The 117,525-nt window shown below is 46.8% G+C and overlaps 1 protein-coding gene, 2 long non-coding RNA genes and 1 pseudogene across 6 annotated transcripts; 1 reads left to right on the top strand and 3 right to left on the bottom strand.

The window, feature by feature from the left end:
* Window positions 1-16,103: 16,103 nt before the first annotated feature.
* Window positions 16,104-24,501, bottom strand: 4732491K20Rik (RIKEN cDNA 4732491K20 gene). Its single transcript, NR_045290.1, has 2 exons — window positions 24,182-24,501; window positions 16,104-18,957 (listed from the first exon to the last, which is right to left on the bottom strand). It is a non-coding gene; the product is annotated as an RIKEN cDNA 4732491K20 gene (long non-coding RNA).
* A 56-nt stretch (window positions 24,502-24,557) lies between these two features.
* Map3k4 (mitogen-activated protein kinase kinase kinase 4) lies at window positions 24,558-115,733 on the top strand. 4 transcript variants are annotated; one of them, NM_011948.2, is made up of 27 exons: window positions 24,694-24,856; window positions 65,243-65,433; window positions 71,134-72,491; window positions 79,206-79,448; window positions 81,964-82,110; window positions 82,746-82,903; window positions 85,324-85,440; window positions 86,493-86,592; window positions 86,680-86,763; window positions 88,091-88,357; window positions 89,123-89,272; window positions 93,696-93,857; window positions 94,317-94,450; window positions 95,223-95,301; window positions 95,985-96,051; window positions 99,758-99,854; window positions 100,549-100,704; window positions 103,284-103,384; window positions 103,895-103,975; window positions 105,124-105,315; window positions 106,303-106,373; window positions 107,339-107,455; window positions 108,144-108,303; window positions 110,318-110,440; window positions 110,836-110,942; window positions 113,658-113,837; window positions 115,234-115,733. In NM_011948.2, exons 1-27 carry the CDS (start codon window positions 24,726-24,728, stop codon window positions 115,252-115,254), a joined length of 4,794 nt encoding a protein of 1,597 aa, NP_036078.2. In that variant the 5' UTR covers window positions 24,694-24,725; the 3' UTR covers window positions 115,255-115,733. The 4 variants fall into 4 exon arrangements, with proteins under 4 accessions (NP_001344651.1, NP_036078.2, XP_030105680.1 ...); XM_030249819.1 differs by lacking the exon at window positions 24,694-24,856 and adding an exon at window positions 32,372-34,955; NM_001357722.1 differs by lacking the exon at window positions 100,549-100,704 and having other exon boundaries at window positions 24,558-24,856.
* Gm24794 lies at window positions 42,179-42,318 on the bottom strand (annotated as a pseudogene).
* On the bottom strand, window positions 72,487-78,639 carry Gm46605. The gene is made up of 3 exons (XR_001782245.2): window positions 78,571-78,639; window positions 76,536-76,696; window positions 72,487-74,061 (listed from the first exon to the last, which is right to left on the bottom strand). It is a non-coding gene; the product is annotated as a predicted gene, 46605 (long non-coding RNA).
* Window positions 115,734-117,525: the final 1,792 nt, after the last annotated feature.

Raw genomic sequence — 117,525 nt, 5'->3', positions numbered from 1 at the left:
TCAGGCTAGCCTCAGACTCACTGGCAAGGACCTTGAACTTCTGATCCTCCTGCTTCCCCCCTCCCAGGAGCTGGGGTCCTAGGCGTGAACTACCATGCTTACTTTATGTAGCACTGGAGATGAACCCCAGGGCTTCCTGCACACTGAGAAAGCACTCTCCAACTGACCTCCAACCAGTGTAGTTTTGTTTTCTGTTTCACTCCTTTTTTTTTTTTTTTTTTCCAATTCTGAAGCCCTAATACAGTCTGTAGAGATCTGCTCTGGGCCTAAGGATGAGGTCTGCAGACCTGTGTGCCTCCCGTCCACTCTCACCAATGAGGAACACTGCAGAGAATGCCAACACATACAAGGTGATTATGGTGTAATTTAACCAGTTTGAATATACATCAAGAAAAGCAGTATATATTGGTTCAAGGGCAAAAGTTAGAGTTTATTGAGAAATAGGTAAGTCGGAAAGCTTTAATAGGCAATTTTTCACCACATGAAAACGGCAACAGAGTTTTATAATGACCGTGGCTCCCACTCCTGAGTAGCACTGATCACACGAGGCTAAAATGAAGCACCACATAGAAGCCTGGAAATCCTGAAAGAATGACTTATCTCTGCCTAGGGGGTGTGTGATGGTTTGTATAAACTTGGCCCAGGGAGTGGCAGTACTAGAAGGTGTGACCTTGTTGGAGTAGGTGTGGCACTGTGGGTGTGGTCTTTAAGACCCTCATTTTAGCTGCTTGGAAGTCAGTCTTCTAGCAGCCTTCAGAAGTTGTAGAGCTCTCAGCTCCTCCTAAACCATGCCTGCCTGGATGCTGCCATGCTCCCACCTTGATGATAATAGACTGAACCTCTGAACCTATAAGCCAGCCCCAATTAAATGTTATCCTTATAAGACTTGCCTTGGTCATGGTGTCTGTTCACAGCAGTAAAACCCCAACTAAGACAAGGTGGTACCTTTGTGTATTCATTTCTCTTTTAGAATTGATTTTGATAAAGATCACGTTCATGTCATCATAACTACAATTTTATAGGTTGAAACCCTTCCATAAGGGGCTGGAGAGATGGCTCAGTGGTTAAGAGCACTGACTGCTCTTCCAGAGGTCCTGAGTTCAATTCCCATAACCACATGGTGCTCACAACCATCTGTAATGAGAGCTGATGCCCTCTTCTGGTGTGTCTGAAGACAGTGACAGTGTACTTACACACAAAATAAATAAATCTTTAAAGAAAGAGAGAGAGAGAGAGAGAGAGAGAAAGGAAGGAAGGAAGGAAGGAAGGAAGGAAGGAAGGAAGGAAGAAAGAAAGAAAGAGAGAAAGCCTTCCATAAAAGCCAGCTATCCAATGTTTGAAATATCTGAAATATTGGGATAATCAAGCCCCAGTTTGGACATTGTGAAGTGCCTGTGCCCTCCTTTGACATCTTGTGCACAGCCATAGACACATGGGTGCAGATTCAATATACCACAGGAAGTAGGAGATGGTGAGGCATACCTGCTACCCTAGCACTTGGAGGTGGAGTCACAGAGATTCGGGAGTTACCTTCTCCTTTGCTCAAGGTCAACCTGGGCTATGTGAGACCCTGTCTCCAAAAAACTAAAACCCAAACAGACGTGGAGGAGAACAGCAACAACACAGTACACTATAGGAAAATGATCAGTTCTGGAATTCTCTGAGTTCATGGATCCTTATAGAAATAACTACACATAAGAACTTCAGAACACAGAATCAGATTGACTGTTACTTGGGACACAATACTCAGTGTAATAGAACAACATATATATACAGAGTACAAAGCTCTCTTTCTGAAGAATTCAAAGTAAGCTAGGTAGCTGTGGCTGCCCTCAAGGAGGGGGTGCAGCCAAGGAGGCGGTGCACATGTCCCCACTCTTTCCAAGGAGCTCGTATCAGAAGAGGGTGGCTTTACAGACGATCAGCCGGATAGCCAAGGTAATGCCAACAAGTTTACTGCCCCTTTATAGGAGATGATGAGGCCGTTTCAACTCTTGTTCTTTTCCCTCAAACCTACAATTCCACTACTACATTGACCACTACTCTTTAAAACTTATCAATAGCAGGGAAGGTCTGAGGAACTGAGACAGACAAGAAGTTCCCGAGGAACCATGGTGACTAGAGGTAGCATGAATCTGGGATGAGATCCTAGAACAGAACAAAAGGATGTTAGGAATCCGAATGAAGTTTGGGCTTCAATTTCTAGTGAGGCCTCACTGTGGGATGATTGGCTGACAATACTGAGACAGTCTCAGGGAAGGGGAGCCCAACTGTGGGGTAGGTGGGAACACTCTCCATTAGTTTTACAACAGTGCCAAACCTAGGCTAAGATAACCTTTGCATGGAGAATGGTTGCAATAGACCATTCTCATGGCCCAATATAGCTTCTTCCAGCGCCCAGTATGCTTTTCAGCAGCCAACAGATTTCCACCACCACTGTGCTCTGACTCAGAACCAGTGACTGTTTCTAGACCTTTTACGAGACACAGACTTACCTGATAGCATCTTCTAAATTGCTACACACCTGGAAGCAAATATAATTTCACAAGAGTCAGATGAAGAAGATTCCAGCCCCATGGCTGTGGTGGAAATCATTTAACCTTGACCACTTGCTGAGACACTGACCTTTCTGTGTTATAGTCTCCATGTAGCTTCCTAATATAGGAGTCAAACAAAGCAAAACAAAACCAAGATGCCAGCCCAAAGACTGTATCTTCTACCACACACTTGTACATACCTGTGTCAGAATTAGAATCAGTGAGTGATGCTGTGTTGAGGATGGAAGTGGTGTGTATGAGTGGAATGGACCGGTGAGCTATGGTGTTATTGATGTATACCAGATGCCTCAGAGGATGTTCTTGTGGGTGTTGCTCATGTAGAAACCCTCAGCCTTGTTTTTATACAAAAGCATAGTACTCATTTTCAAGATTAGTTTTTAAGGATTTCATCCCCCCCCCCAGTTTCTTGTATGAAACCCATTTTCTCTCAAATTCATAGTTTCTTTCTTTGTTATTGATACACAAATCTATACACATATAAGTATGTAACAACCTGCCTGCTGAATGTATTTAGTGTTGCTTGTATATATGTGTTTTAAGGGCAGACTGTTGGGAATTGGATGAGATTGGACACATTCAAGGTGGTACTGTTGTACACATAGGGTTCATTTCATATTGGATAATCAATTATAGGGCTCATCCCTGGGGAAGACTAATTGTTCCATTTTCATGTGTCATTAATTGCCTATAACTTTTCATCTAGGGCTGGGTCTTGTGAGATATTTTTCCCTTACATGTTTGCATATCGACTGCTGTTTGTTGCAGGATATTTGATCACACTGTGAACCCGGAGATTGTGTTGTTTACTGGGGGGGAAAAAACTGTTTCTAGTTGTGGTGTGGCTCACCCTGAGCACACACATTTAATCCCTCTGGCTGGAATACAGACATGCCCTTAGTACACACTTTTAATCCCAAAGAAAGAAGGTGAAGTTAGTTTGCAGAAAGAAATAGCCATGTTTGAAAGTGATGTCTAATTGAGGGGCAGACAAAGTGATGAATCAGAGGAAGATTTAACAGAATAGGATATGCCCAACTTTCACGACAATAGAGGAGAAAGAGAAGAGACTTAAGAGAGAGCAGTGAGGAGAAGAGGAGGCAGTTTTACTAGGACAGTTGTACAGAGACAGGTTGCAGAGAGAGAACAAGCTAGACACCAGTGAAGACAGAATGAGCTAGAGAATGAGAAGGAGCCAGAAGATTAGAACAGACTGCCAAAGTTAATATGAGGGCAAGCAGAGCAATTTAGGAGAAGCCGAGAGAAGCAAGATTTAATCAATCAGCATGGAAAGGAGTGTTGAGCCAAAACAGCTGAGTTGACCAGCTAGCCTAAGTTCAGAAAGAGCTAGAAAGTGTGAGCTTATTAAGCAGTCATTCTCACAGGCTGAAAACATTCTAGGCCTAGATAAGATTATATGGAGACTAGAAGCTTCCAGGACTAGGCCCAGCTTAGCAGATGGAGGCTGTAAGCCTCCAAGATCACAATTACATCAGGTGAATAAAAGATACTGTTACAGTTGTTGTTGTTGTTTAGATCTTATCTAGGCAGCAATATTGTTGAGATTTCATGAGCATAGTTTCACTGTCTACACTGTACTCTGTATGAAATACAACATACATTCATAAGACTGCACAAGCTGTAAATACAGCTTGATCAGTTTTTACAAAAAATAACAACTACTTACTATTACTCATCCAAACCCAAGACCCCAAAAACCCCAACCCCCATGCCCAGTGTCAATCAATACCACCCCAAAGCAATGACTGATCTCACTTTCTCCGAAGCCCTCCCATAGCTGAGCTTCACCTGCATCCTGAAGTTTAAACCATGGGGTAATGAGGTATGTGCCTTGGTAGTCGAGGCTGCAATAGTCTACATATTGACTTAACATTTGCAGGAAGGAGCCTCCTCATGCATGTTGTTCTATAAGCTGTGTCTTCCCTGAGGTGCTGTCCACACTAGGAGTCACCTGTTCCTCTATCATTTGGTTTGGGTTCAGGTGTAGCTTCTCTGCATAGTAATGCTATTAACAGTCTTGTGCATGCTCTCTCTTTCTTTCTCTCTCCCTCTCTCCACCTCTCTCCCTTTCTCTCCCTCTCTCTCCCTCTCTCTCCCTCTCTCTCTCTGTTTCTGTTTCTCTTTCTGTCTCTCTCTGTCTCTGTCTCTCTCTCTCTCTCCATTTTAATAAACTCAGTCAGCTCAGCTTTTCTGATTTTAGCCAAGAACTGTATCTGAAACCCGAGTCGTTAGCATCTGTAACATCTCCGGTTTGCAAACCGAGACAGCTGAAGACAAAGGTGATTCTAACAGCGCAGGCAGACCCCTGGGAAGACAGGAAGATGTGATGCCAGGATGATAGTGCTGTTCTCGGACCTAGCCTCTGACACTGACATTTATTTTAAAGTTGCCTCTGTATGTGCAGTTTCCTTCTTAATTGTGCAAAGTTATTGGGCTGACAGTCATGCGTTTCCACCTCAATTAGATAATGCTAGTTTTTAATGGGATAAATAAGTTATCAGCAATTATGTCTCTTCCTTTCTCAAGACATAGGACTTAGGCTTATTACAGTGGGCACCAGCAGGCAGACACCAGACTTCTTATTACATTTTCTACTCACTCTTCTGGGTCTATTTTCTTTATAATAAAAAAATCAGTTATGATCTTTAATTTATATTTGTTAATGGCATTTATCCATTGTACCTCATTCTGGGTTTCATGAAAACAATTTCTTTCAAGTACTTAATGTACTTAGACGACATTCACACCCACATGCTTTCTATGTGTCTCTCCTCTCTAGTTTTCTGCTTCCCTCCAGCCTCCCTTACTCTCTCATGTCATATATAAGAATAGTTTTATGTACCTATCTAAAACCTATGATTCACAAGTGAGTGAATCCTGATGTCTGTCTGTCTGTCTGTCTGTCTATCTGTCTGTCGGTGGCTTATTTCACTTAACATGGTAGTCTCTTGTTCCCATTTTCCACCAAAATTACAGTTTTATTCTTTTCCAAGACTGAATAAAACTGCCATGGTGTTTATAAAGACAACATTTTCTCCATCCATTCATGTGTGCGTAGACACTGGACAAATTCCTTCTGGCAGTGCCTAATACAGTGTTTTACTAATGTGATTTAAATATCAGGCTAATACAAACTTCTGAGAGTACTTCTGAAACAAAGTGCAACTGGGTCACCACGTCTATTTCCTTAAGCTCAGCGTGAAAGGCATTATGGACGAGAGTTACGGTAACAAGCTGGTTCGGTTGGCTGCTGGATTAACTTGTATTTGTGCTAAAAGAACCATTTCTATGGTAAGCTAAGATGAACGACTTTAAGAGCTTGGTCCTTTTCCAAGAAGCAAGTATGCACAGTGTTATAATCCTGTGACTTACTGTTAATGATTTTATAACACTTCCAAAGGCATCCCTTGGCCTTACTCATGCATGTTACTTGGGGCAAAGTCCAGCTACAGCCAGAGGTATTCAGGTAACTAAATCCATGCTATCACTTCCTAGCAGGCAGGTTAGAGCGATGTCAATATTTGGCCTTCTGATTTTTCATGTTTTATAGTTGTAAAGTGCTTATAGTGGACTCAAGTGCACATGGATTCAGAACTTGACTCTACCATTCATTGGCTATGTGACTTTGGGCCATATTCCAATATTAGAAATAACCTCTAACCCTTAGGACCTGTAAATAACACTGGGCCAATGGCACTTGCAGAAATTTGGAAGACTTAGATTAAAATTGTACATATGAAATGCTTACACAGTAGTGCTTGGTGCAATATATCTAAACTGTACAATTTTTTTCCTACTGAATTTATCTTATTTCTTTTCCTTCTCAGTTTCAGACATGACATCTGTTTTCTAGATGTTTCTCCATTGTTTTGCATACCGTGGGATTTGATTTCTGTCCTTGTGTAGTGTGAGGCAGACCTTCAAGTATGAGGAATAGTAAGATTTTACGAATAATTTCCCTCTCAGCCTCTCCTTTGGATGGGACGACAAGTGTGGTGGTGCATTCTCCTGCCTTGCCCAGCCCTCAAGTCATGCCCTGTTGATCAGAGTTGTGCATTCACCCACACGGGAACAGATATCCAAAGTCCGGCTGGAGACTTAGGTGCTAAACGTACCCTTGGGCCCAGTCAGTGATCGCTGCTGGGATTAGGGATTAGTAAACGCTGGGGTGGCAGCTGAATGTCAAGGCCATTCAGTTCGACCCTGGGGTAGAGACTGGTGATCTGCCTTCTGGCTCAGGCTGCCTTTCCGTCCCACTTGGGTCCTGTGAGGAGCCCCACCCTCCCTGAAGTTTAGGAGCCTCCACCCCTTAAAGCCAAAAGGGCTTGTGTGGAAAAGCATCACCACCGAGCACACAGAAGTGCAGGCTTCTCTGGCAAAACCCTTTCTCCCATCCGAATCTCTCAAACATGGACACTTTCCAGATCATTGGCTTGAGAGGGCTGATTAAGACTACAACCGCAGGACAAATATGACGACACATAAAGGTTAGGCTTCGCATTGTGATATTTATAGAGTCAGACCTCATCTTGGCATGGAGACTAGAGAGCCAGTGGACCAACGACACTCTGCCGAGCTCAGATGGACGATCCCATGTAAATCATTTCTCTCTCTTCTTACCCGTTTCTCCCTGTGGCCATCTGATCATCACCAGCCTGTGATAAAAGATGTTGTGTGAATAAAAATGTAACGATCACACAGGGCAACATTTTAGTTTGCTACCAGAGTCAGCCAAGCTCAGACACTGGAGAGAACACGAATATGACAGCACCGGGAAAAACGAAACCGTCATTTGCTTGTGTGTATGTTAGCAGCCTATGAATGCCAAACTTGATGGCATGCATTTGTGAGCCCCTGGCACACATTAGTGTTAGCACCTGTGAACTCTGATTCCTGAACCGTATAAGGCACTGGGACAACTTAGCCCATTTCATGGAAGCTCAGTTTGTACTGAGGCAGCAAGGTTGTCCTTTCAGGGCATTTTGCCTTTTGCAGAGCAGATGGGAATGAATGCAGGCAATATAGAGACATTTGATGATGAACTATCCCAGGGGGAGCAAATGTCAGCCCACTTGTCTGCACACACAGAGTTCTAACTGCTCAGCTCTATCTTTCCTAATTGATATTGCCAGATATGTTTATTTGAAATCATTTGTTTAGCACCTGCCACACACAGTCTCATAATTTCCAAGTCACATGAGTAAGGTTTTCCTTCCTTCCTTCTCTTTCATCCACTGTGAGCTTCCAAAGCTCAGAAGTTTTGTCTTTCCCACCTGTCCCTCGCCAGGCAGTGAGTGGCCAGCTCACAAAGAGAGCTTTTAGAGTATAGTGAGCGGGTTCGTAACATTGTAACACATTAGTCTCCAAAGGGGATTTTCTCTTTTAAAGCTGATTGAAGCACAGTGTGCAGGGTTGTGATCTGGCTTAGCAGCTTAGTTCACATGCCAGCTCTGATGTTATTATCTATGCCTTGATTAAGCAACATGACCTCTGAGCTCAGCCCTGACCTGCACTACTGGAGGAGTGATGTTACTGCATCGCAGGTATCCTCAGAGGCTGACCAGACGGAGAGGATGTGAAGCTCCCAGGACAAAGTGGTACCCAGGGACTTCACACGTATAGAAGAGGAGTGAGGGCTGTGGAATCTGACCTGAAAGTTCATAGAAATCACACCACACTGTGCCTGGTACAAAGTGAGTGGTAGACAACTTGTTATTGTTACCAGAAGGCAATTACTGTTGGGGTTATCATTCAAAGGGCATAGCCAATAAAGATGTTTAAATCCACTTCACTGTGGCGGGGGTTAGGGGGAGCAAGAAAATTTAAAGGAACTCGGGATGAGGAAATTTATGTAATTTGGGTTTCCTGGCAACCATGGCAATAGAAACAACTGCAATGTTTCACATAATTATCAATTTCAGTCATAATTAGTCAACTGGAGCTGTGCTGTCCTGTATGGGAACCAGAAGTCATATGTAGCTATCACACATTTGAAATGGCATGGACCAGACCCAAAACATGCTGAATAAATAAAACATTCTGGTTTTGTAAATATAGTATAAAAATCAAAATGTCATTAATAACTTTGTAATATTGATTACACATTGAACTTGTGGTATTTTTAGTCATTTTGACTAACCAAAAGATATGGATAAAATTAATTTCACTCATCTACTTTATCTATTTAGTTTGGTTCTGTCTCAGGATTTTATTGCTGTGAAGAGACACCATGACCAAGACAGCCCTTATAAAGAAAACCACTTAACTGGGGCTGGCTTACAGTTTCAGAGGTTTAGTCCATTATCATCATAGCAGGAAGCATGGTAGCCAGCAGGCAGCCATGGTGCTGCAGAAGGAGCTGAGGGTTCTACATCTTGACCTGAAGGCAGCCTGGAGGAGGCTCTCTTTTGTACTGGGTGGAGCTCAAGCACTAGGAGCCCTCAAAGCCAGCTTACTCAGTAATACACTTCTTCTAACAAGGCCACACCTCCTAATAATGCCACTCACTCTCTGTGGGTCAAGCACTCAAACCCATGAGTATATGAGGACCAAATCTATTCAAACCACCACAAGTTCCTAGAAAAACATTGTAATTCTAGAAAAATATTCTTTAATTATTATGTTATGATGGGTATAGTGAGACATACCTTTAATGTTAAAACTTGGGCGGCAGAGGCAAGCCCATCTCTGTAAGTTTAAGGGCAGCCTGTTCTACACAGCGAGTTCCAGGACAGCAAATATTACAAAGGGAGAGTCTGTTTCACACACACCCAATTTATTTATTTATTTATTTATTTATTTAGTGTTTGAGAGGGGAAGGGAGAGGAAAGAGAATATAGCTGATTGTGTACCACTACCTACATGTGGAGTTCAGAGAACAACTTTCAGAAGTTAGCTCTGTTCTTCCACCTCGCTGACTGAAGGTGTCTGTCTTATGTCTTTCCTGCTGCAATATATAAGCTAGGGGGTCTAGGAACTCCTAGCTGATTCTCCTGTCTCCAACTCCCATCTTCCTGTAAGAGTGTGCTGAGATTCTCGATGCATGCAGTTTTTTGTTTTTGTTTTTTAATATGGGCTCAGGTGACAGAACGATTGTCAGGCTCTCGAGACAAGCACTTTCACTCACTGTGCCAGTTTACTGGTCTTAACATTTTTAAATATCCATGTGGGGGCTGGAGAGACAACTCAACACAGGATAGTATTGGCTGCTCTTCCAGAGGATCTGAGTTCTGTTCTCTGCACCTACATGATAGCTCACAACTATCTGTAACTCTGGAGTTCCAATGCCTCTCTGGGCTTCTAGAACATGTCGTATGCCAACATACATTCAGACAAAACACACATACACATTGTTATGGTTTGTACATGCTCAGCCCTGGCCCTGTTGGAGTAGGTATGGCCTTGTTGGAATAGGTGTATCACTGTGGGGTATGGGCTTTAATACCCTTGTCCAAGACAACTAGAAGCCAGTCTTCTCCTAGCAGCCTTCAGATGAAGATGTAGAACTCTCAGTTCCTCCTGCACCATGCCTGCCTGGATGCTGCCATGTTCCCGCCTTAATGATAATGGACTGAACCTCTGAACCTGTAAGCAAGCCCCAATTAAATGTTGTCCTTATAAGAGTTGCCTTGGTTGTGGTGTCTGTTCACAGCAGTAAAACCCTAACTAAACACATATAAAGTAATAGATCCATCATTTTATTCTAAATTTCCACATAGCTCACATTGGGGTAGAGAGGGGAAGAAGCCTTCTCTGAGACAGTTTCAGTGTTACGGCTGTCTTTTTTTTTTGTTTGTTTGTTTGGTTTGGTTTGGTTTTTGTTGTTGTTGTTTTTATTTTTTTTTTTTGTTTTTGTCTTTTGTTGTTGTTGTTTTGTTTTGTTTTGTTTTTTCAAGACAGGGTTTCTCTGTGTAGCCCTGGCTGTCTTGGAACTCACTTTGTAGACCAGGCTGGCCTCGAACTCAGAAATCTGCCTGCCTCTGCCTCCCAAGTGCTGGGATTAAAGGTGTACGCCACGCCACCACTGCCTGGCTAAGGCTGTCTTTATTTGGGGGTAGGTAACAAGAGCTATATAAACCATGGGGAGTGGTTTACAGGCGAGTTTACATAATTGGCTGGAGCGAAGGTGCTGGGAATGCTTCATTTACATGAAGAGGGATCTCATGTGCTCTCTAGGCATATCCTTCTAGGGAGAGAGGAAGTTAAGCCTGTAATTTGGCCATCAGGCTACATGACTCCCTCAAGGGCAGGGTGGAGGTGGGGGTCGCAAAGACATGTGTACCATAGTATGCAGGTCCAGGTCCAGGAGGGACCAAACCTGATTTCTACCAGTCTCAAGATAAGATTTTCAGGGTTTGGACATATCTCAACTTTATACTTACTCCGGGTCAGCTCCCTGGCTTTCATGGCTCACTTTGCCCCACCCGTGTTTATTATGTATAACATTGGGGGAGGAGCTTTTTTTCTCATTAAATGAATTTATATTATTTATGTTTTTGTATCCTTACATATGACATATTCATAATTATGCACTAGCATAACAGAAACGATTAGCTGGTATAAATAATAGAACTGTATTGATATATAATGTAAGTATCAGGTGTTATATATGAGTATATTATTCCATATGTTACTTATAAGAGTGGCATTGGATGACCAATGTCTTCACCAACATTTCCAGGGCAGTTTGCTAAGTATCTGGGTAAGAGAGAAGAAATAATAACAGTAGTTGCTACCACTTCTTGGATGCTAGCTATAGTCACCAATAGAACCACCAACCTTTGGATGCTGTCTGGTGTACCAGGTATAATACTGACTTCTTTACATGTATTGTGCCTTGTATGATTGCTCATACATTGAACCAGAAACTCCGACTAGCAGACACATATAAGAGAATCTGTCTTCTCGTCTCTGCATCTTTGGTGGTACCTGCAACTTCTAGCGGGGGGGGGGGGGGCAGCAAACAAGATGGAAGATCTAGCACGGGTTGATATAGAATGTGTCTGTCTTCTCACTGCCTTGATGTTCAGCTGTCCGGCGCTTCTCTTCAGTGTTGACAGTGCCCATGAATTTGAAAGTCTGTGCACATTGTCACCTGAAGGCTGACTGTGATTTTCAGCTGTAGGCAGGACACAGCATGAGTTCTGGAGAGAGCTGTGTGCTGGGATTGTCTCTCCTGATCTTCCTGTGGTGCTTCTAGAACAACTCAAACTGTAGCTTTTCCTGTGGCTAAAAACTACCTTGAAATGCTCAAGAACTTGGCAGAAACACATTACATCTTATCTTAGACCTGATTTTATTTATATGTAATAAAATAGGAAAAATTATAAGCTATAAATTTGCAAAATGAAGTCAGGAAAGCTGGTACTCTTACCCACAGCCCTCTCCTCCCAGCTGAGGCCAAGAGAAAAAAAAACACGGGATTTGGGAAAAGGTTTAATCCTCAGCTATGAGTTTAAAAAAAAAAAAAAGGAACTGACCACATGTCCTGTTCTAAACATAAATTACCAGAGGGGTCTAGAACATCCTGACTTGACTTTGGGGTTCAAGAGTAGAGAACATAGAAAATTGTGATAAGTTGTTGAGAGATAATGGTATGGTTTGAATCTGAAATGTCACCTCAGGCTCATGTCCCCAACTGGTGGCACTATTTTGGCAGGATGTTGGAATCTGTAGGAGGTGGGGTCTGAGCACTGGAAGTAGGCTATTGGTAGCTGGCCTTAGATTGTTATGACTTAGATAATTATGCCTACACCACAGACTCCTGTTGTCACAAATGCTTCCATATCTGCCTTGATATGATAGATTATGCTGTCTGAAATCCTGAATCAAAATTAACTTGTGGTATTTCTGGTAAGTATTTTTCTTACAGTGATATAAAAGTAACTAATCAGAAATGGAGGGAGTTGGGCTGGAGAGATGGCTCAGCGGTTAAGAGCACTGAATACTCTTCCAGAGGTCCTGAGTTCAATTTCCAGCAACCACATGGTGGCTCACAACCATCTGTAATGGGATCCGATGCCCTCTTCTGGGATATCTAAAGACAGCTATAGTGTACTCATATACATAAAATAAATAAATAAATCTTAAAAAAACAAAGTGGAGGGAGTTAGTATAAATCTAAGTGTGTATATGCTACTGCACAGGACACCAGGACACAATGGGACTCCATCTTCACCAAAACTGGGCATAATGGATGCTCTCAATATCCTGCCTTTCCCCCCTACCCCCCCAAAAAAGGCTTCCATCTTGGGCTGATGGTTGTTGTTCTCAGCCCTAAGGTGTCACACACTGGCCATGGGTACAGCAGGGAGTCACCATCTCTGCAAGTCATCCATTAGGCTATGCTTATAGAAGCCTGGGCTAGTCTGAGGCTGCTCCACTCCGGAGAAACTGACCCCTTAGGGATGTAGGTTAAATAGCTGTATGTTCAACATGGCTGATCCTGTAAACAGTGGTCTGCACAGAGCATTTACATACCAGGTTTCTAAGATTCAAGACATTCCTTCCATGTCTTACTCAACTCAAAACATGTACAAAGACAGGCCTGGTTGCACACACTTGTAAAGCCAGCACTCAGGAGGCTGAGGCAGGAGGATTGCTATGAGTGTGACAGAAGCTTGGGTCATAAAGTGAATTCTTGGCAAGCTATGGTATGAGAACCTGTCTCAAAATATCAAATGAAACTAAGCCACAGGCAAGAGCAAGGGAGGTGGAATTGCTCTTCTTTCTGTAACATGAGGTTAGGGGGGAAAAGGAGCTAGTAGAATAGAGACTTACTGTTGGCTGCCCAAACAGGCCCAGGACCACAAAGCAAATGCTTTTAGTAGACCTGAGGCCTTCCCCAGGCAACACGGGTGCCCGGTTGGATTCTAAGAAAGGAAACCTGCAGAGATAAGAGTTTTGGATGTTAAGCTTTTTGATTGCCCTGATTATCATTAAAAGATGGCTGTCTCAGATTTCCAAAGAACCACTCTTCTGTAGTTAATGGGGGCATAAAAATACAGTATGCTCTTAGTAATTTCAGGAGACCCAGGGGACACGGGACCCTCTGTGATGAAAAATCTCTGATTTTGTTGTCAAGAGTTTACAGCTTGAAAGATACCATATTGATTCATTGAGACAAACCTCAACCATCTCAGTAAAAATCACAGATGGTTAGAACCTTAAAGCCTGGGAGAAATGAGGGCTCTCGTAGCCCTGACATGGCATTTTCTAACAGCTGTGTATGTGAAGACACGGGACGTTTTAAGGACCCATTTCCATCAGCCCTTAAAGGATGCTGTTCACACTTACATGATTGTGGCTCATTTTAATTCGTTAATGCTGAAGTGGCTTCTTTCAGGGCTTTGATTTTTTTTAAGAGAATACTTACATAGAATTATGAAAAAGGTATTGATAATGTCAGAGCTGGCTTGTGTCAGCCTCCTTCTGGAATGTTAAGACTTCACAATCGCTCCTGTCTCTGTCTGAGCTCCTGGAGGGCTAAACAGAAACTGACTATATGATTCAAAGCAAGAGCAGAGCTCATGGTCTAAGCCCTGGGCATTACCCGGGGCTGCCATCACCTTCCCTGTGCTACTTGTAAGAGAGAATGCAAAGAAAATGAGATTGCTTACCTAACCCCCATGGCCTCGAAAACAAACAGACAAAAACAAAACAAAACAAACAAAACAAAACATCCCACCCCAGCCCCCCAACCCAACTGAAGGGTATGAAAACTGGTGTTTTGAAAAGAAAAAAGAAAAAGATTAGCTGCCTGGTGAAGCTGAGGACCTTGTCATGGAGCAGGGGACTGGAGCTGGATCCTCATGGATGAAGAATTTGGCCGCACATATTTCAGAAGTCACTGACTGAGGCTATCACTAAGCGTGCCTACTTATCTCCTGCTCTGACCTTTCCCTCCGTGACCAGCACACAGCCATGCATTCAGCAAGTGAACAACAGACATCTGGAAAGTGAGGTTGTGAAACGTCCTCACAGAAATAAAGAGGGGAGGCGCACACATCATAATCGGTAGTATTCGTGAACGTGTATTTTTAAATTCATCTAAGTATCCCTGTGCGCATGTTTAAGATGAAGCAAGAGAATCCTAATGGCTCCCTGTCTTGTGCTCTCATGTTGGCAATGGGTTCGTTTTGTGGATACTAGGAATCAACCCAGGGCCTTGCACTAAACATCCCTGTACTCTGTGCCACAACTGCAGCTCAGACAATGTTCTTTCTTACACCCCGAATGTATGTATGTATGTATGTATGTATGTATGTATGTATGTATTCAATAACTGATTCTATTGTAAAGCACCTAAAAGGCACGTCCATAAAGGGAGAGGGCTGCTTTGCAAGCTGCTTTCAAGAAGAATCGGCTATTATTATTACTAGGAGATGAGGTCACTGATTTAAAGGCCTGATAGCGATGGGCAGCTGACTCTGGTCCCTGACCATGCACAGGAAGGGATTTAGCTCCGTGAACACGTGCGCCAGGACATGACAGAACGGGTGACTGGGCTCCCTGTGGGACTCAGACTAAGGAAGGAAACATGGGCAAAGCGGGTACTATATTAGAAAGCAGGGACTGTCTTCCCAGGGATGTGTCACTTCTAGTTTCATAGATTAACAGCAGCTATTACTTCACGTTAGAGGCACCTAGGCTTCTTGTTTTCCAAAAGGAAAAGGGAGTAAACCCAGAACCCAAGCGGAGGAATCTGCTCAGCCTCCCACACAGCTGTGCTCCTGTGGCCCAGGCATCCTGCCAGCTCATAAACAACGATGACCTGCTCTGATAGGCTCGCAGGCCTGGCAGGCAGCAGGGGACCTGGGGAAGTTTTGTCTGAAACACTGGTAATACCAGACACCCTTGGCTCATGTGACCCTGAGCACCCAGAGGGAGTGGTGGGGATGAACGGGAGATTGCTAAGGGAGAGAAAACTTCGCCTCTAGCCTGAGATCTTAGTGTGCAAGGGGCTGGGACTCCGGGGCATCATCCTGGGTGGACATCCTCTCTCTAGGGAACCCTGTCACTCTGGAATCACCTAAATCTGCCCGCTTGCTGTGACAGTTTGCGTTATACCGAACTTCTACAATTAAAATGGAGTCTAACATGGGGGCAGTTAGGGATCCAAGTGCAGTCAGGCTTTGGAGAGTCTTCAGTGTCTAATCTTCACCCAGATCTCCACCTGGCCACTCAGAATGTTTGAGTCGCCCTTCCTCTTTCTTAATGATATCTTTGAGATCTCAGCTTAATGAGATCTTTTTGTCTCGCCCAAATGTCACCTGGAGCCAGCCTCCCCCAAGGGATCTTTCCCTCTTTCTAACATTTGAACAGTCGTAGTCCACTGACTGCTGTGACGGATTAAGCCCAACCTAACTGCACCAGGACCAGGATTAGACACCATGAGTGAGGACTCGGAGAAAAGCTGAGGGCTAACATGGCACTACTCTCTGCTGTGCATGTGGCTGCAGATGTTTCTAGTGCATGCATACACACATTGTTGCCTAGTATTTATATAGCAGGCTTCAATCCGACATTGGTAGATAATTATTTGCTTTTTATAAATATACATTTATATACATTTACTAAGTATGTCTACATTTATGATATGCTTAGGAAATTCTTACGCACACACTTTGAATGTATAAATGCAACAGAAGGAATTGATTTGTCCTGTAGAAGCCTCAGTCATGCTCAGGTTTACTGGTTCCTGATGGGGCCCAATGAGCTGTGTGTCCATGGAGACTTGCGAGAGTTGTGCTTAGGGCTAGCTAGACTTCCAACTTTATAAGGTCTAAAGAGGGGTTTCATCTCACCTGCCTCTTGTTCTCTTTATCCCGAGTCTCTTCCAGTGCTGGATCCTGTGAGAGTTCATGTAATGGGTGAGTTGTATGCCAATGTTGCTGAGTCATGGTACCCAGATACATGGTCAAGAGTTATTTAGGACACTTATGAAAAAAATTTTTTAAATGAGATTGACATTAGAATTGGTGGGTTTGGAGTAAAGCAAATTGATGTCTTCCATTGTGTTTCTAGGGGTGCTGGGGGGGAATCATCCTGGTACAAAAAGCTCAGGCTAGAAAAGAAAGAGAGCCCCCACCCCACCCCTTAGGATGAGGGGAGTCTCTGGACAGTCTGTCTCCTGCCTGGGGCTGTAGCACCAAGTCTTCCCTGGTCTCTAGCCTGCCAGCCCACTTTGGAAATTTTAAATTTGACAGCCTCTCTGTCATTACATAAACCCATTCCATCAAGTCATCTCTTTCTGTATGTCTTCTTACCTGTGACTGGCTATTTCTCTGGATAGCTATGACTTAATATCTCCCATAAGTACCAAACTCAGCTCCTCAATGCAAAGTACCCAAGAACGCCTGTACTGTGTAGTAACTGTCTTTCAGCATGCAGATGAGGTTGGAGTTCATCAGTCCAAAGAGCCCTCACCAATTCAAGTTCCTAGTCTGCAGCTCACAAGACTGTGAGACTGTGTCGCCACCCTACCCCTGCCAGGGACTGTGTGGGCCCTGGAACCAGCACCTACAGAACACTGGGCTATTTTTACTATATCACCCTAATTCATCTCAAACTGTTAAACTTCTTTGGTTTGGAGTACTGTAAAAAGCCCCTCAAATAAATAAAAACCAGCCCTCTGGCCAGGAGTTTGCAGTCCAAGTGAAAATTTCTAATTTGGAGCAGCAGCAGCACCACAGTGAGCCACTGTCCTGGGTTGCATAGTGTTACCCTAACGCACACACAGAGTGTTACCCTAACAAACACACATAGTGTTACCCTAACGCACACACAGAGTGTTACCCTAACAAACACACATAGTGTTACCCTAACACACACACAGAGTGTTACCCTAACACACACACATAGTGTTACCCTAACACACAAGGCTTTCCTGGAATCTCAGAATGTGGCCATATTTAGAAGGAAGGTTGTTGCAGATGTAATTAGCTTAGATGATGTCATCCTGGAAGAGGGTGGACCCTTAATCCAGTCTGACTTGTGTCCTTTGGGACAGACACAGAGGGAAGGTGACCACGTGGAAGCAGGGGCAGAGCGTGGCATTATGAAGTTGGAATGCCAAGGAACAGCTATCAGAAAGCAGGGGAGGGGTGTGAACTCAGGACGTGCTCAAGCATCCCCCCTGACGGAAGCCACCCTTCTCCTATTTTGATTTTAATCCTTCTGGCCTTCAGGACTGTGAAAGAATGAATGTCTATTGACTTAAGCCACCCCAGATTGTGGCACTTTGGCTGGACTGTCCTAGTAAACTGCATGTGTACCCATGGTAAGCAGGTCAGTGGTTGGACATAATAAACACAGCCGTCTCCAGACACTGGACAACTGCCAATGCAGGCAGACGGATGGGGCAGCATCCATGTGAACCAACACTGTCACCAAAACTTACCGTGGAAAGGTCTGCACTTACAGAGCAGGGAGGAGCCTTCCATAAGGGCCGGTACTTAGCCATCTAGGCACTGGAAGCGCCAACCTCACCAACCCACACACTTTGCTTACCTCAGGCCCTGAGCGCGTGATCCAGGAACACTCATGGACAATAGTGCCAGGCTGACCTTCTCTCAGAAGGTTCAGATATTTAATGGTGACTCTCAACCCTGGCAGGACATGGGACTGCCTGAGGAATGCTTGCAACCTATGGATGGAGACTATGTGTCAGACCAGCTAGATAAAGATGGAGAGGGAGGAAGAGGGGCTAGCATCCAGTTTTCTTCAAACCTTTGCTTAGGATTCTGAGGATTCCGAAGGAGGAATCTTTTGGCCCTTTGCTTACTTGATAAACTGCTTGTTGGCCTCTTTTAATGATCTCTGTGCCAACTCAATATGAGTAGAGTTTTGTAGTGAGACGTGGGCACCTTCACAGTGACCCCTGTACTGTGCTTTCAGTGCATTTGCACACGCATCCACCCAGGCAAGAGGGTATTCCGTTTCATGTGACATTGTTGGTCTGCTATACTCCCCATTTTTAGAGATGTTTTTCTTAGAGGGCCATTCCCAGCTTCCTGCTGCTCACACCCCATTTCCCAGGGCGGCTGGTGCTTCTCCTATCCTCTATACGAGCCCCAGGGTTCTCCAATAAAAGCCACAGACCACGTCAGCAGCTGAGGACAGCAGCATAGATTGTCTCAATTTTGGAAGCGAGACGGGGAAACAAAGGCCCCTGTGGAGCCAGCAGTCCATGAAGGTTCTGTGGGACACTCCTGCTTGGTGTCTTTCTTAGCTTCTAGTGTTTGCCACTGAAGCTCATGGTGCTTCAGTTCAGCCCGTGTTCGGTGGTCATGTTGTCTTTCTCCTGTGCTTGGTGTCTTTCTGCATCTCCAGTCTCTTCTGATAAGAACACCGCTTTCCAAATTCAGTGCCGAGAAGTACACTATAGACGTAGAATGTAGAAGTATTGGAAGCATTAAAATAAGCCACACCGTGGCTCTTTCAAAGCAACAGAATAACCAAACACCATCACCATGACCACCACCACCACCACCATCAATAACAACAAAATGGGGCCAATTAGGTTGAAAGAGGGGCCCACCCAACCCAGTATGATCTTATCTTAATATAGTTACATCTCCAGAGTCAAGTTTCCAACTGCAGTCCCATTCCCAGCTACCAGGATTATAGCTTTATTATAATGTGAATGTTTGTGTATCATCCAAAATCCATGTGACATATTAAGAGGTAAAACCTCTGAGTGGGAAGTTCTGAGGCCAGAGCCTTCACAAATGATGCCAGTGACCTTATAAAGGAGCCGAGCGAGGGGCCAGGGATATAGCTCAATTGGTAGGGTGCTTTGCCTAATGTGTATGAGCCCTTTGGTTCCATCCCAGCACCATATGAACCTGGCATGGTGGCAGATGCCTGCCATCCTAGCATTTGAAAAGTGAAGGCAGGAAGGTCGTGAGTTCAAAAACACCCTTGATCCACTGGAGCCTCGGAACTAAGTTGGGCTGGCACTGAGGGACCTAGCCACCCTTTACCTTCCTTCCTTCTTTCCTGCCATGCAAGGGTACAGTGTCCTTTCCTACAGAGGAAGTGATGTTTGAGATGCAATCGTGGAGACAGATACTAGACTCTTTACTATCACGGAACCTGCCAGAACCTTGATCTCAGACATCTTGGCTTTCATAACATGAACAGTGTGAATTTATACTATTTACAAGCCACCCTATTTCGGAGAGGCACCTATAGACTACTGAGATAGACTTCTACATCTCTCTTTGAGTGATGCATTCAGCAAAACCAGGATGACCACATCTCTGATAGTTAATCATTAATGCCAACTTAACTGATTTGGAATCACTAGGAGACACATCCCTGGACATGTCTACAAGGGAGTTTCCAGGAAAGACCCACCCTGAATGTTGCTAGCACTATTCCAAAGGCTGGCAACCCAGACTGAAGAAAATGAAGAAAGGAGCTGAGCTGAGCTCCAGTACCCATCTCTCTTCCTCCGACTACTGATGCAGCGTGACCGTACCCTTTCAAACTGTGACCCAGGATAAGCCCTTCCTTCCTGCTACTGTTAGGGCTTTGTCATAAGAAAAAATAACCCATATGCTTAGTTAGCCTAGCTATCTTTGACTAATACATCATATCCCTGTCTCAAGTTAACGATCTCAAATCCTTGTTAATTTAGAACTACTCTATTTAGCTTTTAAAGAAGAGTTGTTCATTCGATAGTTTTATGTGTATGCTTGTTTACCTGCATGAGCTTATATGGTGTATACCTGCATGAGTTTTTATGCACCACATACACATAGGAGCCTGGGAAGGCCAGAAAAGAGCTTTGGATCATGTGGAAGTAGAGTGAAAGGTAGTTATAAGCTACCATGCGGGTGAACCCGGGTCCTCGTGCCCTTAATCACTCAGCCATTTCTCCAGTCCCCTAACCTTTGTTTTCTAAAGCATGCAACTTTTAATCCTATGTTTAATGAGGTTATAAACTCGGTTTATACTTTGGACAGAGACTCATGTCTCACATAAAGGATAGTATGTGTTCTGGTGGAGAGATTACAAAAATAAACACATCTCTTCTCAGATAAACAACAACAAACAAAACCACAAAAATAACGAAAAAAATATAAACCCAAACAAACAAAAACAGAAGAGGTTCTATCCAACTTCCCACCATTCGGAAGTATAACTCTTAGTGTTATAAGGACTATTTAAAAAGTCAAGTAAATATTTTCTACATGCACCCAGATTTTGAGTGTTTTAGTAGTAGGTAGATATATAAATCAATCTCTCTCTCCCTCTCCCTCCCTCCCTCTCTCTCTCTCCCCCCCTCTCCCTCTCTTCCTCTCTCCCTCTCCCACTGAGTCTGCCTTTCACTGAGCACCTAAGTGAATGTGAGCCAGCATCCTGTACAAGGAGCAGAGTAGAAGTCTGTACTCTTCTTGCCTCTGCAGAATGAGCAGAGCTGTAAGAAGCCACTAGAGAGGGTCATGGCTGCTAAGGTCTCTAAAAGGTCACACAGGAGGCCGGCTGGCAGAGCTCACAGATACCATCAGGAATGGAGAAAGTTATTTTAAGTAAAATTCATCACATGCTAACAATGATGTTAAAATACACAGCTTTGAAGTTTGCTCCTTTGAAACAGTAAATTCTTATGTAGTTTGACACAAACTTCTTTTTGAATAATTTTGAAAACTTTTGGCTAGTACACCACTGTAGATAGGAGTCTAATGTGCTACCATAATATCCCCTCCCCCATTTCCCTGTTTTGTGTGCATGTATGTTTAGTATATTCACACAGATACAATAGTTTGAGAGTTCAAAAGCATGATGACATGTGGCCACAGGTTTGTTAACATTTTTAGGAAAGCAGAAATGTCTAGACATGTATGCAACTGGCGTGTGTGTGCATCACAACTGGCCTTGAACTCTCGGGTTGTAAAAGGCGCAGCTGTAATGCACCATAGCCTAAACTAGATTCCTAATAGAATTTTGACTTTTGGTTTTAGATTGATTTTTTAAGTTACATGTATCTGTGTCTGGCTATATGTACATGTAAGTAAGTGTAGGTGGTGCCTGCTGGACTCTAGACTGGAATACCTGGAGCTAGACGTACAGGCATTTGTGAGAGGTCTCACATGGGTGCTGGGATCAGAATTCAGGTCCCCAGCAAGACTGGTTTGCACTCTCAACCCCCAAGTCATCATTAAAAATTAAAAATTAGGAGCCGGGCGTGGTGGTGTACACCTTTAATTCCAGCACTCGGGAGGCAGAGGCAGGCGGATTTCTGAGTTTGAGGCCAGCCTGATCTACAGAGTGAGTTCCAGGACAGCCAGAGCTATACAGAGAAACCCTGACTCAAAACAACAACAACAACAACAACAACAACAACAACACCCCAAAAAACAAACAAAACAACAACAACAACAACAAAAAGCAACAGAGGCTATGTGAATTCATTCTCGAAGATATGGGGAAAGGATTTTCATAGACTCTGATGACACTATTGTTAAGAACATCTGATAAATGGTAATTTTAATCTATAGGTGGAAATCTAAATAACACTAGGAGTAACTAGTGTAGAAACAACACACAACCCAATGAATGTTCCCTATCTCTTCTGTGGGCTCTTCAGGTGGACAGAGGAACCTGAGGATAGCAAGAGCTGAGCCACAAAATCTATCTTTCTTTCTGAACCTGAGGATAGCAAGAGCTGAGCCACAAAATCTACCTTTCTTTCTTTCTTTCTTTCTTTCCTTCTTTCTTTCTTTCTTTCTTTCTTTCTTTTCTTTCTTCCTTCCTTCCTTGAGCCACAAAATCTTTCTTTCTTTCTTTCTTTCTTTCTTTCTTTCTTTCTTCCTTCCTTCCTTCCTTCCTTCCTTTCTTTCTTTCTTTCTTTCTTTCTTTCTTTCTTTCTTCCCTTCTTCCTTTCTATGCAGTTTTTATTAATTTTCTAGGATCTTCCCAAAAGAAAAAAATTCAAAGAAACAACCATATCATGATACTTATTACACATTCTAGACAAAGAACCCTAACTCTGTGAAGAAGTGTCAGGAACAATAGGTATCTGAGAGTATATTAAATTCTAGGGGTGCTACTCAGAAAGAGAGAGATGGTGTGGATGTGGGCCTACAGCAAAATAACAATTATTTTGGAGTTTGCTTTTTCAGGTTTACAGAATCTTCAGTTACCAGTCTCCAGTGATCAAGGGCATCTTCCAGCATGGCTCTTCGAGGTGGCCCTTCCCCAAAGAACCTTTACATCCTGTCGCATGCAAGAAGGTAGGCCAGTGGCTCCTTCTGAAGCCATTTAAGAGTGAAGTTAGCAAGGTGACCATTTGCCATGTTCTAAGGTGGCTTGTCTTTAACGCCTCCATAACAGTATTTGCTAGGTTCCTACCATGTATTAAGCCCTGGGCTCCTGACACTTGGTGACTGGGTGACACGTAGGTCCAAAGAATGGTTTCTGCTCCAAAGGAGCCAACAGTCTAGAGGTAAAGAAATGCTCTGAGAGTAAGCGGAGGATGCTGAGGTCTCTGGCCTGGAACCCTGGAGGCACCGGAGAGTGCTGCTGAGAAAGACCATTGTGAATCAGCTAGTCTATCTATGTATGTTGAGGCAAAAAGGCCCTGCACACAAACCGAGTTAGTATCAAGTAATCTAGGTCTCTATGCACATCGAGTGGTACGATGAGATGATGTAAATGTCTTTAGTTCCTTCTAGAATATGCGGTACCCAGTAGACAATGAAGGATAAAAAAAAGTCATGGCTCTTCCTGAGGCTGATTTGTGTTCAGCGTTTTATGAGTGGGAAGCAGTGTGCCCATTGGCTCACTTCCTGGCAGCAGTCAGAGGTTTCCTTATCGACTCTCCTCATATGCAATTTAAGGAGGGCTCAGGTTAGCCCAGTGTAGAGGGAGACGAAACTATCAGAATTACAGAGAGATGGGAAACACTCTGCAGAGCTCTCAGTGAAAATGAATGGGTCTTTAAAATTATTAGGATAGACTGAGTTCATTTCCTTTGAATGCTTCGTTTTGCTTTGTTCTCTCTCCCTCCATTAGGCAACTTCTCACGGCTGCTTCCTTAGTGTCTCCCGAAGTCCTAATGCAATATGTGCACTGAATAGTTGTTGACTGACTGCATGTTGTTGAATTAATGAAAGGGATGTCAACTCAGAAATCCAGCACTGGCAGACATTATAGATAATGTAGTCTACTGTAACAACAGCAAGAGTATGCTCTTTAATTACAGAGACATTTCTGTAACACAGCTGATTTCAGAGTATCTTTATCTTGCTTAGCTCTTAAATCTTACCTTGAAATTTTTTCTTTCAGTCAGTTAAAAAAATTTGTTCAAAATTTATATCTCTACATAGCAAAGCTAAAGAATCATTTTTTTAAAAAAAATCAAACTAAGTGGAAACAAACATATTTGATTCTGAATACGATTTCTGAACTGAATCTGGATTTCAGAAGGCATGATTGCAACTCAAAGGCTGTAAAGCTGCGCAAGCTAAGAATGACTGAAAGATGCTCTGCTATTTCAATTCTTTTAATAACTTCAAATCTTTACAACTTCTTTATCCCTTTCTTTCTTCTTTAGTGTAGCAACTGTGCAAGTTTCTGAAAAAGCACTTTCTAACCTTGGGATCCTGGGTGAGGACGGCGTCCTCTGCTGCCTGATTGGTGTGTCACTCTGATGGTCTGAGTCTGCAGAAGGCCCACACTTCCATGTCAGAGCTGTGGGCGTCTGGGTGACATCATCCTTATTCCGAAAGGCAGAATCCAGTGGCGCAGAGACCTTGAGCTCCAGTTTATGAAGCATTCCTGCTCGCCCAGACAACCCTACCTCTCCAAATGTCTCCTGTGCCCTTAGCCTCAGGACCTCCCGAGGCCACCCGCGGTCACCCAGCGACACCTGATTTACCACTGGCCAGTGCGCTCCTCCCTCCCGCCTCGCCCCGCCCAGGCGGACTCAGCCGCCCGCCGAGGCGTGTCCCTCGCTGCCCGCCGTAGCCCAGCGTTCGGCCGGCCGCCGTTCCCAAGATGGCCGCTGCGCGCACGGCTCCTGCGGCGGGCTAGAGGCGGAGGCGGAGTCGAGTCACTCCCTCACCCCGCGGCTCCTGGTCTTCCCGCACCAGGCTGCAGCTGACGACCCGCCGCGGTCATGCGAAGCTTGGTGCACGGATGAGAGACGCCATCGCCGAGCCGGTGCCCCCTCCTGCCCTCGCCGACACCCCTGCAGCCGCCATGGAGGAGCTGCGGCCAGCACCGCCGCCACAGCCCGAGCCGGATCCGGAGTGCTGCCCAGCGGCGAGGTGAGTGCACGGCTGCAGCTGCAGCTCGGAGGGAGCAGGGTGGCGCGTGAAGGGGGCGTGGGGTCCTCGGCTGCGCGCCAGGTGGGCGCGGAGCATCCGGACCTCCGGTGGCGGGAGGGGCGCGGTGCAGCGCGGAGCCCGGTGCTCCGCTTCCGCGCGACCCCTGCCCGGGCTCGGAGGCCAAGCTCCCGAGCGACCCTGGCCTTTGCAGTAGTGCTCCCCGGGGCCCTGCTGCAGACAGCCCCAGCTTGCCCCGGACTGCCGCTCGGGCTCGGATCAGTGATCGGATGGAAGGAAGGTGGTCCATCTTTCTCCTTTTTCCAGGAAAAGAGAGGCGACGTGCCTCTCGGCAGTTCCTTGCTCCTTCAGCCCTTTGCAGCGCGCCTCCCAGCCTTCTGTCCCCAGGGCGAAGCTTCACGTAACTGCAGACAAGGTTCCTTGTCAGAGATCCTTTTACTGTCTTCTAGCAACAGCCTGATGCAGTGTTGCGCACGAAAATAGCTAAGGGTTTATGTGTGAAACTTTGCTACCGCAGGAAGCTCCAAGATGGAACTTTGGTACCCAGAGTATCTGTTGCATTCTGCTCCGTAGAAGCTCTTTTAACTGCTACGAAGAGTCTCAAGTTTTAATTGGGAGGGTAAACTCACGGTGTCCTGATTTTGTGTTTAAATGCCAGTCCTTTGCATCTCAGGATAAACTTTGACTGCTTCCTGTCCCCTATAGTGAAAACACTCCCACAACTCCTCCTGGCTTAAGGTCTCGCTCTATAACCTCAGGAAGAAGGCAGTTAAATAGCTTTGCTTTTTCCTGCTTGAAGAAATAGCAAATTTATAGTTGTAGCGAGACCCGAACACGGGAGCCATTCACATCCTTGCTTGTCACCACTGGGTTGCCTGAGAGGAATTTTACTTTTTCAAAGCCGTGAGAGCTACTGCATTGTGTTTCTTAATTTCAAGATAGTTCTGTGACATCTTTTGGGGCATTTTCTTTAAGGAATAGTACAGGGTGCTATTAGAAGTCTTTTTTCAGAAAGTTCATAATTTTCTTAATGTATTGAGCTGTTGAGCAATTTTTACTCCTTTAATCGTTATTTTAGAAATAATAAATGTGAGTCCTTACTTAATGCTTAAAATGTTTTATCACGTAGCCATTACTTTTGTTAATTCATTTAATCTTTATAACAGTCTTATGAGTTAATTCTGCTATTCATCTCCTTTATGTAAGAGGAAACTGAGGCAAAAGGTAAATAGCATATATAAAGATTAACAGCTTGTAATGAACAAAAGTCTGGCTGCCTAGTTTGTGCCTTAATTATCACGAGGAAGAGGGATGATTTCATACCCACAGACCCGACATTATAATTCTATGTAACTGTTCTCGGGGGAGAAAATGGACTTGAGCGGTGTTAGGCAGAGGGATAAAAATCTGCTATCAAAACGCTGCTTTCCTATTGATAAACAGCCTTGCCTTCCAGCCAGGAGCCTGTCTCTTTGTTATAATAAAAATAGGTCAGGATAATGGGCCTCATCCAACTTTACGTGAACAGCAGTGTACAGAACAAGGAGATCTTTGAAGTATTTTTCTTAGCAACATTGCAGTTAATTTTACAATAGCAAATGCGTAGAGCAGATTTTTTTTTTCTCTTGGTGAAGCTGCTGCTTTGCCTTTTTGCTGCAGTAATGGACACTGCCTCCTCTTCAGTTGGCAGGGGTGACCTCTGGCACTATTACTGTCCATCTGTGGTAAGCGATGTTGCAGGGAGCTCCAGCTGTTTGTATGTGGTCCACATTCCTACCTATTCACAAGAGGCTCATACATTGCCGTATACATCCCGAATCTGCTCAGTGCCTCCCCCCAACACGCCAGCGACCACTAATCTGTTACCTAGCATTTCCAGGTGGCTCTCTGGCAGACCAGAATAAAGCTGTTGATGTTGTTGTTCCTCGGCTGTGCGTGTGTGTCATTGATCACGCAGGCTGTGCTCGAGCACAGGTCTTCTGTAGGAGTCAGGCCCGTACTTGTTGGCCCCGAAAGCTGTATGGCAAGTGCACGTGGCAGATGCCAGCACCCAGGATGTCTGCTGTGGGTGCGCTTCGCTCCTGACAGTGAGTTATGCAATGATGGAAGAACAGAAAACAGATTGCCAGCTGACGGGGCTCTGTCGGATCCCTAGTTTTGGTAGAGAACTTATGAAGGTGGTTACAGTTGTTCTTAGTGAGTAAACTTTTGGATAAACCTTCTTCCTTCCTTTTCAAGCATCTGGGCCACGTTTGAGAGGATCCTGATGTTGCTTAGGAACACTATTAGAATTAGTTTGAAGCAACTTGACCCTTGTTTTTTGTTTATTTATTTATTTATTTATTTGATTTGTGCATTTAACAAACACCAGTAAATTTGATACGAAGTCTGATACAGTGTTCCTGCCTATTGTAGCCTTTGCTTTAAGATAGTTATGTTAAATATGGTTTCGTTGTTGTCATCCACTGACCTTCTGAGTACAGTGTCAGTAAATCTCATTATACCCTTTCCTAACCAGCGGCCTTGTTACTAACTCTGTGTAGTGTTGCTCTTCTAAGTTTATTTGTGAAAATGGGTTTCATTTCTTTAAAAGCGTTTGAGCATCCTTACTTCTGGGCACTCTAATCTCTCTGCTATCTCAAATCCCCACCTTGAGCCTGAATCGCCACCTGAGCTCATTTGTTTCTGTCTTGACTCAGGCTGTCACCTATTACTAATCTGGTGAAGCTGCAGACAGTTTTGTGTCCGATGCGTCTTTACCTGAACCACTCCAGCTGTAGGTGCTCTTGCAGGGGTGGCTTGAGACAGAGGAGCAGCCAACTGGCAGCAGTGCCTCCAGGATGGCAGAAACTCTGTTCTGGCGTGGATGTGACTTGACTCTCCCTGGTTCCTTTAATTGTCACTTCGTGAGGTCGCTTTATTTCCTTCCTGTATATCCTCTTGATGCCTTGAAAATCTTGTTCGGAAACTCTCCTGGAAGATGGGGGTACACAGGTCTTGCGTACTTGATGGATAGATTGCATTAACAGCTTCCTGCTGGCCAGTTCCTCATTCCTTGAGGATTATCTGTTCATAGCCGGCTCCCGTCTCCATCCTCCCATTAGACCAGGTGGCATGGATTCTGCTTAAGGACTTAATGTTGTTTACAAGTCAGCAGGCCATTGGAAATAGTTTTATTAAGGAGAAAATGGAAGCAAAGTCAGGAGAGGAGTTTGACTCACAGTTCTTTGTCTTTCTAGGCTAGTACCATGTTGGCAGTGCGCAAATTCAGGTGCTGGGCCTCCACTTCTTGGGCCCAGTGGCTCTGTGTAATTCTCGTCCATAGAAAACCCCACTATATATGTGTGTGTGTGTGTGTGTGTGTGTGTGTGTGTATATATGGGGGCTGGTTTCAAAGGGCCGCATAGTTGATGCCAACATTCTGAGGAGTAGGCTTTCCCATCTTGGGCACAGCCATTGCTTCTGCTATGAGAGGGAAGGGACTTTCCTTTTTCTTGACTTTACAGGGCCACTTTGTCCAGCTCTCATCACAGATTCCCCTCCGTTGGGTTACACAATTTGATTTTACTCTTTAGTCTCGCTTTAATTAGATTATGGCAGCCCCTGGTTTATTTATTTATTTATTTATTTATTTTTGTTTTAATTTGGGGTGTAGTATGTCCTTACACTTAATTATTAGGAAACCCTCAGTGGTAGGGTAGGTATTTTTCCTCTCTTTGTAATTCCCCTGTCTCCCACAAAGAGCCCTTTGGAATAGTTTCTGACAAGGTGTGGTAAGGAAGTCAGTACTTGGTGCCTTCTTAGATGCCTTTTGTATGTTCTATTCATAAAGGATCCTGATGATATGTGGTTTTTCTGGATTTAAGTGCACATTTTAAAAGTTAATTAGAATTCTGTAGCTATTAAAAACCACGTTATTAAAGAGCGTGCAGTGACATGGGAAGTGCACACAGTGCAGAGCTTTTTGGTGGGGCTTGACTATTTTTAGAAAGATCCCCAAATACCTCTGCTGTCTGCTGTGCCCTCCATTGAGCTCAGTGTAGGAAATGGGCTACCAGCAGGATTTGTAAAGGACAAGTTCCCAGTGGGTCCTCCTCCCTGCCTCCAGCTGCAGGAACCCATCTGCACCGCCCCCTTCACACAGAGCTCTGCCTGGAGGAACGGACCCCATCCCAGACAGTGGCCTTGGACCTTTTTGCTAAGGCTCGTCACATCAGATCCAGGGAGAGGAAACTCTCAGTTTGATAATTGAAATGCATCATCCAAAGTCAAGCTGAGAGCTAACTCCCAACAGCTGAGGCCAGCCAGCCCCAGAGAGGTTGATGGTGATGTGAACTCTAGAGACAAGTGGAGGCTTCCAGAAGCTTTGGAGAGTTAGTTCTCTCTTTCCCTTCCCCCTTGGGTTTGACCTGTAATTAACTTTCTCTCTCTCTCTCTTTCTCTCTCTCTCTCTCTTCCTCCCTCCCCTTTCTCCTTTCTCTCTCTCTCTTTAAATATGATGTATGTGTTTATGTGGTCTGTGTTTGTGTGAATGCATGCACCTGTGGAGGTCAGAAGTCAACGCTGAGTACCTTCTATTCCTCCCCATTGTAGGTTTTGGGACAGAGTCTCTCATAGAACCTGAAATTCACCATTTGGACTAGATTGGCTGGCCAGTGAGCTCCCCGAATCTTCCTATCTTTCCCCACCCCGACCCCAGCTCTGGGGTCACAAATGTCCATCATGCCTGGCCTTTATGTGGGTACTGGAGATCTGAACACAGCAAGCACTTCACTCACTGAACCATCTCCTCAGCCCCCAAATATTCGCAAAACTGTAAATCTGCTTAGGCATCTTAAAATCCTAATACATAGCATAATCTCATTTTAAAAACCACACACACACACAGAAACATTGGAAACATACCAGTTTTTTCTAAAGCTTTTCATAATGAGCATATTATAGCTATTTTTAAATAATACATAATTATAGGACCTAAATCTGTGTGTGTGTGAGAGAGAGAGAGAGCGAGAGCATGTGTGCTTGCATGCATGTGCATGTAGTGTGTGCACATGTGTGCAGGGGCATGTGCCCATGCATGCTCATACAAAGATTAGAGGAGAATATCAGACACCTTCCCCCCACTCTCCCTCCTGCCCTTCCTTTTTTTTTTTTTTTTGTTTGTTTGTTTTGAGACAATCTCTAACTGAATCTACAGTTCAGCATTTTGGCCAGGGCGGCCATCCGACAGGCCCCCTGGATCTGCCTGTTTCTGCTCCATAGCCCACAGGCTGGGGTAGTAGGAGTGTGTAGTCATTCCTGTCTCTCACATGGTGCTTGACATCCGACCTCAGGTCCTCTTGGCTTCACAGCAAACACTCTCAGTCACTGATCCCTCTCTCTAGCCCTGAATTCTTTAAAAAAAATGTCACTTATATACATGTGTATGTACATATGTGTCTTAAGAGTGTCTGGTGCTTGTGTGCAGTTTCCTGTGTGGACCAAGACGTGGTGTTGGAGCTCAATGGTCCTGGGGTTAGAATCGGTTCTGAGGCACCTGATGTGCAGCCCTCAAATTCCTAATTACCCCACTTACTAAAGTCTCCTTATTTTGAATTGTTACTAAAAATTGAAATTTATGAGTTTCTGTGTACCATATGAAGCGAATATTGTTACCAAATCTTAAACTTATATTTTGCTAACTTTTAGTGTGAATTACTTGGGGTGATTAAAGCTAGCTGGATTTCTTTAACCATTTAGTTCTTTTTTTTTTTTTTTGGTTTTTCGAGACAGGATTTCTCAGTAGCCCTGGCTGTCCTGGAACTCACTCTGTAGGCTGGCCTCGAACTCAGAAATCCGCCTGCCTCTGCCCCCCGAGTGCTGGGATTAAAGGTGTGCGCCACCATGCCTGGCTCATATATTTAGTTTTTGCTGAAATAAAGAATTAAGCACTTACTCATACGAGTCTTAGGGCTGGTCAGCCCTTTAATATGCATTTTACCTAAGTTCCCAGCCATGGAGAGTTTGGAGTAGGAGGAACTTGGAAAGATGCATGCTGTGCCTCTCAGTGCAGAGATATGAAAGAACCATGTACAGAGACTGCGGTTGCATCAGGTTACAACTTAGGACCAGGTCCACAGATTCTTGCTTCTCTCTTCAGTTATTACCCTGAACCCAAGGGGCTCTTTAGCCCCCAGACTCACATGCTGAGCTTCAGCTCAACACCCGAGCAGCTCCTTGGCCATTACAGCATGCTCTGTGTTCTAGATCAGTTAGGCTTGCTTTCTGGGATCAACTAGAAGAAAGATTCTTTTTTTTTTTTCTTTTAATTTTTTTTATTAGATATTTTCTTTATTTACATTTCAAATGTTATCCCCTTTCCTGGTTTCCACTCCGAAAATACCCCTCCCACCCCTCCCCCTGCTCACCAACCCACGCACTCCTGCTTCCTGGCCCTGGCCTTCCCCTATACTGGGGCATAGAGCCTTCATACAACCAAGGGCCTCTCCTCCCATTGATGTCTGACTAGGCCATCCTCTGCTACATATGCAGCTGGAGCCATGAGTCTCACCATGTGTTTTCTTTGGTTGGTGGTTTAGTCCCAGGGAGCTCTTGGGGTACTGGTTAGTTCATATTGTTGTTTCTCTTATGGGGCTGCAAACCCCTTCAGCTCCTTGGGTCCTTCTCTAGCTCCTCCATTGGGGACCCTGTGCTCTGTCCAATGGATGGCTGTGAGCATCCACTTCTGTATTTGTCAGGCACTAGCAGAGCCTCTCAGGAGACAGCTATATCAGGCTCCTGTCAGCAAGCATTTGTTGGCATCCACAGTAGTGTTTGGTGGTTGTATATGGGATGGATCTGCAGGTGGGGCTGTCTCTGGATGGTCATTCCTTCTGTCTCTGCTCCACATTTTGTCTCTGTAACTCCTTCCATGGGTATTTTGTTCTCCCTTCTAAGAAGGATTGAAGTATTCACACTTTGATCTTCCTTCTTGAGTTTCATGTGTTTTGGGAATTGTATTTGGGTATTCCGAGCTTCTGAGCTAATACCCACTTATCAGTGAGTACATACCTTGTGGGTTCTTTTGTGATATGGGTTACTACACTCAGGATGATATCCTCCAGATCCATCCATTTGCCTAAGAATTTCATAAATTCATTGTTTTTAATAGATACATAGTACTCCATTGTGTAAATATACCACATTTTCTGTATGAAAGATTCTTTTCAGAAAAAAATACAAGGAAAAAAAGGAAAGAAGAGAAATGTCCTCTCAACTCATTGCATACAACTTTCTCCCCATAAAAATGTAGGGCCTAGGATACAGAGGTGCCAGAGGGCAAAGGTTTTCCATCAGTGGCTAATCGTATTAGGCTGTCTTTTAGAACAAGCAAGTAGCCCCGGAACTACAGTGTGAGGAGACCTGTAGTAATACACTTTGGAGAAGTTTGAATGTCCTGAATAGTAGAAATAAATTTATGATACATTTGATTCTGTAACATATAATCTATAGTAATTACTATGCTGTATTAAGTGTTCATTCTTTACCAGCTGAGCTGGTTGGAACTCACCAGTGGATCGTGACTTTGATTTTGAAGTCCATGGTTATACTGGATGCTGTTGTACTTTTTACACCGTCCTTCAAGACTGAGTCAGGAGAACAAGTGACAATATTTATCTACCAAATGACTGTCATGATGTGCATGTGAAATGTCCTCACCATGCACAGATGTTTGAACATTTGGTCCTAATGCTGGTGGTTTGGGGAGGTGGTGGAACCTTGTAGACATTAGGCCTCTCCTTGAACCCACAGGGCTGTGGGGTATAGATTTGAAGGTTTGAAGCCAACTGAACTTCCAGTAGAGCTTTCAGCATCACGGTCTGACAAGATGTAAATAAGCTGTGCCCCGGGCTCCTCTTCCCATGATGGACTTCCCCACCTTGATGGACCATGTTCCCTGAACCATGAGTCAAATCAGGAGTCTCTTCCCTTGTATTGCTTGTTAGGTATTTGTCACAGCGACAAGAAAAGCAGCCGCAGAAATTGTACTCAGAAGTAAGGCCATTTCTATGACTGTGGTGTGTAGGCCATTGCTATAACTGTGGTGTGTAGGCCATTGCTATGACTGTGGTGTGTAGGCCATTGCTATGCCCATGCGATCCATAAGGCCATTACTGTGACTGTGTTAGTTACAAGGCTGTTACTAGGACCATGTGGTCTCTAAGGCTGTTACTCTGACCATGGTGTATAGGCCATTATTGTGACTGTGGTCTGTAAGTCATTACAATCACTGTTGTCTGTAGGCCTTTGAAACTGGTTTGTGGGAGGAATGTGGAAACGTTTGGAGTTGCAGGCAAGAAAGCCCTAGAATGTTGTAAGCAGAGCTTAATAAGATATTCTTCGTGGAGTCTGGAAGACCAGGACATCAGTGTGTGTAGACAGTAAGAGTAGGCTCAGGAGGTGTCAGTGTAGGACAGGAATCTGCTGGGAACAGGGCAAGTGGCCATTCATGTTGCATTCTAGGGAGAATTTGGCTGTTTTCTGCACTGGAGACTCTAGTGTGTTAAAGATGTCAGGAATGGGGCTGCTGTGGAAGAGAACTAGAGCGAGCTGACTCCAGAGATAGCAGGCGGATTTCTTTGGTGGAAATGAATTCAGCAGTGCATGAGTTGGGGGTGCTGTGCGGTGGCTGCTCACTGCTTTGGGTCAGGTTTATAGTGAGTTTACAGAGCAGAGCAGAGACGTGTGACAACTGTGAACTTTGGCAAGTAAGAGTTTGAGTTTAAAGTTTGCACAGAAGTGCTGTTGGTGAAGCAGTGCCTGTAACAGAGGAGAGAAAGTACACTCCAAGTGTGACCTTAGAGTGACGGTGCCCCCAAGGTACAGTGCTCCAACCCGATCATCAATACAGGTGCTCCCTAGCTTCAGCCGTACAGGGACTCAGGCCACTGCAGCCGTGGGCAGCTAGCCTCCACCGTGGGTGTATCTTGGTGTAGTAATCCACGTAGGACTCTTCTGTGTGTGTGGATCAACAAACGTAAGGGTGGTGGAGGCTTATACCAGTGTCCCAGGCTGAGCTAGGCCATGTGTAGCAGGGTTGGAGTCCCTTCGTGAAGCTCCTCAATAGGTTATGTGTGCAGCTGTGCAGGTGACATCTAAGTGACCGGATGTGAGGAACGTGGGGGCTCCTGTGGAGGAAAGCTGAGGGTACCAAGTAGGGCTGGCCAAAGAGAGAGTAGCTCTATGTGCTGCAGGCACCTCGGCAGTTCAGCCCGTTCTGCCTCTGACCGGTGTCAGCAGGAGGCCCCGGTTATGGACATGGAGGCTTCAGGCTTTCCCCTTGCCCTGCTGTGGCCAGCCTTGCCCTGGCCAGCCTTTCCCTGCTGCCCTCCAGGTCCTCTCCTAGGAAATGGCAGTTTTCCCTCCATGCGGCTGTATGTTGGAAGTATGTTAATCTGTGTTTTGATTTAAAAGGGGTTAGAGTTATAACATTTCCTCAACCCTAAGAAGACCCTGGCCTTTCCAGCAGTGTAGGAACCCTGAGACTGAGGCCATTTGGAGTATGGACTAGACTCATTTGCATCACAGATGGCCACGTGTCTGCGTGGTCTGTGGAACAATGCTACCGCTTCAGTAGGAGCCGTCTTCCCCAGGCTCACCTGTGTGAACAGGTCATCCCCCCCCCCCCAGATAGTTGCACTGTTTGGGGGGAGGTTGTGAAAGCTTTGTGGCCTGGGGCCTAGCTGGCAGGGGTAGGCTACAGGTGCTGGGCTAGCTGTCTCCACTGTGTCTGGAGCTCTCTGAATCCCGTCCAGTAAGATTTGAACAAGCCCCTCTCCCAAGCCTCTGTTGCTACCATTGGCTCTGGGGAGCGGGGCTCTCCACCCACCACCCTGGATGGACTATATTCCTCGCATTGGGAGTCAAGCTAAGTTGCTTCCTGTCCGCATTTGCTTGGTCTCTTGGTTGAGATTAGTTACGAGAGCGTGGAACGTAAGTAATTTGGAGGAAAATAGCAAGATCCTTATCTCGTAGCGGTCACGCTGCGCCGTCACTCAGGCCAGACTGCATCTGTCCTGTGGACAGCTCTCCAGTGGAGCAGGTAGGTCTTATGCTTCGGTTTAAAATTGGGGATTTATTTAAGAGAGTCACATTGGCTTGAGTGTATGAACGGATGGATGCCTTGGCTGATCAATTCACTTTGCTCCAAAACACTGACCCGGGTCTTACATTTTCAAATAGTCTAATCCTTAAAGATGATAATTGGAACTTATTTATCTTTGATGTGTGTGTGTGAGAGTGGGGAGGGAGGGAAGGAAGGAGGGAGAGAGAGAGAGAAAGGAAAAGAGAACGAAGGAGGGAGGGAGGGAGAAAGTGGGGGACCATGAGAGCACATGTAGGCTTAGGATAGAGCAGTCTTGCTTTCTTCTTCTGTCAAGCATTACGTCAGTGTCCCCTGCCTCTCTCTGTTGCCCGGGATTGCGGTTCCCGCTTGTGTCTTTGAGCTCTGGTTTTCTGTGCTAGTGTGCTACCGGCTGCACTTGCATGTGGTGCTCTCAGTGGCTGGTTCTCTGCCTGAGGGCCCGGACGGGAAGTTGTTGCTTCCTTGTCTCCTCTAGTGGCTGGGTGCAAACAGTACCACGGATGCCTCCCTACCTCCCGGCTGAGGGAGGCAGTGCTGCGGGTGCTCAGGAGGTTTCGGGACTGGGTGGGCAGTGAACCTTCCCTTTTGATTCCTCCCTGTGATTTGGGGAAAGCGATTTAACCTCGTTCTTTCGTCTGAAGAAGAGACAATGATGGCTTCTGCTCCATAGGCTGGTGCTGACGTCTCTACCAGCCCGGTTAGTGCCATTATTGTGTTTCTATTTTGCTTCTTGTGGCTTAAGGTAGGAGGAAGTGGGAAAACCCACTGTAATTGCTTTGAGCCATCACAGACCTCTCAGAACTAGAGTTTTCCCCGTCTGCAGAAGCCATAGACACGAGAAAGTGGATTTTTGAGACCCAGCTTTTCCACATCCTCTTTGGCTCCAGCTGTTGCTTCTTGTGCATGCATTGAGATTGTGATGGGTGCTTGGCAGGCCCTAAGTCCTGCAGCCAGATGCTCCGCTGTGACTACTGATGAAGTACCTTGTTGCAGTGAGGGGGGACAGCCAGCTTTTCCTTTGTAAGTTCTTAGTTGTTCATTTAACAGGACGTGTGTGTGTGTGTGTGTGTGTGTGTGTGTGTGTGTAGCTTAGATTAATATGCTTTTCAGCTTTTAAACGTTACACACTATATTTAAGAGTAATTTTTCTCTTCAATTTGATGTACTTCCTTTCCAGAAAGTGCATGAGGTCTGCCCACTAAATTAAAGTAACCAGTTAGAAAGGCAACACAAGTCCATTTTAAAATAAACATAGTCCATCTTAGAAGAGTAACCTAAGTGTGAAGACTCAGCAGCTGTGGCTCCCGGACGCTGACTTGTGCTTGGCCTTGAGAAAGTGAGGAGCAGCCACTGTGTTTTTGTTCTCTGACTCTGACGCAGGTTTCCCTCATATTCCCTTGCCCCCATTATGCAGTTTATAACTCACCATATCATCCCCTGTGATGTAACAGTGGCAGGCATGTCCATCTTGTAGATAATATACCCAGCTTAATTATTTTATAGCACATTTATATTTTAAATTGTAAAATACTACACTTTGATGACTTGATACAAATATGAATGTGCATTTTTTTGTTTTGTTTTGTTTTTTGTTTTTTGAGACAGGGTTTCTCTGTGTAGCCCTGTCTGTCCTGGAACTCAATCTGTAGATCAGGCTGGCCTTGAACTCAGAAATCTGCCTGCCTCTGCCTCCCAAGTGCCAGGATTAAAGGCGTGCGCCACCACCTCCTGGCATGTGCACTTTTTACTATTCCGTTTTTTAGAATAGATTTCTTCTAGTTCCTATCTAGAACTGCAAAGCTCTTGAAACATGTTGCAACATTTTTTTAAATACTTATTTTCTATTTATATGAGTACACTGTAGCTGTTTCCAGACACGCCAGAAGAGGGCATCGGATCCCATTACAGATGGTTGTGAGCCACCATGTGGTTGCTGGGAATTGAACTCAGGATCTCTGGAAGAGCAGTCAGTGTTCTAACTGCTGAGCCATCTCTCCAGCCCATGTTGCTACATTTTTAGAAACTTACCTTTGTTTTTATTCATTCTGATGTGAAAGACTATGCATGGGACAGTTTAATGATAGGATCAGTCCGCTGAACTTTTAGGAGTTGGGTAGACAGTATATTAGTCTGTTTTTAATGACTGTAAGTGGAAAACATGAGACAGACCAACCCAAATTTCTGTAAGCCAAAAGTTCAAATATGGTGGCAGAAGCTCCAGGCACAGCCCCTGCTGGCTTCATCACTTTATGGCAGATAACAATGACTGGGAGCTGGGTCTTGTGTGAGCAAGAGGTCCCATTGCCAAACAGGAAGCCTGAGTGAAACTGGAGCCCCGAGAACCACCCTAATCCCTGTGGAGGGCACACCTGCAGTTGACTTTGGGACTTCCCACTAGGCCTTACTGCTTAGAGGTTCCAGCATGTTATAATAACTGCCACTCTGGGGACAAGCCCCTAACACATGAACCTGTGGGGACAGACCATATCCATGGGGCAGTGTAAGTGACAAGGGAAGGGTCTTTATTCAGCAGATCAGACAACTCCCGGTCATCCTTTTTGTTGTTGTTCTTTAGTAATTCTTGTTCTACCTGATTTCAGTCAGTAGTCTTGTGGACCCATCTGGGAGTTCCAGAAATCCAGACTAAGCCTACTGGTATTTTCTCAGAGTTGTTCAAACATGCATTCAGAAACCTGTGCCCAAAAGTACCTGGCATAGTCCTTCCTGCAGGCTCCGAGATAACCTCAAATAGCCTGCCCTTGTGGAAGACAAGCGCTCTGGCCTGTGGCTGGTTGCAGGTGCTGCCTGCCGGGAAGCAGCAGAGGAAAACAGAAGCCAGTCTGCAGCTGCAGAGACTTAAATGGTTCATAGCTTGCTGATAGCTTAAAGTGTCCAAGGCCCAGTGGGGATTGGTTGTCACAATAAGGTAGTTATTACAGATGTTTAGTTGCTCCTACCACATGCCAACAGGCTAAAACCAACCCAGAAAGCTCAGCACACAGTGTTTCTGACACAATGATGGACTCAGTGTTCAAGGAAGCATGGCGGTTGCATCCGGTTTCACACAGTGAACGCATGCTCTTCATGGGGGAGGAATGCCTAGGTGCTATGTAAGATAGTCTAAGCACATATTAGATCACACTGAGAACCTGTCAAAAATACCAAAGAGGGACTATGCCCCAACAACTGTGAATCTTAATACAAACCCCAGAGATCAGTTACATGAGTCCTTAAAAACAGCTGGCTTAAAGGATGCTGCACTCAAATGAACAAGCGAATGCCAAATGAACATTCAAAACTATCTGGAATTATGACTAATAATATCAAGCAAAGTAGTGCCGGGACACCAATAAATCGAAGTATGTTACAGCTTGTAAGTGGATTGGCAGTTCACTCACTGCAATCTTCTACAGCAAGCAGGTTTTGAAGTATTTATGTTTGTCTTGTACAGATTTAAACTGGGGCAGGTATGTGTGTGCGTGTGTACGCATGCGCGTATGGTGTCTTATCTCCTCTGACTGGAATTCATGAAAAGTAGCATTGAACTCTCCCAGTTATTTTAAAAGAAGGCAGCAGACCAAGTCTCTGGTTTTCCAGGAGCCTTCTGGGAAATCTCAAGGCCAGTTTTAGATTCTGCAATTGTCAGCTCTGAATACAGTGGGATCAAGGTGGGTAAGAACTGTAGTTGGCTGTGTACTTAACCAAAGTACAACAGAGTTTTAAAAAAGTAAATATAAGCAAGTGACATATAAAGGAACTAAAGAGACGTGTTCTCAGGTAGTCAAGGATATAAGTTGGTGTGTAAGCCACAGGTGGCACACGGGACCTTTGCTGTGCAGATAGGTAGCATGGAAGGTAGGGTGACCCTGCCAGCCTCCATGGGGAGCAGACCGGCAATCCAGGAAGCCTTTGACATGGTAGCACAGCCAGATTTTAGTTTGCATGTATGTAATTTGATTCTAAAACAATAAAGAGAAATTAGGAGAATTGACTTTGACTATGAGAAGTAAAACCCCTTCTCCGTGAACTTTCTTTGTACATCACTAACGGATTCACAGACATGTCATATAAAAGAGGCTTCTACAGCTCAGTTATGTTTAATAATGAATGTTTTCATACTTTACCTTGCTCTAGTTATATCCAGTGGGAAGTCATAAGTTAGCGCAGTTTAGTACCAGTGAGAGATGGCTCAGTGGTCAGAGCATTGGCTGCTCTTAGGCTGACAGGTTAGAGAGCTCGGAACCTGCGTACATTTCCCAATCCATACACAGCGGCTTACAACCATTCATAGCTCCAGTTTCAGGCCCTCTGTTGTCCTCTTCTGGCCTTCGAGGGCACACAGTGCATGGATACAGTTGTAGGTTATCTAAGATATAGTCAATCCAGTATTATAATAGAGCTTCTTATCAGATAGTGCTTCAACTTGATTAAACATGAATTTATATTCTGTGTTAGCTTGTTCAGTTAGTAAAATTGCAGAAGTTCAGGAAGGATGCGTGAAGAGCAAAAAGCTCTACAGAGTTTAATTGGTAAAGTCAAGGAGAAATGTTTTCACTAAGCCAATTATAAAAGTTTGTTTTGTTTCCCAGAGATTTGCCTGAGGATTGTGAACTTGAATTCTTAGTGTTTCTGAAAGTCAGGCCCTTATTCCCCTGATATTGAACTACAGGCTCATTTTCCCTTAATTTGTGACAGTTTTGGTAATTCCCACTTTATAGAAGCACAGTTTATTTGTAAAGCATTCGAAACAGTTCCTGTAAGACATATTGTGATCGACTTTGACCTAGCTGTCTAGAGGTAGAAAATTCAGTGAGAGGCAAAGAAGACTCGAGTTTCAGACATGGAACTAGAAACTCTCATACCCAGGTCACACATTACAGATGTGATTAAGCACGAGCATGGGTGTACAGAATCTACCACCTCACAGATGTGTGCCTGGCAGGCATGAGTCTTAATTGACTTGAGTGCAAATCATGATGGATAAGTAGAGAAAGCAGAAACATGAGCAAATCGTATGCGCTGTCATCTTTCTCTCAGCAGAGACATGATCTTGTCACCCATTAATCTGTTTATAGAGATTAGCAGATGATCAGACCATGAAACCCTCAGAAATTACACCGAGACTTGGCATCCATTCTTTACTGTTAGGCCAGTGTGTGAGGGCCAAGGCATAAGAGGAGTGGAATTCACCCTCGGTCCCAGATTACAAGCCCCGCACTGAGATCCTGAAGACACAGTCTGTATCCTTTCCGTTCCAGCTCCAGTCCACAACTAGCAAATTGAACTGGAAGGCCAAGCTGGTTTGACTTACCCTGCTGCAGGGGAATGTACTTATTGATGAGCAGGAATAGAAGCAGGGACAACCTGGCTTTATGAAACGTGGAAGTCACTGCAGAAGGAGGGCTGAGTCTTGTCTCAGGATGTGACCAGCCTCTGAGATTACTCTTTGAAACACACAGGCATTTCGTGTCTGTCATTTTCAGAGCTCAGATGCTTTGCAGGATATATCACAAGGGACGGACATATGTTCAGTTCTCTGAGCTCTTTGTAATGTGAAGTGTCTTCATTTGGATCAAATAGTTCAAGGAGTTCATGTGGTTGTTTTGCCTGTGTGTGGGTGTGTCTGTGTGTGTGTGTCTGGGTGCCACATGTGTTCAGTGTTCAGATCGTCCAGACAATGTTGTAGGTTCTGGAGCTGGAGTTACAAATGGCTGTGGTCTATCGACATGTGGGTGCTAGAAATCCAACCCTGGCCTCTCTCGAGCCCCTGAAGTCGTCACCCTAATCTTAAGTGTGTCTACGTCTTTACAGAAAATCCTCACGTTGCCATTGCTTTGGTCCCACAAACAGTGATTACATTTCGCTCTGTCTCTGTTGGCACAGTGTTTTAAAATTGAGTTTTGGAGATTATTTCTTCAACTGCCACTCTGGTGACAAAGGTAAAAGGGAGGGAAGGGGATCGTTGCCACTGCACAGCAGAGACAGTGTCTGTACTCCAGCTCTGATGACCTAGCGGCTTCCTGCTGCTGTAGATGGCAAGGGGTGACAGGAGGGGAGGGCATCTCTCCCTTGCTCACACTGCTACATGGTCAAGTTATGGGGTCAGCTCTCCAGTGCTCACACTCAACACCTCAGTGTCAGCTCACCCATGCCCCTGTTACCAGAGTCAGCTCTATTGTGCTGCCCAGGCAAGTGCAGGGCTTCCTCTCCAAGAGTCTGCCCCTGGTGAGGGCCAGGGCTAGCCCTTTTGTTCTCATGACCCCAGGGCCAGGTCTCTTGCCTACTGCAGGTGGTTAGGGGCGAGGAGGGAGGAGGAGATCTCTCCATCATCCTGACTCACCGGCAGCTCCAACAATGTGGAGGGCCAGCTCTCCTACTCTCCTGCCTCCAGGGCCAGCTCTCCCCTAAAAATGCCCAGGTGAGGGGGATAATGGGCCAGTTCTGCACAGCCCTCAGACATCATGTCTCCAGACAGCACTCAGATTAGGGACATCTGCTTGCCCTTTGGTGATAACAGACACCTGCTGCTTCAGGGCCTTGGACACATATGTAGCCTCTTGGTGGTAACACAGACCAGGACCCCACCATGGTCCCAGGTGACATCACTGGCTATTCTTCATCAGGCTGTTCCTCATTACCTTCAAGTCTCCAGTTCTGCCTCTCTTCCCTGTGCCCACATCCTTCTGCTTGTCTTTCTCTTCATCACTCTACCACATACATGGTCTTCTTAGTGGTGCCCAGAGTCTCTGAGTATCTGGAGCCTGCCCAAGAGTGGCCCCAGGAGTCCTCTGCCCATCTGTGTATTATGTCACTGGGTAGGGGAACATCTTGGGTATGGTCTGCCTCCTCCCCATCCCCCCAGGCCTGTGCAGCACCAGACTGGTGGTTCTCTCAGGCTAGCTCCCTGTCCAGGCCCCATGGCAGTAGTCTGGTGGTCCTCTCAGACTCGCTCCTTGCTTGGCCTGGCTGAGTGGACCCATGTGAAGATCAGCTGTCTCAGGCTCACTCCTGCAGGGGTCCACCATCCCAGGCAGGTTCTTCTAGTCTCCCACTTGCTCCCCATCCTGGGAGCCCACCTGGGCCTGTGTGTTGCTTAACTGGTAGTGATTGTCTCAGGCTAGCTCCCTGTTCAGACCCCTGGTGCTGGCTTGGTCATCATCTTAGGCTTCCCTTGTTCAGGAAATGCTAGGCTACTAGTCACTCAGCTGTTCATAGGTCAGAAGATTGAGCCTAGGTAGACCTAGCCTGTCTCCCCTCTGCCACCTACTGACACATGCACGTATGACACAGCAGCCACACCTGCAATGCCTCTAGGGGCAGCAGCACATATGCACGCATTTATATATGAGCTGTAACCAGAGGAGTTCTGTTTGGAGTTGGAGAGTGGCATGAGGGCAGAAGTAAGCAAGATACAGTGATGGATGAATGGAAATATAATAAAACAATTGAAAACAAGAGAAATCAAAATAGTTTGAAACGAATTCTATATGGTATAATAGGCAGGCATAGTATTTGAGAGAAAATATTCAGCATTAGCCTTTGATTCGAGTGTGCCTCAGGTATGTGGTCTTTATTGCACCACAAGGCTACCCTTGGCATGAAGACTTGGTGATTTTGCTTTGACACTTCACTGGTGTGAGATTCTGGGTTTGCTTGTAGTAAGAGAGCCACAGAAATAAGCTAGAGAGAAGGCTTGTCTTAAGGTTTCTGGTGTTGTGATAAAACACCACGGCTCAAATCAACTCGAGGAGGAAGAAAAGAAGGTGGCTGGGTGTGGTGGGAGATGCTCGCCTGCTCACACGATGTGCGTGGCTCGTGCTTTGTGCTCTGTTACCTTGCCTCATAACCGCGGTGCGTATGGCCTCTTGTGTGGCCGGCCCTACTGATTCTTGGCACGCTGCCTTTTCTTTCTCAACATGCTCATGTTTTCTGAGAATGAAATGTAAATGAGCAAGTGGAACTAATGAAAGGCCAAAGCACACTTTGCTTTCGGGCTCCTCATGCAAGGCTTCTGTTTCTGTTTGCACGGTGGAGTTACACACCTTAGAGTCTCCTGGGTGTGGTAGCTGAACAAGAGCTAGTGCAGAGCCTGTCATTAGGTCCCAGTTTCTTCTTGTCCTCATATAAATAGAAGTGCCTTCTTTTCAAAGGCATCTCGCTTACTGGTGGCTTTTAAAGTAATTTTTTTCAGAATTGGACTAGTAGGTGATTAAAATGGGCTAGCACAGGCCCTTCCCTGCGCCTGGGATTTGCCAGACATACTGTTGTTCTGTTTCCTCGAAAGACAGGTGAGGCACCCTTCCTATGTTGGAATGCAGACTTGTGCCTCTCTTGAAGTATGTGTTGGAAGTCTCTACCTCCACGCCTTCCATTCCCAGGACATCAGTACTGGAGTAGAATTGCTAATCACTTACTTGCTCAGCTTGGCCACACAGTTTGGTGTTCTCACCTGCAGTGTAGAGGGTTCTATTTCCTCTGTTTCAGTGTCAATACTGACTATTGGCCTGTCCTCCTGGGTGTAGACTGCTCACAGGTTTTGATTAGCTTGTCTTGTGTATCGCCTCACTGTGCCTTTTGGACAGGTCTCTGATCAGATCTAGGACTTGCAAACGTTTCCTCCTGTACTGTGAGCTTTGTTACCTTCTCATTTATAATTAATTGCACAGGACATGCAGTTTGATGATGACAGTTTCTTGGCCTTTGTTTCTTTGGCAGAGGATTTTGTACCACTAAGATGGCACTGCTGCATGTAAGGTCTCACCAAGACACTCCTGCCTGCTGCCAAATGTCTTAGTTCTTCCTCTTCCATTCCAAGTTCACTCTCTCTGCCTCGAGCTCCAGTTGGTCCCTTTTCGGACGCCTGGCTGTCCATGTGCTGTCTGCTGAGTACGCTTTCCTCTGAACAATATTGATCACTGAAGCTCAAACTAGATGGCCGTTGGAATGGGGGCTATTCCAGATTCTCAGTTCTGTTCCATCGGTGACACATCTGACTTCACTGTCTAGCCATGTCTTTGTGGCTCAGCATGGAGCTGGTTAATCACAAAGTGTTGTGGTAAGCTGTGAAAGTAGGGACAGGAGCCCTCATTTTCGTCCCTGTCCAGGCTAGGTCAGTCACTGTTCTCTGCGACTCTGTGGAATCGGTGCACGTGTCTCTGTCCTTTGTTCTTTCCATGGCAGAGTCCACACAACGTGTGTCAGGCTGTGTACTGCCTCAGCAAAGGTCCTGTGTGCACATAAAGATGGCAGAGGTTCTAGAGATTAATCAGCTTGGTACTGAGCTATAAAGAAATGGTGAGAGTCCATACAGGTACAATTACCCTTGTAAGCAGGTTTATTACTGTAATGCAAAGTTTCAGATAGGAGAACCATCTGTATCTGAGAAATAATGTCACTTTTGTGTAGTTTGGTGTTTTAAGTGATGTCAGTTTTCCTATTAATTCTTTTAGATATTTTACAATCTTCCTTAAAGCTAAGTCTTACAAGAATCTTTGTGCTCTCATGCATTATATGAAACTGGGGCCAGAACCAGATGAGGTTAATTGATACCAACAAATATGTTGAATTTGACTATCTGTAAATATTTTCACTTTTAAAACCAGGTAATTTTTTTCTTTTGTATCAATTTATTTTTTTAATAGAATTTCCCATCTGTTTTTTCCCTAAAGGAATCCATCTATCTATCTATCTATCTATCTATCTATCTATCTATCTTCCCTGTTATAAATGAAGTGTTTAGATTTGTTGTAGTTTGACTCTTTGTCAAGTATTGCTTTTCCCATACATGTTGTAAATTAAGTAGTGTTATTTCACTTTCTAACACCAAAAAACCAAAACAAAACAAAAACCCAAAACAAAAAATCACACCCCAATTCTCCCCCCCCAAAAAAAAAAAACAGATCAAAAGAACAACTTTTTGGGTTATAAAAATATGGATGTACTTCCTTTTAGTGATAACAGTAAACAAAGCCAAGAAAGGTAGAATAAAGGTTAAGTGTAGAGTGCCTGCCTGTGACACTGAGTGCCAGGCAGTGTGACCCTAAGTCCTGAGACAGGAGGCAGGCAGAGGAGCCTCTTTCTTCCTGGATAGCTTGTCAGGCTGAGGTGCACAGAGGCAGCCCCAGGCAGCAGGGTGGAGAGGCAGGTTGAACTTTGGAGCTGAGGCAGTTAGAGGTTGAGGGAGAGTCCTTGAGAGGAAGACTACAGAAAAGGCTGCAGGCGCCTGCTGTCTGTCAGGCCTCTGGGCTCTGCAGCCACAGACACATGTGTTTAGGGCACACACTACTCAAGATCAGGCAGAGCCAGGCACAGAAGTGCTGCTGCTGTTCGAGGAGAATCTGCAGAGCCAGCCGGAAGGCCAGCGTGATGCTGAAGTCTTTCTTAGGGCACTCAGGAGAGAGTTGGCGTTCCTGGCTTAGCAGCAGGGCCAGACTAGCCTAGAGAAAGGCTTCTCTGCTTTTCTGTGCCATTGCCTTCAGCATACTTGAGAGGAGGCATGAGGGTTGCAGGGAGTTAGAAATAAATTACAGCAGTCTACCCTTCACCCCAGATCCTAAAGCATGACGGCAAAGTCCAAGTAACAATATTAACTTTATGACATCAGTATCCAATAAAAATGACCAGTTACAGTACATGGCTGTGATTCCAGCATTGAGGAGGCTGAGGCAGGAGGCTCATCTTGGGCTACATAATAAGACCTTCCAAAACAGAACAGAACAAAACAAAACAGAAACATAAAACTAGTCATTCCAGGAAGCAGGAAAATATGACTCACACCCAGGGTAAATCTGCACTCAGCAGTGACAATCCCAGAAATGTAAACAGCCACGGCGGCAGCCAGAAGTGCTGTTCCATAGAAAGTCAGCTTTAGATACCTAAAATACACAAGGAGATTCTTGTAGCGCGAGTGACCTGGGATGAAAGGTGACAGCCTCTTGGGTGACAGCCAGAGCGGGATGCTCAGAGAGGTGGACACTAGGCTGTGAACGTGGGAGCATAGCAGCAGACAATGCTGAAGTGGCGCAGAGAGAGCACCCAGGAGGCACAGAGCACCAGGCTCAGGTGGCACAGGCAGCTGAGTTCCAGACACGGATGGCATGGGCACACAGGTGCAGGAAAGACTAGTGGCAGAGAGAAGCATTTTAAGTAATGGCTTCACATGCAGTCTGTACACACAGGCTTCACACGCAAGCTGCACACTCAGGCTGTACATGCAGGCTTTACACGCAGGATGCACACGCAGGCTTCACACACAGCCTTCACACTCAAGCTGCACACTCAGGCTGCACACGCAGGCTTCACGCAGCACAGGAATCCCACAGCACAAGCCTGTCACTGTAAAGTCACTGTGTACTCTGTGTTCAGTGGTTGTCAGTCCTGTGAGTGACGTCAGCGGCTTTCTCCTTATGCCCCATTTATAGTAGCTCTCTTCCTGTGTTCGTACCCCAGGAGCTCTGACAGAACCAACTTCCTTTGATTCTTCACCAAATCAGTTTTTCTTAGGTGTCCTTAAAAATCTTTCCTTACAAAGGCTTTATTATGCTTAGTCATAGCCTTGGAAGAATTGTAATTATCCTTAAACTAATGGTTACTTAGTTCAGTGCTAAATTCCTTAATTTGTATTTTTTTTTCTGGTATGTAGGGAGGACTACCCCATCTCAGACAGTGTCATAAAATATTGAAAATTACCTGATTTAGGAAACCCTTTAACTTTTACGTGATTTTTTCAAGTATGAAATGTGTGCATGTGTATGCATGTGTGTTATAGCCATTGGGTGAGCATCACGTTTGAGTTCCTTTTGCATCTGGTATCTGCTAATATTACGTCCATCAGTGCCTGTTAACCTGTTGGGGGCCATAGACTGAGAGTGTGATGAGACCTGGAGTAGAGGCGGAGAGTGCACAGGTGCTGGTGAGGGGCTTGTGCTGGGTTTCAGGAGCCTCACAGGCGAGCCAGGGAGCCACGAGTGCTTCATGCACTACCTTCATGTGTACATGTTGGTTGCATATTGAAAATTCTCTTAGAAGCTGCCTGTGATTTTTTTTTTAAAGATTTATTTATTTATTATATGTAAGTACACTGTAGCTGTCCTCAGACACTCCAGAAGAGGGCATCAGATTTTGTTACGGATGGTTGTGAGCCACCATGTGGTTGCTGAGATTTGAACTTGGGACCTCAGAGCTTTTAACCACTGAGCCATCTCACCAGCCCCCTGCCTGTGATTTTTACGCCTGGAACGTACAGGGCCTCAAGATCTCTATTGCCAGTAAGTTCCATGCTGGCCTTGGTTGGGAGAACAACACAATTAAAGATAAGTGGCGCACGCCTTTAATCCCAGCACTGAGGGGCAGAGGCAGGTGGATTTCTGAGTTCCAGGTCAGCCTGGTCTACAGTGAGTTCCAGGACAGCCAGAGCTGTACAGAGAAACCCTGTTTTGAAAAACAAGAACAAAAACAAAGAAAGAAACAAACAAAAACCTTGTGTATTTTTATCTGGAAGCCTTGAACCTCTGCTTAAAACCCTCCTCAGTTTATTCCATTTTTTATTTATAAAAAGTTGTTCTTTTCTTTATGAGGTAAGTCTTACATGTGTGTCTCCATTTCTTTTGTGGTGTCTCCATTTTCTTTTACGTCTTAGGAGGCAGCTTATGTGCTTAAGTCTTTCACAGTTCCTTAGGGGTCATTCTCTCAAGTAGAATTTGGGCTGGCTTTGAGGGCCACCGTTCATACGTGATGACTCTGAAACATTGAGGTCCCATGAGGGTATAATGGAGCTGCAGACCTCCTTTTGCGTGGCGGGTCACCGCTGGTGTGCCGCTCTCATGGTTAGGTTGTCCTTCTGTACTGCCAGCTGTTAGAAATCTAGCACATAAATCACACAGAGTATACACACTTGAAAGTGATAATAAACACGTTTCTGGTTGGTACGTTTACTGCTCTTTACTGGTGTGTGTGTGTGTGTGTGTGTGTGTGTGTGGGCACTGTTACTTGTTAGAACAGTGTGCTATTGCACCAAGTTTTGCCATCTCTGCCACCTGTGTGCTGAGATTGCTGACTGCATCAGGTCATGTCTGGTGGCTGACCTGCTGGAATGTACCCCAGTGTTGAAGAGACGTGTGACTAGAGATGGGAAGCCTCACATGGAAATAATAAAATCGCAGTCGTGTTGGACAGGTGTGTACCAGTTTGCCTATCTTACCTGCTAGAGTAGTGGTTGGCTGAGGCCTGTGGAGACAGGCTCACAAGCCTCTGTCTCCTGTGCATGGCCTCAGGTGCCCTGGTTTTCTTGGCTGTAATGTCCCAGCCCCTTGCAGTGTCTCAAAGGAGGCGCTACTCTCCTCTGCTCAGGTCCTTCCCACAGGCTGTTGTTCGTCTCAGCACTCCTGGTCTCAGCCACTTCTGGTCAGAGCTTTGGCGTTTCCGTTGAAGGATTCTTTGGAGAACCTTTGTTTTCCGCCTGGTTCTGCTCTGGCTGTGTGTTTCTATGACTTGCCTCAACTCCGTCCTAAACTCTCGTGGGTGTGTGCTAACGTGCTAGTAGGCCGTGAATTCACAGAGATCCACCTGCCTCTTCCTCCTGAAATGCTAAGATGAAAGGCATGTGCGTGCCTCGCCATAGCTTGGTCTTGAAGTCAAAGACTGGAGCAGCAGCTCCTCTGTCTGGTGCTGTACTTTTCCAACTCAGTCCTGTGTAGTCAGGTCAGTGCTGAACTCGCTGAGTCTAGTATTGCCCCAAGGAGCTGACCTGTAATTAGACACTGCGCACATACTATGGGTGTGCGGCAGGCAGTCAGTGTGTACTTTCAACTGCAGACAAGTTGGAATTAAGCCCATGTAACAAAACAGAAATGACTAGCAAAAAACAACGTCTTAAAAATTTTTAACAGCTATCATGCCTAACCCAAAATCCTAACTTCAGCAGAAAAAATATTAGTGTTAATTCAGACTTTGGAGGGCTTGCCTTCTCGTTCCCCTCAGGCTAGTTTTCCCTCTTAGGTGTAAACTCACAAGGTTGCGTGGACCGAGCTCTAACATGGTGTCCCCTTAGAGGTGCAGTGCCTTCGTGTGACGTTCTTGGTGGGAAGGGTAAGCTCCCTCTGAGGGAGAGGGGTTAGAGGTGGGCCTTTGATCCGGCTGGTAGAAATAAGCGGGCCAGGCAGACTCTCAGTTTTCCTCTCACTTAAATTATAGTCAGTCTAGGTCTCCTCAGCCTGGCTTTAGGCTGCTGCCTTGTCCCTGTGGATGCACGAGTTTGGGGGGGGGGGGCTTTACTAGAGGTCTGAGGCCTAACACTGGCCCAGCAGTTAGCTCTGTGAGCCAGCTCTGTGAGCTGTGGGCAGTCCACCCTCCTCTCCCATCCCTGTGGTGTCCCTCTAGCCAGTGCTCCTCAAATCACAGTCTGTAGTGGAAGTGACTTTGCATGTTGGCCGTATGGAGAACAGAAGCATCTTAGTGAGTTAGGTGTAGGGCAGCCGTGGGGGAGGCCATGACATTTGGATTGGACCAGGACTCTAGTTCCGGTTTAGATGCTTAAAGTTAAGCAGCTATGTCATCAGCCCATCCCTGTGATCTAGCCGAAGAATCCTTCTGAGACTTCCCGGGTCTTTGGAATGGCCCAGTGGGGAGCTTCAGCTAGGGGCTTGGTTGGATGCCTGTCAGAAAACAGTGCTGATGTGAGTGCATCAGACAGTCACTGTGAATTGGCTGTCTGGGCAAAGGGTCTTTACTTAAAGTGGCCCGGAAAGTTCTGCTAAAGATGAAATTCAGTTATGTGTGGCATTTGGCAGACTGCCTGGCAGATGGCCGGTACTCACTGTTTAATGACAGCAATTACACTGTCCTAATAAAAATCATTCTTTATGTGTAACCAATTACAGAGACGATTAAAAACACAGATATAAAGTCTTTTTATTGGTTTTAACCATTGCCTATATTTGGGTCTTCCAGCATGTGGATGGTAAGCATGTTTCTCAGTCTCCATCCTGTGCCTACCACCTGTGCAATTGTTGTTGCATCCTTAGCCTTGTTTACTGTTATTTACTCTTTAAGATCATTTTCCTAAGGGAATTACCTTTGCTCTTAAAGGGAATCGAAGTTTATTGTGACTGGACGTAGCGGGCTGTAGTAGTATGTGGCCCAGATACTTTGTGACATGCTCCCTGATGGCCTTTGCATCATGAAGGGCTGTGCACTGGTCTCTAAGACTTCCTCAGAGCTGCTGAGGAAGCCAAGTTGCCTCTGGGCTCAGCTCCTGGAGGAGGGGTAACCCTAGGAGGGCGGGGGAGTAGAGCTTGGCATTTAGACAGGAATTCAGCACACCCTCTGTGGTAGTCACCCAGACGGCAGAGCCTGGGCCCGTGCACTAGACGCTCCGGTGAATGCTGTAATATGTATTTCCAGTCATACCCATACTTCCTAATCATAATTCCTATCAGGAAGGACACACCAAAATCTGTCTTTAACATTAAAGGTGGGAAGCTGGTGCATAGTTCAATTTGGGAGTCATTTCAGAACATTTCCTTGCCTATTTAGACGTTTTTGTACAACTGTGATTATCAGTCAGTTGAACTTAAATGCATTTTTTAATTTTGTAATTCATTTTTCTTTTTGAGAAAGGGCTTCACTGTACAGTCCAGATTGGCCTTGGACTCTATAGAGTTCCTGCTAGCCTTGAACTTGGGGTATGGCTGATATACCCAGTGGCTCTCCACTGGAGGAAAGTGATTTAACCTTTCCCACCAGGCATCAGTTGTAAATAGTTTCATGGTTAGGGCTGCCACTGTGTGTCCACTTCCTCTGCTCCATGCTGGGAAGGGTCTCAGTACTGCCCCAGGCCCTCTGAGTTCTTCTGTGCACCAGTCCCGTTGTGTCTAGAAGACAGCTTCCTTGGAGTCATCTACTACCTTTGTCTCTTACAGTCTCTCTGTCTTCTCTTCCTCAGGGGAAGGGTTTGGTGAAGACACCCCATTTAGGGCCAAGTGTTCCCAAGTCACTCATTCTTTACAGACTGTCTAGTTGTGGGTCCTTGTGCTGATTTCCACCCACTGCAAGAAAAAGCTTCTCTGGTAAAGGCCGAGTGCGGTGCCGCTCTATGGGGATAACAGTGTCATCTTATCGCTATATTCCTTTAGCATACTAATTGTAGTAAGATTTCTTCTGTGGCCCATCCTCATCTGGTTCAGGTTTGTGGCCCCTACAGCAGTGTCTGATAACTGTTCCATCTTATAAAGTGGCTGTACAGCTAATCCAAGAGAGGTCTGTTATTCCCTTAACATATTCGTGCTGCTGTTGCACCATACATCTTAGAAGCAGGTCTGCAGGATGGTTCAGGCTTGGAGGGTTTGAGGCGGGGCGATGTGATGATTGGCTGATTCCTTTTCTCCTCTGGTAGCAGAGTAACTCCCAGCACCAGGAGTGCTAGGTAAGAGGAGAGGGGTGGACACTCTAACGGCAATAGCTAGGTTTTTCTGTGTTTGATGACTTAGTAAGTGGTGCTCAGCAGTCAGGCCTTACCATCAGGTTGTGGAAAGTTAACAGATAACCATGGCAATAGCCTATGATTTGGGGGTGGGGGGTGGGTGTGTGGTCAGAGGGTGTTGGCAGGCATTGTCTGTGGGATCCCTTTGGCTAGTCACTCAAGAAATTGTATCTCAGCCAGGCGTGGTGGCGCACGCCTTTAATCCCAGCATTTGGGAGGCAGAGGCAGGCGAATTTCTGAGTTCGAGGCCAGCCTGGTCTACAAAGTGAGTTCCAGGACAGCCAGGGCTACACAGAGAAACCCTGTCTCAAAAAAACAAACAAAACCAAGAAATTGTATCTCATTCCTGGTGCTGCAGCTTCTACTTGGTGGTGCATGCTGTCTAGTTGGGGCTTTGTGTCCCTATCATATGTATATACGCATGCGCGTGCATGCGTATATACACGGGTGAGCTACTGTGGTTGCCACTTAATTTTGAGGGACATGCTACACAGCTGTGAATGAAGATCAAAACTGATGGGCTTTTGCAGAGCCCAGATGTTTCTGAACTCACCCCATAGTACTGCACTCAGGCGCCATTACAGTTCACACTGTGTGTCATAGCCGAACTCTTTAGTCCCAGGTGTTTGAAGCTGTGTCTTGTTTTCTTTCTACACATTTTTTCATTTAAAGACTACAAATCCTTTGGATTGAGTTCAAGACATGCTTTTCTTTCCTAGGCTTTGGTGTAAAGTGAATGGCATTTGACAGGGCTTTGTATTAGAAAAAGACTTCACTTCTGTGACTGTCAGAAGTCAGTGTAAGAAAGGCACCTCACATTCGGGAGCTCTTAAGCACAAACAAGGCATCCGTTTCAGGACGACTCCCGTAGGCCTGTCTGCTCTCCAATTCCAACATGCTTGGTATCCATGGAAACATTTGCACCAGTCAGACGGCCACATTAGCTCATCTCACGTGCACTGCTGCAGAGCGTCTTAGGGGATGCCTGTGGTTGCTTAACTGAAGAAGTGATGCAAGCGCTTTTGAACTTAGCACTAGTATTTTTCCTAGATTTTTATGTACACATGTTTTTAAAGACAAGAAGCCTGCTTGATACCGTTCGTCTGTTAAGTATCACTTCTAAGCAAAGGCTTCTAAAATGAGTTCTTTCTCTTTGGTGGCATTAAATTCAGTAATGACTTCAAGCGATTTGTTTATGATGCACATAGTTAATTATGCCTAATAACACATTTTTCTTCATAATTCTTCCCTGAGTTTTTGAAGTTTGTTGGATCTATTTGAAAATTTCAGCTGTCATTTCTTTGTGGATTTTCCTGTGCTTTTTTGGACTCAGGCAATACACAAAGAAGTTGAAATTTGTGATGTCCTCAGAGCCTCCAGCTCTCTTAACATTGCTCTCATTCAGCTTGGATGGTTTCTGTTGTGTGTATAAAGTCTGCTTACATTTTCATCTCTCCAGTCTGTCCTGTCCAGTCTACCACGTCCTGTCCAATCTATCTGTCCTCTCTAGTCTGCCATGTGTAGTCTGTCCTGTCTAGTCTGCCATGTATAGTCTGCCCTGTCTAGTCTGCCATGTGTAGTCTGCCCTGTCTAGTCTGCCATGTGTAATCTGTCCTGTCTAGTCTGCCATGTGTAGCCTGTCCTGTCTAGTCTGCCATGTGTAGCCTGTCATGTCTAGTCTGCCATGTGTAGTCTGTCCTGTCTAGTCTGCCCTGTCTGGTCTGCCATGTGTAGTCTGCCCTGTCTAGTCTGCCATGTGTAATCTGTCTTGTCTAGTCTGCCGTGTATAGTCTGTCCTGTCTAGTCTGCCATGTGTAGTCTGCCCTGTCTAGTCTGCCATGTGTAATCTGTCCTGTCTAGTCTGCCATGTGTAGCCTGCCCTGTCTAGTTTGCCATGTGTAATCTGTCCTGTCTAGTCTGCCATGTGTAGTCTGTCTTGTCTAGTCTGCCCTGTCTGGTCTGCCATGTGTAGTCTGCCCTGTCTAGTCTGCCATGTGTAGTCTGTCCTGTCTAGTCTGCCATGTGTAGTCTGTCCTGTCTAGTCTGCCATGTGTAATCTGTCTTGTCTAGTCTGCCATGTCTAGTCTGCCATGTGTAGTCTGCCCTGTCTAGTCTGCCATGTGTAGTCTGTCCTGTCTAGTCTGCCATGTGTAGTCTGTCCTGTCTAGTCTGCCATGTGTAGTCTGTCCTGTCTAGTCTGCCATGTGTAGTCTGTCCTGTCTAGTCTGCCCTGTCTAGTCTGCCATGTGTAGTCTGTCCTGTCTAGTCTGCCCTGTCTGTTCTCTTATTTGCAGAGTGTTTTGGGCTCAGGTTTAGTTTCATCTTTGCTCTGTGTCATTCACTTCTGGTCTTTTCTCCTTGGCCTTTTCCTTGTTACTGTCCATTTTTTGAACTTTGATAAGGTGGCAGAAATTGTGGATTTTATTTACTGTGCGTTAGACATTTTTACTCCTTTAAATAATGTTAGATGCTGTTCTGACATGTTGTTAAATTGCTGAGTTACCAGGATGGAGTGTACACTGATAACATTTCTGATCAGGGTGAGTACTGTCTCCACCAAGTTTAGTAAATTTTAAGAAAATACAGTGGTGTGGCTTCACCTCGGAGTATGGTCTCTAGACTTCATGTTAATTTTGTGCTGTGAGCAGTGGCAGGCAGTCACTACTACCACAGAAGGCGTGCTCTGAAGAGATTTTGTTTCTCATTTCACTACATTTTTCTATTCACCCTATCATCCCCACTGTCTTGATTTGATACATTATTAATGGATCAAAATGTTTATGCTATGATTCACCGGTTACGGCCACCCAGTGTGTGGGATAAATCTTTGTGGAGAAGCACTTGGTGATATTGTTGATGAAACAGCAGTAAAATGCAGTCTCTTCGTGCTCAATGAATGTGCATCAGCAGGTCACTAAGTAGGAACAGCCCTGTGATGCTGTCACACAGGGGGAAGGGTGTAAGAGGTGCTGAGATGGCTTCTGGGCCTGGACCCTGCTGTGGAATGCTCTTGTAGTGTGCAGATGTGCACCTAGAACTCACTGTCTCACCACGAGTGAATGATGCGCACACTGAAGCCTGAGGACCACAGTCCACACTTCGCGACACTCAGGATCACTGGCACGTGAACGCTAATCCTCATAGCGGCTCATCTTTATATAAAGATACAGGGCGCAGTTTTAAATTGTCCATCCAAGCCCCACATAGCTATGTAGCAGCACATCTAGCTTGTGAATATAAGTCTGTCCACAAGTCCACAAGTCTCATACTAGCAGTAATTCTAGAACTATTTAAAAATATTTTTGTTACTTCTTCAAGAGAACATACTCGTTTTCTCCCCTATCTTCTACATTCACCTCCCCATTTTATTCCCACCCAACTTTGTAGCTCATTTCTTAAAAGCCCACCAAGTACCAGTAGTGCTGCCTGCACTTCTAGGTGTGGCACCATCTATTGGAGTATGTTAGACCTACCAGGGTCACATCTTTAAAGAAAGCTGATTTTTTTTCTCTTCTACCAGATTTCAGCTACCAGTAGCTCCTCACCTAGCGGTGGGACTTCATCTTCACCTGATCGCTCCCTTCTGGGATTTTCTCTGGTAGAGGTCTTGTCACAGCTGCTGTGAGTGTATATGTATGACTGTCCTGTTAGTTCAGAAACCACTGTTTTAGTCACCTGGGACATCTGGCTCTTCCTTTCTTCTTACACGCATTCTCACGACCGGCCAGGAAAGACACAACAAACCAGAATCTTCTGCGGCAAAACTTTATTGCTTACATCTTCAGGAGCAAGAGTGCAAAAACTCAAACCCCTTGCTTACATCTTTAGGAGCCAGAGCGCCAGAGCGCCAGAGCGCGCTCTATTGTTTACATCTTTAGGAGCAAGAGAGTAAATCCCCAAAGCCCCTTGCTTACATCTTTAGGAGCAAGTGTGCAAGCCCCAAGCCCAAAAACGAAAGCGAAACCCCGTCCCTATTTAGGAGAGTTATCCTTCGCCTAGGACGTATCACTCCCTGATTGGCTGCAGCCCATGGCCGAGTTGTTGCCACGGGGAAGGCAGAGTACATGGGGTGGAGAAATACCCTTGGCACATGCGCAGATTATTTGTTTACCACTTAGAACACAGCTGTCAGCGCCATCTTGTGACGGCGAATGTGGGGGCGGCTTCCCACAGTTCCCCCTTTTCTATTAATAAAAGCAATAGGCCACCCATATTAATGAGAGTGGAGATAGAGGTCAAATCCCCAGTGTGCAGGTAAAGGAGCCGTACACATAATCTCCTTCCAGGCTCATCACCTAGAGGGGTCCTGGTCTGGTCCCGTGTTGTTTTTCCTGGAGGAAGGACACTTGAACACTCAACCTTCTTGAAAAATGACATGTCTCCCTAGAATAGGCTCATATATGCCGCAGAGCCCTTCTACTGCAGTGCTTAGCCGTGCAACTCTCTCGGGCTGCTGAAGCACACTCACTCTATCCCGTGCAATGAGACTAGCCTCGTGGTGTGCAAGAGCTGAGTGGCCAGCGACCTATTGCTTAAGCATAGATAACCATATATCAGGGGAAGCACCATGTTCTAGAGCTGCAAGCGCCTGGGCAATAACCACCTTGTCTCTCCTAGTTTGGGCCTTAAGCTTACAGACCAACCAAAGAAGCAACACTAATTCACAGCAAAGTATATCTCCAAATAATCCCACCCATACCCATTCTTTAAAGAAGGAAAATGCTGAGGAGATCCAATTGGGTAATCCTTTGGTCAGGGACAGGTCCAAGCGCGTGGAGTTGACCTGAAGTCTCAATTCCCGAAGGATCTGTTCAAATTCAGCCGTCCAATTCTGTAACATATACTGAGAAAGACTTTTTGACAAATTAGCTGCCCTAGTAAATTTCTCATACTGAATGGAAGTAACACACAATCCCGGAAACTTTTGTTCACATCCCAGCTGAGCTATTTGCCATAATACATCTAGTTGTACCTGGACAAGATCTATGAGTTGATTAACCAGCATGAGACCACCCTGTATCTTGACATTAGCTGAGACCTGTTTATCTATGACTGTAGTCACTGAGGCTGACAAAGTGTTAATGGTGTCAGTCGTCTGGACCTGTCCAGACAGAGCCAAGGCTGTCTGAATCAAGGCCAAACCCAGTTCCTAGTTAGTGGTAAAAAAGCAGGGGAATACTTGAGCATTATACATCACCGGCATTGGGAGTGGAAATGTCGACATTATCCCCCAACGCTGCTCTCTCTTTATTATTGACGCCCTGGACATCACCAAGACGAGGGACATCAGTATTCCCTTGGTCAGTCTGGATTTTTCGGGTGAGTCTTTCTGGTATCCAAAATGGGTTGTCTTCATTCTGTGGGAAAACACAAATAGCTCCCCTGGATCTTATCAAAATAGGATCCGGGCCATACCATTTATTATCAAGGACATTTTTCCATTTAACCATCTCATTGGGCCTATCTGGCTCTGAACAATGACGTTCAGCCGCAGTATGGCCATGAGCATCAATATTTAAAAAATTGAGTGTAAAGAGTGCCATAGACACAGACACTCTTGGTACTCGGGGTAGAGTCTCGACTCCCCTCTTCTGCTTTATTAGATAGGCTTTGAGGGTGCGATGCGCACGCTCAACAATACCCTGTCCTTGAGGGTTGTATGGAAGTCCAGTCAGGTGGGTCACGTCCATCTGACGGCAGAACTGCTGGAATTTTTGAGATGTATAAGCTGGTCCATTATCAGTCTTAAGGAGTTTGGGTTTCCCCCAAGCACTCCATGCCTCAAGGCAATGTTGAATCACGTGTGAGGCTTTTTCACCTGTTAAAGGTGTGGCAAACATTACACCAGAGCAGGTGTCAATAGAAACATGTAAATATTGATTTCTCCCAAAGGAGGAAATATGCGTGACATCCATTTGCCAGACCTGTAATGGCCTGATGCCACGAGGGTTTACCCCTACATGAGGAGTAGATAAAATTTGACAACAATCTAAAGGCATTATTAAGTAATCAGAATCACTTTCAGTAGAACCAATCCCTCTGGCAGCTCAAGGAATACCAGAGGAAGGAAAACAGCCATGTAGGCTTGGCAAAATTATTAGTTGAGCTATTCTGTCCCTTTGTGATATAGAAAAGACAACTTGAGGACAAGAACAGAGAACCTGAAGTTCCCCTTTACAATCCTGATCTACAACTCCAGGGTGGACAATAAGACCTTGTAGGCTGCAAGAGCCTGCCTCTGTCTCTCTGGCCACAAAATCTGAGAAGGACTCCTGAGGTCCCTGGACGATCTTTGTTAGTTGTCCAGTGGCTTCACCTGCTCGGGAGAGCACCTTCCAGGCCCTAATAGCCGTGGAGGAAATTTGGGCATAAGCTCCCCAATGGTAGTTTGTCTGATCAGCAGAATAAGCTCCCTGACCCGTTAACAAGTCAAAAGTCCAATCTCTCTGCTCTGGAGTCAAAGCAGCTGCGTTTGCTCGGGCCTGCGCTTGTGCAGCCTCATGCCAAAGAGCTCTCCATTCCATATATTTGCCCATACTAGGGAGAGCGGCTTTTACAACCGTTTGCCAGTCGGCAGGAGTTAGTGCCATGCCGGCAAGCCTGTCTAACTGCACCAAGGTAAAATTAGCATTGGTTCCATATTTACGGACCGACTCGGCAAGCTCTTTAATCTGCATATATTCTACCGGAGCGTGGACACGCCCACCCTCGGCTCCTTCAAAGACCGGAAATGCCTGTTGTATTTTCCTTTGTTCCTCTCTGGGAATGAATGAGTCTGCGCATTGCCTCTCTGCGCATTGTCTCTCTGCGCATTGTCTCTCTGCGCAGGGCTGACGCACTACGCAGGGCGGGGGCTCCGCATAGGGCGGAAGTGCACCTTGAAGCCGACTGCCCGGAGGCCAAGCAGTAAACTGGCCTTCGCCAGCCGCTTTTGGCTTTTTTCTTGACCAATTAGCTCGCATTTTATCTGGCTGGCACTTTTCTCTCTCATAACGAGCTGCTTCTTCCTCCCAGTCTGTTTCTTCAGAGGAGAATTCGTCATCTGATTCAGAGCTACTAAGAGCTGGCTTCTCTAATTGATCTTTTTTCTTTTCTTTTTTCTTTTCCTTCCTTCTAATCTCTCCCCAGGTATTCTTACCTGACCTTAACTTTTCCTCGGGTTCAAGACCCGTGGAAAGGCCTGTATACTTATTCTGTGTACCATATTTCCTCTTTGCTCCTACTCTCTCTCCCCGCTTTACTTCTGATAGATTGCCCTGAATTTCATCCAGAATTTTCAGCCCTACCTTAATCACTTGATAACATGTGAAAAAGAACAAAAGGGCTCCTAACACTAGAAAAAATTCAAGGCCAAACATACCTTGCAAAGCTATTTCCCACTTTACTTCTGATAGACTGTCTTGAATTTCGTTAGAAAGTTCAAGGCCAGACTTACCTTGTAAAGCTATTTCCCACTTTACTTCTGATAGACTGTCTTGAATTTCGTTAGAAAGTTCAAGACCAGACTTACCTTGTAAAGCTATACTTACGGGTACCCTGTTCCCCAGCTGAAGAGTTCTGAATTCACGCAGTTGAATCCTTCTCAACAGTCTGTTTTACGGGAACCTTCATTACCATAACCCGCAGTTCTGGTTCCGGAATGAGGGATCTTCCTTGCGCCGGTGATGGTAGTTTCCGTCCCGAGTTTTCTCTTCCCGGGTTCTCGGCACCAACTCTTACACGCGTTCTCACGACCGGCCAGGAAAGACACAACAAACCAGAATCTTCTGCGGCAAAACTTTATTGCTTACATCTTCAGGAGCAAGAGTGCAAAAACTCAAACCCCTTGCTTACATCTTTAGGAGCCAGAGCGCCAGAGCGCCAGAGCGCGCTCTATTGTTTACATCTTTAGGAGCAAGAGAGTAAATCCCCAAAGCCCCTTGCTTACATCTTTAGGAGCAAGCGTGCAAGCCCCAAGCCCAAAAACGAAAGCGAAACCCCGTCCCTATTTAGGAGAGTTATCCTTCGCCTAGGACGTATCACTCCCTGATTGGCTGCAGCCCATGGCCGAGTTGTTGCCACGGGGAAGGCAGAGTACATGGGGTGGAGAAATACCCTTGGCACATGCGCAGATTATTTGTTTACCACTTAGAACACAGCTGTCAGCGCCATCTTGTGACGGCGAATGTGGGGACGGCTTCCCACACTTTCTCTCTGCTCCCTCTTGCACTAAGATCTTGAACCATGGGAAGAGGAAGGGTGTATACAGATGTCTCCCTTAGGGCCAAGCACTCCACAATCACTTACACTGTGTACCTTGGCCAGTTGTGGGTCTCAGTGTTAATCACAATCTCCCGCCAAAACGATCCTCTCTCTAAGATGGGTATGAGAAAAATTATTAGGAGTTGGTTTAATATGTCCTGTTAGCAGACTAACCATAGTAGACTCTTCCCTAGGACTTATGACATGTCTAGCCACGGGTCAGTGGCCTCAGTCACTGAACCAGGTATGTGTTCCACCTTGTGGAGCAGGCCTTAAATCCACCAGAAAGTGGTTGGTTGCTCCATGCCATTTGTATCATGATTGCCAGGCTGGTCATTATCACAGGCCATAAAGTTCCCAGCTGGATACGATGATTGCTTTTCTGCAGTAGCGGATCTCCAGCACTCGGGGGACTGAGCCAGTAGGGATAAAGCTTCTAGGTCAGTTCCAGCTTGACGCTGTCCGTGTTCTATGACTCAGCAATAGGGTCTTACCATCAGGTTCGGAAAGGTTACCAAGGGTAGTGCTGACTGCCTGTAATGTTGGCGCGGGGGGTGGGGGGGTCTGTGGAACCTCACTGGCCAGCAGCCCCAGTAGAAGAAACGCATTTCTGACATTGAGTTTTTATTTGTTATCCTTGTGATTTCTAGTAGGGGCACTGGTCCCCCATACAGAGTGATTCCACTTAAGTCCTTTTATGTTGTAAAGTTTATATTTTAGGAAGCGTCTGCAGTAATAGTTTCCACTTGACTGTTCAGAAGGTCTTTAGTGTTAATTATCCCTCCTAGTATCCCTCCTCCACCCTGCCCTCCCACTCCCTTCCCTTCCCATTCCTCCTCACGTCACTGGGGTCCATCTCCCTTCTTTAACTGCATCCCTTCTGTGTGCTTGCTCACTGATTCCTGAGCTCTGTGGGCATTTCAGTTGAGACACCACCACCCTCTGTGGGTCTGCATTATGTCACTCCCTGATGTTTTTGTAGTTGGGGTTGAACCCAGAACCCAGTGCATACTAGGCAGTCTCTGTACCATTGAACTGTGTCATCCCAGAGCCGTTGCCATGGACACTGAATTGTGGAAAAGAAATAAGTCACCTTGGGATGTGTAGCCATGACCTTTAGCCAATCAAACCAGCTAGCTCTCGGTGAATACAGACGTGGAAATACAAGCTTCCAAGTCAGTAATAAGCTATACTGCTTGTTGTGTTACTTTGTGAGACTTAACGTGGTAAGCATCGTTAGCCTAGTGCCTTCAAACATTGTTAAGTTAGATGGTAGTGAGGGCGTTACTGCGCGTACGGGTTTGGGAGTGTGTAGGTATTTTCATGAAAGACCTAAAGTGCTCTGGTAAAGATGTCAATAGCTTAGGAATCAGTTTTAACTTGCTGATGGAATTTATTTTTTTATCTTTTAAAAGTTTTTATTAATTATTCACAGTGGGCTTTATGATATTTTCATACACACACACACACATATATATATTTATATTTATTCTATTTGGGTCACATTAACATTCCCTTCCCACTTTTTCCCACAGTCTCTCTTTTACTTGTGTGTGTGTGTGTGACTCCCAATGGGTTTCATTAGGATTACTTATGGCAGCGTGGGCATCTTACCAATGGCTATACCACTGAAAAAAATAGCTCTTTCTGCTCTGTCAGCCATGAGTTGTATAAAGCCTGAGGGAATGAAGGGCCCTCGTGAACCCCCCCCCCCTTTCTGTAACAGTGTGTGTATATGCACCAATGCAGCTGTCTCACGCTCAGTCACTTGACATAGTCTCATGAGTCAACTGAGAGATTCGAATCTTGGATATAAGGCTCCTTCAGCTAACATGAGACAGGTCTCGGTAGCCCAGGCTCGCCTTCTGCCTCAGCCTCCAGCATGTTAGTGTTACAGGGATGCACCATGACACTCGTGGCAGCAGCTACTTCTTGCTGAGCACCTACTGTGTGCTAAGTGCAGTGTCTGTTATGTTAAACCTTCCTTTTGAGTGCTTCCAAGTTAGATATAAAAATATCATGAAACATTGATTTGGTTAGTTTAACAAAAACCATGCAAAGAACACAGACACCAAGGAGTGCTCACTAGCTGTGCCTGTCACATCACAGAAAGCTCTGCTGTGCCTGTCCACATCACAGAAAGCTCTGCTGTGCCTGTCACATCACAGAAAGCTCTGCTGTGCCTGTCCACATCACAGACACTGTATTCTCCTCGTCATAGGCACTCTGCTCTTGCAGGAATGTGACTTGGGATCTTGTATCTTACAAACAGTGTGACATCTGCTACATGTGTGTAGTGCATGTGCCTAGGGCTTAAGTTGCTGATCAGTAGTAGCCTTTGCATGTCTTCAGTTTCCAGAGACAATGATGAACCAGCCGAGAGCTGCACTGTGCAAGGTCGTTACAGAGATCCTATCTCCTCACCTTTCCATAATGAGATATTTTGACTTTAAGCAACGTGGTGTTTGTTATTTGTTGTTGTTGTTAGTAGTAGTAAAGCTAGATACCACTTGGTAGCCTTAGACGTTTTTCTGTAGTGTGGGAGCCTACACTGAGCTATATCCCTCAGCCCAGTATTTTCTCTAAAATGCTTGCACAAGCATTTGGCCAGTGTTTAAGTATGTTGTTTTTCTGATGTCTGTGTTTTGGGCTTTGTTGTTAACATGTGACTTCTTTTCTGATGTCTGGTGGCTGGTCTTAGCGTCTGTCTGTGTTTGGATTGTTGTTGATGTGTGATGTTTCCTGCTCTGGCTCAGTTTCCCCTCTCGTGTCTTAGTTGAAAGTCTGTGTCTTGAAGTCATCTTGAGACAGTTGATGATGAAGAAGCTGTCCTACTGTGAGACAGTTGATGATGAATGCTTATCTGAAGAAGCTGTCCTACTGTGAGACAGTAACGAGGGCTTTCTCTGGGATCTGTTTAAAAGCATTCCATTTTCTTGTTTAACACGTAGATCTTCATACCTCCTGGGTTAGTTTCCATAGGACAGTGTTCAGTTCCATTTCTTTTTTTCCATGAGGTACCATTTGTTCCAGTTATGTGTATTCTTTAATCCACTGAATTTTTGCCATAGCTGTGGTTACTGTGTTATCCCTTGTTTCTTGAGTTTCTTGGTTAGACTGATGAGGAGTGGTTTCCCTTAGAATCCTCTCCAGTGAGTTTAGGTGAGCGTGCACTAGGCATGCTCTGTCGGTCAGCTCTGCAGTCTCTGTAGAGGTGTGCTGTGCTATCCATCACAGCCTTTACTGCGGTGTAGCATTTCAGCACACGAACGGCAGAAGTGACCACAAGGCAGCCAGAGCAGCATGGGTGGAGGATAGATGGAAAACTGAAAGGAACCCACACAAATTACAGAATAAAAGTTGTACATGCTGCAGTTGAGAGAACCTCCTTCAGTGCAGAAAAGCCCAGAGCGGGCTTTTCCATAGGACGTTGTTTGTGAATCTGGAGAAGGCCATGGCTCTGAGGGACCCGGCAAGTCCTGGGTAGGCGAGGTCTACTGTGCTGGTGAGTGTTGTGTGGCAAGTCCTGGGCAGGCGAGGTGTACTGTGCTGGTGAGTGTTGTGTGGCAAGTCCTGGGTCGGCGAGGTGTACTGTGCTGGTGAGTGTTGTGTGGTAAAGCAGGAACACAGAGAGCCTTTCCTGTTGCAACTCTGCTGGCAGCCAGAGGCAGCCAGATAACACCTCCACCCCGGCCCCGAGGCCCAGCCCGGGGGGGACCTTTCCTCTGCCTGACAAGTAGGACAGCATCCAAGCGGGCCACTCGCTGATAGAATTAAAAAGTAAATTGCATTACTGGAAATTTGTGCAGTTTTTTTTAATATTTTTTATTTTATATGTAGGGGTTGTCTCCGTGTATGTATGTGCTCCATGTCAGTGCCTGGTGCCCAGGGAGGTCAGAAGAAGGCAATGATTCCCTGGGATCTAAGGTTAGGGATGGTTGTACACCACCATGTGGGTTCTCTGCCCAAATAAGTGCTCTTAACTGCTGAACCATCCAATCCCCTTAGCCCACCAATCCCTTGGATTGAGACAAGGTCTTTACATGAAACTCAGGCTGGCCTCAGGCTGAACTCAGAAATCTGCCCGTCTCTGCCTCCCAGAACTGGGATTCAGGATGTTAACCACCACGCCCGTCGAGCCTGTATAACTCTGTAGCACTTCTGGGGCCTGTGTGTACAGCTGCTAGCACTTGAGGGTGTTGGTAGAGACCAGAGTTAACCTGGTATCCTCCTTGATGATTTTTTATTGTAGACAGAGTCTCTCATTAAACCTGGGGCTCACCATTTCTGGTAGACTGCCTGGCCAGTGATCCCCCACTGCCTAAATCACCTGCTGCTTCCGTGCAGGGACTACAGGAGTGTGCCACCATGCCAGACTTTTTACTTGGGTGCTGGGGCTCTGAACTTAGGTCCTTGCTTGTGCAGCAATCGCTTTACCCACTCATCTGGCTCCTCTACCCCAAATGTTATTTTTCAGAAGATAGTTTCTGTTTTGATCTTCCAGTTTAATGAAGATTTCACACATCTTGGGTGCTCTCCCCCATTTCCTTCTGATTTTGGATTAGCATTGGTTTATCCTGTGATAGCAGTTATCAGAAAGAATCTGTACCATATACAGTTTTCAGGTTCTATCAAGCTTAGTTTATAGACTTCTCCTAATGAGATGGGCTGTGGTGATGAACATATGAGAAGGCTTAAGTGGTTGTTCCTCCTGGCTTTCAGTTTTAGAATTAGATTTGCTCTCACTTTATGGAACTGACGTCTATTGTGTGAATTTTGTAGAAAAGGAACTTTATCAAAGTAGTGATAAGTTTGAGGATTGGCCGGCTGTAGAGTGATAGGCAGTGTTTTCAGAAAACACGTTTCCTAAGCATTGCATCTTTCAGGGAGGAGACGCTTAAAGCTTTATTTTTTAAGCTATATCTTTTTTCTTTGAGAATTCATACCTTTTTTGATATGTTAGAACATGCGCAACACGATTTGCTATCATAACCCTTTTTAGATGGCTCTGTGATGGTAGGAGGATATGTGGTGTTTCTTTGGACACCACACTGTGCCAGGGCCGTGCCTCCCTGTGTGGGCCATGGGAAATGCTGTCTGCTGCTGTTGAGCCTGTGCCCTTCAGGAAGAGCTAGGCTAGGCCCTACAATCCTGGCAGGCGGGACTGTGCTTGCCCCTTCATTAGTGTGCTTGCCAGAGCGGGTGCACAGGTCTGTTTTTAGCTCTGTCTGATTTGTAACTTCTAGTCTTTTGCTGTTTCCTCTTTTAATTTGTAGTTTTAAGTTTGAAGCTCAGTTAGATTTGAAAGAGCTCCAGAGGCATCAGACACAACACACAGATTGTGCCCACACTGCACCTGACAGTTCGCAGCTTGTGGCCACAAGCACTGCCACTACTCCCTTGAAAGAAAGAAGGATGACGATGCTGAGGAGACAGGCAGAGAAGTTTTGCAGCATTCCCAAAGAAAGCTGTGAATGTAGCTCCTGTGATACTAACCAGCTCTTTCTGCATCTGTTATCTTTCATAGGCAGGAGTGCATGTTGGGAGAGTCGGCTCGCAAAAGTATGGAATCCGATCCAGAGGACTTTTCTGATGAAACAAATACAGAGACTCTCTACGGCACCTCACCCCCAAGCACACCTCGACAGATGAAACGCCTGTCAGCCAAGCACCAGAGGAACAGCGCAGGGAGGCCGGCCAGCCGATCGAACTTGAAAGGCGAGCCTGTCACTTGCAAGATCCACGGGACAGGGCGTGACACCTTTATGAGACAAGCCTTTGACAGCATTAGTGATTCCTTTGTTTTAAATTGTATCTCAGTGTTGGCGGTAGGGTTGTTATTTTGACTTAGCACCACAGGCTATGCTGCTGGTAGAAGGGGCAGGTGATTATCAGTGCAGGAGGTTTTGTCCTGAGTTGTGTTTTAAGTCTTTTGAGGCTATGGTAGAGGCTGCAAACCCAAGGTGGCTAGATACTACACGGGTGGCCCACAGTTACCCTTTCTAGCTCTCACCGAGGTTTTTGAGTTCTTTTCTCCAGCAGTGGTATATTGGGCATCTGGTAGGAGACAGCCAGGCTAAATTCTGGAACCAACCAAGGTCTCTTTCTTCTGCCAGAGACTCAGTGTGTGGGGCTCTTGCATGCTAAGCTGCTGCCAGATGGGACTTCATATCTGAAAGCCACAGAGGGAACCTAGATGGTACCCAGATCCTTTCCTCTTTGTGTAGCATCTCAGAGCCCAGCCATGTCCTGTCCCCTGTTGCTGACAACACGGCTCTTCGTGCTTCTTCCTTCCTCCCAGCTCCTCCTAACTCTTTCCCAAGGTGTGTGAATGGAGCTATGCCAAGCTGCTGGCTCGTTTTGCCTCATTCGGCTTACCACTCCAGTCACAGAAATCTTGGGCTTTTAGAGTTTTCTGTTAAATTCAGAAAGGACGAAAAAGGGAAATGGTCTCTTTTCCTTCTCAACTGCTCTGAACTATTTTATTTCATGAGATTGTAGAGTTCTAGGGTGGGAAGGATCTCAGGCATGTACATGTCTGCTGTTTTCAAGGGAAGCAGCTAAGCCTCTTGGGCCTTTAGATTTGCAGCTGTCTGATGCTGGTCCAGGAGCGTGGGGATCCTTAGTCATCCTCTTCCTTAGTGCAGCGGATTACATATTGGCTGAGAAGCTTAGAAACACAAACAGAAAAGCCACCGAGACGACAGAAAAACCGGGCTCCTTGAGCACATTAGCCTGCTGTGTCTGCGCGTGTGCCTTACCCTGTGTCCACTGTTGACAGCTGTCTTCTGTGCTTAGTGTTTCATGAGCCGCTTATGCCTCAGTGTGACTTATGCGCCTGGCTTGTGTGCATGCAGTGTCATCATCTGCAGTTTGTCCCTTCATAGTGAATGAGCTCTGGGTTTCTGCTTCACATGTGCTTGGGGGTGTGTTAGAAAGCAGCTCCACTCCACACGTGCCAGCCTGGGAGGAGTTGTCAAAAATCTTGTTCATACACGCCAAGAACAGATGTAGTGAGGGACCCATATGGGCACATGCACTGTCCTGATACTGTGGCATTTGCACTGGGACAGTACAGTAGCCCCTGAGACCTCATTCCCTCAGAACTTAGCTGTGTAGTGTGGTGCACAAGCATCCACCAAGTGCCAGCTTGCATGGTTTCCAGTCTGGCTGATGGACATTCTGGGTATGTGACCACTGGGTGCCATTCTTTATAAAATCATGTGGGTCTTTTTTTTTTTTTTTTGGTTTGTTTGGTTTTTACAGTGTATTGAGGGTTATATGATAACTGTCATTATTAGTGCTTCAAACTAAAAGAAAAAAGATCCCCTTAATAGTTCCTTTTTGTCTTAAGTCTTAAGGTAGAATCAGATTTTTACATTGTTTCTGTCTTCTTTCTAATTGGCTGTTTGTGGTCCCGTACTGTTTCCTGCGTCTTTATTCTACCCACCTCCTGCTACTGCAGTTGTTGTTGCTGTTGACTCTTCAATTCTCCCTGATTCATCTTTTCTTCTCACCGCCCCACCCCCCCTTTCTGCCCTTGTTTCTCCTTCAGTCCTTCCACTGAGTCAGAGTTTGAGTGACTGCACAGGCATGTCCTATTTTAGAGGATGAATAAGACAGTCCTGTCTCCTGCAGGGCGTCTACGACTCAGGCAGCACACGAGTGTGGGCTGGTGTGGTTGGGCGCATGGAGGTCATCAGGGGTCCACACAGGACGGGTATTGAGAAGCCCTGGTAGAAGTCGTCTGGAACAAGTGACATTTGTGCTGTGACTTACAGGCTGAGTCAGGTACACCACGATGTCAGACTGGCGGATGATTCATAACAATCTCTTGGTTCCTCTGTATTTGGAAGAGCTCCTTAGAATTGATCAGACTGCTCAGGTTTATTTTCAGAGCTTTCCAAGGAGCTGTGAACTGGCCCATTACTCCTGCCTTACAGTGGGTCTGTGAGTCACACCGTTAACTTTAGGCTGCAGTCAAAGCTGGACTCAGCTTTTGGACAGAGAAGTTGCTGATGAGGTCCTGTTACTCTGCTTACCTACTGCCCTGGGGGGCAGGTCAATGGTCAGGCATGCTTGCTGCTCTTGCAGAAGTCATGAGTTCAGTTCCCAGCACCCACCTCAGACAGCGTCACAGCTGCAGTTTACTGTGGTTCTACAGGAGATCTCATATCCTCTGGGAACTCTTCAGGCTCCTGCCCACATGGGGCACACACATGCATAACATATAAATAAAAGAATAATACATCTTTTTAAAGGCTAAGTATCAACCCAGAATTTGTCACATGCCAACAAGATTCTCTTTTCAAAATGGCTCACCCGAGATGTGTCACACTCCATGTGTGAAGGTGTCAGATAGCTAGCAAGCTCAAATTCATTGCAGCAGCTACAATATCTGTCCCTCTAACAAAGCACTCCCAACTTCAGCCATATATGTGAGTGTTTATAAAGCCCATAGCAAGGGTGTTTGTGTGGTGCAAACTGTTGCTGCCTCGTCTGTTTGAAATTCCCTTTAGCTTAAACTATAAAATTAATCCTTTTTCCCTTTTGTTATAAAGGAAACAGAAATTTGAGGATGCATTTTTAGCAGTCAAAACAGTTTGACCATCTTTTTCTTAAAGCAAGCCTAAGAGGAAACATACATTTGGCTGATCATTGTTTGAACCTTATTAAAATCTTCACTGCTAAAGTATGGCCGAGATTTATCACTACCCAAAGTATGATCACTTATTTATTTATATATTTATTTGAGGCAGAGTCTCATTATGCAGCCCTGGCTGGATTGGAACTCACTAAGTAGACCAAGCTGGCCTTGAACTCACAGAACTCTGCCTACCTCAGTCTCTGGGATGCTAGAGTTAAAGACATGCTTCACCATGCCAGCTCTGAAATACTCCTTTTCAGATCCACTCTCTGTGTTGGACTTCTTGTTGGTTTCAGAGGATTTAGTATCGGCAGAATACAGAGCAAACAACCTGTTGATTAGCAGTGGGCACGGATTAAAAGGTTATCAGTGATGCAGTTGGGAAAGACAATCTAGCCAGTGCTTCAGTGTCTTCTGTCTCAAAGCCCCGGTGTTCCCCAGATCTCCTGTGTTTGAGAGATTCCTCCTTTGGGGAGGCCTGTCTGGCACATCTGTTTACTCACACCATTGCAAATAATTAGAACATCTGAAAGTACAGCTATGTATACTGAGCAACTAACCGCACCCCCAGCTCCACTCCACATCTGGCCACTAGTGGTATAACTGGAATTTACATGTGGCTAGACTGAGGCTTAGGTCTGTTTTCTGTTTGAATTCCACTGTAATATGTGAGATACACACACACACACACACACACACACCAACTTGTCTCTTGAGGAAAAGGTAATTGTCTCATCTTGCCCCTTTCCCTATTTGTTTTCTGTCACACTCTGTAAATCCAAGTGTTAAACCACTGTTTGGTGTAAATGCACATTTTAAACAGTTGTATAAAACACACACTTTTACTAAATGGTAAGCTCAGCTGGATTTGTATATATACAGTGTGACCTACAAGCATTTTAGTTTTTAGGTCTGCTAAAAGGAGATTATGTCTATACAGAAAGGTAGGATCACGCCCCCAAGCCCATGGGTCTTTTAATTGTCAAAGTAATTATCTACTTAAATAGGTTTATCTCATGTTCCCATGTTTTGCCTCTTGGTAGATACAATATAGATCAGGACATAGTGTTTGCATTATAGAAGATCATGAACAATTAAATGTCTACTTTTCAGATTGTAAATGGCACATTCTGTGACTGCTGCCAACAATGCATGCCACATTAGTTTCATAAAGTGTGTGGGTGGAGGGAGAGAGACAGAGAGACAGAGACAGAGAGACAGACAGAGCACCCATGCATGCCTTTGTGCAGGTCAGGCCAGAGGTCAATCAAGGTTGAGCATCCTGAGTCACTTCCCACCTTCCTTTGTGAGGCACAAAGCCTGGAGTGCACAGAGTGTCCTGGAGACGCCTCTGCTCTCACCCTGAGCTGGGGATGCAGGCACCGTGGCCCAGCATCTTACATGGGTGCTAGGGACCTGCACTCAAGTCCTCAAGCCTGTGCAACAGATGTTTTGCCAGCTGCGCCATCGCCCCAGCCGAACCATCTCCCCAGCTCAAGTTTTTCTTTTTAAATCTTAGGCCCTGCTAACAAAATTGTTTTTATTTCATAATTTTTCTTTTCTCTAACCTGAAAGTGTTTATCAGGATGTACATACTAGCTAATACACAGCTCTCCCTGGTCCTCGGCGCCTCTTTTCCATGCCTTTTTATGGAGGAATTCTTGGAAATACCTGTCCTTTCTGTCCTACCTGTCCTTTAGCCTAGCTGGCTAGTGCTGTTAAAATGTAAACAGAAAGGCAGAGGTGTGACATCGGATCAGTGGAGCCTTTCCGCTGGCATGAAGGAAGTGTGCGAGGCTTCCTGTCTGCATTGACTTTTAATGACTCCTGAGCTGATATGGCAGACTAGTGAATCATAATGAATTGGTCTGTCTGTCTTCAGTCCTGTTCCCATTCAGTTTCAAATGTTAATGCTCATTTGTCTGTGACAGAAGAGAGCAAGAGATGAAATCTGCACTTTTGCTCATCACTGTCTTCTGCTTTGTATGAAATAATCTTGCCGGGGCCTTAAGCATTCCTGAAGTTTTGCATGTGTGCAGTGTGCATGGGTGTTTGCATGTGTGTGGGCACATTTGTGTGTTTAGATGTGTGTTCATGTGTGTGTCAGTGCATGTGGAGGGCAGAGGTCCACCTTGATTTCTTCCTTCATCGTTCTGCAGTTCCTTTGTTGCAGCAGGGTCTCTTGCTAAACCTGTAGCTCGTGAATTCAGTGGTACTCCCTGGCCACTGGTCTCAGAGACCACCCTGCTGCCACCACCAGGCAGCACTGGCTTATAGGCAGCCATCATGCCTTCGTGACTTAGACCTGGGTGTTAGGGATCCAGTCTGCTTGAATGGCATTTGGATGTCACGCCATCTCATCCCATCAGGAAGAATAGAGACCAGGGAGATTTAAACAACCTGCTTCTAATTGAATGTATTTTGTTAAGACAGAGGCAGGGATTGGCTGTTCTCTAGAACTCAGTCGCTGTCACACGTCTCATGCCATTTCCCATTCTTCAAGTTGAAGGTGGTTACATCAGATAAGGGGCTCAGGACAGACAGTTTGTAGTATCAAATTTGACAGTCCGTTCAGCGTCTGTAAGTATAAAAGAACACAAGGGTACTATAGCAAGAACAATGAAAATAGTCATTAAAACCTTACAAGTTCCATGTTACGAAATGTCTCTTTTTCATGGTGGTAGCCTGAGTGTAAATGTATTCGAGTTTACAACAGTGACTAGCTTCATGTTTCAGAGTTTTATACTGTTCTGTTGTTTTCTTTTTAATAGAAAAAATGAACACACCGAGTCAGTCTCCACATAAAGATTTGGGGAAGGGAGTGGAGACCGTGGAAGAATACAGCTACAAGCAGGAGAAGAAGATTCGAGCAACTCTGAGAACAACGGAGCGAGACCATAAGAAAAATGCACAGTGCTCGTTCATGTTGGACTCGGTGGCTGGGTCTTTGCCAAAAAAATCGATTCCAGATGTGGATCTCAATAAGCCTTACCTCAGTCTCGGCTGTAGCAATGCCAAGCTGCCCGTCTCGATGCCCATGCCGATAGCCAGAACTGCACGGCAGACTTCCCGGACTGACTGCCCCGCAGATCGCTTAAAGTTCTTTGAAACACTGCGCCTTTTGCTAAAGCTTACCTCAGTCTCGAAGAAGAAGGACAGGGAGCAGAGGGGACAAGAAAACACGGCTGCTTTCTGGTTCAACCGATCGAACGAACTGATCTGGTTAGAACTGCAGGCCTGGCACGCGGGCCGCACCATCAATGACCAGGACCTCTTTCTCTACACAGCCCGCCAGGCCATCCCAGACATCATCAATGAGATCCTCACCTTCAAAGTTAACTACGGGAGCATTGCCTTCTCCAGCAATGGAGCCGGTTTCAACGGGCCCTTGGTAGAAGGCCAGTGCAGAACCCCTCAGGAGACAAACCGTGTGGGCTGCTCATCGTACCACGAGCACCTCCAGCGCCAGAGGGTCTCGTTTGAGCAGGTGAAGCGGATAATGGAGCTGCTGGAGTACATGGAGGCACTTTACCCATCCTTGCAGGCTCTGCAGAAGGACTATGAACGGTACGCCGCCAAGGACTTTGAGGACAGAGTGCAGGCGCTCTGCCTGTGGCTCAACATCACGAAAGATCTAAATCAGAAGCTGCGGATCATGGGCACCGTGCTGGGCATCAAGAACCTATCAGACATTGGCTGGCCAGTGTTTGAAATCCCCTCCCCTCGGCCGTCCAAGGGCTACGAGCCAGAGGACGAGGTCGAGGACACGGAGGTTGAGCTGAGGGAGCTGGAGAGCGGGACGGAGGAGAGTGACGAGGAGCCAACCCCCAGTCCGAGGGTGCCAGAGCTCAGGCTGTCCACAGACGCCATCTTGGACAGTCGCTCCCAGGGCTGCGTCTCCAGGAAGCTGGAGAGGCTCGAGTCAGAGGAAGATTCCATAGGCTGGGGGACAGCGGACTGTGGCCCTGAAGCCAGCAGGCATTGTTTGACTTCTATCTATAGACCATTCGTGGACAAAGCACTGAAGCAAATGGGGCTAAGAAAGTTAATTTTACGACTTCATAAGCTTATGAATGGGTCCTTGCAAAGAGCTCGTGTAGCTCTGGTGAAGGACGACCGTCCAGTGGAGGTAGGTTTCAATGGGGGATGTCCCGTAGTGTCACGTCTCAAATCCCTCTTGCCGTGTAGTATTGATCATATGGACTTTAATATTCTTAGCATTTCAAGGCATAAATGACAGATATGAATTGCGTTATAATTGCTGCTGTAAGTTAAAGTGTTATGGCAAGTGGATCAAATTTAATGAATGAAGCACAAGGTGGTGTGCGGATGAAGACAATCGTATAAATACCAGTTGGGAAAGGACAAACTAGGTGTAAAGTGGGGGGCGGGGCCTGGGTGACCACAAGCTGCAGGTGAGTCAGTAATGTTAGTGTCATACACAGGTGATGAGCTATCCACCCACCCACCCATTTAGTCCCCCTAGCCCTGAGGGACCTTGTGCGAGTTAAGCAGGTCCTCCACCTCTGAGCTGGATCTCTGGCTCTTTGGATTCTTTGAAAAAGCTTGGTCTTGGCTGGGATATGGCTGAGTGCTAAAGTGCTTGCCACCCACACATGTGCAGAGCCCTGGGTTCACTCGTGATTTCTAGCGTGGCAAGACATCAAAAGAACCTCAAACAGAACTGGAAACAGTTAACTACGCCACTGAGTAGCAGGCCCAGTTTTGGTTATGGGATATTAAAAAGATGCAAATTGTAAAGAAATGTAAAACCTAGCAGAGGAAGAGAGCACGTACTATAGTCACGGCTGACATGTTTGACGCAGACGGAACTTGGATGTTAGTAGGTAAATCGTTGACTGTGGAAGACTTTCTGGGAGGAGCATGGCCATTAGACAAAGTGTGTTGTAATTTGATTTTGAAAGCATGACACTTCGGAAATCCACAATACTGCTCAGGGTGGTAAAATTGGGAAGGGGCGTTTTGTGGGGGCTGACTTAGAGTCTGAAACACAGCGAGTAGGTTTTCTCTTCTGAGTTTTCATGTTCGCATGACTGACAGCAGAAGTTCCCAGTCCTGCGAGGTTCCTGGGTTAGTTGGTGATTTCGACTTTAGTAGCCAATGTATGTACATACTTAGCATTTTAAATTTTCAAGCTTCAGTTTATTGTATAACATGGCTTGCTTTGGAGTCAAAGATGGTAGAAAGTATTTCCTTAAGGCAGAAGACACCTGAGGAGAGTCCAGGCCTGTCAGGCTTTGTGTCTGCATTCTCAGTCAGGTGATGAGCCTCAGAGGACGTCGGGGACTCGGCAAACGGCAAATGGAAGCTTCTTGCCCTCTCACACGGATCACTGTGGGTTCATTGTGCAGCTCTCTCAGATGGACCTGTCGATGTAGAACAAGGTTGTCTCTGCAGGGGCGGAATGCCATCAGGACACTCTGGGAAGACAGGGTTGGCTTTCGTTGTTGGTTTTTGTAAAATGTTAGGTTTGAGGTGATGTGGTTGGAAAGGCTGTTAATAAGAACTACCTTCAGACAGCTTTCTAAAAGCAGAATTAAGAGTTTTTCTGTTGGCTTCCTACAGTTCAAACTGGAGCCCTGCCGCAGAGACTAGCTACACTGGCAGGTGGGGAGGTCTGAAGTTACGGGTAACTTGGTGTGAAAGGAACCGTTTGTCTTCATTCAGGAGCGCAGCGTCTGCAAGTGGAGAGATGCATGTGTGTACATATACGCCAGCCATACATGTCTGACATTCAGATGCGAACTTCATCCGTTTCTTCCCTCTTACATCACACTGTCCTGGCCTCAGGGGATATTTCACTAGCATTATGAGTCTGTCACACGGGCTTACATAACGTTTCATGTGATATGTGGTGTGCAGTGCATACATGTGCTTGTGTATATGTGTGTATGCGCATTTGTGCATGTACACATACACATTCTCATCCTGGGTTTCCTAACCCTGATTACTGAGTATTTCAAGGAAAGAACCACAGTTGTTTTTAAGGACTCGAGGACAATTCTATTTGAGTTTCAAAGGGAAACGTCAAGGCTGACCAGCTGTGAGGCCCAGCAGCTGCCTGGGGAAGGAAAGGGGAGGCCACCGCTGGGGTCAAGCTGGCATGGAAGCCAGTGGAGTGGTGGGGAGAGGAGCTTCAGACAGAGAGAGGCCCAGAGTGTGAGGAGAGCAGGCTGAGAAGAGAGGGCAAGAGGGACGGAAGGTTGCACTCTGCTGAGCACCCAGAAGCAGGTGGCCCGAGGGCTGCGTGCCACCCGCAGCTGTGTGAGCAGCTGTCCAGAGCCTGGTTCTGAGGTCCGCTAGCCGGGCCCCGTTTCCAGAGCAGAGTGACTGACCTCACCACTGACTCGTCCTTTTGCTCCCAGTCTTGGGAGATGTGTGTAATAGTGTGTTCCCATCTACCCACAGAGTTAACGTAGCCTCAACAGATCCTCATATGGTAAAATCTATGTATCACATACAAACTCCTATATTTTTAGGATTATTGTTATGTTATTTTTTTTTTCTCCCATCAAAGCCAGGTGTAAGTCAATGTGGGCTTTTGTTCGTTTTTAAAATGTCGTTTTATCTTTAGTCTCTTCCTAATAATGGTTTGGAGGCATTTGAGGCTTGGGAGTAAAGTGGACTTGGGATAGCCCAGCCCCTCCAACAGTACACAGGCCTGTGTGCTCCTGCATCACTAGTGGAAGCCTCCAGATGGCTCGTGCAGCTGACGGGGCAGAGTGCATGGCTGTTATGCATTCTGCTCTTGCAGTTTCTGGCTGATCTCATTGAAGGGCTTTATAGAAAAGAAGTAACATTTATTTGTGATATTTTGTTTTTTCTTGTTTGACTTTATATCTTTATTTCTTATGATTAAATTACTTCTAAGCAGTGTCAGTCAGTAATCTTTAGTAAACCTTCGGAAGCGTGCTTTACAAAGTACTTTTCTCCTAAAGCTTTATTGTATTTATTGTTTAAAAAAATTGCAAACTAGAAATCGTCTGTTGTCTTTATTTAATAACTTGAGCAGCATCCATGTTAATGGCCTGTTTGAATTCAGTGATTGTCACTCCCTCGGGCTGCAGACTGGTCTCCACAGGACACACCCAGACCCCATCGCCTGTGGTCTGAAAGAGTGTTGTGTGAGACTCTCAGGTCATCATGTATTTAAGCCCGTGAGGCAGACTCACAATGCCAGCAGGATCTCCCCTGAAGCCAGGACAGTATAATGTCTGAGGGAAGAAATGGATGACGTTCCAGTCGTCCACCCTGTGTACCTGAGGTCTTTCTCGGTTATCTTCTGGTTCCCTCCTCCTTTGTGTGGAACCTACCTGGACCTCAGGACCCTCTGGTACCTCTCACCTTGCTATGATCTGAATTCCTGCGGCCGAGTGTGTCTGATTACTATTTCCCACTAGCAGGCTAGGCCAGCTGAACGTGCCAGTGCTCAGTCTCCAGTGCCTGCCCTTCTGTAGATGCTGCCTGTGAGCTCAGTGCCTCTGGCCTGCCCACCAGGGACTGAGCATGGCTGCCGCTGTGTTACTGCTTATGGGCTAGCCTGCGGGTGTCTTTTGTGTGCACAGGGTCTCTAATTACCTGTCCATCGCCCTTTAACAGGAGCAGTACCCTTGCTGTGGTGCTGGTGTGGCACCACCTCTTTGCCTGTCTTTTAGCCCCCCCCCCACCCCCCCCACTTTCCCAGGGCTCCTCAGTGAGGTTGCATGTATTTTAGTGTAGTATATAAGATACTAACACTGCTCGACTGCCTTTGCCATATTATCACAAATACCAAGAAAGTGCTTGGTTACTGTCTTAATTAATTTCTTGCATTAGAAATTACGTAATTATGTTTAATGGCCAATAAAGTACTGTTTGTCTTTGAAGGTTAAACACTCTGCCAGTCTTTCCTGTGACACAGGAAACCCTGAAGAGGCTGTTTATTGTGGACACGGCATTGGAGACTAAGCTGCCACTTAGACTCACCAGGTGCTAGACAGGCTCACTGCTCCAGTTTACCCCTGAGGAAACTGGCTTAGAGAGGAGTAACCTCCGAGTCACTGTGTTGTGGATTGTTGGGGGAGTCTGAGCTACCAGACTTAAAAATAGACCAGTGGTTTCTAGGCCAGGCTACACATCAGCATTATCCGAAGAGCTTTAAAAATACACATACCTCTGCCCATCCCGGAGAGCAAACCTTGTGTGGAATGCAGGACCAATGGCTCGCACAGTGCAGGTATTCGCCAGCCACCCCAGGCTCCGAGGAGGGCGTGGTAATCTTCCTGCTACCATGAAGCTGCCGGGGCCAAGTCGTTTGTTCCAGTCATTGCCTGTCTGATTTCATAAGTAAAGTTACAAGAGCTCTGGTTTAATGACAGCCTCAGAAGCACACGCTTGCTCATTTGCCTAGAGGGTTTCTGTTTTAAAACAGATTTATGTGGGGGAAGCTATGCCACATGGCTTTGACAGCTGTGAGCCAGCTGAATCAGACCTGACAGTAAGATGGGAGTTGGAAGTCGCAGGGAGCGCTTGGATCCCGTGGTGACAGCAGAGCAGCCCCACTGTTGGGGACAGGCCACAGCAGCCACTGGCTGAACAGTGGCCCGTGCCTAAGGAGGAGGAGAGCCAAGTAATTAGGTCAGGGGCGCATGGACTGCATGTACCAGCACCAGGACATGAAGTCTGGCTAAGCTATGTCTGTCTTGGCTGTGCTCTGCTGCCTCCTAGAGTTAACATTTTGTCTCCCATGCTTTTAATGATAACATACCTATACGTATGCATGCATAGTACTGCCTTTTAACTTAGGGGTTAATATTTTAAATGGGAGGAGTTCCTCTGAAACTCTGCCTTGGAGGTTTCTCTTTGAACACCAGGCCTCATTCCCACCCAGGAACTGCTGTCTGTAGCTGAAGCTGACCAATAGCATAAGAGCTGTTCGCTCGGCCCCTCCCATCCGCCCGGCCCCTCCCATCCGCCTAGTGTCTGCTGTCTGCTAGGCGCCATAGGGATTTCAGTCTGTGATGGCGTCCTCTAGCAGCACAGTAGCAGATCTGAGAACCAGAGACTTATTGATAACAGGAGTTCAGGGAGTCAGTTGTTTGCTGGTGCTATTGGGGGAGCTGGAGAATCAAGGTGTTCACCATTAACTTACTGGTCAAGGTTGGTTTAGCATCGCTGTAATGCACATGCTGACCGGAGTATTGGCCGATCCTAATTAACTGGAGGTAAAGGGTCTTCTTCTCAGACCTGGTGGTTTACCAGGGAGCTCAGTGTGCAGTGGTGGATGCGACCGAGTAACCAAGCATGCATTGTGAGAAACATGCTCCCCGAGGCAGCCACAGAAAACCCCTAGAGGTGGGCATTCCGGCCTCCACCTGAAGACAGTGTCATTTGTCAGGGGTTGGCCTGTGAGGAACAGCAGGATGGTCACAGTGCAGCGTAAAGTCTTACCGGATCTTCATGGCTGGTGTGGTCAGTGTCTGTGCGGATATTGGGCTTTGGGGCTAAGTAAGAGGGCATGGTCTTCACAGGGACTAGTGCAGCACCGAGTGTCAACTAGAAGGGTCCAGCTTGGGTTAAGACAAGCTTTCAGAACCACATAGCTAATTAAGTAACCCAGAGCCAGACTTTCTGACTTTTGAGCATTGATCCCCTCCACAAACACACACACTGCCCAGTCATTGAGCTATGATATTTCTATGCTGACAAAATGAACTTGAGGGATAGTGTGCGTGGCATGCTGTAGGGTGAAGGAGATCCTTAGAAAGGTATCACAGGTGTCTTGGAAATTAGGCCGTATTAGGAAAACTCCTAGAGGAGCAAGCAGCCTGTGCCAGGGTCAGCACATGGAGATGCGCAAGGGCCAGAGGACTCTGTGTAGGAGCAGTGAGGAGAGATGAGGACACTCCGGAGGGCAGGAGCTAGGCAAGGGCAGGAGCTAGGCCAGGAGGTAGGTAGTTGGTAGATGGGGAGGTGGCGTCGAAAGGGTCAGGGGAGTCTGTGCCTGTAGCAAACATGGATTCCCCTAGGTGCTGGCTAAGGCTATAGTTTAGATGTTATCTGGAGAGTCCTCTGAGTGTGTCCGGATGTGATGGAGAACAGTAGAGAGTCCCCAAGGTGACTAAAGGTGACCAGAGATGCCACAGATGCAGAACAAGCTATAATTGGAGATGCAGAAAGTTGAGGCTTTCAAACTTTGATGATCTTACCTAGGAAAAGGTCAGGGTTTTTAATGCTGCTGCTGCTGCTGCTGCTGCTGGTGGTGGTGGTGGTGGTGGTGGTGGTGGTGGTGGTGGTGATGATGGTGGTGGTGATGGTGGTGGTGGTGGTGTCCGAGGCTTAAGAATAAGGTGAGAAAGCTCCAGATCTCCTGCTTTCTGGGGAAAAGCTTAATAGTTTAAGTGGGGCAGCTGACGAAGGAATGGCTAAGGACACTGAGGGACTCCCAGGCAGCATGAGGTGACGGGTGACTGAGGGCAGCTGTAGGGGTGGGGAGTGGGGGGAAGCTGTCTTCTGCAACATCAGAAAGTGTGACTCTTGAGTGGATGCAAGGTTGGCTGAACTCTGATTTTTATTCTCACATAGAAGTAATAGGAGTTTTGTAATCTCTTTCCTTGTAATTTTAGCAACTCCTTGGTTTCTCCATCCATAGTTGTAGATAGCACTATGTGTAACATGTCACTAGGACTGGGGGCTCTGTGCACATGTTGAATTGATGGCCATCCTTTTCATTTTAGAACGAGAACTTTGTAGATATGTCAGCAGGTTGTAGCAACACTTATAAGTACAGCTTCAGGCCAGGTCCTGCGCACGGCTTTAATCCTGTCCTAAACTTTTGCCACAGTTCTCTGACTTTCCAGGTCCCATGTGGGGCTCGGATTATGTGCAGTTGTCGGGAACACCTCCTTCCTCAGAGCAGAAGTGTAGCGCTGTGTCCTGGGAAGAACTGAGAGCCATGGACCTGCCTTCCTTTGAGCCCGCCTTCCTGGTGCTCTGTCGGGTCCTGCTGAACGTGATCCACGAGTGCCTGAAGCTGCGGCTGGAACAGAGGCCTGCCGGGGAGCCTTCCCTCTTGAGTATCAAACAGGTTTGTGTCTAACACTGCTTAGACAGGCAGTTGTGGCTGCATTACTCCTGCCTGCCTTTTCACCGTTTTCTCCCTTAGTTACTGCAAACAGTGACAAGAACGTGTCTTAGTGTTTATTTTTACTACTCTTTTAGGGGGCCATCTAGAATGTTCTTCACCTGTAGTCCCTAAAGATAGGAGTGTGTTTCAGCTTCTTTACCATTCACTTGTTGCCAAGAAGTATGAAAACAAGCGGTCTGTCACATGAGTCTGTCAGCCCGCTCTGTGATCCTGATGACTGGCAACACAGTTCCCTTTTTAAAAAGTTACTTATTTTTGGTGATGCTAGAGATCAAAGCTGGGGCCTTGTACATGCTGGATGGCAGGTGACATGTCACTCACTGAGCGTCATCTCCAACGTTCAGGATTCATCATTAAAGACAGTTGAAGTTCATTATTCTGTTGGCGGTGTGTGTAGGTAGGGAAATGCCTTAGAGTACGCCAGGAGAGGTTTTGGATTTCTTGCTTGCTTAAGCAGCTGCACAAATTCCGCAGTAGGGTCCACGTTTTCTTCTGAGGCGTCAGTTTCAGCTGAGGTCTTCATTACATGGGGCGGCATTTCAGGGGCAGCTGGAAGCAGTTTCGGTGAGCAGTGAATGCTGAGGGGCTCCTTTCGGGCTCTGCTGCTAACAAGTCAGCATGAACTAACTGTATGCAGTAAAACCATTCGGAGCCTCACTCTGCCTGCCGGAGCGTGAAGAGCCATGTAGCTCTGCACATCCCAGGTCAGCGCAGTTGAAGATCGACAGGTGACTCAGGTCACACAGCAGGTCCACATAGGACATGCGTTTGCTTGTTTGGTCAAGTGTAGACTGCAGTGACTAATGAGGTTGTTTGGGAGCAAGCTTGCTGTCACTTGCCACTGCAGTGACACTCTGTACCAGCCAGACTGTTCCCACTGCCTCCCTTCACACAGCTCACATTTGTCTTCCTGGTTCACCTGGCCGCAGCTCTGCCTTGTTCTCTGTGCTGCAGCGGGTAGCTGAGCTTGCTGGTCAGATATATCTCCTCCATTCCTCATCCGATGCAATCCTGTGAGACAGGGTGGAGTCGACCTCACCAATGGGGCTGCTGTAAAATAGCAGTGACCAACAGGACTAGAATTGTTGTGCTGTTTCAGAGAAAAAAGAGAATAGAAATTTTCTGTTACAAAAATTCAAGAGTCAGTAGTAAATACCTAAATGGCATTTAATATAGGAAAGTAGGTGCAGACACTTTTAGAAGATTTGGCATGTAGCTATAGTTTTTATATCATGAATAATTATTTGAGAAACATTTAAGGGCTTTTATCTACAAAAGCAATCTTATTCCTGGCCTTAGACAAATTGAAAAGCATAGAAAATGACAGGAATTAGTCCCATTCTCCCTGCACTCACGATGAGCACAGAGCACGGTCTCTCCATCCAGTTGTGCTCCCTGCACACACGCACTTCCTGTGCATATAGACAAGAGAGTGCACTGGGGTTTGTAGTGTGTGTGTACATGCACACGCAGATAATTCTATAAAGACTCTTATCAAAGCAAGACTTTAAATGGGTGCTGTGTTACACAGGGGTCAGTGTATTCACACACACTTGTAAGGGGGGTGTAGGTGCATCCCTGGTTCGTTCTAGGTGCAAGTGTAGTAGTGAGTAGTGAGGCTGAGAGCCACAGGCTTTATTTCCTAGCCCCTGTCCTGGAACTGCACTTGTAGCTGTGGTCTTTGAAACAGAGTGCCACTGTGTAGCCCTCCCTCCAGTGACTGTATAACCCTGCCCTCTAGTGTAACAGTGTAGGCCTGCCCTCTAGGGTGACAGTGTAGGCCTGCCCTCCAGTGGGACTGTGTAGGCCTGCCCTCCAGGCCCTGGCCTGTGGTTGGAGAGCACTGTATCTCAGATGTGATTTTGGGAGGGGCTTCTGGGGTTGCTTCATCTCAGCTTTCCTCCTCGGCAGGCACTTCACCTGCCACACAGGAATATTGCAGGTTTGCTGTCCTTCTGTTTTTCTTGAGTTCTATCTATTTTCATCAAATTAAGGTTAGAGTTGGCTTGGTTTGTGACTTTTGGTAGTAGATGAAGCCACACACAGTAGGTAACTACATTACATTACTCAGAAGCCATCATTTCCAGTGATCTGTTATTTAAATCTTGGTTTGGGTTAAAATTCCTATTTCATGAGATATGTTTCCTCTTCTACCTCTTGTCTTATGCATTGGTGAGAGTGGCCTTTAATAAGTGAAATTTAGTCACATTCAGTTCCACATGAATGGATTTGCAGGGTGCACCTGGTGGAGCTGTGGCTGCTCTGTGACATTTCACCGTGATAACAGATGGCCGAACTGTTGCTCAGGACAAGCTTCTCAGGAGTCAGAAACAATTTCAAGTTCCTCAGAGGCAGGACCCTCTAGGGCTTCTGGGGCTAATTTATGAGGTCAGGCAGCCTGTGTGACCAGGACATGCGGGTGACGGCTGTGTCGATGGCGTGTGCTCTTTTGCAGCTAGTGCGAGAGTGTAAAGAGGTCCTAAAGGGCGGGCTCCTGATGAAGCAGTATTACCAGTTCATGCTGCAGGAGGTCCTGGGCGGACTGGAGAAGACCGACTGCAACATGGATGCCTTTGAGGAGGACCTGCAGAAGATGCTGATGGTGAGGGGGGCAGAAGATGCTGATGGTGGGGGCGGGGGGATGGGGCAGAAGATGCTGATGAGGGGGGCTTTCTTGGTCTATATGCTGTTAACCATCACACACTCCTAAGTGAGAGAGGAGTCACAGTGGGGATTTAGGAATACTAAAGCTGTTGTAGCACTTGTAGTGGAGATAGTCTCAATTTTAGATCACCTGAATATTCTGACCCTATTTCATAATAAGTCTAGAAAAATTCATGTCACAAACCGTGGCATCAGGAAGGGCTGGCAGGACATGTGCTAACAGCTCTCTCCAGCTAAAATAAGTAACCAAACCAAATAAAATATTAGCATCCCAGAGGAGCCCTACCTGTCCCTGTTCATGATGAAAGTTTTCATGTGCTTGCTTTTATTTTACACTGTTACACTTTCCTATATTGTATGATGTTACTCCACAGGAATTGGGAAGGTTCTGAGCGTGTTGTTGCTGAAGACTCACACAGCAGCAGGCCGTGGTGTGGTCTGTTTTTCCCAGCATGCCATGCTTCGCACAGTCGCTCCTCTCTCTCACCCTTCTGGTTTATATTGTATGTTAACAGGTCAAGTTATAAGCTGCTGGATTCTCTGAAACATGTCATTTTATGGTTTTGTCTTTAGGTGTATTTTGATTACATGAGAAGCTGGATCCAAATGCTACAGCAGTTACCTCAGGCTTCCCATAGCTTAAAAAACCTGCTAGAAGAGGAATGGAATTTCACCAAAGAAATAACCCATTATATCCGTGGCGGAGAAGCGCAGGCTGGAAAGCTTTTCTGGTAGGAACCTTGTGCTTGAACACCTTCCTTCTCGCCCCTCCCGGATTCCTCAACTCCCAGGTACACATCTGAGTGTCAGGTAGTGTCTGTGTGGGCAGAGGTTCTCACCTGGGTGAATTTGCCCTCTAAAGGGCCATCCACAGTGTTTGGAGACATTCTTTATCACATCGGATAGCTAGTGCTGCTAGCTCCCAGGCAGTAGAGGGCAGAGGGCTGGGGCTCCATTGCAAGCACAGGGCAGCAAAACATGGCCAGCTCCAAAGGTGGGGCTTGATACGTATGAGTCAGGAGACGCAGGTCCCGTGAGGGCGGGGTAGACTGGTGTACTTGAACTTGGTGGGATGCCCAGAACATTTCACTGAGAGTGGTTTGGGAATGTCATGTGTCTCTTTATAAGCCTCTTACTTATATGAAGGATTAGGGACGGAGCTCGGGATGCTTGAGGAAGGAACAGTCCCTGTCAGCTTATCCCAGGGAGGTGAGCATCCCGTTGGATCAGGCCTGCGAAAGATGCTGGCAGGTTCCCTGAGTTCTGACCCTGATGCAGGCTGACCCCTGACCCCTGACCCCGTGCTGCTGTGCTGCTGCTGCTGCTGCTCCTCCTCCTCCTCCTCCTCCTCCTCCTCCTCCTCCTTTCCCCTTTCTATGAGTTGTGTGTACTGGCCCAGCTGTGCATCCTTCCTGTGAGGTGCGCACTGGCCCAGCTGAGTATGACTAACTGTGCTCCAGGACTTTGGCAGTCTCTGTCCTCTCTTGGTGTCAGAATTTTATGTCTACCATTTTTTGGTGTCTCAGAAGCCTCTGTCCTTTCCTGCAGGGACCTCAGTTCTGAGGCTGCATCTTCATCTTAGTGGGCGGTGAGCTCGCTCACTGGCTTCCCAGTCCTTCAGGTTGCAGTCCAGGTGATGTCCCTTGTGTTTTCTACCTCCAGCTTTTAGAGGCTCCTGCCTCATGTCAGCCTGTGTCCTGTTCAGGTGAACTGTGACCTCGAATTCTTCAGTTGCCGTTTGTGTCTTTGTCTCTATGTGTCTGTCAAATTCCTAAAGCAATCTCTGGACTTTGCCTTTATATCCCTGGTTCTGAGGACAGCTCCGAGGGCTTTACTGCAGTCCTCCCTGGACTGCCGCCCCTGGCCTAGCTCAGGTCGGAACCAACCCAACTCTCCCATGGTCATGGCTCCTAAGCTTTGCTTTCAGCCGCACCCCACCCCCCTCCACCACTCCGGGCATCGGGGCTGCGTACAGTCGGCCACACTGCGCAGCCCCAGCAGCCCCCTTTGTGCTCATAGCTGGGCACATGGCACCTGCTGCCCCACGTGGACCACATTCCCCCCACTCCCTCACTTCCTGAAGACCTTTGCCCAAGTGTTACCTTACTGTCGCATTTAGAAGTTCCTACTCACAAGTACTTCAGATCCATTCTTGTTTCTTTCCATGCAGTAGAGGGCTTTGTCCATTGTGCTCACTGTTGCTTCTGTAGAACAGGAGCCGGCCTTTTAAATAAATGCATCTTGATGCATTATATGATATTCTGAAAGCACTTTTCTGATCAAGTCTCCTTTCCATTCAGGTATTTTAAAGCCCACCTGCTTTGATGGTCATGCGATTAAACTAATTTATATCAAATCCAGGCCCTCCAGACCTTTGCTCAGCCTGACTTTTGCTTCTGAGTCTCTTGTCAGGTGTTGCAGCCTGATGAGCACCGTGTTTCCCTTTCCAGACAAGCCTTGTGCTTGGCACGGTTTCACACCTTCACTAAGTTCCTTGTCGTTCCTAGACTCCCCTCCCCTCCCCTTTGGATAATCCTGCTAACACTCAGCCTCTGCTTGGGGGTGTGGTGGGAGGAGCTTTCTGTCCAGGAGAGACCTCGCTGCAGAGGTTTGCTCTTCTCATCTGCTGTCAGCCCTGCCCTGTTTCTTTCCCATCTGATGACGGGCGTGTACTCACCCGCTCTCTCACCAGGTCATCACTGCCTTTCCTTGAACATCATGGAGGTCAGTAGTGCTCGTGAAGGGTTGCCACCATGATTCACCCTGTTCTGCATGCTTAAGTGTTCATTAACACTAGTGTGTAAGCGGTCTGATCATTGAGAAAGTTCCGGTAGGGAGAGTTGGTCTTCACCAGCTGTAAGAGATAACCTGGAGAGAAAGTTTGGAAACAGCTCTGCTTCAGTTTCTGCTGCTTTTCCATCGTGTCATTTGGCTTGTTGCAGGCATTTTATGCCATCTTGAACATTTAAGCGAGACCTTTGTATAATCAGTGGCTCCTACACACAATTTACCACCAGGTTTATAGTCAGTGCTGTGTATTAGAACAAAGGTGGGCTAGGCTGTCGTCTAAGAGTTCTGTGTTTTCTCCTTAGTCCATTGTGTCTGTTGCAGCAATAGCTGATTCTCCTTCTGCTTTGCTGTTTGTCCCCAGTGACATCGCAGGGATGCTGCTGAAATCCACAGGGAGCTTTCTGGAATCCGGCCTGCAGGAGAGCTGTGCTGAGCTGTGGACCAGCGCCGACGACAACGGTGCTGCCGACGAGCTAAGGTTGGCGTCACAACAGCTTTCTGCCATTTCTTACCTCTGGATGGTGACGGACGGGGATTGTCAATGGTCTTTATGTGAGAACTTCTTCACAGGCAAACAGACTTTAACATGATTAAAACAGTGGATATTAGCTGAACATGGCTGTAACAACACTGTGCTCCATGTTTCCTGGAGTATCTTTTTAGTGCTCAGTTTTGTTCTTCAAGTCCCTGTAGCAGCTTAAGCTGCCTTTTAATGCCATTTGGCACGTTTCTGTCGTTGACACTTGGCATATCCCTTCTGCTGAACATTAGGGTAAATACACGAGCCTTGCCTCATCTGCTGAATTCTCTCCAGGGTCATGCTGGTTTGTGATACTGAACCACTGAAACTGTATTCCCTCCTTCCCTCTCTTCCTCTCTTTGTCTCTGTCTGTCTGTCTGTCTGTCTCTGTCTCTCTCTGTATATGTGTACCTGGGTATGTATGGGGCAGGAGTGGACCCTGTAGCTTTAAGTTGTAACTTAAAAGTCACCAAGAGAATTGAAGAGTAGAAGTGCACTAGGCAGCAGCGCTTTGGATCCCCACTCACCTGCCAGAGATGGAGCTCAAAGTTCTCTCTGTGGAAGGGCATGGGTGCTGCACTAGACCTACTCCGTGGTGTCCTACCCCTGCTATCAACTGTGGTGGCAGCACTGTGTCACCCAAGTCAGCATGCACCTCAGGATGGTATTCGGGGGTAATCATAGTCTCCAAACGGTTTCAATTTCTTTTCAGTTATTATGAGCTTTTAAACTCTTAAGAATATGCCATCAATGTTAGATAATTAAACATGCTGTTCCTTGAGGGGTATTTGATGTCCCCTACATACACTGAAAGTACTCAGGTACTTACTACAACGGTCTGAGGGTCAGTTGGCAGCGTATTTGGGCACATTCTCAGTAACTTCTTGTCCCCCTGATGAAGTCCAAGGGCGCTGTTTGCGCTGTGCTTTGAGATTTACTACCTGTCTGTTACTCACTGCTCTTGTCCCCGAGGGCCCCCAGTGTGAACTAACTGAACTTCACCCCGGCAGGAGATCTGTCATCGAGATCAGCCGAGCACTCAAGGAGCTCTTCCACGAAGCCAGGGAAAGAGCCTCCAAGGCCCTGGGCTTTGCTAAAATGCTGAGGAAGGTGAGTCTGCCACCCGAGCGCCGCTACCCTCCTCCCAGGTTCTGTCGTAAAGCTGATGCTAAGGAAGTTTCTGTTCTGTGATCCTAGGACCTAGAAATAGCAGCAGAGTTCGTGCTATCTGCATCAGCCCGAGAGCTCCTGGACGCTCTGAAAGCAAAGCAGTATGTTAAGGTGAAGCCCGTGCCGTCCTCGGAGTCCTTCGTCTCAGCTGCATTCCAAAGAGGCTCCTGGCTCATAGCATTCAGAGTTAATATTCTGGGCTCTGGAGGCTGCACACTGACCCTACCGGTTCACAGAAAAACACACTTCCTCATACTTAACTTTCTTACAGATACAGACAAAGAATCACCCTCAGTGTATTCTGTTATTAACTTAGTTATGCGCTTTAAATATGTAAGTGCGTATTTAAAACAGCGACTATAGTTATGACTATGAACGGGATTGCTGACTTTCGGTTTTAGTGTCTGTGCTCAGCCCTCCGCAGTCCACAGTGGGTATCTTTGGCGACAGTCATCCTAGTCACTGTCATAGTTATTTCTTGGACCTATCTCTGTCCTCTTCAAGTTGTTCGAGATTGGTCACTTTGGGACCTGCATATGACGTGTCATTGGCAATCGTATGCCAGCCGCAGAAGCCGCCTGGGGAGGAAAGGGTTTGCTTCCTTTACTCTTCCATAGCACTGTTCATCACTGAAGGAAGCCAGTGCAGGAACTCACACAGGGCAGGAACCTGGAGGCAGGAGCTGATGCAGAGGCCATGCAGAGGTGCTGCTTACGGGCTTGCTCCCCATGGCTTGCTTTCTTATAGAACCCAGGACCACCACCCAGGGATAACAAGACACACAATGGGCTGGTCCCTCTGTCGTCTCTCACTAATCAATAAAACGCCATACAGGCTTGCCTACAGCCTGATCTTATGGAGGCATATACTCAATTGAAGTTCCCTCCTCTTCAGTGACTCTGGCCTATGACAAGTTGATATCAAACTGTTTAGCACACTGGGGATGTGTGACATAGGGGTGGTTGCTGTGGCCTGCATGCCTGCACTTCTGTCACGGCATCGTATTCCATGTTAAAGTGACCCCACCTCCTCGAACAGCCCAACAGTAGCATTAACAGGTTGTTTCAGGCGCACACACCCAGGAAGAATCAGCTATTGCATGTGGGACAGTGACATAGTGCTTAGAGAACCTTCAATGCTACTGCCCCGGGCTCCTCCCAGCCCCTCTCCCTTCCTCCTCCAGCCTCACTCAGCTAAGCCACTTAGAGTTCAGCTTGTTGGAACTAATGCCTCCTCCCTCACACGCCTCTTCTTCCTTGAACCTGCTTGTCTATCCACTCCTGCCCTGAAACCCCTAGACTGGCCCTGAATTCACTGGATAGCCCAGGTTGGCCTCCAACTCATGTCATGTTAGTTCTAGGAATGCGGTCATGCCGTGTGCCCTGGCTACTTTTGATCACACATTTCCTCACTTAAGAATGCGTTGTTTCCTTTCCAGGTACAGATTCCCGGGTTAGAGAATTTGCACGTGTTTGTCCCCGACAGCCTCGCTGAGGAGAAGAAAATTATTTTGCAGCTACTCAATGCTGCCACAGGAAAGGACTGCTCAAAGGATCCAGACGACGTCTTCATGGATGCCTTCCTGCTCCTGACCAAGCATGGGGACCGAGCCCGTGACTCAGAAGATGGCTGGGGCACATGGGAAGCTCGGGCTGTCAAAATTGTGCCTCAGGTGGAGACTGTGGACACCCTGAGAAGCATGCAGGTGGGTGGGCCTCCCGCCGTCACCGTCAACCGGGATGGTCGGAATGCTTATGGGAAAAGCTCTGGCAACTTACAAGCATCACCCTCGCTGATCTGAAGAGTATGTTCCTAAAAATAGTCCTGTATGGGGCAGTAAAGCAGGTGTCCACACACCTCTGGGGCTCTGCTGGACCAGCCGCTGCCTCCTCCTCCCCACCCAGCTGTTCTTTCTCTTGCGCTCACAGTCAGACATGCCCCCTTGATTGTTTAAGTCAGGAGTGTGGCAGTGGATGTAAACCTGTCCTCCTACCTCTCTGGCTAATCACCAGCTTGGCAGCCAGATGTGCTCAGCATACGATCTGCCTGGTGTTCCCAGGCCCTGCCACAGCTCAGGCACCATTGCCTTTCCTGGACAGTTGTGCTGCCTTCTCTGGGTTTCCCCTCCTTCCCTCCTCCAGTCCTCCAGTTAGGACTGTGGCTTGTTTGAAAGTGAGCGTGGCAATAGGCACTGCAGTAACTCTGTCTCTCTGTCTCACACCGGGGAGCTCACCTCATCCCCGATTTTTCCATCTTTGTGGGCTGCTCCAACGCTCTATCCATCTCTGCCCACGCCCTTTCCCAGTGGAGAGTGGGGCTCTTCTTCCCTAGAGCTTGCTGCCCTGGCCTGCGGGAGGTTATCCTAGCCAGGCGGCCATCTGTTGCACGGTAGACTTGAGGGTGGTGCTGTCTGGGGGTAGGAAAGCCGTCATGGGTCTGCTTAATGCCTTGGGTTTGGGTTTCCTTCCAGGTGGACAACCTTCTGCTGGTTGTCATGGAGTCTGCTCACCTCGTACTTCAGAGAAAAGCCTTCCAGCAGTCCATTGAGGGGCTGATGACTGTACGCCATGAGCAGACATCTAGCCAGCCCATCATCGCCAAAGGTTTGCAGCAGCTCAAGGTACTGACCATGCCATCCTTGCCTCTGGATGGAAAGCTGTGGAAATGTCACATGGCGTGAAATGATGTCGTTAGAAGGGTGTGAGTGCCCCCAGTTCTTCCTAGTGTATACTTGTGCACATGTGTGAATGGGACATTCCCTTGGTGTTTCCTGAAGCTGTAGAACTGGGAAGGGTGGAGAGTGAGCCAGTCCGTGACTGTGTGGGTCTCATGGATGGTTGTTTACCAGAGTTGAAGTTGGGATCTAGGTCTCTTCTTCTGGTAAGTCTCTTTTACCCTTAGCAGTTTTCAGTATTTGCTACAGGTATTCTTTATCTACACTCAAAAAGCGTTTAACCTACTGTTCAGTATGCGATGCAGCCAATATAACTGTAACAGGAAGAAAGAACCAGCTTGGCAGGCATGAGGGCCTCCCCGACCACAGCAGCCATAGCGTTGCGTCTTTGTGTTCTCTGGTTTAAACCTCTGTGTCTGGTGCTGTCTCTTGGATCCTGTTTTTACCTGCTCTTTGTAGCAACCGTCACTCAAGCCTTCTTAGCTACAGAGCTGCGGCTTCTTAGAGACTCCCAGGAAGTACAGGTCATTCAGTGAGCTTGCGGTTTTCTCCTGCCAATCCAGTTTATCTTACTTACTGATGAATCTCTTATAAATGGTTGTCCTGCCCTGGTACCAGGGCAAGGGACTATTGTCCTCTGGTTCAAGCCAGAGTACTCTGGGGAGTGCAAGTTGTTGTACAATGCTGATTTTACTTGAGTTTGAAGGATCCTGGCTCAAGGGCACAGACTCACTCACCGAGAGGTCAGCACCTTCTAGTAGCATCTGGGAATTGCATTCTGGTATCGTAGCTCAGGCAAGTTTCAGAACAGGAAGAACGGGGACTAGCAAAAGACACACTCAACATTGATGTCCATGGATCAAGGTTATAAGTCTGCTGACCAAGATCACAGTCTGGTTTGATGTATATGTCAGAAAGAGGGGAATAATATAGAATATAGAGCTGGCAAAATAAGGTCAGTACAGACTGGTTTGTTGAGGAATACCTAATTTTATTTACTGAGCCTTGGGAGTTTGGAAGATTTTTGAAGAATACTTTGCAATGAAATGTGAGTGATACACTCCCAGTGTACAAGGGTGTGAGATGAGGGTGGGAAGCAGTGAGTGTGGAGGATGTGAGAGACAGGTGGGAAGGGGTTAGTGTGGAGTTACCTGATGCTGTCATAGAAGCACTGAGAGCTTAAATTAAGACATGTTCCTCAGCCTTTACTCTGTTGCTATTGGGGACGGTGATTCTTTGTTGTATGGTGTAGTGAGGTGTCTCCTGTTATATGAGGTGGTTGTGGGGTGTATTCTGTTGTATAGGATAGTGGTGGGGTGTATCCTGTTTTATGGGGTGGTGGTGGGCTGTCTTCTGTTATATGGGGTGGTAGTGGGTTGTCTCCTGTTATAGGTCATAGTGGTAGGGTATATCCTGTTATAAGGAGTGGTAGTGGGTTATTTCCTGTAATATCAGGTGGTGGTGGAGTGTTTCTTGCTGTATGGGATGGTAGGGTGTCTTCTGTTGTTTGGGGTTGTAAGGGGATGCCTGGCGCAGTCCTTGCCGCCCGCGGAGACAAGAACAACACAGACACCAAGACAGACGGGTTCACGCAGCTTCCGCAGCTTCCTCTTTACTTACAGCTTACTCCACAGCTTTTTCTACTTAGGGCAAGGGCTATATTTATACAGTAGCAGCAACTGACCTCATCTCGCTCCACACCACCTCATCCAATCAGAATCACACACTCTCCAGGCACGCGCTCAGGTCAGTCACAGATAGGCTGACAGATCTGGATCTAACTTGGCAAGCAGCTTATGCGTGCAGTTTTACTGCGCATGTTCGGGCAAGGCAGTAAACATGTGGGTTTCAACAGGCCTGGCAATGGGCTAGGGCACCATCTTGGCCCATGCGGCCGCACCTACTTCCTGTATCTCCCCCTTTTTGTTTTATTAGTAGCTCTGGGATTGGCATCTGTCTTAGGTTGCCCCCATCTGTGCCACATCCTTACCTGTCATGGGAGTGACAAACTCACTTTCGCCATCCTGTCTTAGGTTGGTATGTGCATGTTAGGGTCTTACCCATCATTGATTACTGATCCAGCATGTCGAGCCAACATTAGGGGGATGTTCCTGCTTCCAAGGCTGCCATAGCCTGCACTAAGGCTCGTCTATCAGCCCTGTGCCACCTTCGCATATGTGCCATCCATCAAAGCATTCCTCCACACACAACAGTCAGCAGGAGCGCTCAAAAGGCCATCCCTCCCCAATTTTTTAAGAATCCCACAGTTCCCTGGATGATCTCCAGCCATTGGTTTGCAGTTGCAATCTCCACACGGGTGTTGTTCACAGCAACAATCGATGCTCGCAATTCCTTCATCTTTGTGTCAAGATCATGACTCCAACTTCCTAGCAGCATCGCACCAATTGCATGCGACAGATTTGCAGCTCTGGAAAAATTCTGATACTGAACAGAGGTTACACACATTCCTGACATATGAGTAATGCAGGAAGCAAATACTAACTGCTCCAACAACAGCTTGTGCAGATTGATAGGGAAATACATGAGCTTGGGGTTGATTTCCTTCAACATAAACTACTCCCATGCCACCTTTGGATCCATCAGTAAATACATTACAGCACCTGGGATTGGCTCAGTCCAGGTAATTCTGGGGTATATCATAGGATTTCTCATGACAAACTGAAGCCAATTAGTGGAGGCAAGTACCTCAATCTGTTTTACATCAGGTTGTTTACCAAAAGCTCCTAGGCCCACCTTTATAGGAGTATATGACGTGATTATAACAATTAGTTGGGCTACGCGGGACTCAACCTGAGTTGCGGCAAAGGCAGCCTGGACCCCATAAGTCGAAACTGACTCCTTCAACCTTTGTACAACCTTCCACTCCAGGGGTTCATGATACCATTGCCCCTGTTGATCCTGAAATACTGGGAAGGCCCCCTGCAATGGCGGGCACATTTTCCAGACTTTTGCATGAAGACTACGCTTTCCCCTTTTGTCTCCTTCATCTTTATAGGGGGGAGGAGAAGGCAATGGAGGGGCTGATGGTCGGGCGGCCCACCGCGCCTCAAACTTAAGCAGGACATCCTACTACAGATGTCACTATCACTATCAGTCCTGTCGCTGTCACTAGTAGACCCTTCAGAGCTAGATTCCTTTTCTTTCTTATCTTTGGTTTGCTCTCTAAGCTGTTTAGGTTTTCAGCGACTAGCCTGAGAAGCAATCTCCTTAGCCTCCTCAAGCGCCGCCGATCCTTCCTCTATTTCAGCATTGTACTTTTCACTGGTGTCCTTCAAGCATGCCCTGACCAAGTTACAGATGGCTAACATCCCTACAGGTAGAGGGTTCTTCATATCAGAAGCTCAAAGATCCCTTCTCAAACACTCCCAGCACTGTTGATTAATGTACTCTTCCTCTAAACACCATGGGGCTTCCTTGGAGAGGATGTCCAGAAATCTGTCCACCGTCTCTGCTTTCATGTTAATACCGCTTCTTTTAAGAAGCTGGGTCAATGCCATTTTTACTTTCATTTTAGACGCAGTTGAACCCATGTTGCTGAAATTCCCTTCGTCTCTATTCCTGAGAACCTTAGTGCTCCGTTCCCTTTTTTCTGGGGAACTTGTCAGGCCTATGCTTTCTTTACTTACCGCTGCTTACCAAAATTTCCCGTATGGGCCACCACAGAGACAAGAACGATATAGACACCAAGACGGATTCACGCAGCTTCCACAGCTTCCTCTTTACTTACAGCTTACTCCACAGCTTTTTTTTACTTAGGGCAAGGGCTATATTTATACAGTAGCAGCAACTGACCTCATCTCGCTCTACACCACCTCATCCAATCAGAATCACACGCGCTCCAGGCATGAGCTCAGGTCAGTCACAGATAGGCTGACAGATCCGGATCTAACTTGGCAAGCAGCTTACACGTGCAGTTTCACTGCGCATGTTCGGGCAAGGCAGTAAACGTGGGTTTCACGGGATCTGGCAATGGACCAGGGCGTCATCTTGGCCCATGGGGCTGCACCCACTTCCTGCAGATGCCTCTTGTGTATTGTGGGATATTTGGCAGTGTCCTTGGCCTCCACCCACCAGGTGGCAGTAGACCTTATCTTCTCCTCCATTGATCTCTAGTGGTTAATGCTCAGAAGTGCTAGCGACATCAGCACCTAGTCAAAGAACAGAATGTAGTCATGTGCAGCAGGCACTTCCTGTGGCTTGTTTCCACTTGGTGTTTGTAAGATGTTACTGACAGAGAACAGTGGAAATGGGATTTCTGTGTCCTGGTTTGATAAGATTGTCTCGGTGGTGTCTGTCTGTCTGTGGCTTGTCTCTCTTGGGCTAATGATCATGGTCTGGGCCTCTTCAGAACGATGCACTTGAGCTATGCAACAGAATCAGCGATGCCATCGACCGTGTGGACCACATGTTCACCCTGGAGTTCGATGCTGAGGTCGAGGAGTCTGAGTCGGCCACGCTGCAGCAGTACTACCGAGAAGCCATGATTCAGGGCTACAACTTTGGGTTTGAGGTAGGAACCACATGCGCGGGACCACCACACATCCCGGAATGGCTTTGTGGGTGATGAGAAGCATTGTGGAGTCTAGACAGCAAGCCTTAATTGTAACCACTGCGTAGTTGGGAATGTTACCTTATACTGCTGTGGAGTCTCCAGAGTGTTGGTTTTCGTTTAAAACTCAGACAGTTGCCTAGATTTTATCTCCCACTCACAGCCATCTTTCCACCGTATCTCAAAACTTTATTTAAGAGCTGTTTTGTATAATAAAAGTACATTCCTAATTTAAAAATGAATAAAGTATTTACCGAGCTCTATTTTGTGACTATAATCTGGTTATTTAAAGAACACATACTAATTAGATTTTGCAGTTCAGTTTTAGGAAAAGGCATTTTAGTCAGGTACAGTGTTATTGTGTGTAGCTATTGCCAGAACGGTTTTGTTAATTTTGATATATATGAAAACTTCTTACAGTATCATAAAGAAGTTGTTCGTTTGATGTCTGGGGAATTCAGGCAGAAGATAGGAGACAAATATATAAGCTTCGCCCAGAAGTGGATGAATTACGTGCTGACCAAATGCGAGAGCGGCAGAGGCACAAGACCCAGGTAACAGCGAGAAGCTGGCGCTCTGGACCTTACGTGGGCACATGGGGCTGCTTGGGCCTTGTTTCTGGGCGCCATGTGAAACGTCCCTTCCAGCCCAGTGTCAGTCAGCACTTTCCAAATGGATGTATGTATACGTGACGCCTGGAACTAACCTTGGAGGGAAGACAATCCGTAATGTGTCCAAAATGGCATGTCCCCTAAGAGGGATCCGTGAGAGGGATGTGCAGATTGTCCCTGTAGCATGAAGTTGTCACTAAAGTGTGTGAGTAAAGACTGGCCGGGTGTTCTGTAATCCAGATAAGCAGACACGGGGCACTTGGAAGTCTCTTTCCGAGTCAGAACACTGCAGACTGACTGCATGTTAAAATGACCAGCTCACAGATGATACGTGTGCCCCACTAAATTCCCTCATGCTTCTTTTTTATGTTAGAATTGATTTTTTAAAAGTCACTGTAAGCTCATTCTGCTCAGATGTTTATACAACCACCACCTTCCCCACCCCCAAGAAACACCAAGAATTTGTAACATGCAATTTACATATCACATGGAGATGCTTGCATCTTTGCTTATGAGCAAGTGTCACTGTTTTATGGAGACTAGTCTGCTAAGTTGCTTTTATTTATGAAAATAAAATTTATAATATATTAATTAGATGACATTTAACTTCTGTCCAACTTATGCTGGTATCTTTTGTCTCTTTAACTAATAGTATAGTAAATCTCCAACTACTTTTGCAGCTGTTATGTGATTGTTGAATGCTTTCGTATTACAGATGGGCCACCCAAGGATTTGATTTCCTACAAGCCATTGAACCTGCCTTTATTTCAGCTTTACCAGAAGATGACTTCTTGGTATGACACACTCTAAGTGCTTTTTCAGTTAGAGAAGAACCGAGTTGGTCAGTCACTCTCTCTCCTGGATAGTGTAATATTTATGGAGTCCTGGTTCCTCAGGACTTAGGCTGTGAGGATGATGACCCATTAAAATGCAGAGTTCTTAAATGCGGGCCAGGTTTTCGGTGTTCTCTTACTGCAGCTGTGTGCAGCTGGCTATCTGGTGTTCTCTCGGCCCTTAGACTTCTGACATAGATGCTAGTGTCTATTTTATAATGAAGCCAGTTCAAGTGCCCTTTGGGAGCTAACAGAGGAGACAAGATTGTTTCCCCTCGGTGTCCTCCATCAGTCAGGGCCACCGGTTGCCACCATTCGCAGCAGTTGCTCCAGTTGGTGATGTCGTACAGGTTTAAATTCCCTCCTGTTCCCTTCTGGTCATGGAGACGCAACTTTACTTGTAGATGTCATTATTTTATGGGAATAGTCTGCTACGTTGTTTTTATTTATGAAAATAGAATTCATAATACATTACTAAGTGATATTTAACTTGTATCCAGTTTATGCTTGTATCTTTTGTCTTTTAAACTAAAAATATTTACTTAATGTCAAATGTTGCTTTCAAATACTGAATCTAGTGTGCTGAGTCTATAATTAAGAATTTATTTTCTTTTACCATCTTCCAATTTTTCTTTGGTTTGTAGAGTTTGCAAGCCCTGATGAATGAGTGCATCGGGCACGTCATAGGAAAGCCACACAGCCCTGTCACAGGTTTGTACCTTGGTGAGACCAGCACTTGCTGGTTTTAATGAGCCAATTAAAATTGCATACAAGGTAGTTTTTTTTTTTAGGGTGTTTAGAAAGTGACAGAGATGAAGTTTGTGCAGGAAATTCCATGGTCATTATTCTACACCATATAGGAAGATTAAAATGACAGCACAAGGTGCAGCTGTACGTACATTTGAGCTGGTTTCTGTTTTCCTGGTGTTAACACTGCAGCCTGCTCTCCTTGTTAATATTTTTGTGTATGGAACAAATAGGGAGGGGTTCCCCATGTTCTCACTTGCCTCATGAAGAGGGAGGACTCCCCTGGTCCTCCTGTGTCTCCTGAAGAGGGAGGGTTCCCCTGGTCCTCCTGTGTCTCATGAAGAGGGAGGGTCTCCCCTGGTCCTCCCGTGTCTCATGAAGAGGGAGGGTTCCCCTGGTCCTCCTGTGTCTCATGAAGAGGGAGGGTTCCCCTGGTCCTCCTGTGTCTCATGAAGAGGGAGGACTCCCCTGGTCCTTCTGTGTCTCATGAAGAGGGAGGGACTCCCCTGGTCCTCCTGTGTCTCATGAAGAGGGAGGGTTCCCCTGGTCATCCTGTGTCTCATGAAGAGGGAGGGACTCCCCTGGTCCTCCTGTGTCTCATGAAGAGGTAGGACTCCCCTGATCCTCCCTTGTCTCATGAAGAGGGAGGGACTCCCCTGGTCCTCCTGTGTCTCATGAAGAGGGAGGGACTCCCCTGGTCCTCCCGTGTCTCATGAAGAGGGAGGGTTCCCCTGGTCCTCCTGTGTCTCATGAAGAGGGAGGGTTCCCCTGGTCCTCCAGTGTCTCATGAAGAGGGAGGACTCCCTGGTCCTCCTGTGTCTCGAGAAGAGGGAGGGTTCCCCTGATCCTCCCTTGTCTCATGAAGAGGGAGGACTTCCCTGGTCCTCCTGTGTCTCATGAAGAGGGAGGGTTCCCCTGGTCCTCCCGTGTCTCATGAAGAGGGAGGGACTCCCCTGGTCCTCCTGTGTCTCATGAAGAGGGAGGGTTCCCCTGGTCCTCCTGTGTCTCATGAAGAGGGAGGGACTCCCCTGGTCCTCCTGTGTCTCATGAAGAGGGAGGGACTCCCCTGGTCCTCCTGTGTCTCATGAAGAGGGAGGGTTCCCCTGGTCCTCCTGTGTCTCATGAAGAGGGAGGGACTCCCCTGGTCCTCCCGTGTCTCATGAAGAGGGAGGACTCCCCTGGTCCTCCTGTGTCTCATGAAGAGGGAGGACTCCCCTGGTCCTCCTGTGTCTCATGAAGAGGGAGGGTTCCCCTGGTCCTCCCGTGTCTCATGAAGAGGGAGGGACTCCCCTGGTCCTCCTGTGTCTCATGAAGAGGGAGGGTTCCCCTGGTCCTCCTGTGTCTCATGAAGAGGGAGGGACTCCCCTGGTCCTCCTGTGTCTCATGAAGAGGGAGGGACTCCCCTGGTCCTCCCGTGTCTCATGAAGAGGGAGGACTCCCCTGGTCCTCCTGTGTCTCATGAAGAGGGAGGGACTCCCCTGGTCCTCCTGTGTCTCATGAAGAGGGAGGGTTCCCCTGGTCCTCCTGTGTCTCATGAAGAGGGAGGGACTCCCCTGGTCCTCCTGTGTCTCATGAAGAGGGAGGGACTCCCCTGGTCCTCCCGTGTCTCATGAAGAGGGAGGACTCCCCTGGTCCTCCTGTGTCTCATGAAGAGGGAGGGACTCCCCTGGTCCTCCAGTGTCTCATGAAGAGGGAGGGACTCCCCTGGTCCTCCAGTGTCTCATGAAGAGGGAGGACTCCCTGGTCCTCCCGTGTCTCATGAAGAGGGAGGACTCCCCTGGTCTTCCTGTGTCTCATGAAGAGGAAGGGACTCCCCTGGTCCTCCTGTGTCTCATGAAGAGGGAGGACTCCCTGGTCCTCCCTTGTCTCATGAAAAGGGAGGGTTCCCCTGAACCTCCCTTGTCTCATGAAGAGGGAGGACTCCCTGGTCCTCCCTTGTCTCATGAAGAGGGAGGACTCCCCTGGTGCTCCCGTGTCTCATGAAGAGGGTGTTTGTTTTTCCCAGGTTTCTCCCACGTCTCTTCTTACTTGAGTAAATATTGACTTGGTTTCAGTTTTCAAAAAAAATCGAAGTTCTTAGCTGGGCGGTGGTAGCACACGCCTTTAATCCCAGCAATTGGAAGGCAGAGACAGGTGGATCTCTTAAGTTCGAAGCCACCCTGGTCTACAGAGTAAATTCCAGGACAGCCTAAGCTACACAGAGAAACCCTGTCTAGAAAAAAAAAATTTTTTTTTTCCAAGACAAACTATTTTATTTTCAAACAGTTTTACAGTGTATGCTGAATCCTTAAAAAAGAAAATATTTATTCAGAAAGATGGTGTCACTCTTGATACAGTCTGTGAGTTGAGCAAAGTCACAGTTATGCCATACTCACTCCAAGATAGAAACTTTGAATTGTATAAAATAGTTCAGAAGTGGTAAATTTTGTGGACATGAGCTATGCTGGCTAAAAGTTTCTCACCAGGCATAGAGAAATTTAATATAAAAATGGGCCTTAATCACTGCTTTTATTTTAAAATGTAAAAATTCCTTCAGTTATCCACACCCGTTCTTCCCAAGGCTGTCATGAAAGCCACAGTTTCTGTTGTAAAACGACTCAAGTCCGTTCTGGAGAGGAACACTTCACAGGGCGCTGCTCTCCCCAGACTGTTACTCTGGGCTCGCTAGCAGCTATAGAGTGGGATCTGATTTCTCAGAGCATTTTCCACGAGCCATGCTACTAAGAGGGAACGACCCTGACATAAGGTTTCCATTTAGGGTGAACTATATGTAGACTAAAACCACGTCAAGAGACGACATCATAGCACAGGGAACATAGGAACCAGGTGGCTCTTGGAAGCAACAATAAGAGAAAGACACCTTAGAATAGACAGAGTACAGGCGTCTCAGTCTCTGCCCCACCCAGCTGGAGAGGTGCAATCATGTTCATTTTGTAGTAAGAAATCACTGTGGTTTTGTTTTTTTGTTTTTTGTTTGTTTGTTTGTTTTTAACATTTTCCTTTGAGTTTCATCTAAGTTTGGCACTGAGACATAGCGTACAGGTAGAGTACACTCTTAGCATGCCGGGCCTGGTCTTCAATCCCATCACCGTGAAGTTTGTCGATAATAGCATCTAATTTTGAATGTCATACAGTTTTTAGATTTAGCTCTATCTTGAACTGTATCTGTGTCAGTCCTGTAGTGCTCTGTTTAAAGGAGCAGAGAAGGAATCCACCCTAGGTGAGAAGCCAGGAGGAAGCCAGCATGTCCCATCGCTGAGCCCGAGCATCAAGTAGTGGAGCACGGTAGCATGTGTTGAGACGCAGAGGTCTCCACCCCAGACCCTGCACAAGCATCTGTGTGCAGCATCTTCTTCATGTCTAGGAGGCGACCACCCAAAGCGGCTCAGCGGCTCCCTGGGCCCAGGTGGATGCCGGCCATTTGTCCTGCAAATGCTATACAGTGCTCACACGAGTCTACGGAAGCTTGGTTTTAGTGCGGGAAAGTTTAAACGTGTAACATCACTTCTCCGAAGGTGGCATATTTGGCAGTACTTGCCTGTTTTTTCACTCTGAGTGAATTTGTCTTGGACGCTGTTGAAGTCCATCACCATTGCATTTACACAAGACCTGGCGTGGCACTTTTCCATTGCCCACTCTAACGAGTTTGCTTTGTTGCCATTTTCGGCAGCTATCCATCGGAACAGCCCCCGCCCTGTGAAGGTGCCCCGATGCCACAGTGACCCTCCTAACCCTCACCTCATCATCCCGACTCCAGAGGGATTCAGGTACCTGCTGCTCCCGTGTCACGGACTCGAGCCTCCTCCCTCTGCATGTTCCTGCTCTGCAGTCTGCTGGGCGCTTGCTCGGGAGTGCGGTGTTTGTCTTCTGATGCCACGTACTGCCTAAAGCTCTTCTCTGGGTTATCTTGTGCCTCACTGCAAAGCAAAGACAACCCTGCCTCTTTAAGATGACTTCACCTCCAGCTTCTTAATAACCCCAGCTACTGAGTGCTTTCTGACTTTGGAGTCATTCTTTTTCTTTCTTGGAAAAACAACCTTAGGAAACCAAACTGAAGCATGTAGAGTGTAGGAACATGGAACAGCAGCTCTGAGTGCCTCTTTAAGAGTGGAGAGATTTGGAGTGACCAGTCCACTGCAGACATCTGGGAGTGTGTAGAGTTGTGATTAAATTGACAGTCCAGAAACACCCATGCTCACACTGATACTCTAGAATTGGCATTTCTGTGGCTGTGGTAGTGCGTCCTATCTTCCTACTTCAGTGCCTTTGGCAGGCTGATCTCCTAGGTGAGGGCCTTTGACGCTAGTTTTTTTCTCACGCACACATAGACCAGAACTCTCAAATAGCAATGTGCATCTTATATTTTAAATTTAAGATTTTTTTTTTCATTTCCTACCCATGTATCACATACCATTACCCCCTTTCTTACCTGTGTTCCTGAAGCCTTTCTTCTTGCCTTAGCACCCGGAGCGTGCCTTCCGACGCTCGGACCCATGGCAACTCTGTTGCTGCTGCTGCTGCTGTTGCTGCCGCCGCCACCACTGCTGCTGGCCGCCCTGGCCCAGGTGGTGGTGACTCTGTGCCAGCCAAACCTGTCAACACTGCCCCTGATACCAGGTAGTCTGAATACTCCAGCAGTGTGTCTCCCACCCCATTGTCCCTCCTGCCCTTCCACAGGGTGCTCAGTGTCAGGATGTGTCACAGGGTGACAGCTATGGGAGTGGTCAGGTCCCCGTGGGTTGTTAGAGCCTCCAGACCCCGGCAGCAGGCAGCAGAACAGAGCAGTTTCTGGGGGTAACATTTCTTCTTTGGAGTCAGCATGAGCTAAATGACCCCTGACTCAGCCAGTCTCTGCCTTACTGTACCCGAGGAAAGATCCTGGGGTGCCCAAGGGGACTCGGGGCTCAGCCTAGCAGCCTATCCCAGGTTGGAGCAAGGCAGGTAATCTCAGCCAGTGTCCAAGCAAACAGGGCCCCGCCAGTGTTCCTAGTGTGCAGTAAGGAAGGGCAGTTGTGGGGAGGCATCCAGGAGTGGTGTCTGGGAGACTTGGACCCAGGAGGAAGCGGTATGAAAACAGGGTAGACAGTGTGGCCTTGCAGCCCAGACAACTGAGATGATGTCCCACTGACACCAGTCCTTAACACCAGTCTAAAATTTCTGCAAACATTTCTAGTATTGCTACTCATTAAATGATTAATATTCCTAATTTTTAGTCAAATATCCATAACCTTAAATTTTTTAATGTTTGAGCTTAATCCATTAACAATAAAATAAAATATTAAAAGTCCCATTTCCTGCTTGTTTTGGGTACTGGAGAATTTCATGGCATACATCTTCACATTTCTTCCATCCCACCATGGGGAGCCACCCAGACTTTCATTAGTGTGTGTGCAGAATTGGGAGGCAGTGGAGGATGCTGGCTGCCTGGGCGGCCATCTTCCCAGCATGTTCTGTTGCTGGTCTGGAGACACCTGCCTCAGCAAGGCTGAGGGACTGGTGCAGGACATGCAGGCGTGGGCAGTCTTTCCATCCACCTTCACCTGCACTGTCTTATGCTGTCCATCAGTGGCTTCTGATCATCTCTATGCAGCCTCGTGTGGGTTTGGTCTTAATTCAGATCTGCTTGACCTCCAGTGGCTTTAGCAGCAGTGTAGTTTTGAAGTTATTAATTTCTTATATATATTTTTTAATACAAAGGAACAAAGTTTGCCTTTGAGACATGTTTGTAAACACAGATAGAAAAAGCAAAGTCCCACAAAGATATATGCGAGTCCAAGACTCCTGCCTGCAGGAGAGGCCTGCTAGGCCGTTGCGTTCCTGCTCAGGCCTGCTGCGTATCATAGCGCAGTATGAGCCTGAAGAGGGAGCACTGTGCTGTGACAGTGGTGTCAGCCCACAGTGTGCCTCCTGCCCCCAGTGTTCAGTTATAACTTTATTGACCTGGGGAATAGCTATTCTGGGCTGAGATTTTGTCACCCGCATTCACTGAGAGCACGACATTTTTTTCAGTGCCGGGCACGCTAGAGCCAGGTTTTGCTGTTGCTCACCGACTGCCTGTAGGTCTTCAACCCTGTTTGGAGCTGGTTGTTACTCCGAAGCATAGTGCACCGCAGAGCCTTACATCCCACTCACAAACACACCACTCCTTCAAGGACGCCTCTTTTACCTTGACAAAAATCTCTAAAAGTCACAAAATTGACTTCTGTCACCTTCAGGAAAGCAGGAAGGCAGAGACACTGAGTGTGCCCTGTAGTCTCCCAGATATGGCCCTGCTTAGGAGTGGACTGTATGTCCTTCCTTCTGTTAGTGGCCTGGCCCTCAGGTGCCACCAGAGCTATTCCAAGAAGCTACAGGCAGCAGATGTGGTGTATATAGACTAACCCAGGCTGGGGGCCATGGCGGCAGTAACCACGCTGCCCTGGGCCTGCTCACAGGCATCACACTTCACAGACAGACAGACAGACAGACACACACACACAGACACACACACACACACACACACACACCAGCAGCGTCTTAAAACAGCAGACCCATTTTCATATGGTCTTAGGGCCATGAACTATAACCTAACACTTCCTGTTTAATTGCAGCTTTACCCCTGTGGGCTCGTTCTTGTTCTGACCGAACAGTGTGCTTCACTGTAGAGGAGCAGCCTACTAACTCTCTCCAATGTGCTGAGTCTCTTGCTCTCTACTTGCTTGGCTACTGCTTGGGAAACTGTTAGGCATTTCTTTCTTACTGCTAGAGGTTTGCCATCTTTTGAACCATGCAATGATTTTAGCACTCCTGTTATAATTAAATATTTAAGTATAACTTGTTGGCAACCCAAACATTACATAATTTGTTTAATAAACCCTTATCCGTGCTAAGCTTAGACCATAGATCTTTTCATGCACCGCCATTTAAGTAGACAGGCTTTATTCTTGTTCCTGGTGCTAATGTAGAATGAACAGACTTGGGGGCTTCCAGTCTGTCCCCAGGAGAGACCCTATGCTAATAGTAGCCCTGTTTATTTGGGTGATAGATTTTGTGGGGCTTACCCATGTGCCCTCTGCCCACTAGATGCCAGTTGCAAACACCCGCTGACAGTACTGTCCTGTCAAGAATCGGGATCCTAGAAGCACCTCGCAGTCCTTTCATTTTATGGGCATTCACTTGATAGCTCAGTCTGGTTTGCTTTGTTAATGTTAAAACAGGGGTTCCAGTGTCCCTGAAAACGACCGCTTGGCCTCCATAGCTGCAGAACTGCAGTTCAGGTCTCTGAGTCGGCACTCAAGCCCCACGGAAGAGCGAGACGGTGAGAGTCATGCTGACACCATGTGTCGTCCACAGCATTGCTATTCGTCTTATTCCCCAGCCCTGATGTCCTTAAATACACAAGAATGTGGGGAGCCCTTTCTTTAGGAGCCCTGCTCACCTTGGCCGTTCAGTGTAGCCTTGCATATATAAATCTTCTTCCTTGTGTTTTACAAAAACATCGCTCTTGATGTTTTAATTGCTGGGCACTGTTACTCACTTTAGAACTACTGTTCCTGTGGTTGTTGTAATATGGCTACAGTCCCCAAATCTGCCTCTCAAATGGGGTTCCCCAGAACGCTGTCCTTGTGCAGCTCTGTTGTCTTACTTACGGAAGGTTCAAGTCCCAGAAGAGTTTCTTCACTAGGTGCCATTTTCTAGATGTGAATAGAGACATGAGCCTCACCAGAGTCAGCAGTAAGAGCAGATTGGCAGCCATGTTGCCATTCACCACCTCAGCAGGGTGGAGTTGTTCATAAACCTGAATTTGTATGGAAACCACTTCCTGCAGAGCCAGCGTATCCTCGGAGTGACTCAAGTGGATCAACTCGGAGAAGCTGGGAACTTCGAACACTCATCAGCCAGACCAAAGGTATGAGAGAGGTTTCAGGTGACAGTGTTCAGGCTCCGGGTCATTAGATCTTACACGTTAGCACCTGTGACCTCGTTGGTACCTCTGACACCATAGTGCCCACCATGGCCTTTCTGGACATCTGTTTCATGCACTATTACAAGGGCCTTTGGGTGTGCTTTCCCTTTAGTAGTTGGCATGATCCCTCAATGTTGTCAGTACTTGTGAATGTAAGCAGTCATCTTCATGCTAAGAAATTGGAGGAAGAACTTTGCCTTCTGGAAGGTGGTGATTAGTAAGATCGTCCTGTCAGCTGAACTGAGGAGAAAATGGGGGCAGGTGGAAACAGTAGGTTAACATGGGGTTTCAGAGCTGGGTTGCAGCAGGAAACAGCTTTGGTGCACTGACTGACCAGCCCTGTGCAGATCTGTGTGTACAGAGGGAGAGACTTGTGACCCTGAGTCCAGAAGCTGGGGACCAGTCTCTAAGTTAGCCCACCTATCGTGGCTACCCTGGACACAGTGGTGACCCTGCATCTGCCCTGCTTTTGAAAACAATATCTGGTGCTTAGGCAAAATTGGAAACCACTAGGATTATGTCCCCTCTCAGAAAAGCTGCAATTCCCAGAGGCATCTTAAAGTCCAAGTCTTCTGGAGAAAGGCTCATTAGTTTATAATTAAGACATCTTTTCACAGATATTGGGGCCTATAAAAAACTTGCCCAGGCAAACCTGGTGTGTCATATATTTGGGTTAAAAAAAATTTCCTTTCCAAAATTAAAAAATTGATAGATAGCAAAATAAGCTAATTAAAACATAAATCTTTGGGAATGTCACTTTTTAAATTAACCTTACAGCCATCCAGATCTTCAAAGATCCGTGTGTGTCCTAGACAGAGCTGAAGCTCTCAGGTAGCTACGTCATGGGTTGTGTGTGACCCATTAATGGCTGGTGACTGTGACTGTGAATGCGGCCAGCCTCAGTGTCCATCAGCAGAGGCTGGGATGCATGTGCAGTACACACATGTAACATGGAGCGCCATGCACTGGCTAAGGAGAAGGAGATTACGTCATGTGAGGAACATGGATAGATATGATCGTGTTTTCTCTGTGTCCTCTTGGAAACCGACTTGCCTACATTCTGGGACTGACAATTTCACGTCTCTCTGCAGACTCGGCCTCTAAGCAGGGGCCCATAGAAGCTATCCAGAAGTCAGTCCGACTGTTTGAAGAGAGGAGGTATCGAGAGATGAGGAGAAAGAATATCATCGGCCAAGTGTGCGATACCCCTAAGTCCTATGATAACGTCATGCATGTTGGACTGAGGAAGGTGACATTTAAGTGGCAAAGAGGAAACAAAATTGGTGAGGATGCCAAGGGGTCATTGAGCCAGAAGTGACAATCTTCCTAGTGTTTGTCACATAATTCTTTTTGGTGTTGTATTTCTAAAGTGTGTTTATACATTTACAATACAAAATGAAAATTGAGAAAGGACTTTTAGATAGTTTAATACATTGATCTGTTTTACTCAATAATTCCAGAAGTTTCCATTTGAGAACTAATGAACTTTGGCCCTCATCATCTGTGTTCTCCTATCCCCACGAGAATATTATTTGAGAAGAGACTAGATATAAATCAGGACAGGAGAGTTCCCCCTTATGCCCTCCCCCAAGATTTCATAGGTAATTGATTTCTAAGTGAAATTACTCTTAACAAAATAACCAGAGGTAGAGTATGATATCCCAGACTCTACACGCACTTAAATACATTTTTCTGTCAAGCATTAAGTTTGAGAGGCAAGTATAGTTAGGAGAACTTTGAGAACCATAGGGAACTAGAAACTCCTAGTGCTATCTTAGCACAAATACTCTATAAGACACCTTAATTGTAGCTCTTGATCTCCCTCAGCCATATATCCCTTGGTTTGGTGTCCCAGAAGCAGTGTTGGAAGGTTCCCCTCACATTTGAGATCCTGTAGCAGTGTGGCCAGAGAGAGTCCAGACATGCTATTGGCCACTCCATTCTGCCCTAGTCCTAGCCAAGACCCCTTGAGAGAAACAAGGGCTTAGAATTATTCTGAAACAGCACATCGCTTACTTATCTTTGTAGCTCTTTGGAGTTTCCTAAAGCACACTTCTCTGTCACTGTGACATTTACAGATAGGATGTGTGCATTGATACAATTGCCCAAAACTTTGGATATCAGGGAACACTGAGAGTTCCTTTAGTCTTAAGTAGCCAACCAGAGTGAGCAGAATGGTAGCACCTATAAACATATCCCAGAGTTATTGTAAGCTGCGCTGACTGCTGTCTGTAGTGACTGGAAGAGTGGCCTGTTTGTGTTGTTGACAGGAGAAGGACAGTATGGAAAAGTATACACCTGCATCAGTGTTGACACAGGGGAGCTGATGGCCATGAAGGAGGTGAGTCATGGGTCTCTGGGCCTTCGTGTAGATAAATCTGGGTGATTTAGGTTCAGGAAAGTCACTGTGTTTATGGCCCTGTGCATACAGCTGGCCCAGGACTCTTGAGTTTCTGGGCCTGGGTCCTGTGTTTGAGCATTTGGCAGATGGCAGCTGCGACTGCCCTGAGATACCTGAGTGGAAGGTTAGTGACTATAAAGGCTTCAGGAGAGCAGGATCTAGGGTGATTCCAGTGCAAAGCATGTGGGCACGCCTGTGGAGGCAGCTGGGGAAAATGAGGAAGGCATGGGGAATGGAGCCACCTCTCGCTCCCTGTGGGCACATGTGAGGAGAGGGCAGGAAGGTTCAGAAGTGAGGATGGGCAAGAGACGGGATGCTGAGGAACGGCCACCGGAGGCCTCCCAGGTGTGAGGGGACTGAGGGAGAGGGACCTTGCCAAGCTGTGAAGTCTTTTTAACTTTTACCAAATACATCATCACCCCTGCCCCTTGTTTTAACATTTACAAATTTTAACTGACAAAATATAAAATTTTGATTGACAACATAATTATTTATTATGGCTTAGAAAATGTGCTGAGTATGTAGACACTGTGGCACGATTGAACCAAGCATGTTCGCCACCTCACATTTTGTTAACTGGAGAGTTATGCTTTAGGCCGTGAGTGCCATATGGCTGCCCCGTAGTCACACTTTTAGCAATTCAGATTGATCTGGAGGCTGTTAGGCTAAGTGACACAGGAAGGTAGGCACACCAGCTGACAGTCATAGAGTCCAGAAGCGACCGTGGGCCTGTTAAGGCCAGAGTCGCTCACATCCCCCTGTGTTGACCAACTGTGAGACAAAACGAAGTCAAGGAAAGCTAGACGTGCTGCCCCCGTCCTAGGGCCTACAAACTGACATGTCGGGAGGCGGCTTCGCACACGACACAGACAGTATCTGTAGTCATTACAGTTGTCCTTCTCCAGATTCGATTTCAGCCTAACGACCACAAGACTATCAAGGAGACTGCAGACGAGTTGAAAATATTTGAAGGCATCAAGCACCCCAACCTGGTCCGGTATTTTGGCGTGGAGCTTCACAGGGTAAGCAGCTCTCACCGGGGCATGGAGCGGCCCTGCCCCGCATCCCAGGTCTTCCCATGGCAGAGTCCAGTGGCCACTGCCTTCTCTCTGAAATTAGGTCGTAGGCTGTAGTAGTGAGCCCTGCGTCCCGAGCACTGCCGGCCGTCCTGGCAGTCAGACTTCTCACGTACCCATCCTGACAGCCACTTTGCCGCTTGCTGCTCCGAGATACTCGTTGTTCTCTGATTTTAATCGGCCTGCATGGAGTAGGAAGAAAGCTGAGACCACCCTGTGTTGAAAAATGGCACAGGGAATGAGCAGCTCCCACACGAGTGCCAAGCGGCCAGGGCTCGATCATCATTGCTTTCACTAGTGCATTTGTGATTGACAGGGATGTGTCTCAGTACTTGGTAACACATGCAGGCACAGCCGTCACTCCCTATCTAAGGTTGCATGGCTGGTAGCCTCAGAACGGATACAAGTTACCCTGTGATAGGCTGATCTTGCCAAATGAGCTGTACCATCCCAGACAGGAGGCAGGCAGCCCCCCTGAGGAGAGTCGGGCATGGCTGTACCACTCCCTCAGCACTCAGGGTAGCGTCCACACCCCAGCAGCAGGAAGGCGATTCCTCTGAGTGGGCCTGGGCCCTGGTGGTTGCTGTATTCATGGAAGGACAGTCAAAGCGTAGGTGTTGTGTTGCTTCCCCAGGAAGAGATGTACATCTTCATGGAGTACTGTGATGAGGGTACACTAGAGGAGGTGTCACGACTGGGCCTGCAGGAGCACGTCATCAGGTTATATACCAAGCAGATCACTGTCGCCATCAACGTCCTCCATGAGCACGGCATCGTTCACCGAGACATCAAAGGTACACCTCATCCACTTGGCCTCACAGGCAGTCTCCTGTTGTCCTGCTCCTAGCGGGTTCAGCCATGAGTGCTCCCTGTGACCTGTTACCTCTTGAGGTGGCTGTGCCTTCACACCTGTTGCTTCTTCAGGTGGCTGTGCCTTCACACCCGTTGCTTCTCTTCAGGTGGCTGTGCCTTCACACCTGTTGCTTCTCTTCAGGTGGCTGTGCCTTCACACCTGTTGCTTCTCTTCAGGTGGCTGTGCCTTCACACCTGTTGCTTCTCTTCAGGTGGCTGTGCCTTCACACCTGTTGCTTCTCTTCAGGTGGCTGTGCCTTCACACCTGTTGCTTCTTCAGGTGGCTGTGCCTTCACACCTGTTGCTTCTTCAGGTGGCTGTGCCTTCACACCTGTTGCTTCTTCAGGTGGCTGTGCCTTCACACCTGTTGCTTCTTCAGGTGGCTGTGCCTTCACACCTGTTGCTTCTTCAGGTGGCTGTGCCTTCACACCTGTTGCTTCTTCAGGTGGCTGTGCCTTCACACCCGTTGCTTCTTCAGATGGGTCCTGTGCCAAGATATGACAGAACCCAGGTGTCTGTGCATTAAAAAGTCCTCACTGTCACCTGTTTAGCCCACTTTAGAGAAGTCGGTTTCCTGGAAATGAAGTGCCCTGCTTCTACAGCCAGCTTTGGTGTAGCTTACTCTGTGCTTGCTGGACACTTGTTATAAAACTCCCTTTTCTAACGTGTGTCAAGATCTTTGTGCACTCCTGTCCGAATGTGGGTTGTAAGTACATGGACTGAGTGTGACTCCGACATGCGTGTGAGACAGACGTGCAGCTGTGTCTGTGGAGGGAAAGTTTGTGTACGTCGTGCTTTTCCATCCCAAGAGAGCAGCTGCGCTTCTGCTCCAGAACAGGTCAGTGCCCGAGTCACACGTGGCCCTGTCCTTTTTGAGTTTGAGAGAGAATTAAAGCAGGAGAGTGCTTTCAGCCGTAGGTGGCCGAGAGTGCTGTCCTGTCCTCGGAGGTTAGCCCAGATCTCAAGCGTGATCGGCCTCCTGACCAAGGTCTAGACCCCGTTCTGAGCAGTTGCACTGGAAGCTGCTGTGGCCTGGGTCTGAAAATCATTGATGCTCTGTTGGATCCCTCAGCCTATGCCAGCTTATCGTTGCCTTGCCTGTCTGCCACATGCCTTTGCTGGGTCAGTCTGGGCATTTGTTTAGCTGCCCATATTCAGTTGTCCTGCTTCACACCGCACTCAGTCTCTATATCCCCATGGTGGGTTCTCTGAGCCCCAAGTCAGTTTAGTTCACTGCTGTCCTCATAAATGCCTTGTCGTTAAGAATGGCCAGATAGAGAACAGTTTCAAACTTTACCGTGCAGTCATTGTAAGACCAGCTCTGGGAGGCTCTAGCTAGTAAGGGTGGACTGTCTGAAAGTAGGTCATTGCAGAGCTAAGTATTCGGTGCGAACACTGCTACTTTTTAAGGTATATTGTATGACCTAATGTCAGTCGTACTGTCTTCTTTATCCTATCCTAGGCTACCCTGAGAGATGAGCAGTGACCCCAGGTCCCCTCAGGAGTGTGATGGGTGTGCATGTTGATTGTAGGAACCCTGAAATGGAAAATATACAGTACTGTTTTCAGTTACAGTTAAAATGAGCTCAGAGGTGGCCTCTGTGTGCAACTGTGCATAGATGCACAGAAGAGACCCTGCCCTTAGCAAATGCTCACAATGCTCAGGCACTGCCACACACATCTGCATTTCCTAGGAAACTTCTCTGTATGTCTGAGGTTTTGATGAATTGTGTGTCTCCCAGGTCAGAGTGTCTGCTCTGACGTCTATGTTGATTTGCGTTAGTTTGTCGTGGTCCGTACATTTTCCTGTGGTTGCATATGGAAGTAGAGTTCCACAAAACTTGAGGTTTCTTAGTGTGTGAATGAAGTCTTTGGAGTCTGGATTACTGTGTGAACATCTTGAGATACCCACATTGTGTCTCAGAGCCCGCTCATCAGCCGCCTGTTTCTGTTTAGGTGCCAATATCTTCCTTACGTCATCTGGACTAATCAAGCTGGGAGATTTTGGATGCTCTGTAAAACTTAAAAACAACGCCCAGACCATGCCCGGAGAGGTGAACAGCACCCTAGGGACAGCAGGTAAGGGCTAGTCCAGCCGCCTCTGAGCTCTGACCTGAGGAAGGCCTCTTTCTCTCTCTCTCTCAGAAGGAGCTTAGCATTGGTAGGGTTGAAACTGCTGGTTAAATCACCACTTACCTGTCAACTACTTGGTGTGGTTGTTTGATGTTAGGTTACATTCCCTGTTCCCATTGAGAATACAACTTTACTGGAAATTTTCACATTCAGAGTTGCTTTTTAAAACAAAATTCTGTCCCTAAAATGTCCCTCAAGTCGACTTGAAAATGAAAGCTTTCTACATTTGCTGCCTGTACCTGGGTGAAGGACGTTGCTGAGGAGTAACAACATATTGCTTGGTGCTGTTGATGTGTAGGGCTGTGTCATAACCCTTGCTATTCCTGTATCTGACTATAAAGCTTACATGGCCCCTGAAGTTATTACCCGAGCCAAAGGAGAAGGCCACGGACGTGCGGCAGATATCTGGAGTCTGGGGTGCGTCGTCATAGAGATGGTGACTGGCAAGGTAAGCCCTGTGCACCAGAAACACCTGTCCATAGGCTGCACACCACAGAGAGCTCCTAGGAGTGAATTTATAAGCTTCAGCGTCGGGGTTAAGCAGAGAAACATAAGCCTACCCATGCCAACAAATGGAGACAAGACAGTCTATTTGACGGGTCCCAGAGTGTGGGAGAGCTTTATCCCGCACTCTGGACAACTCCAGAGGGATCAGATTCCTTCATGGAAGACTACATTCTGAAACTGCGAGATTTGACAAAGTTGAGGACTACTTAAGACTTATTGATTAGGACTCCAGTTGTTTCGGAAAGAAGGCTGACAGTTAACAGATGGGGCCTCGTGAGAGCAAAGTGCTCTGTGTGGGTTCTGGGGAGATGGCCATTTGGAAAGGTGCCTCTTATGCAAGCATCAGATTCATTGCATGCATGTTCAAAAAAAAAAAAAAGAAAGAAAAAATATGCTGATAACAAAAGCACATGTCCTCAGAGGGAGAGACAGGAGGATGTAAGGCTCTCAGAACCAGCCTTCGTAGTCAGTCAATACGACGGGCTCCAGCTCATGAGAGACCCTGACAGAAAATGAATTGGAAAGCAACGAGGGCTGACACTTGATGCCAGCCTCTGATCTCCATGCACATTTAGTACGTATCTGTGAACACACATGAGCATGCATGTCCACACAAGAACCTCTGCACTACAAAGAAGTAGTTAACCAAGTTAAGGCTTAGCGTGTAGAATTGGACAGCAGTCTACCAGCTGCATGTGTGACAGCAGTAATATGAGGCAATACAAAGAACTCCTAAACAACAAACAGACAAACCACAAAAGAGGCAAGGAGCTGAACAGAGTTCTCAGAAGGAGAAATATTTTAATGAGGGTTCAGCATCCTTAGCCAACAAGGAAATGTGGGAGGCAGGACTGCAGGCACACACCTCTAACCACAGCACTTGGGAGGCTGAGGTGGGTGGGTCATGAGGCCAGCCTGGGCTACATGGCAAGGCCCTATTTCACAGTTGACAGAAGATCATGGTTGCAAGGGTAGGAAGGGAAGGACTAACCAATCAGTGGGAAGGGCTTCTTGGGATGACGAAACTCTTCCTTACTCTGCCAGTGACTTTCTTCACAGTACATCTAAGAGAGAAAGCGTTCGTTCACTTTGGCTCATAGTTTAAAGTCCATCCTGACTTTAAGGCGTGGTGGGCGAGCAAGAATGTGAGGCAGCTAGTGACATCATACAGCAGTTACGAAGGCGAGGGGACAGGAAGTGGATCCAAGCTGTAAAACCTCAAGATTACCTAGTAGGTCTTGCCCCACCTTCTAAAGAGCCCACAACCTTCCAAAACAGATCCCCACCTGCTGGGGATCAAGTGTTCAAACACTTTGCCCAGGGGGGGCAGTTCACATTCAAACCACTGCAGATAATGGATTCCCATCCCAGAATGTATGAGACAGAAAGTGAACCCTGATGCTGTGTGTTAGCAGCAGTGCAGACATTGATTCACCAGTTGTAGATAATTATAGCTAATAGGAGAAAGTGGGGAGACAAGATAGGTGAGGGTGCATGGGGACCCAACGCTTTCCAGTCCAGGTTTCTGTTACCGTGAACTACACTAAAGAAGGAAGCGTGGTTGTTAGAAAGGAACAGATGCTCATCGTCCGCATCTCCAGATTAGTGCATTAAAAGTGGCGTTGATTTTTCCTTAGCCCAGGAATAACATAAGATTTATGAATTCACTGTAAGAGAGGTGTGAGAAAACAGTCATGCTTCAGACAAAAGTTCACAGTGGGAGCTCACTCTGGAGAACTGCTTTCTGTACGGTGGATGGGACTTAAACACGCTTCCCTAGACCACGAAACCTTGCTTCTGGAGACAGTCCTGCTGAGGAGTGGGTGCACAACTGTGCGATACGTTTGATAGTAGTTACACAGGTGTACGTGTACATGTGTGTGTGTCTGTCTGTCTGTGTGTACATGCATGTGTACACAGGCACACAGTATGTGGCTGCTGTCTGGTATTGCTTATGTAGCACAATGACTGGGAGCACGAGGGTTGCTAGGCGACAGTGGGCTTGTTCTCAGCTCTCTTACTGCTGCAGAGAGAGTATATAGTAAGAGCTCAGAGAGGGTGAACACTCCCTCTTCCCTTAGCATGGAGAGGGAGGGGCACCTGCTTTATTTTAGTCAAGCATGAAGAGCAGGTCGGCTGCAGAGTACATGTTGGCAGTAACTAAAAAATAGCATGTAAATTGGGGTATATGTAGGCCTAGTTCCTTCTCCCCGAATCTCATTTCCCAATAGTCACAACGAAATAAGATTTGTGGCGATGGGATTCTCGTAATTCCACAAACTGGTTAAGAACCATTGAGTTTTATCGTCTCTCAGTTACGTGGTGGCAGCCTCTAGGTGACACAGAACTAAAGGCATACATATCCCAGTGCAGTGCAGACTGTAGCTGCCTCCCTTTGTTTAGACACGTAGTCTCACCAGAACACAGCAGACTGGTGTGTGTGTGTGTGTGTGTTTTGACTGAAGCTCTGACATACTGTATGCACTTTGAGCCTGATGTGTTTCCTGTTTGTTCCTGCCAGCAAGTGTTTGCTTCCCCTGACAGATGTCTTCTCGAGATACCTAGAGAGAGATTGGGCATTTGTTGCTGTGACCGTGTGACGATGAAGCCTGTTTGTTTTGGTTTTTGTTATTTTTTGTTTTCCCTGTCTCTGCAGCGGCCTTGGCATGAGTATGAACACAACTTTCAGATTATGTACAAGGTGGGGATGGGACACAAGCCACCAATCCCGGAAAGGCTAAGCCCTGAAGGAAAGGCCTTTCTCTCGCACTGCCTGGAAAGTGACCCGAAGATACGGTGGACAGCCAGCCAGCTCCTCGACCACGCTTTTGTCAAGGTTTGCCCAGTTGCTGAGATCACCCTCTTCAGAGTTAAACACTCAAGTTCGCCTTTGCATCTGTCACAGACACTGGGAAACTTAAATATAGAATACTTAAGTCTAAAAGGACAGAAGCCAAATGTCTTAATGTATCAGAGATTAGTCTTCAGTTAGTAAGATGCTCACTAAGGCCCTTCTACATGATCTTTTGACAGGAGGTGAGCATAGTTTTTGCCCTCGAGAATGTGTGGCCATCTTGGACCTGTCACTGTGTTGTGAGCTCAGTGGCGACACATTCGTGATGGGAAGTGGGGCCGAGGGTTTAGAAATCCGTCTCTAGCCGGGCGTGGTGGTGCATGCCATAATCCCAGCACACGGGAGGCAGAGGCAGGAGGATTTCTGAGTTTGAGGCCAGTCTGGTCTACAAAGAGAGTACCAGGGCAGCCAGGGCTATACAGAGAAACCCTGTCTCGAAAAACAAAAACCAAAAAAAAAAGAAGTCCGTCTCTGAGAGGGTGTGGTGGCCAGGCAGAGGGGCAGACAAGACGTCAGGCCTGAGGGCCTGGGGCGGGCAGGGCCATTGAGGAGCTTTGTGTGCATTAGGTCTGAGGGAGCACAAGAAAGCAGACGGTAGGGACGATAGAAGAGAAGGCTGGAAAAGACGCAGGAGCTGCAGAGGGCTCTCAGTTAACAAACAACATAGCTGGTGGCCCTGGCCAGATAGCGCTCTGGGGAAGGTGCACTGCAGGCTGAGAGTGGCCCTCAGCTGTGCTGAGGAGTTGGAACGGGCCTGGCTGCAGAGCAGGTTGGAGGTGTCTGCGGTGGCCCCACCACCTGGCTCCTTGAGTCATATGAAGGTTGCATCCACTGCCAAAGGACAGCAGGTTGAGGCTGCCTAGGCATAGGCCATCCCTTTGGCAAGGTCATCAACGTTTGTTTGAAACACTTGCTTGGGATTTTAGGTGGGTGTTTTGTGGCTTAGGGCTGGCAGTCGAGATTGCCGCAGCACACAAGTGTTGCTGGGGCAGCATTGGGAATGTTGGGAGGGGATGAGAACACACCGATACGCAGCTAAGGACTCTGCACAGGAGTCCCCGATACAGGGTGGGCGGGCGGGACATGGACTCGTTTGTGGGCTGGCTACAAGAGATACTGGGGACAGGTGATGAAGGAACAGGGCTTCTTAGCTCTGAAGTCGATGAAATATATTGCCCTGAAGGAGCTGTCCTGTGTGCAGCTCAGCCTTCCATAAGAGCAGACATTCAGGAGGTCTGAGTTCCCTCACATGTCGGAGGCTGGTGCCAGGGACCCACTCGGCCTTGCCTGTGGGCCAGAGGCCAAGCATCCGGACACAGGCAGATACAGGAACGTGCCTGCGCCAGCTGGGGCTCAGCATTCTCTTGCTTCCTCCCAGGTTTGCACAGATGAAGAGTGAAGTGAACCAGTCCGTGGCCTAGTAGTGTGTGGACAGAATCCCGTGATCACTACTGTATGTAATATTTACATAAAGACTGCAGCGCAGGCGGCCTTCCTAACCTCCCAGGACTGAAGACTACAGGGGTGACAAGCCTCACTTCTGCTGCTCCTGTCGCCTGCTGAGTGACAGTGCTGAGGTTAAAGGAGCCGCACGTTAAGTGCCATTACTACTGTACACGGGCCACCGCCTCTGTCCCCTCCGACCCTCTCGTGACTGAGAACCAACCGTGTCATCAGCACAGTGTTTTTGAGCTCCTGGGGTTCAGAAGAACATGTAGTGTTCCCGGGTGTCCGGGACGTTTATTTCAACCTCCTGGTCGTTGGCTCTGACTGTGGAGCCTCCTTGTTCGAAAGCTGCAGGTTTGTTATGCAAAGGCTCGTAAGTGAAGCTGAAGAAAAGGTTCTTTTTCAATAAATGGTTTATTTTAGGAAAGCGAAGTCAGCGTCTGTTACTGGCTCACGGCTTAAGAGCAGGACGGCCTGCAGAAGTCTGCCCTTCCCCGCTCCGCCCTGCACTTGATTCCACTCAGCACAGCCAAGCTTGCCCACTGGGACGCTGAGCTGGGTGCGTCTAACCTGCAGCCCGTGGGCCATGTGCGTCAAAGGATAGCTCTGAGTGTGGCCCAAGGCATTTGTGGATGACAGCACATCAGTGTTTAAGGTATGGAAGGGGAACAGTGCCGCGATCTTGTGATAGGCCGGCCACCATGGTTTCAGAGCATAACCTGACTCCGCAGGTAGGACTCTGAAGTAGCTGGATATTGTCGTCGCTGGTCTTGGTGCTTGCCCTTAGTCCCTAGGTCTCTTTAGAGCATGCATTGCTCCTGACATACAGCAAGCAGCCAACCCTGGCCGCGTTATTGTCAAGTATTCTTGGTCTCTTCTGCCCTGAGAATTCCAGTTAGGATCCATACAGACGTTAGGGCTTCATTTAAGATGTTCTTTTATAGTCTTTTAAGTGAATTTACATTATGTAAAGTAATTTTAAGTGAAATTACATTATGTAAAGGGTTCACCTGTACTTTTATCAGAGCCCACAGCCTAGAGCTATCACACAGTGTAATCCTGGAGCCTGCCTGTTGCCCACAGGAGAATTTGCCCCACCTGTCCACACCTGTCTTCCTACAGCCCAGCCACTCCCTGCCTCTGCTTCCTGCCTGGGATTGGCTCACTGTGGGCATCCCGAGACGTTAGGATCGTGCAGGATGTCGGTCTCTGACCTCTCTCGCTTGGTGGATCCTAAGGCTGCCAACTCCCCTTCCACTAGATGCAAATGCCACGTGCTTTTGTCCCTGGACTTGGTGGGTGCTAGACTGCCCCCTGGTGACATATTTGCTTTGCACACACAGGCATCTGTGTGGATGTTTTCACATCTGTTAGGAATTAAGTGTGCCGGGCTGTGTGTCAGCCTGTGTTTTCAGAAACTTTTTCCGAAGTGACCGTCCTGTCGTGTTCTCCCAGCACTGTGAGACGTTCGGGTCTCCATCCCATGCTGCCTCTTTGACCTAGGCTTGCTAGTGACAGTGAAGCCAGCTTCCTTGTAGTTCTGATTTCTGTTTATCTGATGGAGAAGTTTAATCACTGTGCCCAATGGTCATTCATCTATGTCTTGTCTGCTTGTCTATGGATGGATGGATATCTATGTATTGCCCATGTGTGCACACACATGTGTGCATCAGTGCATACGCATGTTGCAACACGTATGTGGTCAAGAGAGGATAAATTGCTGGAGTCGATTCTCCTTCCACCATGTGTGTCCTAGGACACTGTACTCTGGTCCTAAGGTTTGGCCGCAGACTCCTTTACCCACTGAGCTGTCTTGCTGGCCCCACTACTGTCTCCCTTTTGGGGGGAAAGCCTATTTGAATACTTTGCCAAATTTAAAATTAGGTTATTTGGCATCTTGCTGAGTTGCAAGAGTTTTGGTTTTTGGCATACTCTTGAGTAAACCTTCACCTAATCTGTAGCATGAAGATGTCGTTCCCCAGTTTCTGGCTTATCTGGTATTTTATTTATTTTGTCACGTCTATGACAACTAAAAAAGCTTGTATTTTTAGAAGCCCACTCACCATCTTGTTCTTGATGGCTTGTACTTGTGGTAGAATGTCTAAGAAACCACAGACCGACCCAGCAATTCATTTAGCTCTTAAAATAGGCCTCTTGCTCTTTAATTTTTATATAAAACAATATTCAGGGGTCCAGATTTTTTTCTCTGCTGAAGAGACATCTT

This window comes from Mus musculus, chromosome 17 (genome assembly GCF_000001635.26).
Source record: "Mus musculus strain C57BL/6J chromosome 17, GRCm38.p6 C57BL/6J".
Classification (NCBI taxonomy): Eukaryota; Metazoa; Chordata; class Mammalia; order Rodentia; family Muridae; genus Mus; species Mus musculus.
The sequence above is the reverse complement of the archived record's forward strand: the minus strand, read 5'-3'. Positions and strand labels throughout refer to the sequence as shown.

What these genes read in the sequence shown, in the direction of transcription:
- Map3k4 (NM_011948.2), top strand. Translation starts at nt 24,726, where the DNA reads ATGAGAGACGCCATCGCCGAGCCGGTGCCCCCTCCTGCCCTCGCCGAC. An exon ending in ACCTGCAGAAGATGCTGATG is followed by an intron (nt 82,111 to 82,745) that starts GTGAGGGGGGCA and finishes TTTTGTCTTTAG; the next exon opens with GTGTATTTTGATTACATGAG. An exon ending in CAGCACCCTAGGGACAGCAG is followed by an intron (nt 110,441 to 110,835) that starts GTAAGGGCTAGT and finishes CTGACTATAAAG; the next exon opens with CTTACATGGCCCCTGAAGTT.